The 132,624-nt window shown below is 40.4% G+C and overlaps 1 protein-coding gene and 1 long non-coding RNA gene across 8 annotated transcripts; one reads left to right on the top strand and one right to left on the bottom strand.

The window, feature by feature from the left end:
* Positions 1-30,643: 30,643 nt before the first annotated feature.
* LOC137224876 (uncharacterized) lies at positions 30,644-125,519 on the bottom strand. Of its 2 annotated transcripts, none has more exons than XR_010943548.1 (3): positions 124,050-125,519; positions 122,981-123,076; positions 30,644-30,804 (listed from the first exon to the last, which is right to left on the bottom strand). It is a non-coding gene; the product is annotated as an uncharacterized lncRNA (long non-coding RNA). The 2 variants fall into 2 exon arrangements; XR_010943547.1 differs by lacking the exon at positions 30,644-30,804 and adding an exon at positions 93,316-93,774.
* On the top strand, positions 71,350-101,652 carry SPTSSB (serine palmitoyltransferase small subunit B). 6 transcript variants are annotated; one of them, XM_067737951.1, is made up of 5 exons: positions 71,350-72,127; positions 72,339-73,215; positions 82,580-82,676; positions 98,016-98,132; positions 100,064-101,652. In XM_067737951.1, exon 5 carries the CDS (start codon positions 100,096-100,098, stop codon positions 100,324-100,326), a length of 231 nt encoding a protein of 76 aa, XP_067594052.1. In that variant the 5' UTR covers positions 71,350-72,127; positions 72,339-73,215; positions 82,580-82,676; positions 98,016-98,132; positions 100,064-100,095; the 3' UTR covers positions 100,327-101,652. The 6 variants fall into 6 exon arrangements, with proteins under 6 accessions (XP_067594052.1, XP_067594055.1, XP_067594054.1 ...); XM_067737954.1 differs by lacking the exon at positions 98,016-98,132 and adding an exon at positions 81,272-81,380 and having other exon boundaries at positions 71,351-72,127; XM_067737953.1 differs by lacking the exon at positions 98,016-98,132 and adding an exon at positions 81,244-81,380 and having other exon boundaries at positions 71,351-72,127.
* Positions 125,520-132,624: the final 7,105 nt, after the last annotated feature.

Genomic DNA, 132,624 nt, shown 5'->3' with positions numbered 1-132,624 from the left:
TTTATCTGGGAATGTCTTTATTTCACCTTTTTTGCAGAATCTAAGATTCTTAGTTGACAATTTTTTTCTTTCAGTTCTTTGAAAATGTCATCACACTACCTTCTGTCCTTCATTGTTTCTGAGAAGAAGTCATCTGTTAATCTTATGGAAGTTCCCTTGTATGTAAAGAGTCCATTTTCCCCCCACTCCTTTTGAGATTTCCTTTTTGTCGTTGGCTTTTACTCTTTTCACTACAACATGTCTGGGTATGGACCCCTTGCATTTACCCTGCTTGGACTAGGTGAGTAGTTTCCCAGGGCACATATATAAATCTATGCTTACATTCCTTATATATATACACTCCACCAGGAAGCAACAGTCAAAACACTGTGCTTTAGAGTTACTTTAAATAATTCATTTATGTGTGTGATTAATGCTATCAAATTGATATACAGCTAGATTTGTTTTATTTCCATTAGTTTTTAATATTTAATAGTTCCTTTTTATTCTTTAATTTTGTTTTTAATTATGTAAGCCAAAGTACCAAAGTCAAAAGACAATAAGGTGTATCACAAAAGTCTCACATGAGTCCCATCTCCTCCTTGGTCCCTGACTGCCCCTCTAAGTAACCGTATTTGTTTATTTTAGTTAATCATTCCACTGTTTCTTTTTGAAAATGTAAGCATTGGTGTGTATGTACTCTTATCCCCCTTTTCTTATACAAAAGATTGCATGTAAAAACACCATTCCCCACCTAGATCTTTTTATCCTTTCTACAACTACAAAGTACTCAGTTGTGTGGATATACCATAGTCTATTCAATCTGTCCCCTATTGATGGACATTTGGTAGTATTTTGTTTGTCAGTGTATTCATTTTCTACTGTTGCATAACAAATTACCACAAATTTAGTAACTTAAAACAACACAAATTTATTACCTCACAGTTCTCTGGGTCAGAAGTCTACACACAGGTTGTCTGGGTCCTCTGCTTAGCATCCCACCAGGCTGAAATCAAAATGTTGGCCAAGGCTGTGATCTCATGTGAAGTTTGCAGTTCTCTTCCTCCTTCACTAGTATTTGCAGAATTCAGTTCCTTATGGTTGTAAAGTGAAATCCCTATTTTTTTTTCACTAGCTGTCATCTGGGATGACTTTCAGAAACTAGAAGCCTCTCTCAGGTTCTAACCACAGAACCCCCTCCAGAGGTCCTCTCACATGTGGAGCTTACTTCTCCAAAGCCATCAAGAGAATCTCTGCTTCAAGAAAGAAATATCGTATGATATCACTTATATGCAGAATCTAAAAAGAAATGATACAAATGAACGTATTTACAAAACAGAAATGGACTCAAAGACTTAAAGAATGATCTTATGGTTACCGTGGGGGAAAGGTGGAGGGAAGGGATAATTAGGGAATTTGAGATTGACATGTACACACTGCTATATTTAAAAAGGATAACCAACAAAGACCTACTGTATAGCACAGAGAACTCTGCTCAATGTTATGTGCAGCCTGGATGGGAGGGGAATCTGGGGGAGAATGGATACATGTATACGTACAGCTGAGTCACTTTGCTATGCACCTGAAACTATCACAACATTGTTAATCGGCTATACTTCAATATAAAATAAAAAGTTAAAAAAAAAAGGGTACAAGGAAATGTTGAGAAAAAAAAAGAGAGAGAGAATCTGTTTCAAGGACCCACCTGATTAGGTCAGGTCCACTCAGTATAATCCTCCTTTTGTTTAACTCAAAGTCAACAGTTTAGGGACCTTAACTACATCTGAAAGATTCCTTTACATTTGCCATATAATATAGCCTAATCCTGAGAGGGATATCCTATGATATTCACAGATTCTGCTTGCCCTGAAGAGGAGGGAGCTATGCAAGACATATGTTGGGGGGAGAGAATGGGTGGGTCTAAGTATTCTGCCTACTACATTTAGAATTACAAATAATGCCTCAATGAAAAGCTCTGTGCGTTTGTTATTTTGTATTTTTTGCCAGTGTATCTTTGAGATGGATTCCTAAAAAAAAGATTATGCCTATGTAGTTGCTCTATATTGCCAAAGTTTCCTCCAGAGAGGTCAGACAATTTTACATTTCCATCAGCAATGTAAGAAAGAGTCAGTTTCCCAACAGCTTCACTAACAGAATATGATGTCAGACTTTTTGGTTTTTCCAATATAATTGATAATAAATGGTATCACTGTAATTTAAATTTGTATTTTTCTTATTATGAGAGGATTTAAGCATTTTTTTCATATGTTTAAGAGACATTCTGAGCTTTGAGTGTAATGTGTTCAAACTCTCTAGGTGATGGAGATGGGAAAGAAAATCTGGCATTGGGGAAAGTATAAAAAGACAATGACTTTTTGAAAAGTTCATGAAACCTATGCATCTACTCCCCAAAATAATTTTATCTAAAAATACCCATGGGCATCTTTATACACAATTTATATTATTGCCTTGAATGCTTCTTGCTTTCACATAGGCAATATAGAAAAACAACACTTTATTAAAAAAATTTTCTCCATATTGTATATGATTGTAATTTCTATCTTTCTTTTGATTTCCTCACACATTACACCCATATTAACCTCATTCACTGCTCAAGCTTACTTCCCACCATGGGAGCCACAAAACACAGATGCTTATTCCCCAGCACCCCTGACATTTAGGGCATGGACTACTGGCACAGATTTGGCCAGTTAAATGCAGCAGCCTGGCATTCTCAATTTGGACAAAGAAGCAGGAACAGCACAAAGTCCATTATGGTGGCTGGGCCAGCAGCTGCTGGGTGTGATATTCAGCACCGTTAGCAACAGTGGTGAAAACTGAGGCATCCAGAGCCCTCTAGAGGCAGCAACGTGCTTCCCTGACTTTGATTCTGTTGTGCAATCTTGGCCGTGGCTGTGGCTGCCTAGTTAGTCTGCCACTGTTCCTGTTGGCTTCACAAGGCCAGCCCTTCATCTGCCAGCCCTCCCAGAAACTCTGGGAGCAGCCCCATATTCTTTCAGTAAAACCCTTTTCTGCTTTATCAACCCTGACTGGTATATTTCTTTTCTTTTTTTTTTTTCCTTGCAGAAATTAGTGGCAACTTCCTGAAAATGTGAAATAAATCAAGTCGTTCCAGTGAAATGAAAATTAGCTTGATGACTGCTCAGAAATGAGAATCCTGAAGTTATTTTGCAAGAATAAGAAGTTACATTACAGTGATCTTTGACATTACACACTTGTCAGCTTTAATATCCAACTTATTTCCACTTCTGGTTTCTAATAAGTGCTTAATCACAAAGATGTGAATTATTGTAACCTTCAAGACAGCTGGAGGCCTCGCTGCCCCCATGATCTTTAGGTAAAATTTTCTTACTCAATAATTTCATGGCTCATGAAATCCAAAGCTCAATCTCAAGGTTTCTACTAGTTCTGCACCAACTGGCATTTGCCTGGCCTCACCTCTAAGCTCTGATGTCCTTACATCCTACCTTATCCATCCAACAATAACTCCATCTCGGCCCCCTTTGCACACACAAGCTTTTGTGTTATTTATAGATTTGACCGAACCTTTCTTTTGGTTGGGGGAAAGCACAGAAAGGTCACATCAAGTAATGTACCATTTTATTGACTCTAAATTTTTCTTTCTATTAGACAAAGCAGTGGTGGTCATTCTTTGAAGCTTTGGGACTCATCAATATCCAGACACCAAGAGGACTCCCCTTTTACCCAGTGATAATCTTGTACCTTGTCTTTGTTGTTTCTGTACCACTTCTTTGTACCGACCCTCCCCAATCTGCAAGAGGCAGCCACGATGCCTTGAAAAGGATTCGAATTATAAAAGCAGGCACACAAAAAGCAAAACACACAGTGTAGAGTTTTGGGGGGTTTGTTGGATCTCTGGATTTTGTTCAACTTTTGATTTCTGTTTTACATCTACAACGGGCTGTTACGTGGAAAACAGGAAAGTCCTGAGGGAATTTAATCAGACTACTTTATTAGAAAGAAAGTTGAAGGAGAGGCAGACAGTTCCCTCAAGGGAACTAAATGAGGATTACTGGGTAAGGAGGTGACAGGGAAAAGAGCATGTACTAGAGCACATGAGAGGAAGTAGGAGGAAGAGCTGAATCACAAAGATGGGGTGGGGGAGGGATGGCAAGTGAACGAGCAGAGTCATCATCAAGGGCAGCCAGATTCCTAAAGCATCTTCTGCAAGGAGGCTGATGGAAGCTGAGCCAATGCCCAGTCACCACCCGTGGCCATTGCAGTGAGAGCCAGACAGCTCAGTTACTACTGATACACTGAGGGGCTATGGCAACTTTCTTTTCATTGCTGATGGGGGAGGGCTTGTCACCCATGGGTCATCCACCAGAAGGACATTTATCTGGACTCTACCACATCCAAAATGTGTCCTATAGACACTTCATTTTTCAAAAGCCCAGGATTTGCAAAAGTCCCCCAGAGAGGGAGTTGGAAGACGGAGGGGCAAGTCACCAGTTCCAGCATTGGGCACAACTGAGCAGTGACAAAATCTATCCTAGTTACACATTTATCAACAAATGATTTCCAACAGAAATCTCAAAGAGGAATTTGGGGGTCAGCTCTTAAATGTTACAACAATTTCTCTGCAGTAAATGAAATAAAAAACTACCATCGGGCTTCCCTGGTGGCGCAGTGGTTGGGAGTCCGCCTGCCCATGCGGGGGACAAGGGTTCATGCCCCGGTCCGGGAAGATCCCACATGCCACGGAGGGCTGGGCCCATGAACCATGGCCGATGACCCTGCGCTTCCAGAGCCTGTGCTCCTCAATGGGAGAGGCCACAACCGTGAGAGGCCCACGTACCGCAAAAAAAAAAAAAAAAAAAAAAAATACCATCACTTGATTTGCAAAATTAAAATAATCTTGTGTCAAGGAACACTAGGATTCTCCAGGTCTCTGAACTGACCACAAGTCAAGTTATCTCTTTTGGCTTCACATCAGTGGTGGTATCTGTAATTGTCAGGGTTCTCCAGAGAACTGTACCAAGAGGATATAGATAAAGATATAGATATAGATATATAGATATAGATGATATAGAGATAAGAAATTGGCTCACATGATTATGGAGGCCGGCAAGTCCCAGGAGGTCCAACAACACAGTTTCAGTCCAAAGGCTGGCAGGTTGGAGACTCAGGAAGCAACAATGTTTCAATTTGAGTTCAAAGGCAGGAAAAAAAAAAATCAATATCCCAGTTCAAAGGCAGTTAGGCAGGAAGAATCCTGTCTTACACAGAAGAGGATCAGACTTTTTGTTCTATTCAGACTTTCAACTGATTAGATGAGGCTTACCCACATTAGGGAAGACAACCTCCTTTACTCAACCTATCAATTTAAATGTGAAGCTCATCCAAAAACACCTCCACAGAAACACCCAGTATATTTAACCAAATATCTGGGCACACCATGGTCTAATCAAGTGGACACATAAAATTAACCATCACAGTATCTTTAGCAAAGTCTGAATCTTTGGTGCTGTCTTTGTCAGCAAGGAAGGAATTTCAAATCCAAACTCCTATTTTAAGGTTATCTCAGCAAAATAACTTCTAAACAAACTCTACCATATTGCCAGGAGTCTACATACAATGCTATCTTCTCAGTATCCCCATTTCCAGACTACAAAAGTACTTCTTCCAGCACCAGAAAATTCACACATTTGGCCACCTCCAGTAGCAGCTTGGTCAAAGAGCTTGTCATTTTTCAGTGGCACCCACAATTATCACTGCAGAAACTTGAATCAAAAGATTTACTCAAGTGTGTGACCAAAACTATTTGCCAGGAAAGTCAGGCCATGAATGAGCTGCTCCCATGCCAAAACTGAGAGTAAATTTACTTTCTTTTTCTCTCAAAAAAAAAGAAATTACCGTCTGATATCCAACCATTAGTTTCAAGGTTTGATCTTGGGAAACCATAAATTGTGTAATACAGAAGAACTTTGTATCTGGCTCCCATTTCTTGACGAAACCTCTTGAAAGATGCTAGTTGTGAATTTAATGCTTCTCCTAGCAGTAAGCATGGCTTCTTTCAGGACTTTTGACAGGGTTTTGATGCCAACACATGCCTGTGTCAAAGACAGTGAATCACTGCAACATGTCACAAGGCAGGAAAGCCTAGTGCAGTGCCAAGCATCCAGGGACCCCATCTGTACACAGGGTATCACGATTTTTCTTTCAGACAAAGTTTTGCTTGGCTAAGATACACTGCACCATTTTGAAACTGTTGACAACCCTTCCAGTTCCCAGAAGAGAAGTTGGACTTTTTCTCTGATGGCATCAGCATGCACGTAACAGATGGAAAAGAGGAGCTGCCTGCGCTGAAAAACATCATTCATTTTGTTGAAGAAACTAGTGGTGGAAGCTCCATGATCAGCTGTGAAATATCAGGAGAAATGTCAACAGTTACATAGTGAGTCACATAATTTAGGACAGATGCTACTTCAATTACCCTCCCCTGCTCCAACCTCCTCCCAATTTAACCATTCTCAGGGCACATGGTTTCAAGTCCTCTCTGGATGTATGTAGCTTCTTTCCTTTCTGGTGAAACTAGAATTCTAGTAGGATTCAAGGTTTTTGTTTGAGGTCAAATCCAAGTGTTCATAAAATCCTAACCTTTTCAAATCAAGGCTTTTCCCAGAGATGTTCCAATGAGCTTCAGAATGAACAGACACAAAGTGTCCACTGGTTTTGCTGGATTTAGAATCTCATTGGCAAGAACTCAGCCACACTAAGAAGCACACCAGCTTTTGTGTTGGAGATAAAAAGGGAAGCAAGTGAAATAGACATCTCATCATTTTACCCAGGTGAGTATCTCAGTTACAGGCCTGTCCTTCTCATTCCTGCTTGGCTGACAGAGTGAGCTGAATTTTCTGTCATGGAGCAGGTTTCCACCACAGCTGCTAGAGCAGCAGACATGTCCAGCTCCCCATGCACTTTGGGTGCTTCAACTACTCCCCTCACTCCTTCCTCCCATAAGGAAGGGAAGAGAATTAAGGATTGGTCATTAGCCCACATTTTATCAGCAGATGAAGCAGCTTTTTCTTTAAGCCTTGCAGCCATGTTCTAGTTGCTTCTCTTCCATTTTGTTTCTTTAATCTAATTAGTACATTTATGTGGTCCTGGTTTTTTGGAGCAAGTTCACAACATTCTTTGTGTTCTAGCAGCTCCTCCTGAGGCTGGGAAGATAAGTCTGGTCAAAATCTTCTCCACGGAGCCACTCATCTTAATTTCTGAAAAAGCTTATTGAAGCCTTCTGGCCTTGATAGGGACGCTGTCCTCCAACTAACTTTGCCGAAGAGCCTTAAATGGGCGGGGGAGGGGGGGAGATCAGACAAGGGTTCAGTCAGAAAAACAGGAAGCACTCTGTCATTTAAAACAGAAGAGAAATGAATGCTGGGGGTTAGGCTACAACATCGCTGGAGAGCCTAGAGGAGACCAGAGGGGAAGGAGGTGTCCGGAGATCAGGACCTACAAGAAGCCATGCTGGTCTTCCTCACGCAGTGGGACCACATTCTCTGTGGCTGCTGCTGCCAGTGACGCCCTGCAGGCACTCACAGCTGCAAGTCACCACAGCTGCTGGAGCCAGAAGTCAAAGGGCTTCTGCTTATTTCCGTCTTCGTATCACATGGGAGTCCCTTCCATGGAAGAACCTAACGAAACCAGCCGTCAAGCTGGGAGATGTAGCTCCCAGGCTTTCTCCTCAATGGGACAAGACAAGTATGGGGCTGAGTACACCCAGATAATAAGATGTGATTAGTCTTGTGGATCAAAGATAAAGGACTTTATTACTCAGAGCACAGCAGGCAGCGTGAAGTTCATGTTCACATCTGTTCTCCTTACCGCCCACCTCAAGTTCTGCAGGGCAAGGTCCAGTGGCCAACATTGAGTATCACACACACAATAGGTTTGTATTCCAGTTTAGGAGCCCCAAGCTTAGGAAATCCCTAAGGGGACTTTTAAAGGGGACTGCTAGCAAACCTGCACAACCATTGCTCCAGAGGGAGAGATTATCTTTATTATCCTGAAAAGCAAACAAATCTGCCCTCTACCCTATAAATAAACACTATTGCTATCCTCCAAGACTATTTGCCATACAAACATCCTCCCAAAGATAGTTGAGAACGAATTCTGATACAAATCGTGCAGGAATACAAGAAACCCATGAAGAATTGTCTCCCACAAAGGTAGCCAATAGATTTTTGAAGCAACACTAGGGAAAGTATTAGAAAACCTCTACCTGTAACCAAAGAAAGGATTCCCTTCACCTGTGAAAGTTCCTCCCTTACTAAGTGAGCATCTACCCTCCATCTAGTCAAATCAAGAGCTCAACATGAATAATCACTGGGGTGAGAGATGTTAAAACAGACTACCATCTTTTTTAAGTCATTAGCAAGTAGTCAAGGAGGAAGGACAATGAAAAAATGTCTGGACAAGGCTTCCCTGGTGGTGCAGTGGTTAAGAGTCCTCCTGCCAATGCAGGGGACAGGGGTTTGAGCCCTGGTCCAGGGGATCCCACATGCCACGGAGCAACTAAGCCTATGCACCACAACTACTGAGCCTGTGCTCTGGAGCCCGCGAGCCACAACTACTGAAGCCTGCGTGCCACAGCTACTGAAGCCCACATGCCACAGCTACTGAAGCCCGTGCACCTAGAGCCTGTGCTCCACAATGGGAGGGGTCACCACTTTAAGAGGTCCATGCACCACAACAAAAAGTGGTCACCACTCACCGCAGCTAGAGAGAGCCTGCATGCAATGGCGAAGACCCAACACAGCCAAAAAAAAAAAAAAAAATGTCTGGACATAAATGAGGTTTCTTCTGTTGATCAATTCATTTGGAAAGGAAGTACACCAGAAGAATGACTTGAGAAGCTCTCTAACAATTTTGTATTAAGAGGTGTGTTTCTTGAAACGACTGAGGCAATGATAACTTTTCAAGAATTTCTTGCCAACATTTACAACACAACTAAATGTATAAACATACCGGATTTACATTTGCTCACCAACTGACAACTTTTTCTTTTCATAAATTCCAAGTACCAAACACTGTGCTAAGTACCAAAAACAAAGTTGAACAAGACAGACAAGATCCCTGCACTCATAAGGGTTATATTCCAATGAGATAGAAAGATAGGAAGCAAGAAAAGAAATGTAAAAATACAAAAGTTACAGGTTTTGAGAGATGCTGGAAAGGAGATAAACAGGGAACTACAAGAGAGGCAAAGGTTTAATCAGATAAGGTGAAGATACACCATTTAAATTCAGGACAATGGGAAGACGGTGGAGTAGAAAGACCCTGAGCTCACCTCCTCTCACAGGCACACCAAAATCACAACAATTTACAGAACAGCCATCAATGAAAAAGATCAGAACCTATCAGAAAAGATCTTCTTCAACTAAAAATATAAAGATGGAACCACAAAGAGATGAGTAAGAGGGACAGAGTCATAGTAGAGTCAAGCCTACACTTTTGGGTAGGCAGCCCACAAACGGGAGATAATTACAATTGCAGAAGTTCTCCCCGAGGAGCAAAGGATCTGAACCCCACGTGGGGCTCCCCAACCCAGTCTTGTGCTAGGAACGTTTGGCTTTGAAGGCCAGTGGGGCTTTCAGGAGTCCCAGAGGCCTGAAGAAAATAGAGCCTCTATTCTTAAAGGGTACACACAAAATCTCACATGCTCCAGAACCCAAGGCAGAAGCAGTAACTTGAAAGGATCCTGGGTCAGACCCACCTGCTGATCTTGGAGGGACTTCCAGAGAGACAGGAGACAATGGGAGCTTACCCTGGGGATACAGACAGTGGTGGCAAGCATTTTGGGGAGCTCATTCTACCACATGGACACTGGTGCTGGCAGTCACTATTTTGGAATTCTCCCTCTAGCTTATTAGCCTCAGGACCCAGCCCTGCCCCTACCCACCAGCCTGCAGGCACTAGTACTGGGATGCCTCTGGCCAAGCAACTAACGGGGCAGTGACACAGCCCCATCCACAAGCAGACAGGCTGCATTAAGAACCCCTGAGCCCACAGCTGCCCCTGGACACAGCCATGCCCACCAGAGGGCCCAGCACCCAGCCCCACACACCTGTGCACAGGCACTAGACCCAAAACCCCCAGCAGAGACCTGCAGCCACAGATCCCAGGGCCGAGCTTCATCCACCAGTGATTAAGCACCAGCCCCAGAATCCCCTGGACCCAGACCTCACCCACCAGTGAGCCTGCTGTAGCCTCAGGACCAGCCTGACCCACCACCAGGCAGACACCAAACCCAGGACAAATGTAGCCCCACAGCCTGCCATGGCTAGCAGCAGTTTGGGGACTGGCTGGGCCACAGCCCTGTCTACCAGCAGGTCAATATAAGCTTCAGGACAACCCAAACCCCACAGTCCTGTGTCAGAAACTGGCCCAACCTGCCAGCAGTCTGACACCAGCTCTGGGACCCCTGGACCATAGAGCCAGATCCCAGAACACGGCTCTGCCCACCAGTTGGCCAGCACTAGCCCTAGGTCCTAGCCTCACCCATCAGGGGACAGGCACCAGCCCCAGGATCTCCTGGACCCCACTCTGTCCACAGTGAGCCAGTACTAGCCCCAGGACCCTCTGGGGTTTTGCAGCCAGCTGCCCCATGACCCAGCCCCACCAACCAGAGGCTTTCAACCTCCACACAAGGCCAGGCCTGGCAACCAACCAGACCAGAGCCAGCCATGCCTACCAGACTGCCCACAATAGTCAGCTGACCAAAACAGAAGGACCCATGCAGCCCACATATTGGACACCCCTAGAGCATATAACTCTGGTGACCAGAGGGGAGAGCATTGCTGGGATGCACAGGATGTCTTCTACAAAAGGCTACTTCTCCAAGGTCGGGAAATGTAACCAACCTACCAGATACATAAAAATAAAAACACCAAGTTAGGCAAAATGAGGTGATAGAGGAATACATTCCAAACGAAGGAGCAAGATAAAGAACTAAGTGAAGTGGAGATAGGCAATCTACCTGAGGAAGAGTTCAAGGTAATAATCATAAAAATGATCAAAGAATTTAGAAGACAGAAGAATGGATGAACAGAGTGAGGACTTAGAAGTTTTTAACAAAGAGTTAAAAAATATTAAAAAAACAAACAAACAGAGATGAAGAATACAATAACTGAATGAAAAATACACTAGAAGGAATCAACAGTAGACTGAATGATACAGAGGAATGGATCAATAAGCTGGAAGACAGAGTAATGGAAATTACTGAAGATGAACGAAAGAAGAATAAAAAGAAATGAGGACAGTTTAAGAGACTTCTGGGACAACATCAAGCATACTAACATTCACATTATAGGGGTCCCAGAAGGAGAAGAGAGAGAAAGGAGCAGAGAAGATATTTGAAAATATGATAGCTGAAAACTTCCCTAACTTCTCTGGTAAAGAAAACAGATATCCAAGTCCAGGAAGCACAGAGAGTCCTCAACAGGACCAACTCAAAGAGGACCACACCAAGACACACTGTTGTTTAAATGGTAAAAATTAAAAATAAAGAGAGAATACTGAAGCCAGCAAGGGAAAAACAGCAAATTACATACAGGGAACTCCCAAATGCTATCAGCTGAATTTTCAGCAGAAATGCTGCAGGCCAGAAGGGAGTGGCACAATATATTTCAAATGATGAAAGGGAAAAACTTACAACAAAGAATATTCTACCTAGCAAGACTCTCATTCAGATTTGATGGAGAGATTAAAAGTTTTACAGACAAGCAAAAGCTAAAAGAGTTCAGCACCACCAAACCAACTTTACAAGAAATGTCAAAGGGACTTCCCTAATAGAAAAAGAAGAGGCCACAACTAAAACATGAAAATTATGAAAGGAAAAAGCTCATCGGTAAAGGCAAATATACAGTAAATGTAGTTAATCAACCAATTACTAAGCTGGTAGGAAGGTTAAAAGACAAAAGTAGCAAAATTATCTATATCCACAATAAGCAGTTAAGGGATACACAAAACAAATAGATGTAAAATATGATGTCAAAAACAGTAATTGTGAGGGGAGGACAGTAAAATTGCAGGGTTGTGAAAATGCATTTGAATTTAAGTGACCAGCCACTTAAAATAATCATGTGTAGATAGATAGACAGATAGATTGCTATATATAAACTTCATGGTAACCACAAACCAAAAATCTATAATAGATACACACACAAAAAAAGAGAAAGGAATCCAAACATAACACTAAAGAGAGTCATCAAATCAGAAGAGAAGAGAACAAAAAAGAACTACAAAACAAGTAACAAAATGGCAATAAGTAATACCCATAAATAATTACTTTAAATGTAAATAGACTAAATGCTTCAATCAAAAGACATAGAGGGGGCTTCCCTGGTGGCGCAGTGGTTGCAAGTCCACCTGCCGATGCAGGGGACACAGGTTCGTTCCCTGGTCTGGGAAGATCCCACATGCCGCGGAGTGGCTAGGCCCGTGAGCCATGGCCACTGAGCCTGCATGTCCGGAGCCTGTGCTCTGCAACAGGAGAGGCCACAACAGTGAGAGGTCCATGTACTGCAAAAAAAAATAAAAAGACAGAGGGGCTGAATGGAAACAAATATAAGACCTGTGTATATGCTTCCTACAAGAGACTCATTTCAGATCTAAAGACATATACAAACTGAAAATGAGAAGATGGAAAAAAGTATTTAATGCAAATGGAAATCCAAAGAAAGCTAGGGTAGCGATGCTTATACCAGACAAAATATACTTTAAAACAAAGACTGTTCCAAGAGACAAAGAAGGACACTACATAATGATCAAGGGATCAATCCAAGAAGAAGATAAACAATTGTAAATATATATGTACCCAGCATAGGATCACCTAAATACATAAAGCAAATTAACAGACATAAAGGGAGAAATTGACAGTAACACAATAGTAATAGGGGACTTTAACACCCCACTGACACCAACGGATAGGTCATTCTGACAGAAAAATTAATAACAAAACACTGGCCTTCAATGGCCACATGTACTTAATAGACATATAGAGAACATTCCATCCAAAAGCAGCAGAATACACATTCTTTTCAAGTGGACATAGAACATCCTCTAGGATAGGTCACATGCTAGGCTACAAAACAAGCCTTGGTAAATTTAAGAAAATTGAAATCATATCAAGCATCTTCTGCAGACACAATGCCATGAGACTAGAAATCAACTACAAGAAAAAAAATGGCAAAGAACTCAAACATGGAGGCTAAACAATATGATATTAACAAATGGATCACTAAAAAAATCAAAGAAGAAATCAATAAATACCTGGAGACAAATGAAAATGAAAACACAACAACCCAAAATCTATGAGACACAGCAAAAGGAGTTCTAAGAGGGAAGTTTATAGCAATACAAGCTTACCTGAGGAAACAAGAAAAATCTCAAATAAACAACTTAACCTTACACGTAAAGGAACTAGAGGAAGAAGAACAAACAAAACCCAAAATTGGTAGAAGGAAAGAGATCATAAAGATCAGAGAAGAAAAAAATGAAATAGAAACTAAAAAACAAAAGAAAAGATCAATGAAACTAAGAGCTGATTCTTGAAAAGATAAAATAAAACTGATAAAACTTTAGCCAGACTTACTAAGAAAAAAAGAGAGGAGGCCGAAATCAGAAAAGAAAAAGGAGAGGTTACAACTGACAACACAGATATACAAAGGATCATAAGAGATAACTATGAACAACTATATGCCAATAAAGTAGACAACTTAGAAGAAATGGACGAATTCCTAGAAATGTACAATCTCCCAAGACTGAACCAGGAAGAAACAGAAAATATGAACAGACCAATTATAAGTACTGAAGTTGAATCAGTAATTAAAAAACAACAAACACAACAACAACAAACAAAAAGCCAGGACCAGATGGCTTCACAGATGAATTCTACCAAACATTTAGAAAAAAGTTAACACCTATCCTTTTCAAATTATTCCAAAAACTTGCTGAGGAAGGAATGTTTCTGAACTTGTTCTAAGAGGACAGCATCACCTTGATACCAAAAACAAAGATATCACAGAAAAAGAAACTTACAGGCCAATATCACTGATAAACATAGATGCAAAAATCCTCAATAAAATATTAGCAAACCAAATTCAACAATATATTTAAAAGACCATACACCACAATCAAGTTGGATTTATCCCAGGGATGAAAGAATGATTCAATATCCACAAATTGATCAATGTGATACACCACATTAACACACTGAAGAGTAAAAACCATACGATCCCCTCAATATAGGTAGAAAAACATTTGACAAAATTCAACATCCATTTATGATAAAAACTCTGTAGAAAGTGCGTTAGAGAGAACATACCTCAATGTAATAAAAGCCATATATGACAGTCCCACAGCTAACATCATACTCAAAGGTGAAAAACTGAAAGAACTTCTTCTAAGATCAGGAACAAGACAAGGCTGCCCACTCTTGCCACTTCTATTCAACACAGTTTTGAAACCCCTAGCCACAGCAATCAGACAAGAAATAAAAAGAATCCAAATTGAAAAGGAAGAAGTAAAATTGTCACTGTTGGCAGATTGCATGACACTATACACAGAAAATCCTAAAGATGCCACCAAAAGCTACTAGAGCTCATCAATGAATTCAGTAAAGATTCAGGATATAAAATTAATATGAGAAATCTGTTGCATTTCTATACACTAATAATGAACCATCAGAAAGAGAAATTAAGGAAATAATCCCATTCACCACTGCATCAAAAAAAAATAAAATACCTAGGAGGTAAAAGACCTGTACTCAGAAAACTGTAAGACACTGATGAAAGAAATGGAAGATGACACAAACAGATGGAATCCAGTCCATGTTCATTGATTGGAAAAATTAATAATGTTAAAATGACCAAACTACCCAAGGCAATCTACAGATTTGATGCAATTCCTATCAAAATATCAATGGCATTTTTAACAGAACTATTTAGAACAAATAATTTTTAAAAGTGTATAGAAGCACAAAAGACCCCTAATAGCCAAAACAACCTTGAGAAAGAAGAACAGAGTTGGAGGTATCACACTCCCTGACTTCAGACTATACTGCAAAGCTACAGTAATCAAAACAGCATTGTACTGGTATAAAAACTTACACATAGACCAATGGAACAGAATAGACAGCCCAGAAATAAACCCATGTGCTTATTGTCAATTAGTCTACAACAAAAGAGGCAAAAGTATACAGTGGAGAAAAGATGGTCTCTTTAAAAAATCGTGCTGGAAAAACTGGACAACTACACGTAAAAAATGAAATTAGAATATTTTCTCACATCACATACAAAATTAACTCAAAATGGATTAAAAACCTAAATTTAAGACTGGAAACCATAAAACTCCTAGAAGAAAACATAGGCAATAAACTGTAGCAATATTTTTTGGATCTGTCTCCTAAGGCAAAGGAAACAAAAGCAAAAATAAACAAATGGGACCCAATGAAACTGAAAAACTTTTGCACAGCAAAGGAAACCATTGACAAAACAAAAAGACAACCTACTGAATGGGAGAAAATATTTGCAAATTATAGACCGACGAGGAGTTAATATCCAAATATATAAACAGTTCATACAAGTTAATATGAAAAAAATTTAAAACCCCATTAAAAAATGGGCAGGAGACCTGAATAGAAATTTTCCCAAAGGAGATATATAGATGGCCAACAGGCACATGAAAAGATTTTCAGCATCACTAATCATCAGAGAAATACAAATCAAAACAACAAGATATCACCTCACACTTATCAGAATGGCTATTATCAAAAAGACCAATGTTGACAAGGATGTGGAAAAAAGGGAAACCTTGTATACTGTTGGTGAGAAAAATGGATGCATTCACTGTGGAAAATAGTATAGAGGTGCCTTGAAAAACTAAAAATAGAAGTACCATATGACCCAGCAATTCCACTCCTTGGTATATATTCAAAGAAAACAAAAACACTAATTCAAAAAGATACATGCACCCCAATGTTCATAGCAACATTATTTACAACTGCCAAGATATGGAAGAAACCTAAGTATCCATCAGTAGATGAATGGATAAAGAAGATGTGGTGTGTATACACACACACACAATGGAATACTACTCAGCCATAAAAAAATATGAGATTATGCAACAACATGAATGGACATGGAGGGCATTATGCTTAGTGAAGTAAGACAGAGAAAGACAAATACTGTGTGTTATCACTTACATGTGGAATCTAAAAAATAAAACAAACCAGTTAATTTAACAAAAAAGAAACAGACTCACAGTTATGGAGAACAAACTAGCATCACCAGTGGGGAGAAGGAAGGAGAGAGGGGCAAGATAAAGGTAGGTAATTAAGAGGTAAAAACTACTATGTATAAAATAAATAAACTACAAGGATATATCGTACAGCACAGGGAATATAACAAATACTTTATAATAACTATAAAGGGAGTATAATTATATAAAAATTTTGAATCACTATGTTATATACCTGAAACTAATATAATTTTGTAAATCAACTATACCTCAATTTTTAAAAATGATCATAATGTGTGAAAAAGAGCCAGTTCCACAAAAAGCCAGAGGAAGAGTGTTCCTAGCAGAGCATACAGCCTAAGCAAAGATCTTCAGTCAGGAAAGTTGTAGGAACTGACAAAAGGCCTATGTGACTGCAGCCTATGAAAAGAAGACTGTAAAATCTAAATTGAAAAACACTTATCACCATTTCCTTTAAGAATCCTTTGTTTCCACTTATAAAATACTAACAGACCTTGATCATCAGTAGCAGACGAAATTCTGAACTTTCTAAAGATTTTGGGAAGACTATGGTTGTACATACTCCTAGTCTCTTTTGTATTGCCTCCCCCTCTTCTTCCCTTACTAAAGCCATACAGGAGTTTGCACTGCCCCTTTGCCCCTCTAGATGTCACCAGGGTTACCAAAAATTTCCTTGTTAATGATATCTCTCGTCATCCTCTCCAGACTGCTCCTCCAGCATCATGGGAGGGTCTGCCACTGCCTGCTGTGGCTTTGGGGTGGGATCTCCCTGGCTCTTGTAGTTACCACCACCACCACCACCACCCCAACAAAACTCTGACACAATCCCCTTGAAAGGGTGCAGCCCTCTCTCCCCTGGAGACTGGGAGGAGTTGGAAGAACAGGCTTCCCTTCTCCTTTACCACTATTAAGTGACCCAGGACTAGCTCACCAGGCAGTGCAGGCACGTTCAGACACTTTTCAGAAAGGGATCACTTCTTGGGAGGAGAGACATTACCATCCAGCTGGTGTCGATGTTTCCTCAAGCCTCTTCATTCCAAAAATCTTCCTTCCCACTGGAAGAATTCTCATCTCCTAGTTCTTCTTCTGTATCCCCTTACAATGTCCCAAGTCAGGGCTTCATAGTCTTGAGTATCTTCTACCTAGGAGATGGTTATGCATCTCACCTCCCAAGATTATGCATCTCACCTCCCAAGATCTTAGAAGAGGAGAGTTTCAGTCTTGTAGATAAATGAGCATCCATCTTCTAATTCAAAGTCTCTTTTTAAGTCTCACCAGTGAGAGCTGTGGTCCTGCTGGTTCCTTTCTCAGTTGACCTATAAAATAGCCTACCCACTGACTTCTGGCAAGACTGTCATAAGGTGCCCTGAGACTTTGCTTAGTTCAAATCTAAATAACCCCTTAGGGCAGCCTCACTTTCAGCATCCCAGGATACTCATGAGCCCCTCGGTGAAGTGGACTTTAGACTCCCTGGGACAAGTTGGAACTGTGGTAAAATACCCTAGTTACGGTGCTCTAAGAAGCTACAAGTGGAAAAAAGAAAAGGTATGTGTAATAAAACCCTACTCAAACTCCTCTTGATAGGTCCATAATTCATTTGTATTCAAAAGAATAGACAGCATGCCTAGGACGGGGAAATTCCTATGGCTTAGCTATCTGTCTTCTCGGAAAAATCACTAAAGATTCTGCAAAAGTTAATTCCTAAATATACTCCACTCAATAGTTTTATGGAATAAACTTGGGGAAAATTATGTGATAAACCCCTGGCAACAGAAAACAAAAATGAGATGATGGATTTTTTTTAGCAATCCCATGGTGCCTTTTCTACTGTAGAGACTGAAGCCACTCGTTGAAAAGATATTGGACCTATGTACCTACTTTGGCCCAGAAGGATTCTTTTAGTTAATTTACCAAAAACTTGCATTCAGGTTTAAGTCTGCTGGGCACAGCTTTTATCATTTGCTGTAGGAAATTTAGAAATTGTTCACAGAGTCAATTTAATCATTTTCTCCCAGTTTTTATTTTTATTGAAGTATATAATTCAGTAATAGTAACCTGCTTTAGTAAAGAAAGCTGAGATTTAAGCAATGAATGACAACCATCTAAAGGGAAAAGGATCTTGGTACAGGTTTTCTCCTGGCTTCTCTGTGTGTGCAGGCACAGTACAGTTTGGCGATGTTTGTAAAACACAAGCCACTTAATAACCCAACACAGTGCCTTTGCTGGAATCAGCCAGTTCAATCATTAGAAAACAGAATTCTTCTGTTCTACTTCATGTTTCTCTAAAATGGCATCCAGTTTGCAGTGGTAAATTGTTTGTAAATGATGGGTTCTCTGAAACCAAGAATGCATGAAAGAACCATCCTCTTGAAGATGAGTATTATTTTCCACTCCATCTATCTCACTGTGGAAAATGGTGGCAGTGGTGGAAGTTACAGCCGGCTGGGAACACTGGTGACACCCGGCCATCTGCACCTGGATTGGTTTCAGAGCTCTTTTAAAGTGAGTCTGGATGAACAGAGGAGGTTTGTTTAAAACGCTTTGTTGCACTGCAAGGCAAATAACTCGTTGGGCGATGCCAAAGGCAGAACAGGGTTATAGGCCCCTAGACAGCTCATCAGAGAACTTGTATGAGTGAACTGGAAACTCTACACCTGAAAAAAACAGGGCAGTAAATACTATTGTAAAAGTGATTTAAAGACACTCTCTAGTCTTCAAAGAGAAGGCGTTTAATGGCTTTTGATACTTATTCACATATGCCTTTAACAGAAATAAAGAAAAAAAAATAATGCTCTGAAGTGATGTCTTTGGGACCAACATAGTTTAAAAATCTCTCAAAATATGTGAGAGAACATTGTGAGTAAATATACCACTGCTAAAGGGTGTTAACATACAACAAATTTGCTAGGTCTTAATTTATGTAGAAATGACAATTTTTAATGAAGTTAACTACCCACAAATAAGGGAAAGGGGCCAATAGATGGCAAAATTAAATTAGAAAGTATAACAGAAGATAAAAGCAAATGAGATTTCATGTCATATTTTAAATAACAATGTTTTGCATTTAAATGAAACTCTACCTTAAAATAACAGCATATGTTAAAAGAAGAAAAACAAGTTTTCTCTCATTTTGTGGAGGGGAGCAGATGTACTCAGATGGAGAACTATTTATTCTACTCCACAAAACATTCACTAAGTATTATAATGTATATATCATTTTCCCATAGTCAAATGTCATATATGGATTCAATTAAATTATAAATTTTAACATTATGTAAGAATTTTGTGAAAAACTGTAGGGTTTTTAATTTAACTGCTATCATAAAAAATTGTAGAAATTTCAAGTAAACCTGCGATTCTGTACAACAAGTGAACAAAAAGAAAATAATTTTACCCAGGAAAGTTCACTTGAGCTGATAAATTGACTTCAGGTTACAAAATCACCAGATGTCACTGAGGCTGTCCTAGAGCAGAACCTTCCCTCCATCCTTAAAATGATGAAAAAATAGATTAAAGAACTTTGGTCATATTCTTTAGTCTCATAGAAAATGCCAGTTTTATTAGGGGCACTTCTCCCTGTTACCATAAGCTCAGACTACCACAATCTACTACACACACACACACACACACACACACACACACACACACACTCACATGCACTCACACACAATCAATAGCCCCTTTCAATCAATAGCTCCTTTGCTGAGGTTCTAGAGACTAGACCACCATTCAGCCTGTCCCCAGTGCCATCTTTGCCTCTCCACATTTTATCTAAAACAATGGATAAATCCTGCATACTTTAAAAAGGTTGGAATAAGCATCTCAAAATTACAGTTGATGAAGTGACAGTCTAGCAATTCTGAAACTAGCAACATCTGTCAAACCTGGGTTCAAATCTTGAACTCAGGACTTACTGCCTATGTTGCCTTGCAATCATCACTTATTCCTCTAAGGCTTAGTTTCCTTCTCCATAAATGGAATTATATAACTTTGTGCATTGTTGAGAGAATTAAAGATAATTTAAGTAAAGCATCCAGCACCAGGACAGGAATGTGTAGTTGCTGCTCAATTGGTTACACCTGTTAAGCTATTGCTACTTTGGGAATGGGATTCTCTCATTTTTGCTGTTTGCACATAGAGTCTTCTTTTGTCATTTAAAAAGTTATAAATTTTAAAAACTGGGGAGGGGGATGCTCTGGCCACTCTAGAGTGGGCTGCCTTCTCTTTTGCAGGTTTATTTTCCTGCTTCATTTCATTTGGATTGGGAGGTATACTCGCTTGCTAGGATGGCTAAAATAGAACTTATTGTTTTTCCAGAACTCACAATTCTGGAGGCTAGAAGTTCAAGATCAAGGTGTTGGCAGGGTTTGTTCCTTCTAAGGGCTGTGAGGAAGAATCTGTTTATGCCTCTCCCCCAGCTTCTGGTGTTTGGTTGGCAATCTTTGTCCTTGGCTTGCAGAACCATTACCCCAGTCTCTGCATTTATATTTACATGGTGTTCTTCCTGTGTGCATGTCTGTGTCCAAATTTCCCCTTTTCATAAGGACACTAGTAATATTGGATTAAAGCCTATCCTACTCCAGTATGACCTCATCTTAACTAATTACATCTGCAAGGACACTTTTTCCAAATAAGATCACATTCTGAGATGGGGAGGTGGTGGTTAGGACTTCAACATATGAATGGCAGATGGGGGGGGCACAATTCAACCCATAAGAGGTTATAAGACTCTCATTTCCATCTCCAAAGGAAATAAGCAGAACCTAATTATAACTCTTGTTGCCAACCTTTTTATATTGCAAGCCACCTGCCCTGGAGCATGAACTTTATGTATATAAGGGAAAGGATCTTACTTTCCTATAAAACAGTAGATCTTTCTAGGATTTTTATCTGATTTTTTAAAAAGTAGGAACACCGCAATTAATGTCTTAAATTTATTATTTACTTTCATCTATTGCAGTTATTAGTTCAGCCAAAAATCACTTCATTGACCAGATGGGATTTCAGAAATCTTGCAATAGGAAATTAAAAAAACATGACAGCACTTGACCAAAATCCTGAGGATGGGTTTCAACTAAATCCATAAACATTTGGATGTTACTCAAAACAAGGGAGCCAAACTTTGAGGCCTGGAAGCGTTTTTGCCATGACAAGATTTCCTTTGGGTAGATTTTTTTTGTATTGTGGTTTTCTGTTTCTGTAATTTGATGAAGTGATCCTCAGATGGAGTTTTTTTAATGGGGGAGGTCAGAATGCACAAAAGCTTTGCACTAAAAATGAAGGAAGTCTCCCTCTGTGCCTCCCAGCCCCCCAGCTCCCCTCCCCGGAGACAACCACTGCTACCAGGGTCTTTGGTCTCCACAATTTAAAGCAAAGATGCATGTAGGGGCTTCCCAGGTGGCGCAGTGGTTGAGAAAATCCACCTGCCAATGCAGGGGATGCGGGTTCAATCCCTGGTCCGGGAAGATACCACATGCCATGGAGCAACTAAGCCCGTGCGCCACAACTACTGAGCCTGCACTCTACAGCCCGCGAGCCACAACTACTGAGCCTGTGCGCCTAGAGCCTGTGCTCCACAGCAAGAGAAGGAACCGCAGTGAGAGGCCCGTGCACCACAACAAAGAGTAGCCCCCACTCACTGCAACTAGAGAAAACCTGCGCACAGCAACAAAGACCCAATGCAGCCAAAAAATTTTTTAAATAAATTTTTAAAAATAGGGCTTCCCTGGTGGCGCAGTGGTTGAGGGTCCACCTGCCGATGCAGGGGACACGAGTTCGTGCCCCGGTCTGGGAGGATCCCGCATGCCGCGGAGCAGCTGGGCCCGTGAGCCATGGCCGCTGGGCCTGCGCATCCGGAGCCTGTGCTCTGCAACAGGAGAGGCCACAGCGGTGAGAGGCCTGCGTACCGCAAAAAAAAAAGAATAAATTTTAAAAATAAAAGCAAAATATCTTGTTTAAAAAAAAAGATGCATGTAAACTCACAGCAAAGATAGCAGGACTGTCCAGCTCCTGGCTTATTTTCTCTTTATCTTGTATCTTGAAGATCCTGCCCTGTTAGTAGCTGTTTCATTTGTTGTAACTGCTGCGCTCACTGTGTTCCAGAGACACAATTCCTCTTTGGTAGGAATATTATCTATATAAGCAATGCCGTGTTCTCACAGTACTATAATGTGCCCCTCCCCACCCACACCTCTGCTGAGGACCGAGAAGGAAGGTTCATGCCTAGCACACAATATCAAATGAAAGACAGATTTAATCAAGACTTTCAATGGTGCCATTGTACTGGAGAAGTTCTGTTTGGCGACTTGCAGTTAAAAAAAAAAAAAATCATGTTCAGGAATTGTTGCTTCCCTACCCAGCCTCCTTCACTCGTTCCTTTGCTAATAAAATTTACAAGTGAAAGAATCATTCATTCTATAGCACTATTGGTAATAGCCATAGTGACTCCCTCCTAGGGTTTGAACGTGATTTATTTGAAACTTCCCTATTGTTGAACATTTAGGTGGTTTGTACTTGTTAAACATCAAAACAATGCCATAATGCACATACCATACCGGTGAACATTTTTTGGTACAAATTGCCAACTTCCCCCATCCCCTCCAGAAATAATTTAAACATTTATTCTTAACATTTGGGAGCATGGGCTTTGAGAATCTGATGGAACGTTCATCTCTCCTCAGAAAAAAAAGACAAATACACACAAAACTCTTTATACAATTTTAGGGAACTTCCCCCTCAAAAAAGGACTCCAGGTTAAGAACTCAATACCAACTATGCTCCTACCAACAATGTAAATACCTCTTTGCTCACACCTTCACTTTCTTTTCAAACCTCTTACTGATTTGATAGATGAAAAGGTATACCTCTCTTTTCTTAATTTGTATTTTTTGATTGCTTATGAAATGTGAATACTTTTTAAAAAGTTGATTGGTTATATATGTTTTTTGGGTTTTTTTGTGGTACGCGGGCCTCTCACTGTTGTGGCCTCTCCCGTTGCGGAGCACAGGCTCCGGACGCGCAGACTCAGCGGCCATGGCTCACGGGCCCAGCCGCTCCGTGGCATGTGGGATCCCCCCAGACCGGGGCACGAACCCGTGTCCCCTGCATCGGCAGGCGGACTCTCAACCACTGCGCCTCCAGGGAAGCCCTATATATGTTTTTTTGTACCTTGATTATTCAAGTCTTTTATATAATTGAGATTTTAAATATCAAATTAAATTTTTTATTTCAACACTATAAAAGCAGATGATAAATTGGAAACATCCAATCCCTAGGCATTCCCTGGACTGGAATGGAGTCTTCTATGATTATCAGATGCCAATGTTGCAAGTCTCACGTTTTCCACTAGAGGGCAATATTAACTCATCTATTATTCTCTGGCTTCTACAGCATACAGACAGCTCAATTTATGGTCCCTAGAAAGTATTCTACTGAAAAACACTTGCAAAGAGTAAAGAGTTATAAATACTTCATTATGCATATAACACATTATTATGTTAAAATGATTATTTAAAATTTTTCTGTTTAATTTATTTCAACACAAAAAAATGTACAAATGGAATTTCAATCATTATCTTAATCAGATGAAAACTATGCTTTTATTATCATTCACTATTACATAGATTTACTAAAACTATCATTACTTATAGAATTGTATTTACAGTATGATTTATAATTGAAACTTCATAAACCATTAGAGTAAACTTAGGAAAAGCAGTTGACTCCTGAAAAGCTTCTTGAAAGGCAAACAGATTAATTCTTGATTCCAAATATTTGATCCCATTGGCTGATCATGTACTAAATGATAAAGCATGATTTTTTTCATTTTATAAATATTTGCTGATCACCTGAATTTGCAGGGCATTCTTCTGGTGCCTGCAAATACAGTGATGAAGAAAACATAAATCCCTGAACTCGAAGAGCTTACATGCTAGAGAGGTAGGGCAAGGAGCATATACAGACATGTGTGTCTTATATACACGTTAGAAGGTTACAGGTGATGAGAAGAAGGTAAAGCTGGGAAGGGAGATAGCACGCTGGGGACATGAGGATACTATTTTAAGTAGAGTGGCCAGTGGAGACTTCACACATGATTTGACATCTGAGCAGAGAGCTTAAAGGGCTCAGAGTCACAAAGATCTGAAGAAAGATCACTCTGTGAAGAAAGGGAACACGGGCACAAGGGTCTTGAGTTGGGAGTGGATCTGACTGGTGAGAAACAGCAAGGAAGCAAGGTAGGTGGAGAGAAAGTGAGCCAGGGGAGAGAGAAGGGGCCAGAGAGCGGGAAGCCTTGGCAGCCAGCATCAGTACTTGGGCTTTTCCTCTGAAGTAAAGAAAAGTCGGGGCATTAAGCACAGGGAGGATATGATCTATATGCATAAAAAGGGTCATTCCGACTACCATTTCAAGAATAGACCGTAGAGGAACAAGGGTAGAAACAGGAAGACTAGTTAGGAAGCTGCTGCAGTTAATCAGGTGAGAGACAGTGGTGATGAGGACCATGCTGACAGCAGCCCAGGAAAGATTCGGAGGCAGACGACGTTTCAGGTGCCTGTGAGCAGTTGAAAAAGTAGTTGCATACGGCAGACTGGCATTCAAGGAAGAGGTCCGGGTTGGAAATATAAACCTGAGACACATAAGTGTAGAGATGGAATAAAATCACAGAGAGGACACGTGTAGAAAGAAAAGTCTGAAAACCAAACCCTGGAACATCCAACATTTAGAAGTTGGGGCAATGAGGACACACCAGCAAAGGACGCTGAGAAAGTTTCAAATGAGACAGGAGAAGAACCAGGGATGAGGGGCCTGGACTCCAACTGCTTCCAGGAGCAGAAAGTGATCCATCCTCAAAAACCGAGGGCAAAGCCTGACCCTTGACGTCAGCAGAGTGGATCACGGGGCCTTGACAAGAGCAGTGTTCCTGGAGTGGTAGGACCCGAAGCCTGATCAGAGAGGGTTACAGAAAGGAAGCATGATAGAGGAGCCAGCAAGCATAACACTTATTTCAAGGACTCTTGATAGAAAGGGGACCCAGAAATGAAGCAATAGCTGGAGAAAGATACAAGGTCAAGAGAGGGTTTTCAAAAGATGGGAGAAATGAGAGTATGACTTTATGCTATTAGCAGCAGAGAGGGAAACTGAAGGTTGCAAGAAAGAGACTTTCCAGAGCAATGCCACTGAGTAGATAAGGGGACGGGATCTAATGCAAAAGCTAGGGCTTTAGCTCCCTTTAGCATGTGGCCAACCATATGGGCCCACACGCCAGGATGTGGGAGCATTTTTCATTAAGAAACTAAGGTCAGTATTCCCCATGGCCCTTTATTCTGCATTTTATTGGGGAAATGTGCCTTATAGGAGCTGTTTATATGATTAAGCTAGTACCTTGTCTAACTGATTAAGTTAAACCGTAAAGCAGCCTGATTACTCTGCTCTCTGTTGTTCAAAGGCCTATTGGGTGGATGACATCTGCTGCACAAGATGCTGCCTCTCATTATCAAGGGGGGGCTTTCTCAGGAAAAAATTCCCCACGAGAACAAACAGCATTTTGCCCATAGTATCTCCTGCTGCAGCAGAGAAGCCCTGTCAGCCAGTTCCTTTGTGTCCTCTGCTGATTTGATACAGAAAATGGACAATTAAAAATAATTGCTATTTTATAGCAGGGAGATCAGCTCGGTGCTTTGTGACCACCTAGAAGGGTGGGATAGGGAGGGTGGGAGGGAGGGAGACACAAGAGGGAGGAGATATGGGCATATATGTATACGTATAGCTGATTCACTTTGTTATAAAGCAGAAACTAACACACCATTGTAAAGCAATTATACTCCAATAAAGATGTTAAAAAATATAATAATAATAATAGTTGCTGGGGGTGGGAGTGGGGAATAGAGTATTGCTAAAAATGAACAATTCTTAAATCGTTTTAAATTGTTTTAGATTTCTGGCATATTTGCTGTCCTCTCTGGCTGGACAGTTTTGTCCCAGATCTCCATGTGACTCACATTTTCATTCCCTCCTCAAATCAGATGTCACCATCTCAGAGATGTCTTTCCTGGATGGGGACTTAACCACAGTCTCCATTCTTCATGTGCACCACCCATCATTCCCTTTCCTTGGCTTTGATGCCCTTGCCATTTCTGAAAGTCCGTGAGGTATTTCTTTACCTGGTTTACTTCCCCACTCCACGAGGGCAGCAAACTTGTCAGTTTTGTTGCCTCTTCTCCCCACATCCAGAACACAGCACAGAGAAGCTGCCCATTAAAGTATGTGTTGAGTGAATGAATTGATGAGAATTAAGACAGAAGAGAAAGAATGGAGTGCTGGATCCAGCAGGAACCACATAATAATATTTGGGACATCTTTACACTAAAAAAAATTGATGTTTATCTGAAATTCAAATGTAACTGGGAAGCCTGTATTTATTTCATTTGGCAACTCTTCCCCCAGATATTTTCATTGTTGGCAACTCACACCAAACCACGATACAGTTGTCCCCTGATATCTACTGGGGATTGGTTCCAGGACCCCCACTGACGCCGAAATCCGCGGATGCTCAAGTCCCTTATATAAAATAGTGTAGTATTGATATTTGCATATAACCTCCCATATACTTTACATATCCTCCTGTATACTTTAAATCATCACTAGATCACTTAAAATACCTAATGCAATGTAATACTATAGATATATACAAATTTATATACAAATAGATATAAATTCAATGTCAATGCTGTGTAAATATAGTTGTCGGCTCACAGCAAATTCAAGTTTTGCTTTTTAGAACTTTCTGAAATTTTTTCTGAATATGTTCAATCTGCAGTTGGTTGAACCCATGGATGCAGAACTCAAGGAGGCAGAATCAACAGGTACAGAGAGCTGACCGTACAGCCAATGTAGGTGCTAGAGGCAATCAGAAGGTGGCATGACATAGTGGATACCATGGAATTAGGGTCAGTTAGATAGCCCTGGGATCATGTGGCTGTCGAATGTTGGTTTTAGGAAACTTACTTTCTTGTATGCTATAAATATGACTCAATTATTTGTTCAGTAAATAATATGTGCTAGGCACTTGGCTAGCACATAAAAATTATTCCACAATGGGAGAAAAGGGAACCCTCTTACACTGTTGGTGGGAATGTAAATTGATGCAGCCACTGTGGAAAACGGTATGGAGGTTTCTCCAAAGACTACAAATAGAAGAACTACCATATGACCCAGCAATTCCATTCCTGGGTATATATCTGAAAGAAACAAAAACACTAATTTGAAAAGATACATGCCCCCCAGTGTTCATAGCAGCATTATTTACAATTGCCAAGATATGGAAGCAAACCTAAGTGTCCATCAACAGATGAATGGGTAAAGACGTGATATATATACACAATGGAATACTACTCGGCCACAAAGAAGAGTGAAATTTTGCCATTTGTAGCAACATGGATGGACTTGGAGGGCACTTGGCTAAGTGAAGTAAGTCAGACAGAGAAAGACAAATACTGTATGATATCATTTATATGTGGAATCTAAAAAATACAGCAAACTAGTGAATATAACAAAAAAAGCAGCAGACTCGCAGATATAGAGAACAAACTAGCAGTTACCAGTGGGGAGAGGGAAGGGGGAGGGACAAGACGGGATGGGGCAAGATAAGGGTAGGGGTTTAGCAGGTACAAATTATTAGGTATAAAATAAACTACAAGGATATATTGTACAACATGGGGAATATGGCCAATATTTTATAATAACTATAAATGGAGTATAAACTTTAAAAGTGTGAATCACTATATTGTACACCTGTAACTTATATAATATTGCACAGCAACTATACTTCAATTTTTAAAAATGCCCACACCAACTACAAGAAAAATAAATTATTCCACAATGGAGGAAACTTTCCTACATCTTACTTTTTCCTCTTACTTTATTGACAACATCTTGCAAATTAATTACCTTCCTCAAAATTTTATCCACTCTGGGGCTTCCCTGGTGGCGCAGTGGTTGAGAATCTGCCTGCTAATGCAGGGGACACGGGTTCGAGCCCTGGTCTGGGAGGATCCCACATGCCACGGAGCAACTAGGCCCGTGAGCCAGAACTACTGAGCCTGCGCGTCTGGAGCCTGTGCTCCGAAACAAGAGAGGCCGCGATAGTGAGAGGCCCGCGCACTGCGATGAAGAGTGGCCCCTGCTTGCCACAACTAGGGAAAACCCTCGCACAGAAACAAAGACCCAACACAGCAAAAATAAATTAATTAATTAATAAAATCCTACCCCCAATATCTTAAAAAAAAAAAAAAATTTATCCCCTCATTCTTGCCCGGAATCATGAAAGAAGACAGTTCTTGCATTTTTGCTGAAGGACAGATGATTCTATGGGCAGGAATTACTTACACAAAATGAGTCTCCCAGTCTAACTGTGCCTGAAGGATTTTTCTCCACCATCTTTATAGCCCCCTCACACTAATGTAAGATCACGGTCTCAAGAACTTGTATTGTTTCTATGTATTCCATTATCTTCATCAATAACATGTTATTTTAAATGCATATTAAAAATACATTTATTTCCACTGCCATCAGTTCCCCTGGCAAACATTAGTGATTGCTTTTCTCTTGAGTTCTCAAAGGGGCATTTTTTAACATGGCTGCCTTTTCTTTCTTGTCAGATCTTTTTTTTCAGTCTGTTCAATTAGCAGCATTTAATTAACAAAGTGGGTTACTTCGGGCTCTGCAAACCACCCACTGCACATCACGTGTCTTTTATGGGGAAAAAGGAAGGGTGTGACATTTGAATAGCAAGAATTCATGAATAATCTGCCACAAGATTCATACAATTTGAAATCTCTCAATGGAGGTCTGTACATTTGTTCTCATACTTGACAGTGAAGATAAGATTAGTAAAAATCACTTACAAGGAGGGAGAAGGGACAGTTCCCTCAAAAACTAGGAATGTTGCCCTCTAGTGTGGCGTCAAAGAGCAAACTGAAATGGAACAAACCAGAACTGCTTGGCCAGACTTTGATTACCCTATGGTTCTGATTCTTGGGGCAGGCATTATGGAAGAAATGAACTCTCCTCACAGGAAATGGCTTTGTGCTCTCTTCAGTGGTGGCTGCAGTTACTTGAGTGTTAGAAAGCTTGTCTGAGAGGCCCTTGCTCTGGGTCCCTGGGCCCAACCTGCCCATCAGGCGGTTCCAACCAGGGACAAAGGACCCACTGAAAATGAAAGAAGAGGAAGAGTCATCCTGGAGGTGGGGAGAGGAAGATGGACAGCTAGAGCACTGCAGAAGAACGGGAAGCCAGTGCAGGCTTCTCCAGCGCTTCTCCTTAAGACTCTGTGCGTTAAACACTGAATCCCACCCCCCAGCATCCCCTCTCCTCACAGGGGGTTGCACTCCCCAAGGTCACAGAGCAGACCTTCTCACTGCCAAAAGCTCAAACGCTGCACTAATACCAACATCATGGTCTTGCCTACCACCCAAAGTTTACTGCATAGTTTTACAACTTAGAAATTCTTGAAGCTCTGAGAAAAACTCAAGTAACATAAATTACATTAATAGGCCCCAGGATTCGGGGGCCAGACCTGTCTGGCAGCCTTGTAAATGTTATCATCCTGCACTCGGTGTGCTCAGAAACCCCTCTGCTTATTGATGTGCTAGAATTGTTGACATTCCTTATGGGCCCCCACCCTGCTAAGAGAGAGAAACACAAATATAATTCAGTTGGTAAACTCCATTAAATAAAGAGCATCTTTAGGTATCAGGCTTGCGGAGAAGCCTGAGCATATTGTAAACTTCCTCCACTTCCCCGGCTCCTCCAGGATGGCAGCTCAGTGAATGGCGGTGGGACCCCAGATACATACTCACCATCCCCTGCCTTCCATCGCCTATTCCAGGCATGGGAACCCCACCGCAACTACTGGGCCTGATCTGTCTCAGTTCTCTCTCAGCTGGGTCTGATGAGGTCTGGTCTTCAACTTCCAGTCTACCTTCAGCCCAGGTGGGCCAGCCTACCCTTGCTTAGTGTCACTTTGCCCCAACACATTAATACCCCTCCCTTTAAGTTCACATATTAGTGCCTTTAGCTATCTAGATAGTTCTCTGTAGCATTCTTAGGAACTTCTAGAAAGGGATATTCAGGGGAATCAGGCCCTCACTCCACCTACCTGACCCTGTAGTTGCCCACCCTGTTATGGGAAGAATCACCCTGTGAGATTTCTTTCTCTCAAGAAGAAATAGTGCAAAAGCTATTCTTCTTTTATCCCTGCCCTCCCTGTACCTAAAATGTCTCCCCATTTAACACTTTAGCCTAGACAAGGTCACCCAGACACTTGGTCACCATGTTCTCCCTCTGCCTCTGTTACCTCCTTCCTCCCACGAGGATGGGATCTCCTCTTTATCTTCTCTTCTGACCAGGACGTACCCGGCAGAATATTGGTGATGCACTTAGTCCAAAGGACGTCCCGATGGGGGCCCGCCCTCCCCTTCTCTGAAGCTTTTGATGTCATGGTTCAGGCTTGAAGGTGAAAGACTGAAAGAAAAGAAATGATTATAAGACTAAACAAAAGTACATCTGTTCAATATTGTACGAAATGTGATGCCTTTATATCTATTTTCTCAGAAGCAGGATTTCTGAATTCCTTTCAAAAGTTTCTTCATGAGGGCTTCCGGGAAGATGGCAGAAGAGTAAGATGCGGAGATCACCTTCCTCCCCACAGATACACCAGAAATACATCTACACGTGGAGCTGCTCCTATAGAACACCCACTGAATGCTGGCAGAAGACCTCAGACCTCCCAAAAGGCAAGAAACTCCCCACGTACCGGAGTAGGGCAAAAGAAAAAAGAATAAACAGAGACAAAAGGATAGGGATGGGACGTGCACCAGGGGGAGGGAGCTGTGAAGGAGGAAAGGTTTCCACACACTAGGAAGCCCCTTCCTTCGCGGGCGGAGACTGCGGGTGGCGGAGGGAGAAAACTTCGGCGCCGCAGTGGAGAGCGCAGCAACCGGGGTGCGGTGTAAAGCCAAGACATTCCCGCACAGAAGAGCGGTGCCGACCGACCGGCACTCACCAGCTCGAGAAGCTTGTCTGCTCACCCGCCAGGGCGGGCGGGGCTGGGAGCTGAGGTTCGGGCTTCGGTTGGAGTGCAGGGAGATGACTGGGGTTGGCGGCGTGAACACAGCCTGCAGGGGGTTAGTGCAACACGGCTAGCCGGGAGGGAGTCCGGGAAAAAGTCTGGACCTGCCGAAGAGGCAAGAGACTTTTTCTTCCCTCTTTGTTTCCTGGTGCACGAGGAGAGGGGATTAAGAGCGCTGCTTAAAGGAGCTCCAGAGATGGGCGTGAGCCGCGGCTAAAAGCGCGGACCCCAGAGACAGGCAGGAGACGCTAAGGCTGCTGCTGCCGCCACCAAGACGCCTGTGTGCGAGCACAGGTTACTATCCACACCCCCCTTCCAGGGAGCCTGTGCAGCCCACCACTGCCAGGGTCCCGTGATCCAGGGACAACTCCCCCGGGAGAACGCACGGCGTGCCTCAGGCTGGTGCTACGTCAGGCCGGCCTCTGCAGCCGCAGGCTCGCCCCTCACTCCGTGCCCCTCCCTCCCCACGGCCTGAGTGAGCCAGAGCCCCCGAATCACCTGCTCCTTTAACCCCCTCCTGTCTGAGCGAAGAACAGACGCCCTCCAGCGACCTACACACAGAGGCGGGGCCAAATCCAAAGCTGAGCCCCTGGGAGCTGTGAGAACAAAGAAGAGAAAGGGAAATCTCTCCCAGCAGCCTCAGAAGCAGCGGATTAAAGCTCCACAATCAACTTGATGTACCTACATCTGTGGAATACCTGAATAGACAACGAATCATCCCAAATTGAGGAGGTGGACTTTGAGAGGAAGATTTATGATTTTTTCCCCTTTTCCTCTTTTTGTGAGTGTGTATTGTGTATGCTTCTGTGTGAGATTTTGTCTGTATAGCTTTGCTTCCACCATTTGTCCTAGAGTTCCACCCTTCTGTTCTTTTTTTGTTTTGTTTTGTTTTTCTTATTTATCTTTTATTTTAATTATTTTATTTTACTTTATCTCTTTCTTTATTTCTTTCCTTCCTTCCCTCCTTTAGACAATGAACCACCCCAAATTGAGAAGGTGGACTTTGAGAGCAAGATTTATGATTTTTTCGCCTTTTCCTCTTTTTGTGAATGTGTATGTGTATGCTTCTGTGTGAGACTTTCTCTGTATAGTTTTACTTCCACCATTTGTCCTAGGGTTCTATCAGTCTGTTTTTTTGTTTGTTTGTTTGTTTTTGTTTTTCTTAATAATTATTTTTTATTTTAACAACTTTATTGTATTTTATCTTACTTTATTTTATTTATCTTCTTTCTTTCTTTCCTTCCTTCCTTCCTCCCTCCCTCCCTCCGTTCTTTCTTTCTTTCTTTCTTTCTACTTCTACTAATTCTTTCTTTCTACGTTTTCTCCCTTTTATTCTGAGCCATGTGGATGAAAGGCTCTTGGTGCTGCAGCCAGGAGTCAGTGATGTGCCTCTGAGGTGGGAGAGCCAACTTCAGGACACTGGCCCACAAGAGACCTCCCAGCTCCACATAATATCAAATGGTGAAAATCTCCCAGAGATCCCCATCTCAACACCAGCACCCAGCTTCGCTCAATGACCAGCAAGGCACAGTGATGGACATCCTATGCCAAACAACTAGCAAGACAGGAACACAACCCCACCGATTAGCACAGAGGCTGCCTAAAATCATAATAAGTCCACAGACACCACAAAACACACCAACAGACGTGGACCTAACCACCAGAAAGACAAGATTCAGCCTCATCCACCAGAACACAGGCACTAGTCCCCTCCACCAGGAAGCCTACACAACCCACTGAACCAACCTTAGCCACTGAGGACAGACACCAAAAATAACGGGAACTACGAACCTGTAGCCTGCATAAAGGAGACCCCAAACACAGTAAGATGAGCAAAATGAAAAGACAGAAAAACACACAGCAAATGAAGAAGCAAGATAAAAACCCACCAGACCTAACAAATGAAGAGGAAATAGGCAGTCTACCTGAAAAAGAATTCAGAATAATGATAGTAAAGATGATCCAAAATCTTGGAAATAGAATAGACAAAATGCAAGAAACATTTAACAAGGACCTAGAAGAACTAAAGATGAAACAAACAACGATGAACAACACAATAAATGAAATTAAAAATACTCTAGATGGCATCAACAGCAGAATAACTGAGGCAGAAGAACGGATAAGTGACCTGGGAGATAAAATAGTGGAAATAACTACTGCAGCTCAGAATAAAGAAAAAAGAATGAAAAGAACTGAGGACGGTCTCAGAGACCTCTGGGACAACATTAAACACACCAACATTCGAATTATAGGGGTTCCAGAAGAATAAGAGAAAAAGAAAGGGACTGAGAAAATATTTGAAGAGATTATAGTTGAAAACTTCCCTAATATGGGAAAGGAAACAGTTAATCAAGTCCAGGAAGAACAGAGAGTCACATACAGGATAAATGCAAGGAGAAATACGCCAAGACACATATTAATCAAACTGTCAAGAATTAAATACAAAGAAAACATATTAAAAACAGCAAGGAAAAAACAACAAATAACACACAAGGGAATCCCCATAAGGTTAACAGCTGATCTTTCAGCAGAAACTCTGCAAGCCAGAAGGGACTGGCAGGACATATTTAAAGTGATGAAGGAGAAAAACCTGCAACCAAGATTACTCTACCCAGCAAGGATCTCATTCAGATTTGATGGAGAAATTAAAACCTCTACAGACAAGCAAAAGCTGAGAGAGTTCAGCACCACCAAACCAGCTTTACAACAAATGCTAAAGGAACTTCTCTAGGCAAGAAACACAAGAGAAGGAAAAGACCTACAATAACAAACACAAAACAATTTAAAAAATGGGAATAGGAACATACATATCGATAATTACCTTAAATGTAAATGGACTAAATGCTCCCAGCAAAACACACAGATTGACTGAATGGATATAAAAACAAGACCCATATATATGCTGTCTACAAGAGACCCACTTCAGACCTAGAGACACATACAGACTGAAAGTAAGGGGATGGAAAAAGATATTTCAAGCAAATGGAAACCAAAAGAAAGCTGGAGTAGCAATTCTCATATCAGACAAAATAGACTTTAAAATAAAGACTACTAGAAGAGACAAAGAAGGACCCTACATAATGATCAAGGGATCGATCCAAGAAGATATAACAATTGTAAATATTTATGCACCCAACATAGGACCACCTCAATACATAAGGCAAATACTACCAGCCATAAAAGGGGAAATCGACAGTAACACATTCATAGTAGGGGACTTTAACACCCCACTTTCACCAATGGACAGATCATCCAAAATGAAAATAAATAAGGAAACACAAGCTTTAAATGATACATTAAACAAGATGGACCTAATTGATATTTATAGGACATTCCATACAAAAACAACACAATACATATTTTTCTCAAGTGCTCATGGAACATTCTCCAGGATAGATCATATCTTAGGGTCACAAATCAAGCCTTGGTAAATTTAAGAAAATTGAGATTGTATCAAGTATCTTTTCCGACCACAACGCTATGAGACTAGATATCAATTACAGGAAAAGATCTGTAAAAAATACAAACACATGGAGGCTAAACAATACACTACTTAATAACGAAGCGATCACTGAAGAAATCAAAGAGGAAATAAAAAAATACCAAAACCAGACAAGGATGTCACAAAGAAAGAAAACTACAGGCCAATATCACTGATAAACATACATGCAAAAATCCTCAATAAAATACTAGCAAACAGAATCCAACAGCACATTAAAAGGATCACACACCATGATCAAGTGGGGTTTATTCCAGGAATGCAAGGATTCTTCAATGTGCGCAAATCAATCAATGTGATAAGCCATATAAATAAATTGAAGGAGGAAAACCATATGATCATCTCAATAGATGCAGAGAAAGCTTTCGACAAAATTCAACACCCATTTATGATAAAAACCCTGCAGAAAGTAGGCATAGAGAGAACTTTCCTCAATATAATAAAGGCCATATATGACAAACCCACAGCCAACATCATCCTCAAGCGTGAAAAACTGAAAGCATTTCCACTAAGATCAGGAACAAGACAAGGTTGCCCACTCTCACCACTCTTATTCAACATAGTTTTGGAAGTTTTAGCCACAGCAATCAGAGAAGAAAAGGAAATAAAAGGAATCCAAATCGGAAAAGAAGAAGTAAAGCTGTCACTCTTTGCAGTTGACATGATACTATACAGAGAGAATCCTAAAGATGCTACCAGAAAACTACTAGAGCTAATCAATGAATTTGGTAAAGTAGCAGGATACAAAATTAATGCACAGAAATCTCTGGCATTCCTATACACTAAGGATGAAAAATCTGAAAGTGAAATCAAGAAAACACTCCCATTTACCATTGCAACATAAAGAATAAAATATCTAGGAATAAACCTACCTAAGGAGACAAAAGACCTGTATGCAGAAAATTATAAGACAATGATGAAAGAAAATAAAGATGATACAAATAGATGGAGAGATATACCATGTTCTTGGATTGGAAGAATCAACATTGTGAAAATGACTCTACTACCCAAAGCAATCTACAGATTCAATGCAATCCCTATCAAATTACCACTGGTATTTTTCACAGAACTAGAACAAAATATTTCACAATTTGTATGGAAAAACAAAAGACCCCGAATAGCCAAAGCAATCTTGAGAACAAAAAACGGAGCTGGAGGAATCAGGTTCCCTGTTTTCAGACTATACTACAAAGCTACAGTAATCAAGACAGTATGGTACTGGCACAAAAACAGAAAGATAGAGCAATGGAATAGGATAGAAAGCCCAGACATAAACCCATGCATATATGGCCACCTTGTCTTTGATAAAGGAGGCAGGAATGTGCAGTGGAGAAAGGACAGCCACTTCAATAAGTGGTGCTGGGAAAACTGGACAGGTACATGTAAAAGTATGAGATTAGATCACTCCCTAACACCATACACAAAAATAAGCTCAAAATGGATTAAAGACCTAAATGTAAGGCCAGACACTATAAAACCCTTAGAGGAAAACATAGGCAGAACACTCTATGACATATATCACAGTAAGATCCTTTCTGACCCACCTCCTAGATAAACGGAAATAAAAGCAAAAATAAACAAATGGGACCTAATGAAACTTAAAAGCTTTTGTACAGCAAAGGAAACCATAAACAAGACCAAAAGACAACCTTCAGAAAGGGAGAAAATATTTGCAAATGAAGCAACTGACAAAGGATTAATCTCCAAAATTTATAAGCAGCTCATGCAGCTCAATAACAAAAAAGCAAACAACCCAATCCAAAAATGGGCAGAAGACCTAAATAGACATTTCTCCAAAGAAGATATACAGACTGCCAACAACCACATGATAGAATGCTCAACATCATTAATCATTAGAGAAATGCAAATCAAAACTACAGTGAGATATCATCTCACACCAGTCAGAATGGCCATCATCAAAAAATCTAGAAACAATAAATGCTGGAGAGGGTGTGGAGAAAACGGAACACTTTTGCACTGTTGGTGGGAATGTAAATTGATACAGCCACTGTGGAGAACAGTATGGAGGTTCCTTAAAAAACTACAAATAGAACTACCAAATGACCCAGCAATCCCACTACTGGGCATATACCCTGAGAAAACCATAATTCAAAAAGAGTCATGTACCAAAATGTTCACTGCAGCTCTATTTACAATAACCCAGAGATGGAAACGACCTAAGTGTCCATCATCGTATGAATGGATAAAGAAGATGTGGCACATATATACAATGGAATAATACTCAGCCATAAAAAGAAATAAAATTGAGCTATTTGTAATGAGATGGATAGACCTAGAGTCTGTCATACATAGTGAAGTAAATCAGAAAGAGAAAGACAAATACCGTATGCTAACACATATATATGGAATTTAAGGGGAAAAAATGTCATGAATAACCTAGGGGTACGACAGGAATAAAGACACAGACCTACTAGGGAATGGACTTGAGGATATGGGGAGAAGGAAGGGTAAGGTATGACAAAGCGAGAGAGAGGTATGGACATATATACACTACCAAACGTAAGGTAGATAGCTAGTGGGAAGCAGCCGCATAGCACAGGGAGATCAGCTCAGTGCTTTGTGACAGCCTGGAGGGGTGGGATAGGGAGGGTGGGAGGGAGGGAGACGCAAGAGGGAAGTGATATGGGAACATATGTATATGTATAATTGATTCACTTTGTTATAAAGCAGAAACTAACACACCATTGTAAAGCAATTATACTCTAATAAAGATGTAAAAAAAAAAAACTTTCTTCACTAGTTTTTAGCTTTCTAACTTGCCAGTGCACCTTTAGTGTACCTTTATTCGAAGAAGAACTTTTTCATTATCTCATTTAAAAAACAAAACAAGAGAAAACAAACCCACCTAACTAGTTCTCCAAGATTTGCTCTCAAGTGAAAGGCAGTCAGCAGTATGAGAATGGAGGCTGCAGAAAAGCCGTGGGTAAGGATTTAAACACAGGATTCAATCCACAGAGAAAATAACTCACAGAATTTGGGGCAAATAATAGTTTCTGAAAAATTCAACACCAGCATTATTAATGAAGTAGACTTGTTTTATATGATGGTGAACATATACTCATAATTGCTTTAATAATCTTCAATATCACACAATGAGGACACACCTGCCAGTTTCCAAAGGTGAGCACTGCCCTATGAAACTTAGAAACTCTTTAAGCTCTGGGAAAAACTCAAGTAATAAAATTACATTAATATAAGACCACTTTTTCTAGCTTGTTTTAAAAATTAATCTTCCAATGTGCTTGCCTTAGTGTGACTCAACGTCATTTGATTTACTTTAGGAATTCAGTCCAAATATTGCTGTAATTTTTGGCACAAAGAGTCATTTGCAAGGTCATGGGGTACGAGTAAAAGACTAATTTTCTCATTACTTGTCATTTCCAAATAGTATTTATATGTCCTTTTGAATAGTAATTACAACTCAGGGAGAAGTTAGAGATCACTTCTAGAGCCTCACTATTAAAGTCTCAAATAGATGCCAGGTGAAAAAATTTGCATAGTGACTATTATGGGCATTATTTTTAAAAGTCATTCCTAAGCAAGATACGTTTTCTTTTGTTTTGTTTTTTTGTTTTTTGCGGTACGCGGGCCTCTCACTGCTGTGGCCTCTCCCGTTGCGGAGCACAGGCTCCGGACGCGCAGGCTCAGCGGCCATGGCTCACGGGCCCAGCCGCTCCGCGGCATGTGGGATTCTCCCAGACCAGGGCACGAACCCGTGTCCCCTGCATCGGCAGGCGGACTCTCAACCACTGCGCCACCAGGGAAGCCCAAGATAAGTTTTATTCAATTAAATTGACTAAAAAATCCATTACAGATTGCTTCTAGTAGGTTCTCTTCAATATTTACATAACAGTGTCATTGTCTTCCATGGATGACTTAGATTCACAATCAAAAAAGAATAAGCCTCTTTTTGGTACCACTAGTTTTTAAAAGGGGGGGAAATGATGAGATGTGTTGAAAAATATAGCTATGAAGAAATTCTGGGGAAAACAGGCCTAAATAGGAATAATAATTTTCTGAGAATATCAAGTCTACTTAAGCTCCTTAGTTAAACTTCCCTGAAACTTAATTGTTAAGCAGGATATAAAATGTCACTGAGAAAAACCACAGTTTTTTAGGAACTGGAATCTCTTCTGTCCTATTTTTCATTTTTTAAATGTCAAAATCCACTTTTCAAGAGCAAAGAAAGAGCAGGCATGGATATTTCTCTATGAACTCTTGCAGCTCTTGGTTAATTTGTGTATTAACATACTTACCATGAACAAACTTCTGCATATGTTTATCCACCCCAACACACACACATACACACACACACACACACACACACACACACACACACACCCCAGATTATAAACTAGGGCAGGGATTGTATCTTAATCTTTTTTAATCTTCCATAATTCTTATTTCAGTTTTTGTAGAGAGTAGGTGCTTAGAAAATGTTTATCAAGTTGAACTGAAGTTTGCTTTAATGGTTTAAAATTTCAGCTCCTGTTTTCTATAGAGAAACATGGAGCTAATAGATGGTGAACTTGACACAGGCAAACGCTTAAAAAGAGAGAGAGAATTTCTAAATAAATTATCTAAAAACCTCCATAATTTTATGGTACACTGGCATGGTGTGCAGACTAAATTTTATTTTTTTATCAGTCCTATTATTATACCTAGATTCAGCAGAAATTTTGCTGATAAGTCAATATGGTAAATTTCCAGGGTTTTAGATTGTCTATTCAAAACCTAAAGCTGCATTGACAAAAAGTATATCAAAGAGACTGATTGCACTGACTTCTGATTAAATTAGTACTGGATAAGCTTTACTGCCTTCCTTTTTAATATCTCACCACTGAAGGCTCAGTGCAGGAAGGCTGAATTTAATTGTGTTATATCAGGTTTCAGAAGGTATGCTTGTCTTTCCAGATTCTACCCACTTTTCCCTCTAGGATAATTTTCTTTAATTAAAGAGATAACTGTCTGCCTCTGTGTGTGTGTGTGTGTGTGTGTGTGTGTGTGTGTGTGTGTGTGTGTGTGTCAAGAGTGGCTCAGAATTAAAGACCTAGAAAAAGCAATGCACGCACAAATGAATACAGCTCTGATGAAGCAGAGTAACCAGAGGAGGAAGGAAGGAAGGAGCTAAGAAAGGAAGTAAAAGGAGAAAAGAAGTGAAAGATATTTAAATGAAAAACAAAAATAGATGGAGAAGTGAGTTTTTGTGGATTTAAAGACACTACTCAGGCACAGCCAGGACTCTGCCTCTTCCTGACTCAGTTACCTCAAGGCACTTATCACCCTGCTTTTCTCTCTGTAGTTCTCACAGAGTGTTGGTCCATGCTTCTCAAAGTTGAGCGTGTGTATGAATCACCTGGGGACCTTATGAAAAAGTGCAGATTCTAATCCCATGAGTCTAGAGTGGATCCTGGGAGTCTGCATTTCTCACAAACTTCCAAGTGATGCTGATGTCATCTGGGGACCACACTCTGAGTAGGAAGGTGTTAACTGACACACTTAAGCAAGAAACTGGTTTTCTTGTCTTAAAATATAGAAGGGGGTTTCTCCATGTTAGCACTCTGGATTTCTGGGTTGGATGAGTCTTTGTTGTGGGGAGATATTCTGTGCACTGTAGGGCGTTTAGCAGCATCCCTGTCCTCTACCTACTAGATCCCAGAAGCAAATCCCCCAATTGTGACTATCAAAAATGTCTCCAGGGGCTTCCCTGGTGGCGCAGTGGTTGGGGGTCCGCCTGCTGATGCAGGGGATGCGGGTTCGTGCCCCGGTCCGGGAAGATCCCACATGCCACGGAGCGGCTGGGCCCGTGAGCCATGGCCGCTGAGCCTGCGTGTCCGGAGCCTGTGCTCCGCAACGGGAGAGGCCACAGCAGTGAGAGGCCCGCGTACCGCAAAAAAAAAAAAAAAAAAAAAAAAAAGTCTCCAGATACTGCTAAATGTCCCCTGGGAGGCAGAATCACCCTAGCTGAGACCACTGAAATAGAAGATATTTGGGGCTATAACTGGGGGAAAGGCCGCTGGATAAAATGCATGCATCTTTCAGTTCTGTGCTAGCCCTGACCCTTACCCAACCTTTAGAAACAGTGTTAGAAGCCTTCATGCCAACACCTCAGATGAAAACATTACAACTCGGCCAAGTGCAGCCTGGCCTCCCTCCAGGGAGACCTGCCATCCAAGAGCCATCTCCTCCATTTGCTGCAGAGCTGGCAAGATCTGAGAGTATTCTTAGCATCTAGAAGGAGTAAAATTCTTTGTACCTATTCTTAGGGTTTAGATAAATGTTAAACTAGCAGACATTTTTACTATTTTCTACAATGTTAAGTCAGACGCCCACAAAAATGTAGTTTTAATATCACCTACACAGTGTATCTCAGAGATCCATTCCTTCCTTGTAATTATGGAAGGAAATAGCACATATTTTTTATAATATTTCAGAAAAATAAGAGAAGTTAGTGTGGCCTTTAGGGTGAATTTGAGTTTCTTCTTCACGTCAAAAAGGGTAGTAAAAGGGCTTCCCTGGTGGCACAGTGGTTGAGAGTCCGCCTGCCAATGCAGGGGACACGGGTTCGTGCCCCGGCCCAGGAAGATCCCACGTGCTACAGAGCGGCTGGGCTCGTGAGCCATGGCCGCCGAGCCTGTGCGTCCGGAGCCTGTGCTCCGCAACGGGAGAGGCCGCGACAGTGAGAGGCCCGCGTACCGCAAAAAAAAAAAAAAAAAAGGGTAGTAAAAGAATCTCTTTTATTTTGATGTTGTCATTTTCTTTTTCTTCTACACTTAACAACCAGATTACTCAAATTCTTCCCAAAGTATTTTCCTTTACCTTCTTCATTTATTCTGTAGTTCAATTATATTGTATAAATTCAATTGAATATTTACTAGGCTCTACTAAATTACAAACAGAGTGGAGGACAGAAGAATAAGGCAGTGTCTATAATCTCAAAGATGTTCACCATCTATGTAGTTAAGGTAAAACTAACACAAAGCAACCAGAGAAAAATGCAAACAGTTCTAAGACTCCTGACTCTTGAACGCTGCCCCTCATGCAGAAGGCTCCCAACTAATCCTTGTGGAGTGAATGGACCAACCACTAGTGCTCCAGTTTCCAAATGCCACCAAGGCTGACAGATGGAGACCCACGAGGGGTTACACTGGTCAGAGAAGGCCCCCTGGTGAGCACTGCACTGAAACCTCTGCGCTACTGCTACCTCGGCAGAGCCTGGCTTCTAGCACACGAGGCTGTGTCCCTGGGATGACCCCAGCCCCCTATCAAAATGCCTGCCTGAGAAACCACAGTGCTGCCGGCAAATTTACTGCTTCCCTACCGACACCTGAGGACGGCCAGAACTCACTCTCTTAGAGCATTTCCTTAAAAGGGCCCACCATTGTGAATCCTTCCTCTGTCCCTGGGAGATGTATACTATCTCCTACAACTCAGGAGTGTCTTTCTAAAGGACCTGAGAGCCATTCCTTTGAAGTGTAACCATCAGAGGATGGGGTCCCTCTCTCCCAGTCTCTGCAGGAGAACAGAACCCTGACTTCGTCATTGCCAGCTGGCGCCCAGAGCTACCTCAGCACATTTCCCCTTGTCAACCAACCCTCGGTCAGGTTTCACTGGATGCCCCACTCCCTCCCCTCCCTACTCTTCCCTTTAAAACGCCTGGTCAGGGCTTCCCTGGCGGCGCAGTGGTTGAGAGTCCGCCTGCCGATGCAGGGGACACGGGTTCATGCCGCGGAGCGGCTGGGCCCGTGAGCCATGGCCGCTGAGCCTGCGCGTCCGGATCCTGTGCTCCCCAACAGGAGAGGCCACAACAGTGAGAGGCCCGCGCACCGCAAAAAAAAAAAAAAAAGCCCGGTCAAAAAGCATGATATATAACTGTGTGATCTTAATTACATAAAAATGGATGCTTAGTTGTGTAGATACACAAACGAGACCTAGAAGGACACAGCAAGTGGTAAACTGCTTGTGATTGTGGATGACTTTGTTATTTGCTTCTTGTGCTTTTTGGTTTCCTATTACGCACGTGTTAACTTTTAAGAAATAAATGTTATTTTTAAAACCTTAAAAAAAAAGAAAAATGCCCTGTCAACCTCTACACAAATCAAAATGGAGCTCAGCTCTTTCCCCCACTGCCAGTAGTTACAGAATCAAATCTGTTTTCACCACTTTAACTCCTGTCCGGGTTTGTTTATCTTTGACAGCGGTGAAGGGAAGACTTCGGGACAACAGGCAGAATTTTCCTGTCATCGGTCCCTTCGGTGTGCCTTCTACACTCCATTTCTAGACATTAATTAATACCCCACGTTCCAAGCTCCCTGCAACCCCTGCCACTGCCTACCACCATCTCCCACGTACCTGCTGAGTCTTTCCCCAATCAGTCATCCGAGGAGTGTGGTCCTGGGGGCATGTGGTTGTATACGCCTGGAGGGGGCTGGTATCAGAAGTAACACCCCCCCACCCCCCTCCGCCCCCCACCCCCGCTGCATCTAACTCCCTTAAGTGCTCAGAAACAGTGGCCCTCACCAGGAGCCCCTACGGGCAAATGAACTGAAATCCCTGCTCCATCCAGGTGTGGTGGAGAGGGACCAGCCTTCCCTGGTGGGAGGAAATGAAAACACTGATCTTGGTGCCTCCTCCTTCCCCATTTATCCTGCATCCCTAAGATCAGAGATGTAAGAACTCGAGAGGGCTTGGAGCTCCTTCAGTACAAGCTCCCCATGTAATAATAGAGGAGATGAAGACCCAGGGGTTACAGCTACTACAACCACCACCACGAGTTTTACTCTTGCAAGCACACTTTGCCCCAGGAATTGTTTCAAATGCTTCATAAATGGCACCATTCTCCCCATTTTACAGAGGAAAACACTGAGGCTCAAGGAAATTAAGTCTTACTTGAGGCTATGCAGCCAACAAGGGGCAGGCCTGGAATTCAAACTCACTTTTTAAAAAAGCTAAACTTCCAAACATTTCACAAATATGAAACGTAAACCATCTTGTCCCCCAAGTTTAGTAAAATATTAAGACCACCACCCCATTTTGTTAGATACATTTTTTTAAATGTGTACAAGATGATTTGTCCTGAGGATGTGCGTGAAAGGGGCTATGACATACAGTTAGACATTTTCACAAGGTTTTCTGTTGACTTACCCATAATCACATTTTCCTTAAATTTGACAAAATTTCAGCAACAGTTGATTTGAAAGATGAAAATATTAAGATAACATGTTACCCTGAGAAAAGCTAACGCTTGTAAATCATGTTTTATTTGCCTCAGTTCAGTAAAAGACTAATTCAGTAAACTATTTTGCAAACATCAAAAGTTCCATAAGGGGGCAACATGGGGCCATAATATATTTCAAAACAAAAACAAAAAACAAAACCCTCTTTAACCTCAAAAATTTCCAGAGCCACAGCTTACTCCAAAAATAATATTCCAGGAATTGTTTTTAAGAATTACTGCCAGGAATTCCATGTTCTATGAAATCTTCCCAATGGCAATCAGAGCTACGTAACAGAAGAATTAAGGAGTATTAAGAACTGAAGTTACACCTTGGGCAAGTCCCTTACCCTCTTCGAGTTCGTATGTTCTTATTTGTAAAATGGGGCTAATCCCACCTGCACTGCTTACTAGAGAGAGCTGGTACCAATTCCCAATTTAACACTCTGCTGCTCATGTAAGATTTGATTAAAAATACGGTTAATTCAAATAGATGGTGGCATCACCTGTTTGCTTCCAAGATCCTCAAGATGACATAAGCCCAGAAGCATAAAGTGGGAGATAACCTCCTACAACCAGAAATTTTCTTGATGTAAAGGAAATCAAGGCCCTTCCTCAAATGCAGTTTTCTCCTGTCAGGGATTAGGGGCCATGTGGAGACATGGCTCAGAACCAGTGGCACCTGGGTGGGCAAGCTCCATCAGGGCTTGGGGAGTTTCCAGTGGGTCTCAAGAAACTGGTCACCAATAACTGTAGATATGTAACAGATTAAACTTATGCATTTAAAAATGCCTCTTGAGCTTATCATACTAAATGAGGTCAGAAAGCGAAAGACAAATACCATACGATATCACCTATATGTGGAATCTAAAATATGGCACAAATGAACCTATCTACAAAACAAAAACAGACTCACAGACATAGAGAACAGATTTGTAGTTGCCAAGGGGAAGGTTGGGTGGGGGAGGGATAGAGTGGGAGTTTGGGATTAGCAGATGCAAACTAGTATATATAGAATGGATAAACAACAAGGTCCTACTGTATAGTACAGGGAACTATATTCAGTATCCTGTGATAAGCCATAATGGAAAAGAATATTAAAAATGTATATATATGTATAACTGAATCACTTAGCTATATAGCAGATATTAATACAACATTGTAAATCAACTATACATCAGTTAAAATTTTTTTAATTAAAAACAAAAAATAAAAATGTCTCTTGATTAACTTTTTTGAATATGATTTTACAGACTTTCATGAAATGATGTCGTGCCCGGTAGGTTGCCTAATGATTTATTTGCCTGCTCTTCACCTTAAAGGTAGAAATTTTAGGTGTTGTTGAATCATTGCACGCTGTGACAGTACTGGTTGATGTTAATGATTCAACCATGAGGACCTTGTTTTGCACATCATGTTTAAGAAAACTAACTTTGTATACTGCCTTACAGTTTGTGATTTTATGTAAGTATACTGCTTTACAGTTTAGGATTTTATGTACATGTTTATCTCCAGAACTAATTCTGAAAGCATTTTGAAACTCATATCACTCAAGGTGCTTTGCTTACGTGAGGGCAGTTTTTTCACCAGTCTCAAAATGAGAGTACTAAAAATCAAATGAGTCAAACAACTTTGAGATTCCCGTCAAATCCCCTGGTGACCTGATGTAAGTCATCAGCTGGGGTCCCTGAAGAAATGATGGGGTAAGACCAGGTTATTTAGCCTAAACTATAATATGAATTTTCAAAGGGGGTCCCTGGGAGATAAAAATCTGTTTAGCATTTTCCACAGATGTTATATATTATAAAGACAGGGATGGGAAACCATCCCATTCCAGAAAATTCATCAGTTGGGGAGGAAAAAATATATAATGCTTAGTCAGAATCATAATAGGCCCAACCCTTGAGAAAAAAAACAGAGCATGGCTTCATCCATCTACTGAGTCAATATTTGCACATTCAAAACTTGCAGGTATAAAATGTACATATTTGCTTTGAAAAGAATTTTAGAGTTGGAAGATATTCTATTCTTGGTGTCAACCTTTGCCATCTCCTGGCTTTTTTTCTACTGTGTATGAAAATTTCTCACAAGGAATTTTACTTCTTACAATTTTAAGGGTTCTTCCTATTGTGCTGAAAAATCCACGGCTAGAAACAAAAAAGTTCTATGCCTCTGGGTCCCACCCTCCTCTGCAAAGCTTTACTTCGGATTTGATTGTGAGCGCTGACCTTCTGGCAAGGTGCAAAAGAAAGTTCTCAAGAAGCAGTGAGAGAAGGCAGAGCAAAAGAGGGGAAGCAGGAGAAGCCAAAGGGGAAATGTTCTATTTGTATTCAAAGAAAATTCTGTGACTGTGGTGTTGTGATAGAAAAGAGCTATGCTTTGGGCGCAAGAAATAAAGGCACAGGATGTAATAAATATAAGTGCTACTTTGGGAGGAGTTCAGAGAATATTTGAAATCAGAGTTGTCCTAGACTCAGGTTTTATCTCTGGAGTTAACAGACCCTTTCACTAGGCTCTTTGGTAAGTGGCTTCAGGAAGTCTTAGCACCATCTGCAGCCTTCTTCTCTTAGGCGCCACACGCACACACACGTGAAAACAATGGCTAGATTTCCTCAAACACTAGGGTATTTTAACTTAATACATACCGAAATTTTCAGACCAGTTTTTGCATTTAGATGAGGGCTTTGCCCCTGTAATCCCTGCTGAGCCAGTCTTGCCCTAAAAAATGCATTCTGGTTCCCTGTCCGGGAAAGCTGGTCATCATCCTGGTGCATGCCTCCCAGCTCTCAACCTAGGGACCCACATGCTAGGTTTCACTGGGGTTTCCACCCACCTGAGTCCTCTCCATGACATTAATTTGAACCCTTCTGAGACTGCTTCTTTCTCATCACCTGCCATTCTGCAAGCCTGCTGTTTCACCACAGCAGAGAATGCCAGGATTGCCCACAGTGATCCAACTCTTCTAGGAAGTTCAAACAGGTAAAAGGCACCATCAGCACCACCTCTCCCAACCTTGCCCATCGCTTTCAGGAGTTTTTGCTCCCTTTTTCACATCCCCTTACACTGTGGGGGCACAGGGACAGCTCTCCACGTCCAAGACCCACCTACTGACTCCTGCTGTAGGACCCACAGAGAAGCTGAACTTAGCATCTCTGGTGGGCATCTCCACCATGGTATTTGCTGTGTTGGGAAATAAATTCAAAGATGCACAAGACACATCCCCCCATCCTCAAGTCAATAACCATCAAGTGTCAAAGGTAACCTCACAAGTTAACAAGATATTCTAGTACCATGTCCTCAGGCATGAGGAAATGTTGTAAAATAACTAGATTGTCAAGATGTAGGTTTTATGTCAGTGGCCCTGTAGATAAGCACCAAAAGTAGGTTAGGTGAGAGCGGGAAGTTTTTCAACACCAAGGAAAGAAGTTCAGCTGAACTCCATAGGTCTTTCACAGGCCATTGATAAAGGTTTTTAGGCAAGGGGTAGCACGAATGATGTGTGAGTTGGTAATACTACCCTATAGACACCCTACCAGGATATTTGCAAGGGAAGTGTCTGAAAGCAGAAAGGCCAGCTGGAAGACTATTTTAATTCTCCAGCAGGGAAAGCACCAGGGCCTGAGCCAGAGAAGGGCAGAAAAAAATTAAAAAATAGGAAGGCTTTACAAAGGAAGAAGCCACAGGACAGGACACAGAATGGATAAATGCAGTAAAGGTGAAATTTCAATCCCTAGTTCCAGGTAGAGGAGTGGTACTATGAGCAGAAATCCTCTTTGAGTTAAAGTAAATCTGTCCCTAAGGCCCCAAGAACCTCTGGTTCCCCCAAATGGAAATCACAGTGGCCTCAAGATTGAATCCTACTTTCTTCAGTTGTCCATTTAACGAGCATTTATTTAGTACTTTCTACGTGCTAGGCATTAAGAAGCCAAAAATAATGAAACGAGGTCCAGACTCTCTAGGAGTTCATCAACTAGTTCCATGACTTACAGGTAATTATTTTGGTTTCCCCACCTCTAACATAGAGAGCTGCCACTCAATTTTCATTCATGATTCCCCCCGTAACCAATTATTATACAGCTGTCATTATTTAAATGCATGTTCTCTTTGAACTATCACTAGCCACTGCTAGTGAGTAATAAGGTGTGAATTATTTATTATGCTCCCCTTTCTAGCTGCATTGTCAAGGAGAACACACAGCTTAAAGAACACCATTTCAAATGCAGTATCAAACAACACAGAGAGCCAGAGGCACTGATCCTTCACAGTTTTTAGCAAAAAGTGTCCTTCCCCACTATTTCCCAGATGGAATTTTGTGTACCACTAAGAGGATGGGCCGTACACTCCACTGTACTCAGAGCCACGGGTAGCAGGGCACATTATTCTGGAGCATCTATTTTATTTGAAGATTTGGGGTAATTTATTGATTTGAAATGGTTTATATTAAAACACACCAAAACGTTATGCAGTAGAACATAAATCTGGCACAAGATTTTCACTTAAACAGGGGACTAAACATAAATTTAGTGCTGGGCTGCTTGGGTGCATGTGAAAGAGATTGAGGGAGCAGGGAGAGGAAGGTAAGTATATTGGCTCTTGAATGCTCTCTAGGGAAAAGCTTTGGAACCTCGATGGATACATCCGGGCCAGCCTAATGACTCACATGCCTCAGGATGAAAAAAACAATCCAGGACCACTCAGTGAGACCCAAAACTCCGACTTGCTGGGTGTCAGTACCATTTTAAAATACCCTTCCTTTTCCCCTACATTTACTTTCAGTGGAGCTTATATGTGCTTTATAATTCTGAGGCTATAGGCTACCCGTTATCAAATCAATAATTCTCTGAAATCAAAGAGCAAGCTATGAATCGAGTGACCACATCAGAGCTGACAGTGGTATATGTGAGGTTACATACTTGTGAAGATGGACACCATTCTCTGCGGGACATGGTCCACCCCCCTCACCATCTATGAATCAGTGACGTGTCCCAACTAAAACATCAGCAGCTCAGATTCAAGGTTGGTACACACCGTCTGTTTTCGGTTTCCCCCACCTCTCAAGGCCCTTAAAGAACACAGTAGCCCAAATGTTTTTTCCCTCTAAAATGTCTGTGTAAATCTGGACACCAGGGAAATTGTCTCCATAGTAACCATAGATAAATCTAGATGGAAGAGTGGTTTTGTATCTCTTCACCTGAAATGAGAATATCTGCTTCAAACTGCATGGCTTTTTGATGCTAGAGATGATGGATTCAAAAGATTAAACATAACATTATTCAAACCTGTCCTGTGCGGCATTTAAGTAAAGTGGGCATACAATTTTCCCAGAGTTTAGCAGTTCTTGTGACTGATTTCTGGGCCTTTTTGCAGCTGGCCGAGCTTGGGTATAATAGCAGGGTGTCTTCAGCAGGAAACAGCTATAGAATCACACAGCTTAGAAAGACCCTTAATGAGGTCCAGAGCAGAGCAGGCCTCCATCGCCCAGGCAGAAGTGTTCACAGGGCAGGGGCAGCTCTAGGATGACTGGGAAGAGAGAGAGAGGAGAGCCAACAGCCAACAGTGCCCACACTGAACAGAAAAAGAGCAGAGCGTTGACAGAAGTGGTGGTCTCAGCAGACTGGTTTCCCCAGACTACTGTGCTCCCACCACCCCTCTACTTGAAGGCATAATTTTGGGAGGTGTTTAAAGTGCCTGGAAATCCTGAGTTGGAGGAGCTTAGTTGGGAAAGGGTGACCTGCTCCCTTGGCTCCCTGGGGAATTTGACCCACTTAGTCCACACTTAGGTGCAGGTGGATTCAGCCTCCGCCAGGAGCTGCAACCCCAGTGTACCTGACTCCACCCTGCCCTGCGCCAGCAGATCCTGGCAGCCACCCTGGTGCTTACAGGGCAAGCTGGACCCCAGGAACACGAGGCTCCTTCAGCTCCAGGAGCAGAGGAACCGTGGGTGGGAATGGCTAGCTGACTTCGTTTATAACTTAGTTGATAACTCTAAACTTTGGCTTAGTTTATGACTTTAAATATTGAGCTATGTGGTATATGGCCTGCTTTCATACTGCTGAATTTTATCAAGCATGAGTAATCAATTTCCAAGAAACATCAAGTCAGGGAAGCACGTTAAACCAAAGCCTACTGGTGGAATCAGCAAAAGCCAGAATGTGGAAACTCTATGGGACAAATAACAAACAGATTACAAGGGGGAGGAAAGAGGAGGCTGTAGAAACAGAGACTTCAGAAACCATTCAACCAGTGACACTGTACAGCCCTTGCTTGGATGGAGTAAGCTGACTGTGACATCATTCATGAGACAGTTGGGGTGATTTGAATACTGACTGCATATTTGACAAATCTAAGGAATTACTGTTAATTTTTTTAACATGTGGTAATGGCACTGAAGTCACTTTTTTTGGGGGAGGGGGGTGGTACGCGGGCCTCTCACTGCTGTGGCCTCTCCCGTTGCGGAGCACAGGCTCCGGACGCGCAGGCTCAGTGGCCATGGCTCACGGGCCCAGCTGCTCCGCGGCATGTGGGATCTTCCCGGACCGGGGCACGAACCCGTGTCCCGTGCATTGGCAGGTGGACTCCCAACCACTGCACCACCAGGGAAGCCCTGAAGTCACATTTTAAAAATTACCTTTTAGAAATATACAGTGAAATACTAATGAATGACATGATGTGACGTCTGGGATTTGCTTCAAAACAACCTAGTGTCGGGGGAGAGAAAATATGATTAGATAGAGATGAAACAAGATTGCCCAGGAGTCAACCCCCGTTGAAGCTGGAACATGGGATATGAGGGTTCATGATGCTACTCTCTCTGGTTTTACATAGATTTTCCTCCTTCTTGCCTGCCTGCCTTTCTTCCTTCCTTCCTTTTAGCCATATCTATACACCAGACTAGAAGAACAATAGGAGTATTTGGAGCCTAATGTTTTTCCCATGTTAAACAGGGAGTATTACCTATATCAAAACATTCACTATATCAAGGCAGTGTATGAGGGAGAGCAACTCTGAATCCAGAATGAGCTTTAATTTAAATCTCGCCTTACCAGCTGGGTGACCTTGAGCAAATCATTAAACCCTGCAGAACCTCACTGGCAGTATTCTCACTTGTCAAACCATAATGAAACCACTTTGCTTCGTTGTACAAACCAGCAAGAATGTTTGAAAAGTGCCAGGAATAGGATAGGTTCTCAGTACACAGAAGTTACAATTGATCATAGACACCAGTGTCCCCATTATTTATACAAAGATTTAAATTCTTTGAGCAAAAACAGAAGACATGATTCTTGATTTGAAAACTTACACATTTTATCATTTAATTATGATTTTGTTGCCTTTACTTTTACAGCGGATTTCTTCCTTTCATCTGAGACAACAGCCCTAGAAAATAGCAAGCAGTTTAAAGTTCAATATTAAATGTAGGTCTGATAATGAAATCGCCTTTGACTGTTAAATTTTACCTGATTCTCACACCAGCTTCTGACTGAATACTTTCTGTGTATATATTTATCCGTAAGAATACACTTACATCAGTTAGCATTTGTGAAATCCACCAGCTCTTGAGAGTCTAATAATATGAAGGTAAAGGAGGAATGTTACCATCAGCACTGCGTATCCTGCCTTCCCTCCTGGAATATGGGAGACGCTCCGTTGGAGCTCTGCTTCCCTCGCCTCTATGCTTCCTCATCACTCCAGTGATTCTCCCCTCTCTCTCCTGCATCTTCAGTTTCTCCCTCACTACTAGGTCATTTCCTTGAGCATAAAATAGACCTTAATACTCACCTATTCTTTTTGAAAATCTCTCCCTTGACCTTATGTCCCCATTCAGCTTTTGCCCCATCCCTCAGCTCTTTATAGTAAAACTTTAAAGAATTGACTAATCCTTGCTTTCCATTCTCTCTCCAACCACTCTACCCATCTTTCATCCCCGCCGTGCCCATGAAACAACTCTTATCAAGGACTTTCAGCCACGCCAAACCCAATGGTCACTTCTTTGTCCTCATCCAACCATATTGTGACACAGCTGTCCACGCTCATCTTCCCAGATCACTTTCTTCTCTTAGCATCCATGACTCCTCACTCCTAGTTTTCCCATTCCAACTCAGTTTTCCTTCTTCTATACCCAGCTGCTAATTATAGAAGCCCAGGACTAAGCCTTCAGTCCTCTTCTCTTCTCTTGCACACCACCCGCCCCACCATAAATCTCATCTAAGCCCATGGTGGGATTTTTGTTTGTTTCTTTTTGTGGTTTGTTTGGCCATGCCACACGGCTTGCAGGATCTTAGTTCCCAGACCAGGGATTGAACCCACGCCCCCTGCAGTGGAAGCACTGAGTCCTAACCACTGGACACCAGGAAATTCCCAGGCCCATGATTTTAGATGCTATCTATTCACTGAAGAAAACCATATTTTCATCTTCAGCCCTGATTTCTCCCCTATGCTCTGGCCCCATAAATACTACTATTTAACCAACATTCGCATTTGGATGTCTAATTGGCAACTCAAAGCTACCATTTCCGAAAGGGATTCCAAATTTTCCCTTAATAATCTCCACCTTTTTAATGTTCACGGTGGGAAAAAAGATCTAAGGATACCCGTCGTTTTGCAAATGTCCCTTTAAAGATGTTTGGGTTCTGTAAATCATTCAACAAACATTGTATTATAGACACAGCTGCGTGCTGAAGATATCAAGAGGGATGAGATGGGACTTCCACCATCAAGAGGTTCAATACAGTATAAAACCATAGTTAAAGGCTCTGGCTTTGACATGTGCTACTTACAATTGCCTAAACTTGGCAACTCTTCTTGCCTTTGGTTTCCTCATCTCTAATGTGATAGTAATAAAAATAAGAATTATACTTTTCTCATATGATTGTTATGAGAATCATATAAAGCAATACATACACAAGTGATTATTTCAGTGCCTGGTACATTAGAAAAGCACTCAATAAATGTTACCTTTTAAATAAGTGGCTAAATTGTATGCCTATCGTCACCTGAAATTCAAAGTGTCTTTTCCTTTATGCCTAGAAGGGAGACAGATATATAAATAAATAGGAAATTATGCAGTACACTTGAAAGTAACGCATAAAATAGTATAAATTCTGAAAGGAAATGTTCTCCAACGAAAAGCCCAAACCAAACAATTGCCACAGAAACATCCACCTCATGGGATGTCTTTTTCTCTATCCTATTCTTACCCCTTTTTAACTTATTTCATCTCTCAAGTATTCTTCATGAAAAAAGGCACCCCATTTTTAGAGGCATATTCATTCTTGCTTCCTCCTACACACAAGGGATCTGTTACATGATAAAGCTGAGCCAGCAGAACGACTGTGTTTAAATGCCAATTATGGAAAGCCATAAATGAAGCGTATCATTCAGTTTCCTGCATAAATGCTTTGCAAGCGCTCTGATTTCCAGACTATTAGGACTGTTTTTCCTCTCCAGGCACAAGCCCTGAGCCTTTAGAAGAGGGTCCTTTCCTTGGGAATATGGAGGGAAACAAAGGTAAGCACTGGGAAGCAAGGGCGCTCTGCAGAGCAGCAAGGCCTCGCTGGATCACTTGAGACCAGCTTTTTTCCATCTTGGTTGAAAACAAGTTCAGTATGTCACAGACTGTTTGAAATTCCCTCAGACACTCGTAATAACCAAGCTAATTGTCCAACCGTAGGTCCTCCTCCCAATTTTTGCTATGACCAAAGTTTAATATATCCTGCTATTAAGGGATCACATATCAAATTTTCTCATAGCTTGTAAGGTTTTCTTGGACAGCACACTTAAGCTCAAATTACGTAGTATACAGATAAAATTTTTTTACCAAAATCTTTGCATCCACGTAAATTATTGGAAAACTGAACCCATCAAATTTCATATCAATCCTGAGGTGTGTATCAGAGTGCACTTTAAGGGTCATATGTGGAGAGGTGGAGACCCAGAGACATTGCTGAATCCATAACAGGGCAGGAATGGGGTCATGGAGCCTGAGAGTAAAATGCTTTCTCCTTTTGTTTTTCCTACAGGCCTTCTTTACCCATGCAGCCTAATCAGCTCCTGAAGAAGGGGCATCCTCCTGAAGATGTTTGCATCCTTCTTGAGAAGGAATGAGAGAAGACTGTCTTCATGGCACGCATTTTGCTGTATTCATTTTCCCAGATCTCTTAAAGCAAACGAGTCCCTCTGTACCCCTCCCTTGCTTTATTTTTGTGAGGACTTTATTGACAAGTAAACTTTCTTGTCTCTATTCAGAGTCTATAAATTATGAATTAGTGTCTTCAGAGATAAAGGGGAGGATTCGTTCTTCCATACATGGAAATCCCACAGCAAGGTCAACAGTGCACTGTAACGCTCCCTTAAGCTTAATACAGCACAGAAAGAGCAGGTTCTATGTCACAAACTGCCTCACTGGGACCCGGGAGGGAAGCATTAAAATACCTCTTTCCAGATGGAGAAACAGACTCAGATGGAGGAACTTTACAGATGGAGTTGCCTGAGCTCCCACAGCTAGCGTGTGTGGCAGAGCTGGCGTTTAACAGAGGCCTGTCCTACTCCATGCCCATCCTTTTTCCCTTCTACACTCTGGAAGACAAAGCTTCTCTCCTAGAGCACCTTCAGAACATCTGAACAGATCTGAAGATCTGTAATCTAACCCAATGCCATCCAGATCCCCTGCTCTGCTTCAACCCTTGGGCCAGTCTCAGAAATCCATTCGCTCCACCTGAGAAACTAAAGCTTTGCCAAGGGCTACCTCAGAGTAGGGCTGAATTCCTGAATGTTGACATTCTGAGTCTTTCTCAAAGATGAGGCAGAGTGGGCTTCCCTAGTGGCGCAGTGGTTGAGAGTCCGCCTGCCGATGCAGGAAACACGGGTTCGTGCCCTGGTCCGGGAAGATCCCACATGACGCGGAGTGGCTGGGCCCATGAGCCATGGCCGCTGAGCCTGCGCGTCCGGAGCCTGTGCTCCGCAATGGGAGAGGCCACAACAGTGAGAGGCCCGCGGAACGCAAAAAAAAAAAAAAAAAAAAAGATGAGGCAGAGTTAGACAGAATCCTGGAGTCAGATAGGGCAGAACTCCAGGTAAAGGCCAGAAACAAACTGGCCTTGGAAAATGGAAAGAAAACAGAGGCCCTGGAACCAGAAGACCAGATTCTCCTCCTGGATTCAGCATTTGCCAGCAGTGAGAACTTACATTGCCTCATTTCTCTGAGCTCCAGCTTTCTGGTCTGGAAAATGGAGATATCAGAACCTTCTGCTTATTCAACATCATTACATTGATGATGAAAAGAAGTAGTGGGAGCAGCCTAGGTGTTCCTCAACAGGAAAATGGATAAACAGAGACATAGCCACACAACAGAATATTATTCAGCAACAAAAAAGAACAAATTATTTACACATGCAACAACACAGATGATTCTCAAAAACATTATACTAAAGGAAAAAAAAGACAGACGTAAAAGACTGCATGATTCAATTTATATGAAGTTTTCCAGCAAAAAAAGCTAACCAATAAGGATAGAAATTAAGATAGAGTTGCATGGGGAATTGACTGAGAAGGGGCATGAGGAGATGGGGTGATGGAAATGTTCTATACATTTGATAGAAGAAGCGTATGCATTCGTCAAGAATGATTGAATGCAGACTTAAGATCTACACCTGTCACCATATGTAAAGTGTACCTCAATAGAAAACATAATACAATTTTAAAAGCTTTGTAAATAAAAGAGCTTTGTACAAATGGAGAATTCCACAGTTGCTTTACCAGAATACTGGTCCTCTTTACGTGACGGCTTGGTCGGACAACCTCATATGAGTGACGCGCGGTGGCTCCAAAAAAAATGCACTTAACTGAGGTTACTCTCTTTTATTATCCAAAGTTTATGATTGGATCTGAACATAGGGATTTCTGAGAAAAGCAAATAGCATACAAATAAAGCAACACTAAGTTTAGAAATAATGAGTCATATTCTAATAGCGAAGTGGCATATGGGCCATTCCACAGCACATACACATTTCCTCTAAATCAGACTCCCTACATTTCCATAGGAAAGGGAAGTTGCTATTTAAAATTTAGCTCGAGAAAAGCAAGCAGCAATAAAAAGAATAATGCCATTTGTATTGAGTACACCAGCCTCTTCCAAAATGTTCTTGTTTCTGCTCACAACTGCCCTGCAAAGCAGAAAGCATTATCTCCATTTCAGAGATAAGAAAATCCAGGCTCGGGTGTGACTAAATTACTTGCCAGAAGACACATACCAAGAAGTCAAACCTGTGTGTGTCTGACTCTATAGCTTCTTTACTCTATCCTGACAGATTATATATTTTTTCCAGTCACACTTATTGCTCTAATTAGTTATCTTCGCAGTTGTAGGTAATTTTCTCATTACACAATAGTCATAGAAGTAATATCTAATGTTTATTGAGTATTTATCAAGTGTCAGGAAGTTAACATGTATTAAGGCATTAAATGCTTAAAATTTAGTAAAAGGGAGACATTATTCCCAGCCTGATTTACAAATGAAGAAACTGACCAAGAGGAGGATAAGGGCTTTCCCAAGGTCACACATGGAGCAAGTAGCAGAGCCAGCATTTGTGCCCAAGCAGCCTGGATTCAAAGGCCACGTGATCAGCCCAACCATTGCACTGTCTTTTCTCAATGGGTGAGAAACCCAAAGTGCAAGGCATTATACAATAGTACTCAAACCTTTATTTCAGAAAAGAGTAGAACATTTTCAACTTTTCTAGGAAAGGTCGGCAAGCAGAAGCAAGTTCAAGATTGTAAAACAACGTACATCTACTATTTCTGTCTAACTCATAGTAGCAGTTGGGGCTATCAGTGTATCTATAGTAAATGCAAAGACAACAGAACTTTATAAATCCTAAAAAGGTCACAAGGTCAGGACATGGCACCATCATGATTGAGCATCGTCTAGAAAATTTCATTCTGGTCCAAAGATTCACCCCAAAGCCTCCAAAGAGTGTGTCAGATTCTCAGAGTAACAGCTCACTGTGCAACAATGGGAGTAGAAGGAGGGGCAGAGGAAGAGAGACTGTGAGCTTGAGAAAAGAAGAAACCCGGGGGCTTCTGATACTCTCCTTTCTCTTCTTCTTCCTACAGAAGTACTGATCTAAGGCTCATATTCCTATTACAGGGTTCTCAAATTTTAGCACGCATCAGAACCAACTGGAGCAGGGGGAATTTCTAACAAGTCCCCACGTGAGGCTAATGCTCCCGGTCTAAAGACCACACTTTGAAAATCACTGCCCTGGGGACTTCCCAGGTGGCGCAGTGGTTAAGAATCCACCTGACAATGCAGGGGACACGGGTTCGATCCCTGGCCCGGGAAAATCCCACATGCCGCGGAGCAACTAAGCCCGTGTGCCACAACTACTGAGCCTGTGCTCTAGAGCCCACGAGCCACAACTACTGAGCTCACGTGCCACAACTACTGATGCCCACGCAACTAGAGCCCATGCTCTGCAACAAGGGAAGCCACTGCAATGAGAAGCCTGCATACCACAACGAAGAGTAGCCCCGCTCACCGCAACTAGAGAAAGCCTGCACACAGCAACGAAGACCAACGCAGCCAAAAATAAACACATTTATAAAAAAGAAAATCACTGCTCTGTAATATTAATCCCTCCCAAGCCTCTGCTTAAGTATCTCCAACCACAAAGGACACTGAAGTGAGATTAACACTGCCCACTCAACAAAGCACGAGGTTATAATTTTACTTACTAACCATGAGGAAATGCTACCAAATGTTAAAGTAGAAAAACACTTTATAATAATAAATTCTAAACATATCTATTTCTGAAATACACACAACAAAAGTTGCTATATTTCACTAAAAAATAAAAGGTCATACTTTATTTTTCTTAATGACTACCAGAAATCCCAGGTCAAAATTTTCCACGGGCAATGTTTATGCCTGATCAGAAGAAAACCCCTGCAGACCCAGAGGCTAACGCACAGGTTCTGTGTAAACGTTGACAGCCAGAGTCTCAGTTGAGCTCATTTAGCTTAACAAGTCTCTAGCTCCAGTTCACAGTGAGCAGCAGAGATCAATAAAAGCTCTATAATGCTTTTCCATTAGTCTCCAGACTTTCTTTGCTCAAAATGATAAAGGATGAGTAAGGGTCAATAGTGCGATAGACATAACCTAGAGCTGCTCATTAGAGCTTACTACATTTACATAGAATTAAGTGGCACATTCTAGGGGGTTTCTGTGTTTTTCTGGGGTCATTTTGGAGAGATCCCTCTTCCCTGATTTATCACCAATTCACCAAATCCTAGGCTGAAAGAGGGGTCTTAGAAACCGTTTGATTTAACTTCTCATCAGCCTATGTTGTAAGATTCTTGCCTACAATGCTCTTAGGAGATGTAAGTATGACAGTTGTCAAAAAGGTGAAGACATGGACTTCCCTGGTGGCGCAGTGGTTAAGAATCCGCCTGCCAATGCAGGGCACACGGGTTCGAGCCCTGGTCCGCGAAGATCCCACAGGCTGTGGAGCAACTACGCCCGTGCAGCACAACTACTGAGCCCACGTGCCACAACTACTGAAGCCCGAGTGCCTAGAGCCCATCCTCTGCAACAAGAGAAGCCACTGCAATGAGAAGCCCCTGCACCGCAACGAAGAGGAGCCCCTACTTGCCACAACTAGAGAAAGCCCACGCACAGCAACGAAGACCAAACGCAGCCAAAAATAATTTTTTTAAAAAAACGTGAAGATATGTCAACAATTGGTGAATTGAAGGCCTTATGAGTATTAATTATATGAATCTTGCAACTTGTCTGCTGATTTCAAATTTTTCAAAATAAAATTTTGGGAAAAAATGTGGAGAAAAAAAAGGTGAAGACAGAGATCTTCAAGACTTCTCATTCAGAGCAATTTTACCTGGCTTCCTGACCTATTCTTCAATGATAGGATTATTGTTTAAAATAAATCCTTCAAAACTATGGTATCTAAAACAGGCTTGGAAGGGAGTCAAAATTGCTCAACTAATTTACGTCACAAAAATAAAACTCCGTGAAGGGAGGAAATCAGCCTGTTTGTCACCACTGTATGCCAGAGTGGGCACAGCTGGACATAAGTTCTCAATAAATATTAATTGGATAAATTAATGAGTGAATGAGACCATCATAGGTATTCATAGCTGTAATAACATTTTGTAACTTTCCAGAATAACCCTAAATGACTTGTTCGATCGCTGAGGATCCCACAATCCTCAGATTGGGCTTGAGATCAGAAAGAACTGTGTTTTATACCTAAAACACCTGCTAGAGATACCAAAGGGACATTTTAAAACAGTCAGAGGAAACTTAAAGTGTGTTAAGCCATGGATGCAAATATGAAACTTTAAATTAGTGTTGTGAAATTTTTTGAATTTTTAATTTTAGTTGGATCCTAACAAGACTATCTGCATATATGAACATGAAATCTACTGAGAAAGAAAATTGAAGCCTTAGTTAACACATTTAACTTTAGATTGTAATTTTCCCACTTAAAAAAAAACTTCCAGGGCTTCCCTGGTGGCGCAGTGGTTGAGAGTCCGCCTGCCAATGCAGGTGATACGGGTTCGTGCCCCGGTCCGGGAGGATCCCACATGCCGCGGAGCGGCTGGGCCCGTGAGCCATGGCTGCTGAGCCTGCGCGTCCGGAGCCTGTGCTCGGCAACGGGAGAGGCCACAACAGTGAGAGGCCCGCGTACCGCAAAATAAATAAATTAATTAAATAAACTCCCGCAATTTTTATTTAATTTTCTCCTGAATTAAACTTTGATGCTTACTATGGAAATGCAGTTTCATGACAAAAGTCTTCCCCTTCCTATTATTTGTGATCTCTAGGAAACTCCTAAATAGAAATGTGGGACCACTCCATCTCCTCCAAAGAAATGTGATTATCTATGTTAATGAAAGATAAGTTTAACATGAAATAAAACCCAAGTAATTCAAATATTTTACTGCAAGTATTCATGTTACCCCCTACCTATTTTTACCAGAGCTGCTGGCAAATTAAAAACTAAAACAAACGAAAACAACAACTTTTTAAATATTACCTCTTATTTACTAGATAGGTCACTTCCTGACAAGCAACTTGCTCTTTCATTCCAACATCAAATTCAGAAGTCAAGCTTGTGGCTCAGCAAAATTGCAAATTTCATGGACCGCTAGAATGATCTGAACATAGAATTAAAAATGTTACATCCACATTTGCCTAGGGTCTATTTCATGGCCTTCATTAAATGTTTACCTTTCCTTTATATTCACTGGTTTGACTCTTAAACAATTGATAGATAACAGGTATGTGGTTAAGAGCAACTCAACTCACCTCTTCATCTACAAGTTCTTTTGTGTTTAACTCCCATTTCAGAACCCCCCTGTCCCTCTACTTACATTTTCCTACAGAGAAGAAAAATCCTATTATTTTTACTGACTACCTCGGGGAATACTTCCTGGAATATAAAGTCATTTCTTTTTTAACCATTTATAATTAAAATTTCTTCATTTGGGGTCCAGACAGCCATCATTATCCATCCAGTTCAGACCTGAAAAGCATCAGTCAATCTCGATGGTTTCTTCTAGGTCACAACGTCTGATACTCTTGATAACAGGCATTCCTCTTAATGCACCTCCTGTTTTCATCATCAAGAAACTCTCAGTGGGCCTTTTTTCCCCTTTCTAATGAGAGTTGTGACATTAGTAACATGTAGCCAAGGCTAGTACCCTTCTCTTGGTCCATTTGCCTGACCTTGACAATGTCTTCCTGATTGGTAAGTGTTCCCAATAAATGCTAGATACCCATACACTGCTCTCATTTCAACCACAGTAATTTAATACCTGTTTCATCCCATCAGAAGCTTCTTTATCAGATGCTCAACCATACACTTAACTGGATGCTCAATTCTAAAGCCCGGATCAGAGACCGTTCTAGAAGGTGTCAACTCGTAAAAGAGATCTGTACCTTTGAAATACAAGTAGAAGAGAGAGTCTACAAGGTTTGCCACATCTTTAACTCCATCTATGGTAGTTAGACTTTAACTTTCATTAAGTCAAGGTTTTTGTATCCTCACATCAGTGAGTCACTGAAATGTGGCATGAAAATAACTGTAAGACTTTTTGCAAACACTTTGCTAATTTAAAAGTTCAAGAAGGGGCTTCCCTGGTGGCGCAGTGGTTGAGAGTCCACCTACCGATGCAGGGGACACAGGTTCGTGCCCCGGTCCGGGAGCATCCCATGTGCCGCAGAGCAGCTGGACCTGTGGGCCATGACCGCTGGGCCTGCACGTCCGGAGCCTGTGCTCCGTGGCGGGAGAGGCCACGGCAGTGAGAGGCCCATGTACAGCAAAAATTAAATTAAATTAAATTAAAAAGTTCAAGAAAGAAATACACCCCAGAGTGAAACCTTATTTTAGCCCTAAAGGAGCTGGATGATATGACAATATACATTTTTAATGTAATTCAATAAAAATCACTTAGTGCCATCCCCCATTTTCCCCTGAACTTCTCAATATGCTTCTTGGTCTAAAAGCTTTCAGAATTAATACAATACTAGAGGAAAATGTTGAATTGTGCTTTAATTTTATATTTGACATGGACCGAGTATCTTTGGCCATGCCAATTAACCTCCTTGGCCTTAATATGTCCATCAGTTAACTTTCTTATTAAATGGGGTTATACTTGTTCTGTTTCCTTAATGGGATGCTGTAATAGAAGGAAAAATATTGTGAACTTTCTATAAATATAAAGTGTATTTTCTCAATTTACTTCAATAAGCACAGGGATTGACCATAATGCAAGACATTAAGCCAGGTAGGAAGGATGCTGGGTTAACCAAGACATAATTCCTGGACATTACTAAGCTTTATTCATATTTGGGGTTTAGAATAAGAGTTTAATAAAAGAAGTGCAAGACGTGTACACTGAAGATTACAAGACACTGTTGGAAAAAAATTAAAGAAGATCTAAATAAATGGAAAGACAGCTCATGTTCATGGATAGGAAGTCTTAATATTGTTAAGATGGCTTACTCCCCAAATTGACATATAGATTCAATCTGTAGAAAGGGATATAAAATCCCTATCAAAATTTTAGCTGCCTTTTTCACAGAAATTGACAATCTGCTTCTAAAATTCATATGAAAATGCAAGGGATCCAGAATAAGAGAAGAACAAAACAGGAAAACCAATACTTCCCAATTTTACAATCTTTTACAGTAAACCTACAGTAATCAAAACAGTATGATATTGCATAAGGCTATATATATTGATCAAAGGAATAGAATTGAGTGTCCAGTAATAATCCCTTACATTTATGTTGTCAGTTTGGGCTGCTATAACGAAAATATCATAAACTAGGGGGCCTATAAACAACTGAAATTTATTTCTCACTGTTCTGGAGGCTGACGTCCAAGGTCAGAGTATTACTATGGTTGAGTTCTTAAAAGGGCCCTCTTCCAGATTGCAGACTGCTGACTTCTTACTGTGTTCTCACAGAGTGAAAAAACAGCTATCTAGCTCTCTGGTCTCTTTTTATAAGGGCACTAATCCCATTCATGAGGGAGCTACCTCTTGCTCTAATCACCTCCCAAAGTCCCTAATTCAAAATACTATCACACTGGGGATTAGATTTCACAGTATGAATGTTGGGGGACACAAACATTCAGTCCATACAAATGGTCAGTTGATTTTGGCAAGGGTGCTAAGACAATTCAATGGAGAAAAGACAGTCTTTTCAACAAACGGTGCTGGGACAACTTGATATCCACATGCAAAAGAATGAATTTGGATACCTACCTCACACCATGCACAAAACTTAATTCAAAATGGATCATACACCTAAATGTAAAATCTAAAATTCTAAAAATCCCAAAGAAAACATAAGAGTAAATATTCATGACCTTGGGTTAGCAATGGTTTCTTACATACAACACCAAAAGAACAAGAGATCAAAGAAAAAAAGATAAATTAGACTTTACCAAATTATTAAAAAACTTTTATGCTTCAAAGAACAACATTAAGAAAGTGAAGGTGCTTTGTGACCACCTAGAGGGGTGGGATAGGGAAGGTGGGAGGAAGACGCAAGAGGGAGGGGATATGGAGAGATATGTATACATATAGCTGACTCACTTTGTTATACAGCAGAAACTAACACAACATTGTAAAGCAATTACACTCCAATAAAGATGTTAACAAAATAAAATAAATAGAATAAAATAAGAAAAAAGAAAGTGAAAAGACAACCCACTGAATGGGAGAAAATGTTTTCAAATTATATATGGACAAAGGACTTATATCCAACTCAACGATAAAAAGATACAATTAAATAACCAAATTTAAAAGATGGGCAAAAATTGAATATACATTTGTCTAAAGATGTCAAATAATGAATTAATTTATGAAAAATTGCTTAGTATCATGATTCATTAAGGATATGCAAATCAAAACCACAATGAGATGCCACCTCACACCCACCAGAATGGCTAAAATCACAAAGACAAACAATAACAAGTGTTGGCCAGGATGTGAAAAAAATTGGAACCTTCGTACATTACTGGTGGGAATGTAAAATTGTGCACCCACCTTAGAAAATAGTTTTGCAGTACTTCAAAAAGTTAAACAGAGTTATGACCCGTGAAAAAGTTAAACAGAGTTATGACTCAGTCATTCCACTCCTAGGTTTATACAAAAGAGAAATAAAAACATACATCCACCAAAAAATGTGTACAAAAACCTTCACAATACCTCAAAAGTAGAAACAACTCAAATGCCCATCAAATGATGAATGGATAAATCAAATGTGGTATAGTCACACAATAGAATATTATTCAGCAATAAAAATGAATGGATAACTGATACATGCTGTAATAGGGAAGAACATTTTGTATTCTATTACAAGTTAATCACTAAAGGGATGTTGCCTATAAGCTTAAATTATACATAAGGGTCCATTGCTGGGAACCCTGCTCCCTCTGTAATGAGCATTAAGCTAAAATACCTTTGTTTAGCTCACAGGAAACATCCTGACCAGGTCCAGCTGTGAATGACTGCAGGGAGGAAGAAATGAACACATCCCTTTTGGAGGCTGATGGGAACCAGGAAGTGTTTGACTTTACTCCCTCCCCTTTTAGTATAAAAGGAGCCTGAATTCTAACTCAGGCAATATGGTTCTTTGGGGCACGAGCCTACCATCTTCTTGGTTAGCTGGCTTTCCGAATAAAACCCTTATTCCTTGCCCCAGCAACTCGTCTCTCAATTATTAGCCTGTCGTGCCGTGAGCAGTATCAGCTTAGACTCAGTAACAATGCTACAACATAAGTGAACCTTAAAAATGTTATGCCAAATAAAAGTAATCATTCACAGAAGACCACATATCGTATGATTCCACTTATATGAAATGTCCAGAATAGGCAAACCTATAGAGACAGAAAGTTAAGTAGTAGTTGCCTAGGGCTGGAGGTGGGGGTGAGAAAATGGGACATGACTGCTAATAAATATGAAATTTCTTCTTGGGGTCATGAAAATATTCTGGAATTAGGTAGTGATGATGGTTTCAAAACTCTGTGGACACACTAAAAACCACTGAATTGCATCTTATAAATGAGTGAATTAAATGTATGTGAATTATATCTCAATAATGCTGTTTTTAAAAAAATAATAGGTAGAAGAAAATGACAGCCATTTTAAAAAAAAAAGATGAAGTGGTCAATATAAACTTTTAGTGGCTAGTTATGGTGAGATTCTGTTTTAATTTACACAGGTAATGGCATGCTGTATCTGCCTGATATTTAAAAGTCTAGTCCTGCTGGGAAGAATTTCTTGGTTGATTAATACATGGTTTGTGAGATGCTTCACCAAATTCTCCTGATGCCTCGCATAAAGCTGTCATACAAATTTCAAATACAAGTCACTAGATTAGATATTAGAGACTGGGACAGATGACCCAAAGAGGACCACGGCTTCATTTCCAGTTGCCATTGTGTTTCCATGAGCTTCTCTTCCTGCTGTTTACTCTTGACATCTGCATTTTCTTGTTGCCTTATTTTCACTCTGGATTTGTTCTTTTTATCCCTAATACAATCTTGGCCCCCAAATTTAATTTCACAGTAATTAAAAATAACTTCACAATGAATGCGAAATTCTCCACAGAAAAATGTCACAACATTACAGCAGCTATGAACTTGAGTCAGAGAAAGAGGTTTTGTTGAAGATGGGAGACAACTCACTCAATGGGGGCAGGCAGTGATGGGGCCGGAGTCCTCCCTTTCTCATTACATAGCTATTCATTGTAGCTGAAGAGTCTTACTCAAACTGATTAAGGATAAGAAAAGAAGTCAAATCAAAAGCCTTAAAAGAAGCAATAAATCCCTTAGCAAAGGAAGGGTGAAGTAAGTTTGTACTGGGAGAGAGGCAGTCATATGTCAAAATCCAAAGCAAAATGGTTGGATCAATCCAAATTTTTGGCCACTGTGACGATCAATTTTATGTATCAACTTGGCTTCACCATGGGATGCCCAGAAATTTGTTCAAACATTATTATGAATGTGTCTATGAGTGAGGGTGTTTCAGGGTGAGATTAACCTTAGAATCTATAGACTGAGTAAAGCAGATTGCCCTCCCTATAGTGGATTCTTTTGAAGGCTCATCCAATCAGTTGAAGACCCAATAGAACAAAAAGTCTGAGTAAGAGGTAAAACTCCTCCTACCTGACAGCTTGAGCTGCAAGCTGATCTTTTCCTGCCTTCAGACTTGAACTGAAATTCAACTCTTTTGGAGTCTCAAGGCTGCCAGCTTTTGGACAGGAATTTACACCAACAGCTCTCCTGGGTCTCCAGCTTGCCAACCTTAGATATGGGGACTCCTCAGCCTCCACAGTCATGAGTGAGCCAATTTCTTATAATAAATATCTCAATAGATATGTAGATAGATAGATAGATAGATAAATTGGTTCTGTTTCTTGGAGAACCCCGGCTAATACAACCACTTTAGACCAATCCGTATCTCAGATATTGAGAGTTCTCGTTATTATATTTAATCCATCAATCTTTCTCCAAAATAGGAAGTTTTCATCTGTAAGCTAATTTCTACTTTCTAAACCTGAACATTCTTATTTTTTTATCAACTACTGTTTTAGCAAAAGTCTTTTATAAAGATGGGGGAAGTAAAGAGTTCTGTTCCTGAATATGTGATACTGAATTAAAGTATGTTTTATGTTGGTCTGAAACATTAGGGTAAACAATGGGTCTCTCTAAAAAAAAAAAAAAAAATAGCTCATAGACAATACAGTTGAGTGAGTCATAGTTATGGGCACAAAAAGGGAGGACGAGGAGAAGATAGGGAAGAAGAATCGTGGGGGAAGGGAGGGGTAAAGGGAAGGAGGGAGGGACTAATATTCCTGACAGACTAGTTTAAAACTATATACGTTATAAAAATAAAATATTTTTAAAGTGAAATCGTCATATTTAGCATTGTCTAAGGGCCAGACACTGCACTGATTTACATGAATTATAATCTCATTGAACTCTGCAGACAATAGTAGTGAACACTTATGGAACATTTTCTCTTCTACATGCTTTTTGCATATTAACATAAATAATTCAACATGGTTATTATCCTTTATGGCAGATGAGGAAACTGAGGCTTTAGAGAGATTTAAGTTAGCTCTCCTCATTCACGAAAGTGGTCACGTTGGGATTTAAATATGGGAAGTTTGGCTCCAACATCTGTTCTCTTAACCTGCACAATACAGCAGGTTAAGTGTCACCTAAAAATAGTTACCACCTCTCTGATTCTTGGTTTACTGTCTATAAAAATAAAATAAAAGCTCCTACCTTGCAAACTTGTAGTAAGAAAAAGAGATGATTGTGGAAAACCTTGGTGATTGTAGTTCAATAAATGATAGTCATTATCGTCATTATTCTTCTTTTGAAGTTTGGCAGAGAGCTCAAAGACCCCAGCCATACAACTTTCCTATTTTGTTTGTTTGTTTGTTTCTAAACTAACAGGGCTAATTAATGAAGAAAATAAAATTCTATGTGGATAGAGAGAAACTGAAACAAAAGAATTGATAGGATAATGAAGGATATCTTGTGCATCTTTATAACAACATAGCCAGGAGGGGAAAAAAACGTTTTCCATTTTACAGGAAAACAGAATTATCCACTTTCTCTGAAATAAATAAATAAATAAATATAAAATTACTAAAGGGACTTAGCCAAAGGTATACCGCTAGTTGGTGACTCAGCGAAGACTAAAATATGTAAGTTTCATTAACATATGACAATCTTTTCAAATATCTTTACAAATCTATTGAGTGTTATGAAGAGTTCTACTCTGGGAGAATAATAACATTTTATGCCACTGTCGACAGGAAAAGAAAAAACAAGAAACACACAACCTAAAATTTGCAAGTTATGATTTATTCAGTGACTGTACTGAGGACTATAGCCTGGGTAGACAACCTCTCAGATAGCTCTGAAGAAATGTTCCAAAGACGTAAGTGAGGAGCCAGGATATATAGGAGTTTTTGCTGGGAAAAAATAAGTAGTAGAACATCAAAAGTTACTGCTAATCAAAAAAAAAAAAAAAAAAAAAGACAAAACCCCCCCAGACTTCTCAAGTTAATGATTCTAGTGCTTTTCTATGTACAGGAAGATGCAGGAGTCTGGGCTCACTGAAATTATTTCTTTAATATGCATCTTAATTATCTAGAGCCAGTATCCTGTTTTTCTCCATCCTGAATTCCCCTCAGGGCGCATCAGTGGGGCAGCTCCAGTTGCTGATGGAGGGCAACATTGTTTACTGAAATGAAAGGCAACACTTTTTTTGTCACGCTATCATAAAAATAAGTAGTGCTAATCTAACAAGGTTTAAAAAAAATAAGGAAGGTTAATCTGCACGTAGTGAAAGCAAACCAGAAAGAAGTAAATAAAATTTGCTTCAGATATCTGTTCTTGCTTTTAAATACTCACGTCTGTTACTGCTTTTCTTTCTTTTCCCCCTCCTGATAATAAGATCAATAGAAGAGAATAAGAGTTAATACATAAAGGGAGATATTGCTGATATAGTCAGTTGGAGCCTTATTCTTTTCTCTTGATTCCTCTGATATTCCATTGTCTTCTCTGTCTTGTCCAAATAGATGTAGATACACTTTGGACATTGTATGAAAAGGCAGCATTTGAGGCTGCTTTAGAATAAATTCTTCAGAAAATCTTTGACAAACTGGTCTTACTGCTGCTCTGGGAATTTCTGTGTTGTTCTCTTGGGGTCTCTTTATTGCTAAGAACAGCTTTTAAGGTCAAGAATTGTGCCTATTATGATACATCTCATATGTTTGTTAATGATTAATGGGACAGACAATTAGTCCCTTAATGAAATACTGCTTTTCCAATTTTTAGAATAAACTACTGACTCTCATTACTATTATGATCTTTATTCTAATATTAAAAGTAAGAATGGTTAAATGTTAGGGTCTTTCCATTAAAGACTTCAGCCTAAGCACTGCATCTCTGTTAAATTATAATCAGTGATTTGGAGCAATGACACTCATTCTGCTAGAACACAGCCACATAGGAACATAAAAAATATATGAATTAGGAAAGAAGGAAGGAAGGAAGAGAGGGAGAGAGGGAGGGAGGGAGGGAGGGAGGGAGGGAGGGGTAAGGGAGGGAGGGAGGGGTAAGGGAGGGAGGAAGGGCAATCCTGCTTTTGCCATTCACTTTATAAGAGAGGGGCTGAGTATTTTTAGATTCATGGGTGTCTCTCCAAAGCATTCCAAAGGTACTCAGTCATCATGTTTGGATTCCTAATTGCTAAAAAGTCATGGAGGAGGTAGCTGGGTCACTGAAAGGAAGGGAAGGAAGGTAGAGTCTTACTGACAAAGTAGGAGAGATGTCTATGGACAGAAGAGGAGATCCTGAAAGATGGTGTTTAGAGAAGGAGGAGTTGGGGGAGGGAGGGGAGGAGTAGGGAGTGGGGAAGATAGAGAACTATACAATTACTTTGTAAACAGTGGCTCTTTTAATTTTTCAGAAGAACCCCATGGAGGCAATATTATTTCCACTTCATAGATGAGAAAACTAAGGTACAGAAATACTAGACAAGTTGTCTCAGACTACAGTTTCTTAGTAGAAAAGATGTTAGTAGAACCAGACTTTGCCCCAAAGTACATACTCTTTCTACCACGCCACCCTGGGCGGTTTGGAGCTTGAGAAAACTCACATTTCAGGCTATTAATTTTGGTCCCCTGGAGGTAAGACCATTTTCAGGCTGATCATTTTCAGTGGATTCTCACATCATGTCCTTTCTCCTTCCTGGTGTTCTGAACTCCAGAGATATTCCAAACAAACTTTCTGGGTCATAAATACAGCTTTTACAAAGTGATCTTATTTTTTTCCCTGTAATACCTGTCCTCAAACCTCCCAGGTTACCTTGAGAGCATATAGTCTGTTATTACTTTTAACTTGGATTACTTTATAAAATTTTCTACTCCAGCAAGCTTGTGTCCTTTAGTTCTTCAACAGCTGCTTTATGATAATGATGATGAAAGGCCTGGTTCCAAATGTTCAGTTGATACAATTAGAATTACTTTATATTCTTCACATTCTTACATTCTAAAAAATTTTGCCTGCTTCTTCAAATCTTATTCCCTTTTCTATAAGCTGTGATATGTCTTAACCATTTGTTATCTCACTATTTCTAGTTATCAGCACAAAGGGAGGATCCTCTCTGTAGGAAAAATAATATTATCTTTTCTTTGTTTTGTTTTTAATATCCAACTCATCTGTGGTTATATACCACTTTTCTAATGTTGCTTGTAACTTTGTTGCTTGATTTTTTCTTGTTCTTTGCAATAAATAAGTTTTTTATTTCATTGATCAATTCTCCTTGTTTTTTATTTTTCTATTTCATTAATTTCTGCTTTTATTTATTTATTTTTGCAGTACGCGGGCCTCTCACTGTTGTGGCCTCTCCCGTTGCGGAGCACAGGCTCCAGACGCGCAGGCTCAGGGGCCATGGCTCACGGGCCCAGCCGCTCCGCGGCATGTGGGATCTTCCCGGACCGGGGCACGAACCCGTGTCCCCTGAATCGTCAGGCGGACTCTCAACCACTGCGCCACCAGGGAAGCCCTCTGCTTTTATTTTTAACATGAGTTAACACAATTTTTTGTAATTTCTTCTAAGCTTCTTGGTTTGTACCTTGTTTTGCAATAAATACGTTGTATGGCTTTTCTATACTCTCCTGATTTTATGTAGGATTTTTGTTTTTCTTCTGTTTCTAATGTAGTTTCCCATTTGTGCTTCCCTTTAACCTACGTTTAAAGTATTCTTAAATTTTCAATTGTGCTATGTCAATCAGGGGGAAATGAGCTGTGTATGATTTCTGCCACTTAAAATGTGTCCATCTAATAAGAAAAAAAGTGTCCATCTTTATTTTGTGATCTAGTTAAGTTTTGAGAATGTTCTGTTTGTAATAAAAAAAAAAAAACACTGGGGCTTCCCTGGTGGCACAGTGGTTGAGAATCTGCCTGCCAATGCAGGGAATATGGGTTCGAGCCCTGGTCTGGGAAGATCACACATGCCACGGAGCAACTGGGCCCGTGAGCCACAACTACTGAGCCTGCGCATCTGGAGCCTGTGCTCCGCAACAAGAGAGGCCGCGACAGTGAGAGGCCCGCGCACCGCGATGAAGAGTGGCCCCTGCTTGCCACAACTAGAGAAAACCCTCGCACAGAAACGAAGACCCAAAACAGCCAAAAATAAATAAATAAATAAAAATTTATTAAAAAACAAAAACACCTATTCTCCATTTGGGGGTACAAAGATATACATAAAGGTGTATCTGTGTGTGGTTATATTACATATGTCATTTAAGATTATTTTTAATGGCCTAGATGCTTCTGCAAGCTATAGCAGTTTTTCCCCACCTACAGTTCAAATAATTGCAAGGTCTCATAGCCATTTCACAAACTTTGGGCAGGAAGAGACCTATTTCTATACTCCCACAAATGTACAATCACGGGGAGTATGGGGGTAGGCATGTCACAATCTGATAAGAAAACTAGATAATGAATAATGAGACCTAAAAACCAGTGTAAATAGTATTGACACCACCACAGTAGGGGCTTGGCGACCTGAACAAGTCACTCCTCAGGGTTTCTATTTCCTCATCTCCCAATGGGGGTGGTCATACTTGTGCTGCCAACATGACAAGGTTTGTCAGGAGAAGCCAGAAGATAAGGAATGTGAACAACATAAAGTGGTAAATAAAAAATATTAGCAGAGGTTGCTACTATTTAGATACAAGACACAGAAGAGATAACGACGTAAAACGGCCAACACAGATGCTCCAAGGTGCTCAGTTTCCATTGGTTCCCTTCCCTGGCCCCAACCACTTTCGGCTTCCTTTGGGGACACCTCCCCCCGGCTTGCAGTAACCCCCACCCAGTTACATGAGTCTCTCTCTTCGTTGCACCGGCAGGTTGGAACCTGCTGGAAGCGCGTTGTGAAGTGAACGGAAACCTGCCCGCAGCTAAAATTCGCGCTTCAACACAATGAGGCCGAGCGTGTGCAACGTGTCCTCCTTGGGCGATGGGGGCTGACGGGCAGATGTTGCCCGAATGCTCATTAATCAAAAGACTCTTTCGCCCCGGACCCCACTAGGTCTTGGGCAGAGTCTCGGCTACAGAGATATCGGGGCTAGGAGCCTCAAGGTCCTCTGCGCTCTCAGCAAGCAGCCGCGGCGTTCAATCTAAGCACTGTGTCCTTGGTAGAAAAGGAATCGATGGTGTTCTGGATGCTGGTTTTCAGGGAAGATGCTCTTCGCGGTCCCGCGTCTCCCCGGGAAGATAATTGAGCGCCGAGCGCGAGCGCTGGGGTCGCCGGTCCGGGAGCCGCGGCAGCCTGCGCCGCGAGTGTAGACAACGAACCTCCCAGCCCTCTCTCCCCAATTTGCCTTCCTGCCGCAGTCCGGGCCCAAATTCTCTTCACTTGTGAGTGAGCACACACAAGTTCGCTGGGCACGATCTTTCCATCTGCTTCCCCGAGGGGGTCCAGCCTTTCAACGATTAACCGCCCAGCCAACGGGGAGGAGGGAAGGTGCTGGATGGAGGGAGTGGGGCGGTGAGAGGCGTTTTGCACGTTCAAAGGCACCAAAATTAACTGCCAAAGCTAAAAGGGTTTGTTTTCTTCCGTTTTTGACAGACGAATGCGGTGGGATGCCTGCTGGGCCGACTGCCGCCCCGGCCCGGAGCCCTGGGCTCACTTCGCAGCCTGCCGCTGAGTTTCAGACCGCAGTCCTCAGCATCCGCCCGGCTTCACCCCCTTGCCGAAGTCTGCAGATCGATGGATGCTGGGCGCAGGCTTTCCCTGGGCGGGTTGACGTTGGCTTAGGCTAAAGCCCCAAAGCTCCCACCTTCGCCTCCTGTTTATCTGCCCGCTCCCACCACTACCACCGAAGTACGTGCCCCTCCGGTAGTGTCGGGGCTCCGATCCGAGCGAGGGGGAGGGCGCCTCCCCACCCCCTCCTGCCCATCCCCGCCGCGACTCGGGGTTTTACTGCAGCAGCCGGAGGTGACAGCGACGCCTTAGCCTGCTCCGTTGCTCTCAGAGCCCCGGCTTCCCCTGCATCCGGAAAGCACCCCCTCCTGAGAGGCTCTTCCCTGGAGAAGTGCTAACGAGCTACAGGAAACCAAATTTAAAAATGTAGAAGTCGCTGGGCTGCATTCCTCCGAGGACGAGCCTGGTCGCCCAGGACTGAGAGTGGCAGCGTGTGGGAAGTTGGGACCATAGAGCAAGGGGGGAGGGGAGTGGTGCAGCCGGCATTCTCTTCTGGAAGGAGTCGTTGGGAGCAGTGCGGTTGGACACAAGTTTGCCTGGGAGTGTTTTCCTTTTGTCAATAATTAATCACCGGAATCAGTCTGGCAGAATTGGAGTTTTAGCAATAGTGCAGAGGGCGGGGCCGAACACCTAACTCTTGGAGCCTCGAGGTGCCCAGCGCAGTGGGAAGCTCGCAGCAGTTGGGGAGAAGCCAAAGCACTGGTGCTCACCTAAGCCGCAAGGAGATACACCCAACTGGGAGGTAAGCATCTTCCATCTTCCAAATATCTGCTTGAACTGTAAAGTAGCTTTAGAAGGATAGAATTCCTGTCTTTATAAGAAAAAAATAATACCAAGCCATAATGCAATGTACCAGCTTATTATTTAACTGCGTTAAAAATTTTAAGAATTGAATGGGCTTTTCCATTTGCCTTTAACTATGTTAGAAACTAAGATGTTTCACTCAACAGAAGTCAAACTTTATTGTTAAAACTTTCCCAGCCAAAAGAAGAGAAAATTACTTTGTTAATTACTTTCATTATTTATCTTTGTATAGTTCAGTAATAACTATTCAGAGACATGTCATTGGGAGGTGCTTGATTTCATTCTTAAATATTCATCTTTATCTTGTTTCATGCTCTTATACAATATTTTTTGCCTAGTTTTGCTACTTAAGCCAATAATACACACAAGTCAACTGACCAAAAAGTGAAGAGTTTCCAACAAGGAATACATTTTAACATTTTTTCATGATTATTACGCAGGATGTATTTTCTTAAAGATGATTGTGTTCATTTATAAGTAATTAGACTTCTAAACCCAAGGAGAAAGGTACATATAGATAACTTTGACATGCGGGTGGGGATGTGGTATAATAAAGAAGGGTTTAGATAAGAGCAGAGATTCTAGATCTGTTTCAACTAAAATGACATTCAACTGGTTGGCAATGAACATATGAACCCAGCCCTTGATCAAATAAAGAATTTGAAGAATTGTTAAATGTAAATCTTAGCCTTAAAACTACAAATAAATGCGCCAGGGAAGTTGGGAAAATTGTTTTTCTACAAGACTTTGTGGCCCAGTAGTTCTTTTGAATTAAACAAAAGTTAAGAAATACATGATCAGTTTTGCTTGTGAATTTTTTAGATTAGTGCATAAAACTAATGAGGTTTGAATAATTTGATTTTCACGTCTAAATTATTTCTATGCTTTTTAAAACAGGCATCATTCTGATGACTGTTTCAATGGCTGTGATGGTTTTGCACATAGATTACTAGAGTAACAACAAACATATGAAACGTACTGTCACCCTCATTACCCAAAGATTTCTACACAACTATTTAATAACAATAAATTAACAGTGGTTCATCAAACCAAATGGGTGGGTATTCTAGAAATTTAGTGGATATGAAGTTGAAAGTCAACCAATTCTCAACTTCAACTGGTTTTCTTAATCCACTGTTTGTAAATTTGCAAATACTTTTGTAAAAAACTGTCCTTTGTAATTCTATATCTACTATGTCAGCATAAACTATTTCACCACCAAGTATACAAGATGCAAAATCTTCATTAAAAATTATCCAAATGGGACTCAACTTCCAGAATGGTGGTATGAGGAGCTCTGTGAACCCACCCCTTAGCAAAACAACAATACTATAAAATTACGGTTGAAAATTGTAGGTACACAACTATTTAGTCTCTAGAAATTGTCCTGAGGAAATACAACAAATGTGGAAAATTTTGTTCAAGACAATCCACTACATTTCCATAAGAACAGCAAGAGTTTGGATTTTGAACCACAACCCACTTCCCTGCCAATTCCACCTGGATGTGATGGTGCTCCACTCTGGGGGTGGGGGTACAGCCAAGAACACAGGACTCCCTCTCAGCCTAGATCCCAGCATAGGGCTATGGTATATCCCTGGGAAAGCAGGCCACAAGCATCTCATCCACCACCAATGTTGCAGAAGCTCTACCCTAGGCAAGAGCATGTGAAAGATCTGAGGCTCTCCTTCCAACCATCCCGCGTTCTTAATGCAAAAGAGGAAAAGCTCAACAACTAAAAGACAAATAACCCATTTAAAAATGGGCAAGGGATTTTAGACATTTCTCTAAAGAGGTACAAACGGCCAATCACCAAAGAGGTTCTTACTATCATTTAGTCATTAGGGAAATGAATATCAAAAACACAAGATACCGCTTCACACCAACCAAATGGCTATAATCAAAAAGGAAGAAAATAATAATTGTTGGAGAGGAGGTGGAGAAATTAGAACCAGCATATATTGCTGGTGGGAATGTAAAATGGGTGAGTTGCTGTGGAAGATAAGTTGGTAGTTCCTCAAAAAGTTGAACATAGAGTTACCATATAACCCAGCCGTATAACCCATATAATTCCACTCCTAGGTATTATCCCAGAGAACTGAAAATCTAGGTCCCTGTAAGAACTTGTGCACAAATGTTCACTGAAGCATTATTCATAATAGCCAAAAAGTGAAGATAACCCAAGCATCCATTGACTGATGAATGGATAGATAAAATGAGATATGGAATGGAACAATGGAATATTATTCAGCAATAAAAAGGAATAAAGTACTGATATGTACTATGGCATGGATGAACATCGAAAAGATTATGCTAAGTGAAAGGCTATATATTGTGTGATTCCATTTATATAACATATCCACAATAGGCAAACCTATAGAGACAGAAAGTAGATTAGTGGTTGCATATGGCTGGAGGGGATGGGGGTGGCAATGAGCAGGAATAGGGAGCCACTGCTAAAGGGTACAAGGTGTCTTTTGGGGGTAACAAAAATGGTCTAAAATTGATTAGTAATGGTTGCATAACTTTGAGTATACTAAAAACCACTGAATTGTGTGCTTTGGGTGAATTGTATGGTGTTTGAATTATATCTCAATAAAGCTGTTAAAAGAACATGTGGGTTTAGAACTTGGAGTTCATGAATCTTCATGTACCACCAGACCAATAGTTTATGTGAAGATCTTTCCTAAGGGCCACATGAGATAGACGAAATAATTGAGTGACACAGGGGATACATATTATATGATTTGTATATGTTTACACACCTGCCCAAGCTTTTCTGTTTAGAAATGTCAAATGTCATTGATGCAGTCCTATAGAGAATTTGTTTGCAATGCCCTAACTTTTGGGACTCATCCACTCATTATATTAATCCAAGCTCAGCGAGGCCAGCTGTTCCTCCTGTTTCTAGATAAGTCTAGTTCTTTATCAGTTCTTTAGGCCAGTTGTTGAAAGAGGCCACAATGGGTGAGAGAGGGAGGGTACCTGAATCTCAGCCAAAAGTGTACTTGTCTGCCACACAGACTAACCCGGTTTCACTTGCACTAGATTGGCCCAGAAGTAGAAGTCTTGGGGGTAAAGGAAGAGCTGGAGCGGCCACTGTAGTACTCAGAACACACTGACATGTCACTGCTGGGAAGCATCTCCAGTGATTATAATAATCTCAAATATAGAAGCTCCCAAATAATTAATATTCTCCTCTATTCATCTTCTATATTTTGTGTTCCCATAAACTACCTGATCCTGTAAAGAACTGTGGAATTGGATGATAATGCTTTGTCTAGAAATGGGCATATAAAATTAGTGAGTCTGAGTTTCATGGGGGTATAAGCAACACCTGAACTTGTTGCCAGCAACAGTTATGAGTACACTGAGCCAAAGTATACCTTTAGCTTTAGGGATTCAAATAAGTCTACCTGCATCAGGAAACCTCAAGATTTTCCATTCTCTCCAGGCCAAGTTTATCCTTCCATGCACAAGTTTAGAAGAGCATACCACGCTGATGAAAATGGGTTTCACGCAGTTTTCGACCATCAAAGCTTTTGTAGAGATCCTATTGTCATATCTTGTCAGATTTCTAAAAATTAATTTTAAATGTCCAACCAGTTGTCTATAAATTAAGTACATGTAGGAAAAACCTGATCATAGTTATTACTTATTAATATTGCTTTGATTCGGATTAATAATGCTTTAATTCAACATATTTATTGTGCATCTACCCTGCACCAGGACAGTTCTAGGCCCTGGATGAGTAATAAACAAAACAGACAAAAATTCCTACCCTTCAGGAGCTCAAATTCTAGAGGGGCTGTCATATAAATACATAATTTTTAAGTGAATTATACAGTGTATGAGTAGGAGATAAGGGCTCTGGAGAAAAACTAAGCAGGGAAGGGAACGAGGTACAACTTTAAACTGTGGCATCAGGCTAGGAAGTAAAATTATGTAATTAGATAATATAAAGGTCACGTATGGGATGGGCCGTAAGGATTACCTGCTCCAAGTTAACTTCTCCCCCGAGGAGCCTTGGTTTCCCCTTCCCGTCAGCATTGTTTTACTACCTTGGATTTACTGCTGTTTCACCAAAGAAAATATTACGTTAGACCCAACATTCCAAGCAAGCACAAGGAAGACATAACTTCATGTCTTTTCTAAAGAACTACAACCTAAATAAAACACCGCCTTATGACAACAAAAATTCTTGTTATGGGAAATCATTAGCCTGGGCTTTCAGTTTTCTTGTGGCCTTTCTCTCTTGCTTTGCCCTGGATTCTTGTAGTCTGCCAGAGGATTGTGTGGTAAATAATTAAGGACCACTTTCCCAAAGCTAACACCTTTTGAAAGAGTGAAGAGGGTGGGGGAGAGTTTGAGAGAAAGGAAAATTTCCAGGACACTCTGGAAAGGTGAAAGGAGAACAAATCTTTCAGAACTACGTAACAGAGCACGGAACCCCACAGATCAACTGGAAAAAAGGAGAAAAGCAACCAGAGAGCCTCTGCTTTCCCAGACCTTCCTAGAATCTCTCCTCAGGGCACCTGGCTTAAAAGATACCTGAGGATACATTGTTCTAGTAAAATATAATGGGTGTGGCAGATCTCCTGAAATAGAACTTTTAGAAAATGGCTTAAAAGGGAGCAAGGACTTGATTTTTTTTTTTTTTTAAGTCAAAAGGGAACATTTATTTCAGGCTTGAGGAGAAGCATTTGAATCAAATTAGAAGTCAAAAACCTCCCTGTTATAAAGGAGTTATTATGGAGCATTAGAATTCTCATTCATTTAGTTAACAGATTTTAATTGAGCAGCCACTATGTGCCAAGTACTGGGGGAACAACACCGACCTTTCTTTCCTGAGAAAGGTCAAAGACCTTTCAAAGACCTTTCTTTCTTGAGGTTACCTTATATGCTTTTTGTTGCAAAATAGTCAAAGCATACACCGTGATGAAGACAGAACTTTTTTTTAAATTGGGGTTTAGCTGTTTTACAATGTTGTGTTAGTTTCTAGTGTACAGCGAAGTGGAGTTCCCTGTGCTACACAGCAGGTTCTCATTAGTTATCTATTTTATACATATTAGTTTATATATGTCAATCCCAATCTCCCAATTCATCCCACCCCTCCTTTCTCCCCTTGATGTCCATACATTTGTTCTCTCTGTCTGTGTCTCTATTTCTGCCTTGCAAACTGGTTCATCTTTTTGACCTGCCTGTCCTGACACCCCCTTCTAGGCTGGGTTAGAGCCTCTTTCTATGCCCCAGAGTACCCTACACTTCCCTATCATAGCACTTATTGCACTGTGTAGGACACTTGTGTAATTGTCTCTCCTCTTCTCTAGAAAGTGGCCTGAGGAGAGTGAGTAGGTCAGTCTTATTCATAGTTTATATCCCTAGTACATGCTTACTGAATATTTGATTGGATGGATAGATGGATGGATGGATGCATGCATGCATGGTGATTTGCCAGGTTGTAACCAGAGGTCTTTGCATAGAGAGGCAGCCTGGTGGAGTAGTAATTAAGAGTGTGTGCTCTACATTAACTGTGAGACTTTGGGTCAATATTGAAATTTCCCAATGCCTCAATTTCCTCATTTGTAAAATGGGTATAGAAATAGTGCCTCTATTATAATGTTGTTAAGTGAACTGTCTAAGGTAATACATATAAAGTTCTGGGACATAAGTTGCTCAATAAATATCCACTATTATTACCGATACAGAATGGCAGTTTCCTGGGTGACTGTTTGCTACTCAAATATTGCATCCCTGCCCTTTCAGCTCTATTATAAGATAGAAGGATGTCCATTAGGAATTCTAAACTAAAGTTATCACTTTGGGTTCAAGATCTCTGAAAAGATTATAAAGAGAATTTGGGAATGAATATAAGTAGAATATTGAACAAGAAAATTTGAAGGACTAGAAAAAGAAAGAAGGAAAAAAGCTCAAGACGGCACGTCCAAAGCAATTTTTCTGGGGCAGTAATACCTCTACTGCTCTCACACCCACCAGCCAAAGTGCCAGTTCATCTCTGTTCTGGAACATACTTGTGCCTCACAGAATGTCATGCTCAATAAATGTTCACTGATGCAGAAGAAGACAGAAAAATGGAAAAAAAAATTTATTTGAAGTCAAGCCTTATCTAAACCTAAGAGTGTTATATTGTCTTTTTTGCTTCTTCTGAAAGTTTGATAATCCTCTTTTTGCGTAAGATCTTTAGTCAGAATTATCCTAGTGCCTCCTCACATGCACTGTTTATCTCTAAATAAGATGAAATGCTAACCTGTGACCATCTATGGAAACCTAGTAACTTTAATACTTCCCTCTACTCCTATTAAAGAGAATTCTCTTGGCCTCTTCCCCAAACATGGGGGAATCTGATGTTTTTATCTTCTTCTAAGAATAGTAAACTGCTTCTTAGTTGCAGCATGCAGACTCTTAGTTGTGGCATGCAGACTTCTTAGTTGCAGTGTGCGAACTCTTAGTTGTGTCATGCATGTGGGATCTAGTTCACCAACCAGGGATCAAACTCAGGCCCCCTGCATTGGGAGCTCAGAGTCTTACCCACTGGACCACCAGGGAAGTCCCAGTCATTAAATTTTTAATAGGATATTTTATTGTCTAAAACTTTAAACAAAGAAAAAAATCAGTCAGGTTGGTCTAGTTCTGGTCTTGATGGGCAGGAAAATCAGGTTATAATTCAGGACAAAAATGTTGTTCCACAGGTTTCCTCCATTTAAGAGGAAACCCTGATGCAAACACAAAACAGATGATATGGTACCCTCTCCCCACCCCCATGACCTATAGGGCAAATTCTTTCTCCCAGACTCATGTGAGTCACCATTTTACCTACTTACATCATTTGCGTCTTATGGGTTCAATAGAGTCACCTGAAAGGAATCTCTTAGGAGAAGAAATAAAATGCATGTAGAAAATAAGAGGAACAAATAATATTGTGATAAAAGTTACCAGCTTTGAGCTGTTACTAAAACCAGGCACCATTAAGCATCCTTTACCAATGTTGTGTAATCTTCACAACAACACAGAAATAACTAACCATCTCTGTGTTAGTGATGTCGTAACTGATGTTTACAGAGGTTAAACAACACCCAGAATAACACACTATAGCAAACTCCAGTTTGCCAATTTCAAAATCCATATTCTTTTATTATGGAAAAAAATTTAATGAAGCACATCATTCTCCAATGGGATACTGAATGCTATTATAGAAGTAGTACCTTAGATGTGATGAAAGCTTAGTAATCTCTTCTTAAACCCTTCCTTCTGATGGGTAGCAACCCTCAGAAGGTGCTGTCTAGACTCTGTTTGAACAGTTCCCTAATGGAATTCTCACTACTTCAATCAGCCAACACTTTCCCCTTTAGATTACTCTTACTGTTTAAAGTTTTTCCTGAGTTTTTTGTTTTTGTTTTTGTTTTTGGCCACACCACACAGCTTGCAGGATCTTAGTTCCCCGACCAAGGATTGAACCCAGGCCACCGCAGTGAAAGCATCGAGTCCTAACCACTGGACCGCCAGGGAATTCCCCAGGTTTTCCTGAGATTAACCTCTGAAAACAATAAAACAATTCCAAACCTTTCCCTCCGTAATAGCTTGTAACACCATTTAAAACCTCTTAGATCTTTTAAGACCTCCTTGATATGTCCCTCCCCCAAAATCTTCTTGCAATGTTTCCCATTGGAAACCTTCCAGATTTTCGCCATCTAGCTTCCTGAGGATGTGCTCAACTTGCTGGAGTGACTATTTTCAGCAGCTAGAAGGATGCTAATCAAAGCCAAGAGCTGGTGGCACAGTACTTCTATAAATATATAAGAATATTCGTGCTATGGTCTGAATGTGTCCTCCCAAAATTCATATGTTGAATCCTAACCACCAAAGGAGATGGTATTAGGAGGTGGGCCCTTTGGGAGGTGCTTAGGTCACGAGAATGGGACCTTCATGATGACATTAGTGTTCTTAGGGCTCCAGAGAGATCCCCTGTCCCTTAGACCATGTGAGGACACAGCCAGAAGGTGGCAGCTAGGAACAGGAAGAGGAACTTCACCAGACCGCAACTGTGCTGGCGCCTTGATCTTAGACTTCCCAGTCTCCAGAACCGTGAGAAATGAATTTCTGTTGTTTATAAGTTACCCAGTCTGTGGTATTTTGTTATAACAGTCCAAACAGATTAAGACAATTGGATCACTTATTTGTCAACCATTTCACAACACTATTGGCTCATAATGAACTTGAAGTCAAATAAAATTCCTTAGTCTTTTTTATTTGAACTGATCGTGGGCCACATTTTTCCCTATCTTACCCTTGGACAATTGACTTTTTGAACTGAAGAACAAGACTTTGTATTTTTCCCAAAGTTTTACCCTCAGTCATTTTTGGGACTCTGTAATCTGCTAAGTCTTTTAGAACTCCACCCCATAACTTTGGTTCATCTGCAAATTTGATCACCCTTACTTTCTATGACACAATTCAGATGGAAAAAGATGCTACAATGGTCAGGACAAAATGCAGAGCCCTGGAGCTCACCACTAAAGACCCACTCACCATCTTTATAATGCTTCCCCATTTACAAAACACTTTCACAAATATTATTTCATTTAATTCTTACAATTATCCTGTGGAAAAGATATTATCATCATTCTATATTTGAGAACAAAGATTCAGAAAGACTATCTAACATGCCTGATGTGACACAGCTAATAAATGACAAAATAGGAAACAAGGCTTAGGGCTTCTGACTGTTTCCAGTGCCTTTTCAAAGATGGATGTTTAAATACAGTGATTAACCTAATCTCTTTTTCCTTTTTTTTCCCCCACATAGATATCAACAATTAAATTTTAATAATAATTAAAATTTATTTTAAATAATTAAAATTATGAAAATTAAAATTATGAAACACTTTCTACAAACAAAATCTCACCCAGAAACCTAGTGTATAAAGCAGATTAAAAGCAGGCTACTCTGATAGAAGTGAGATGTGAGATGTGAGCCTCTTAGCTTCTGTCTCTTTGTCCCATCTGGGGCCTCTCCTCAACCCTGCCATAGACGGTAATGTGGCACCTTATAGCCCTCAGAGCACATTGGGAAATCACTAGCCGATGGCATGTCTTCAAACTAAACTTCTCTAAAAATAAATTTTAAAATAAGGCTAGCTTGTGATGCTTTGTTTTTATAATACATTCTAAAATTTTGTGGGAGATCATCTCTCTAAGAGGTTTAATAATCTTTTACACAGAATAGAATTGTTTTAAAGTTTGAAGGCATCTGGGTTTATTTAATTCAAATATTAATTTCACAGATGAAGAAGCTGCAACCCAGAGAGGAGAAGTAACACACACAGAATCATTCCTCAGGAAAGCAAGGACAAGAACCCAGACCTGGACCCTTCTAGGCAGGTAGATTCTTCTGATTGATTATATCATAGAGTCTCGCTTTTAGAAATCTGCCCCTTTTGCCTATAAGATGACATCTTTAACAAGATGAAGCTTCTGGTTCTTGCTTAAGCAACCAAGAAACATTTATGATATACTTGATATTATAATGGCATTTAAGATGATACAAAGGAGTGAAATGTGGCAATTCGCTTTAGTAATGAGGCCTTGAAACAGTGGTTCTTAGCTTACAGACATTACAGGCTCCTTTGAAGTGTATACCAAAAAATGTTTATGCAAAATTCGCAAACATTTCAAGGGGTTCACAGACTCCACAACCCAGCCCCCCAACCAAGTTCTTGGCCTCCTGGTTAAGAACCTCTGGCCAATTTCAGTACAAGTGCCAGTGTCAGGATTACATAGCACTAACTACTGTCTTATTTATGGGTTTGCTGGTTAAAACTGCTTCTGTTTCGGCATCCTTCATTTTTTATTTAAATGGAGCAGTATCTTATCCTGGAAGACCTCTGATACAAGAAAGAAGTAAATGTTTCAAAAAGTACTTAGCTAACCAGATGAGACAAATGAAGAGAGGAATATGATACACTGAAAACATTTTCTTAAAAAACGTTAATGAAAGTAAGCCTGGTCAGTGTTCATATGGGACATTCACTTTCTTTCTGCTTATTTTATTTTTAAGAAAGAAAGAAAAGGAAATAGAGTGGAAAAAACCTAGACTACCATTAGCCACCTACCCACTTTTATTAAATCTATAGTAAATGGGGAAAAAAGAAAAGGTAGAGGGTGTGGACAAAAAGAAACAGATTTATCTTCTGTTTCTTAATCCTTCTCTTTTGCTGCAATATTTTAAGAGATTTATGGTTTTGAAAGAGTTGGCAACAATTTCTTCAGTTCAGAATAGTTTGGGAAGCTCCACTATTACTTTAAAGTTACTGATAATGAGGCTTGATTTTTCTAATTCAAAAAATACTTGTTGGACACTTAGCATTTGTAAAGCATTTATAAAGTCATTTGCATGATAGAAAGAGCACTTTGGAGTGAGAGAATCCCAAGACTGGGTCTCAGTGTTGTTTCCCCCTTGGCTTCTGACAGTAGTGAAGTACAAAAACGTAATGAGTCTCAGTTTCCTCATCTTTGAAATGAAGCAATATACTTTTTTATCTACTCTGTGATAGCCACACCAGAACTGAGTAAACATTCTGAAGAACAATCTCTCTTAAAGTGGCTTCAATCTTAACAACTGATAAAGTTGACACATTTTGCCTTAAAAATGATCTCATTCTCTTCTATTCTTTGTCTGGTATTCATAGGCTTAGCAACAGTACATTAGTATAGTGTATAATGATCATAACAGTTAACATTCACTTAGGCCTTCTTCCTATGTTTTATTCTTTATACTTTACATCTTTTAATCTTCCCAGAAATTGTATGAATGAAGTTCTATTATCATTCCTTTGTTTCCAGTAGAGGAAATTGAGTCAGAGAGGTTGAGCAACTTAGCCAGGGTCAAACACAGACAGGATCCAGAGCCAGAGCTCGTAACTACTCACCACACTGCCTCTCGGGAGGCTTCTCACCCAGCTCCCCATGTGGTCACCGTGAGACTCTGGGCCTCAGTTTCTTCATCTTTAAAGTTGGAATCATTTAAGTTAAGCATTTAGCCATTGCCTGCCACAGTGGTACTTAATAAAGGCTGTTTCTGTCCCCTGAAGAGAATTCCACATTATACAATTCTAGTGGTTTTAAGGAAGAGATCTGAATTCATTTCCTAGGGCTGTTGTAACAATGTACCACAATGTTGGTGGCTTAAAACAAGAGAAAATTATTCTCTGATAGTTTTGGAGGCTAGAATTCTGAAATCAAGATATCAGCAGGGCTGCAATCCCTCTCAAGACTCTAGGGGAAAATTCTCCTTTCCTTCTTTCAGCTTCTGATGGCTTCTTGGCTTATGGCTACATAACTCCAATCTCTGCCTCTGTCTTCACTAGCCTTCTCTTCTGAGAACACTTGTCATTGGATTTAGGACTGACCTGGGTAATCCAGGATGAGCTTTTGCAGAGATCTGTAACTTAATTACTTCCACAAAGACACTTTTTCCAAATAAAGTTACATTCACAGGTTCCAGGATGTAGACATATCTTTTGGAGGGCCACCATTCAACCTACTACAATATCTTAACCCAAATATTTTTCTATCTTGGCAGATTTCTTCTGGTATTCTTTTTTTTTTTTTTTTTTTGTGGTACTGTGGCCTCTCCCGTTGCGGAGCACAGGCTCCGGACGCACAGGCTCAGCGGCCATGGCTCACAGGCCCAGGCGCTCCACAGCATGTGGGATCTTCCCGGACTGGGGCACGAACCCATGTCCCCTGCATCGGCAGGCGGACTCTCAACCACTGCGCCACCAGGGAAGCCCCCTCTGGTATTCTTGACAAACAAACACACATTTATTCAAAGAGGGAAAAGAACATTTCATCTCACCCAGTTTGAGTGTATAGTTAAATTGGTTCCAAATCTATTGGTTGAAAATATTTTTCTTAATATGCCCAGTTGCCATTAGCCATCTCCACATTTACTTGAGAATCAACAAAGTTCTTAGGAAATGAACAATTGTTACTCATTTAAAAGAATAATCTTGGAGCTCAGCCCTTTTCCACTTTTCACTAGAAGCATGCAGGTACCCATGTACCTGGGAGCAGGTGAAAGAGAATGAAGCCAGCATAATATGTCAATGCCGTTCTGACCAGGAGAATGAGAAATCCACTAGGCTAAATTGTCATTGAGACTTTTTTCTTTTGTTATCTCACTTAAGTAACTCATTTCTAAGTACAAGATTGCAAAATCTAATTAATTTAACTGTCTAAAAGCAATGACATGTCTTGACATAGCTCTATCACTCCTGCCTTTCCCTTCTCACCTCCCTCTGCCCCATCTCAGAAACTAGCTGACCTAGAATGCTAACCAATCCAGTAGGGAAATGTCCCTTGATCTGGGGGTTGGCAGAGAGAACACCTCAACAGTGCTATGTCTATCTCCATGACCCTTGGAGTCAGGCTAGCTCTCCACTCACTTTCCTAAAAGCAGTAATAACTGAGATACAGAAGCAGGTCAGTTGAGGGCAGTAAAAAAGCAACAGGCTGTCTTACTATTGTCACAGAAAAATCACACCCATGAAAGTTCAGTGTTGCTGGTCACCAAAAACATTGAACTCATCACCAGAAGCCTTGCAGACAATGTAATAAGAAATAAAGAACAGGCCAGAAGAATGAGAAGGAGAAGGAAGAGGGGGAAGAGGAGGAGGAAGAAGAACAGAAAAATAAACAAAAACAATAAAAAGTTTTATGAGCAAATCTATTCAATGCTATCCAAAAAAACTGCAAAAACCACAACCTAGAAAATTAGTATTAGAAAATACTATTGGAAGAGTCCTGGTTGACAAGCTGCCTATGCAACCGGATTTCTTTCGGCAGAACACTGGGAAGAAGTGCTCAGCAGGTATGAGACAAATCAGTATTGCAGTAACTGACAAATCAGTATTGCAGTAACTCACCTTCCTTGCCCTCAAACTCCTCCTTGGGGAAAAAAAGTCTTCTATTTCTGAAGACATATGAAATATAATGACAATAGGCAGGGATGAGACAAAAATCTTGATTTTTTTTTGTGCTCAGGCTTCTAGCTTCTAAGAAAATTGAGTCCTTAGGAACAGACAGTAAGCAGGTATTTCCTTTACCAAAGTGTAGTTTTGATGGCAAAGAGCTGGGGAAGAAAAGAGAAAGGCAGAACTGTTATGACGTACGTGGCACATAGTTGCCAGGAAAGGGGTTTGTAATAACAGTAGAAAAGTAGTTTCAGTCGAACGATTTAGCCACTTTTCCACTCTTACTCCCTTTTAAATACTCTGGGTTTGGGGATCTTATGAGCTCTTTATTTCACATCCTTGTCAAAAACAGGTAAGCATATCACAGAATTTTAATTCCCACAAGTACTATAGGGAATGAAATTATGAGAATTTCACTGATGCCAAGAATCAACCTAAACAGGTCAACACTCCTCTCAGAAAGTTCTTTGTAGTTCATCAGTTTCCAATTTTCCTCTTATGTCATGAAAGCCAAGAAGAAGGGAACCCCAACTGGAACCTCACAATTATTATTTGAAGACCTTTGGGGTTATTCATTTACTTAGTTTTGGATGGTACATCCAAGCAATTTTGCTAGACTAGTAATGCCCCACTACAAATTGAGACTCTCAATGACTTTTTTTGTTTTTAATTTATTTATTTATTTATTTTTGGCTTTGTTGGGTCTTCGTTTCTGTGCGTGCGGGCTTTCTCTAGTTGCGGCGAGCGGGGGCTACTCTTCGTTGCAGTGAGCAGACTTCTCATTGCAGTGACTTCTCTTGTGGAAAGCATGGGCTCTAGATGCGTGGGCTTCAGTAGTTGTGGCACGTGGGCTCAATAGTTGTGGCACATGGGCTTAGTTGCTCCATGGCATGTGGGATCTTCCTGCGCCAGGGCTCGAACCCGTGTCCCCTGCACTGGCAGGCGGATTCTTAACTACTGAGCCACCAGGGAAGTCCTGAGACTCTCAATGACTTTTAATGACTTTTAAAAAATATTGTTCAGACTATTTTTAAATTGTATTTTTAAATTTCAGTCCTTCTTAATTTTTAGAGTTATTCACTGACATTTAAAATTCTTAAATTGTGGTAAAATACACATAACATAAAATTTTACCATCTTTGCCATTTTTAAGTGTACAGCTCAGTAGTGTTAAATATATTCACATTGTTGTGCAACCAGTCTCCAGAATGTTTTCATCTTGCAAAACTGAAATTTCACATCCAATGAACAACTCCCTATTTCTCCCTTTCTCCAGCCCCTGGTAACCACTATTCTACTTTGTTTCTATGAGATGACTACTCCAGATACCTCAGATAAGTGAAATCATACAGCATTTGTCTTTTTAGGACTGGCTTATTTCACTTGGGATAACATTCTCAAGGTTCATCCATGTTGTAGCATGTGTCAGAGTTTCCTTACTTTTAAAAGATAAATAATATTCCATTGCATGTATATACTATATTTTGTTTATACATTCATCTGCCAATGGACATTTGGGTTGCTTTTGGCTATCTTGAATAATGCGCTTTAATGTGTATACATTTAATGACTTTTTCTTTTGGTCTGCTTTTATTCTCTCCATTTCTATTTTTTTTAATCTTTATTGGAGTATAATTGCTTTACAATGTTGTGTTAGTTTCTGCTGTATAAAAAAGTCAATCAGCTATATGTATACATATATCCCCCTATTTAAACGGTTATTAACATCTTTAAGTCCACTGTTAGTGTTGCAACTCTGTTCACTTTTTACCTCTAAAAACAAATTGGCAGCCCTTGGGAACAATATCTACAGAAGGAAAAAGCCACCCAGAAGCTATATTCTTTCCTCTTTCCTTAGGATAATGGGGTTTTTCTTTCTTTTTTAAAAAAAAATAAAATAGTAATAAAGAGGTTCATCCTAGGAAATGACATTACAGTTAAAATCTTGACCTGGAAGCCTTACTCTCCACTCCCAAATTGGCAGGAATAAAGAAGAATACTTTTCCTGTTTCTTTTTTTTTGGGGCTGCCTGGCTTGTAGGATCTTAGTTCCCCGACCAAGGATTAAACCCGTGCCCTTGGCAGTGAAAGCACGGAGTCCTAACCACTGGACCACCAGGGAATTCCCCTTGCCCTGTTTCTATATGAGTCAATGAGAGGACACCAGGAAAAAGGCAAGATATGTCCTCTCCTATTACAAGTTTCTCTTCCTATTCATAACATCTACTCAGCATTAACCTGTGTGCTTCTCATTTTTAATTTCACTATATGTATCTCCTTTTTGATAGCCACACAACATTGAAATTGATCTAACGTGAATTTGGTATTTCCTAAACTATTATGAAATTTTCTGTTAAAGTCAAATTCCAAGTTTCCTTTCCCAGCCAGAAGTCCTTCATTCATAAATCCCTCTAGAGTCTGTCATAAAATGCCAAACAACCAGGACTGCTTTGAAATTACAGTTACTCAACGCACACTGTGATGCCCAGCGGCCTCAGCTGATAGTTGGACTAGAAGTACATGTTTTCTGTTGTTCTGCTTTTGTTGGTGTTAATGGAAATTGGAGGCCAAAAGGTTGGTTCAGATCTCCACAAAAACACTCTACTCTTGTGTATTACTCAATCCAACACCATACCAACAACTTGGCTAAATTGTTGGTGAGACTTTTTCCTCTTAGTACACTATTTCAGTAACTCACTTCTAAGATTATAAAACATTGAGTAACTTAGCTGCCTAAAAGCAGAAGAATGCTTTGACTTACAACTGTTTGTTTTTTCCTCTCTGAGGAGTCTATAAATTGTGCAAGCAATTCATGAATGTATAAAGAAAGTTCCTTAATTGCCCTATGGTTGTTTGATTTGCTTCTCTGGCTTTGATTTATCACAAACCTTTAAGTTGGTTCTTTTAGCTCCCTCTAAAGACTTGGACTTCAAGTCCATCACTTCTGGTCTGACTTCCAATATTCACCTCAGTATCAGCATGAAGAATTGCTTACCAAAGGGTGACTGGAGAGTATTCTAAGATGACAAGGAAATTCCCTGGAAAATGTTAAGCAAGAATAGAACATTCTGTGAGACACAGAAAACATTACAGTCACCCACAGAAAACTTAGAGCAAGACATTTGGAAACTGGGAAGCCAATAAACTATTGTTGTGTCTGATTTGTACATAGACACAATGTGAGGTTTTTCCTTTAATCATACAAATTTGTATCTTTGTGAATCAAACTGTGTTTACATAAAGAAGCAGTTTGTGATCAGGGCTCCAAGAACCATGACACAAGTCTGTGCAGTGCACAGCCCACACAATGGAATGTGGTGGCCCTGCCCAACACACATTTAAAGATTTGTGTAAAGATTGCAATGTCTTTCAAATAGTGGCTGGTGTTAATGGTTATATACATGTGTTGTTTTGTTATTATTACTCATGTACCAGGAAGTTCATTCAGCAAACAAATAAGGGCTGAGGGGTTTTTTTTCCCTGTAAAATATCCAAAGCACTCCATTGTTGAGGTAACTGTTATAGAATATTCTATGAAGACCCTTTGACTCTATAATAAAATCTTGCAAGTAGTTTAAAGTTGTACCAATCCACAAGGAACAACAACAAACACTACTATTACTATCATTATGACTCTTACAAATATTTCTAAAGAGCTCACAAACTATCCCCACATTCCTTACCATATCACTGAGACAGACTTAGAAGCAATTATCAATTATCTTCATTTTACACAGAGAAGCTGTGACCCAGAAAGACTTTGGAACTTGCCCAAGGACACAAAGTAAAATGAATGAATGAATGAAGAGAAATAAAGATGAGAAGAAAAGATGAAGAGGAAAAATTGCTGTAATAGAATTCAGGTCTCCAGATGTTCTCATCCTGGGATTTTTTTCCATTAGAACCACTTTTCTACCAATCTTAAATTTTTACTCACCTAGAGTAAGCCCTTGTAAAAAGCCATTTTAATGGCATTTAAAATCACTATAGAAGTGCTTTTTAATTCCCCCACAGAGTCCATGAACTTTCAAGAGTATTGGAAACTTTAAAAGTATTTGTCCTATCAGTACCAGCTCCCTTTCATCCTACAAAAAAACAGATTGTACTGAATTTGACAGTATTTAGAAAACAATCTGTCTAAAACTTATTGCCTGAAAGCAGACAATGAGAATTCATAAGTACCTTTTATGTACCCCACATTGTGCTATGGGAATATTAAATAAGTACAAGTGTGGTCCCTACCTTCTACAGCCTTACAATTCAGTCAGCCAACCAGCCCACCAGCCAGTGTATAAGTATCCCACATTCCAGGCACTGGGGATATAGAGATGACCATGGCATATTCCCAGTATTCAAAGACCTCATAGTCTAATGGGGAAACACTGTACATGGCTAATTATAATACAGTATAAAAGCTACAATGGTAACCCATAAAAGAAAGCAATATACATTCCTTGGAAGGGTGGTCTTCCTGACCTGAGAATGTTTCATAGAATAGAGAACATAGAAGCTACATCTTGAAAATGAATAGGATTTTATCTAAAAGAAGAGGGGCACAAAAATATTTCTAGAAAAGAAAAGAGGATGAACTAAAACATGGAAGCTTAAGAGTGAATGGCATTTAGCAGGAGAGTTCAGAGATGATGCAGGAGAGGTGGAGGGATCAAACTGTGAAAGGCCTTACATGAATGTTTCATTTCATAGGAAATGGAGAGCCACTGAAAAATAAATCTATAATTTTAGAAAGTTAATTGCAACAGCAGCATGGAAGATTGTAAGGTGAAAAGGAGACAAGTTGGTAGGCTATTTCATTAGTCCAAGTGAGAGATGGAGAGAGTCCACAGCACTGCCCAATAAAATTTTCTGCAGTGATGGAAATATTCTATATCTGTGCTGTCCAATATGGTAGCCACAAGCCACATGTGGCTAATGAGCACAAAAAATTTAAATTGCCACATGTGACTAGTGTCTGCCAAACTGGACAATGTAGAGACATCTTGGAGAAGCTAGCAGTTGAGATAAGCCTTAAAGGAGGGTTTTTCCAACTGCAGGTTGCAATTGGTGGGTTAAGAAATCGATATGGTAGCTCACGATTGGTATTTTGTAATGAATGAAGACAATAACATAGAACACAGCAGAATGAAACTGAATGGAATAAGAAATAAGATATCAACGTGCAGAGTATTATTTTGAGAGATGTTTATTTCAGTTATATGGGTATATGTATGTGTATGTGTACGTGTATGTACCCTGGATCAAAAGTAAAATGTACTTTTCATCTCTGGTGTGTTTGAAAATATTTGAAAGCCACTCCTTTATGGAAGACTATTATTTAATTATGTTCAAAGTTATGAGGAAGAGTTTTGCAGAAAGGCAGAACAGCATAAGCAAAGTTCATTGGAGTTTGGAATAAGGGTAACTCTGGACCTTTCAAGACTTTCCTAATTATTTTTTTGCCTTCAAAAAACTTTAATAGACTTTATTGTTTAGAACATTTTTAGACTTATGAAAAAATTGAGGTGATAATACAGCAAATTACCATATACCCTGCACCCAGTTTCTGCTATTAACATCTTACATTAGTATGACACATCTTACAGTTAATGAGCCGACGTTGGTATGCTATTATTAAAGCCAATACATTACTCAAATTTACTTAGTTTTTACCTAAAATCCTTTTTCTGTTTCAGGATTCCATCCATTACACATTACATTTAATGGTCATGTTTCCTTAGGCTCCTTTGGGCTGTGACAATCTTTCATACTTTGCTTGTTTCTGATGATCTTGAGAGTTTTAGGTACTAGGAGAATTTAAGGTCAGGTATTTTTTAAGATGCTCTTCTGTTAAAATTTGTCTGGTGTTTTTTCTCATTATTAGACTGAGGTTGTGGGTTTGGGGGAGGAAGACCAAAGAAGTAAAGTGCCATTTTCATGCCATCATATCATGGATACATACTACCAACATGAGTTATCACTGTTGACGGTGGCCCTGATCAGCTGGCTGAGGTAGCGCTTATCGGTCTCCTCCATTGTAAATTTACTCGTTTTTATCACCCTTTTTCACACTGTACTCTTTGGAAGGACATCACTCTGCTCCTTCTTTAAATGAATTTCTTAATTAAAGGAAGCCTTGAACTTGAGTAAATCTATTGAGTTCTTTCCAAAGAAAGCTACTTCCGAGTACAGACACAGTCTCTTTTTAGATACAGCATCTCTCTCTGCAGCAGCAGGCAGGATACTTTTTCCCCTTCTCGGGTTTTCAAGTTCCAAATATGAAGCACAAAAAAAGCTGGGTGATTGACGTAGAATTCCAAAATAAGTTGAGAAGGAGTTAACCCAAATTCAGTTGCAAATCCTTCTGACTTTTCTCTTCAGCCCCGGATTCTGACATTTTAGAAGGAAATTTAAACCAAAATGTGTTAAGTCTTTTTCCCCTCCTCCGGAGGGAAGGTTCATTTTTAGCTAATGTTTAGAAAGGGAAATCCCTTCCTTAGAAAATCCAATAATTTGGAGTACTTTCTTTAGGCAGAGGAGGGCTGCAGGATGAAGTCGTTTGCAGTATTTCCAAGGAAAGCGCCACCCTAACAAATCCTCTGCTACTCATCTTTCATTGTGGTTGCCTAACCTTTTACCACTCCTGTTCCCATGGAGAGAACCAAAACCAAAAAGCCTCCTGAGCAAGCCCAGTCTCTACTTTCGCCACCGCCCCGCACGTTCCCTTTCACAGCGTTCTCATTTCATGACTCATATACATGGGTTCATGAGAGCATGTGGGTTTTTTTATTGCTTTATTTATTCTAACCTCCTTCTCTGTTCAGGCCAGAAGAAAGGCTTGCCCCTGAGTAATGTGGATCACAAGTCCCCGGAATTCACCTTCTCGTTGTGAGAGAGGAGATTAAACTTTACTTTTCCCCACTGTACACAAATCTAGTGAGAGAAAAATACATTCAGTGACATTCAGAAATAAAAAATAGCCATTTACTCTCCAATCAATTATAAGATAACTTCTTAGGGGAATTCCAAGTCCTCACTGTTTTCTACGATCAGTGTCCCCCATTCATTCACTGGGTTCCCTTTAGAAATCACTCTCTCTCTGTCTGGTTCCCAAGACTCTCATAATCCTTCTCTAATAATCTCTTCCTTCCCCCGTTTCTCCCCCAACCTGGCAAAACTCTTATTCGGGTCTTTTATCCATGCTAAGTTGTACACTACTAACAAGAACCTTAGGCTTTGCCAGTTCCCAGTAATACTTGCAATAAATGAAGACTTTGCCAGACCTTCATTTTACTAGAGGAGAAGCTGAACAGTGGGATTTCAGGAAAAAGTCTTGAGTAAGAGAAGAGTAGAGCCTGGGGAAACTGAGAGAGGGTGAGGCTGAAGTCTTCCAGATACCTACACACTTGATTTCAATGTCCTTGATCAACTTTGAAGACCACAGAAAACCTCCATTGGAATTTTTGCTTCTTTCATCCAATGTCAATTCACGAAACACAGGGTATTCACCACCTGGAATAGTCCAGTCACTTTAATTCAGTTTGACAAACCAATTTGATGTCAACCAATTTAATAGCAATTTAATGTTAGCCTCATAGTCTTGGTACTTTTCTTTAAAATGAGTGATTGGGTCTAGGGGATTCTACGGTCCATCCAGCTGCTGATATTCTAGGATTCCACTTTAGCTACCTAATACATGTGGTAAATATTGTCTAAAATATATATTTGTGGAATATATCCAGCTGAATGATAATCCTTGGGGGCAATGGCCATGGCTGTCTCAGTCACCATGGTATCTCCAGTTCCTGGTGCGATTACCAGCATGGTAATAATTATTTTTAATAAATAAAAGGAAGTGGGGGAGAGGGAAAGCCTTTCACCAGTTAGATTCCATCTTCCTATCTATGTATTTCCTCCACATACAAATCCCTTTAATTGATGCTTTGCTTGCATTTTTGCTAATCCTCACAGCAGCCTTAAACATAAAGGATTATTATTTCCATTTACAGATGAGGAACTTGAGGCCCAGAACACTTAAGTAACTGGGCCAAGGTCACATACTCAGCAAGTGGAGAAGTCAGAACTTGAACCAATGCCTGTCCTTAGTCCCAAACCCATTATGAAAATGCAATAAAAAGCACTTTCTAAGCTACAGATAATCCTATGAAAACAGAAATTGTTTCTGTTGTTATTACAAGAGAAACCCTGATAAATCAAGTCCATCAAGCATCTCAGAATGTGGTACTACATGGATCCTCCTGAAGAAGGAGATGTTATCCTGTTTTTAAAACAATGGCCCATGTCTGTGGGTCTATTTCTGTTTTGCAAATAAGTTCATTTGTATCCTTTTGTTAGATTCCACATAAGTGACATATGGTATTTGTCTGTCTGACTTACTTCACTTAGTATGATGATCTCTAGGTCCATCCATGTTGCTGCAAATGGCATTATTTCATTCTTTTTTATGGCTGAGTAACATTCCATTGTATATATAGTTTGGTTGTCGTATATATATATATATATATATATATATATATATATATATATATATATATATATATGCCACACTTATGGTTACAAAAGGGGAAAGGGGGTGGGGAGGGATAAATTAGGAGGTTGGGATTAACATATACACACTACTATATATGTAAAATGGATACCCAACAAGGACCTACTGTATAGTACACTATTCAATATTTTCAATATTTTGTAATAACCTATAAGAGAAAAGAATCTATAAAAGAATACACACACACACACATATAACTTGAATCATCGTGCTGTACACCTGAAACTAACACAACATTGTAAGTTAACTATACATCAATAGAAAAAAAGGAACATTAAAAAACAAACAAGCAAACAAACAATGACCCAGAAAAAGCCTTTCCTCAGGCCTCAGTATCCATCCCTCCAGGTAACAGTGCTGGCCCTTGCCTCACCCCCACTTTTTACAGAGAGCTTCACCCGCTTTGTGTCCCACAGGGGCTCACAACCCTCCCCAGTCACCTGAAGGCATCACCACACAGCTTCAGCTGTTAAGAGTCAAACCCATCCAGGCCACTGTACCACTGAAGACATACCACAATGTGCTTAGGCAGTGTCAACTTTGAATGTACAACCTCATTAAAGATTTAAGAGGGTTTTAAAAATCACCAAGTTTAGAGAAAAAATTAAAAGAAGCAGGAGGAGGAGACGGAGAAGAAACAAACTACTTCCTCCCTCTTTTCCGTATACGGGAAATCACCTTTTAAAAAACATATAATTAAAAACAAGGAGAAGTGTGGTGCGCTTGAATAAAGTAAGCATTTTAAGTCTCTTGTTTACCTTCACTGGGATATGCCATCAGGTCTTTAAGGGCAAGTTAATTTCACATTTGATTGTGAAAGATTAAGACATTAAGATGTTTGCTGTCATCTAGCTCTAGGTTACCTGTGAATAATTAATTTCATGCCATTTTTGTCATCTTATTTCTCAAATTCAGCCTCTTTTCCTAGCTTCCTCCTTAGCATTTTTCCATGCTCTTTCCCCCTATTTAGTGCTAATTCCTGGCCCCTCGTCACTGCATGTTTGTTACATGGTCCAGTTTGCTGCTGCCTAGAAGAGCATCTCCTGTCTGCAATGCCATTTTGGAACAGATTCCTTCTGAGGCTGTTACTACTAAGAGAAAACCACATAGTAATACTCAAAATACCCTTATTTAATGAATGAATGAATTCTCCTTCCCACATTACTCATCTTAAATTGTCTAAAGTGGTTGTCTTAAATCTTCCATGTTGTCCCATAGGACAGCAGTCCCCAACCTTTGTGGCACCAGGGACCAGTTTCATGGAAGACAATTTTTCCCGGGGGTGGGGGTGGGGTGGGGGATGGTTCAGGCAGTAATGTGACATTGGGGAGCAGTGGGGAGCAATGGGGAGCTGCAGATGAAGCTTCACTCGCTTGCCTGCTGCTCACCTCCTGCTGTGCGGCCTGGTTCCTAAAAGGCCACAGACCGGTAGTGGCCCACGGCCCAGGGCTTGGGGACCCCTGCCACAGGAGACTTAAAAATGGACTCAAAAGGAAGTAAAACATATTACTGAAGCAAATCCAGAACCTCAATATAGTGCATATTCTAACAATAGGTTGTAGCAGATGATTTACCAACAATAACCAACTCTCTTCTCACCTTTTCATGAGAAACAATGAATAGATAATCTTTAAAATTGCTTTTCATTAATAAGGGGGAAAAGAATCAAAGAAAAGGGGGATATCAATGCTTTTTATTGACTCTTTTACTTGAGACTGAAGTGAGATGTGACAATAAAGTACTTTTTACATGTCAGAGCTGACTACTGAGAGGGCTGGGAAATGATCCAGCGTAATGTAGAAATGGGCAAGAAAAAAATTTTTTAATCTTATTTCTTTAAATTGTTAGCAATATGTGACCAAGTTCTTACCAGGTATCCAGCTTTGGTGTAATGCATGTTGGTCTGCTTTAGAACTGTCATCTCCTTGACTGACTGACTGACTTTTACAGTTTAACACAATGAACACTGACCACCTCACGGTTTCTATGGCTCAGAAATCTGGGCACAACTTAGCTTAATGCCTCTGGCTCAGGGTCCCTCACAAGGATGCAGTCAAGGTATCCACTGGGGCTGCTCAAGCAAGAAATTTAATTTTTGAAGAGAAAGCAATAGGCAGGCAGTTAATTAATAAATTTTTAAAAGCTAAAATATAGAGAGAAGAAGTCAATGATGTTTCTAAATGAGTAATTTATCTCATTTATAAAAGTAAAAAGAATATTAAGAATATTTTAAACAGATTTTCAGTATATGGTTGATTCTGAATGAGTAACGCCCATGAGACAGCAGAGGCATAGATTTACTGAAATGATTGGTATTCAAAATCATTTCAGTTTGGCTTTAGAATGCAGGGAAGGCAACATGTCCATATGATCTTAAAGGCTCATCCTCTCAAACCCACCACAGCATTCCCCTGTTAAAAACCTTTGGAGCCCCCTCACTCATAGGATCAAGACAAAATACTTTGCCCACTCAGCTAAGGCCCTAGGGCACTTGGCCTCACTCTGGTCATTCCCTTGACCGCCTATCAAGCTCCTTCCCATCCCTAACCTTTGCACAAACACACGTCGATCCCTATGTCTTGTCCATTCTCCCCATCTGACTACTCATTTTATCTGTTAGATTCACAATCATCTCCTGGATTTTATCTCAAATATCTCTTCCCCAGAGACATACTCAGACTGGATTAGGTTTCCCACAGCCCCTTATACATTGCTCTTGCCCTTTAGGGCATAATACAGTAGATAATTTTATATTTGTGTACATTATTTGATTGCTACCTGTCTTCCCAACTGGACCAAGCTTTCTAAGAGGTGGGTCTGGGCCTGTCTGAGCCATCATTCTCCCACCTTCACCCAGCACAGTCTGGAACTTCATATCTGGTGAATGGACTCTCACACTCCTGATCAGTTACCTGGCGCCACCCCAAACTCTGTCTAGGTAATGAAGAGGAGCAAGTGTGGGTATCCATCAATAAGATTTTTAAAAATTAAATTTAGTTTGAAATATACAGTTGTCTCATGGGACAGCCTAAAAGCTCAAATAAGGATACCTCCTAATTTCTCTCTTTCAGCCTATCAGTGGAAAGTCTTGGTTGCTTGGATAATATTGTTCACTGAAATTATCACTTCTTCTGTCATTCATTTTCTTTTAAACCTTTGACCTTTGCTCTTTCTCTGCAACCAGAGTTAGGAGGGAAAAAGAACATTGGAGGTAACTTCTCACTGAAGTCCACCTGCCAGGACAAACCATTCCAATCCAATTACTTCGTCTCCACTCTGGCTTCTAGGAGACTAAGTAAAGGTATTATCTACTTACTTGGATTACTCTGGCCATTATTACAAATAATCATGACCTGGAAACACAGAGACTTTCCCACTTTAAGTTTTTGTGGAAATTTTCCTTGTCAGAAAGGGTTCCTTACTATCAAAGCCAAGTTATTGAAAGTCAGCAATAGCCTACCGTATCCCACTTAGGTCGGGACTGCGAGTCATCTATAATTATTTTTTTAAGTTGGTTACTTGTCATTCATTCATTTACTCATTTGTTCAGCAAATATTTACTGATGACAGTCTCTGTGCCAGGCATTAGGATCATGAGAGTCTCCCCATAGCCTGAGTCCACGGTCTTATGGAGCAAAAACATCTTGCTTTTACTCAAAAGAGAATCAAATAAAAGAGAGATACATTCAGGTCAGAACACAGGAATGATCTTCAAAAATATTTAACTGTGATTTGAATAATAAAAGTTATCAAGGTGGACTTAGATGATGTAGCACCATGATACTCCTAGGAGTAAGCACAGTAGGTACAGGCCAGCTTGTCTCCCCAGGGACACCCACCATGTCTCTGTCTGCAAAATCTTCCCAAGAATCTTTAAGAAATGAATGAATAAATAAAAATTGGTATATCGGGCTTCCCTGGTGGTGCAGTGGTTGAGTCCGCCTGCCGATGCAGGGGACAGGGGTTCGTGCCCTGGTCCGGGGGGTTCCCACATGCCACGGAGCGGCTGGGGCCGTGAGCCATGGCCGCTGAGCCTGCGCGTCCAGAGCCTGTGCTCCGCAACAGGAGAGGCCACAGCAGTGAGAGGCCCGCGTACCACAAAAAAAAAAAAAAAAAAAAAAAAAATTGGTATATCAAAAAAAAAAAGAAATGATAGATGCCCTTCCTTCTAGGAGGTTTTCCACATAGTTTTAACTGTGATCCTATCTGAGGGCCAACAAAACATTTTTATATGGCTTTCATAAGTTCTCTACCCAAAAACCAAATGACCACCCAAAGGTACACTTTGGGCTTCACCTTTGTTTCAGAGGTCCCAAGACCATCTATATGTCCAGTGCCTCACTAGAAAGACTCATAGGACTCAACATATATTCGCACTCACAGCTCAGGTTTATTATAGCAAAAAGATATACAACAGGATCAGTCAGGAAGACAGACACGGTTGGAGTCTGAAGAAATCCATTTACAGGCTTCAGATGTTCTCTTCCTCCCATGAGTGGACACACCAAGTGTGCCTCTTTCTTTACCAGCAAAAAGTGCAGTGATACATGTCAATGTTTCTGCTCAGGGAAGCCCATTAGAGACTCAGCACCAAGGTTTTTATTGGGGCTGCTCACATGGACACTCTTTGCCTGACAATTACAAAAATTCCAGACTCCCAGAATACAGCAGGTATTCACCATAAATTACAGTGTTTGCACTGTCTAGGCATAGTGAATCATCCTTATCCATTAGGGAACAGAAAGAACATTCCAAAAGCCAAGTTCCCAGATGCCAGCCAAGGACCCTTCTAAAAATAGCAGCCTCAGGTTTGCTATATTAACTCTTTTCTGCACACTATTCTTTAATCTTCTACCAGAATATATGCTGTAGGAAATAGAAAACTCACATTTATCTCTCTAAATGTACAGGGCTAAAGAAAACGTGGTTAGACTCAACTGTAGATATTATTATCACTAGAGTTATTACTAGCAATTATTTTTAGATGTCACTGTTAATAATATTATTGCCATTCATTCTAGTAGTAATTATTAGTAGTAATGGCAATATTTTTAATTCCTATGATTAATATGTTGTTATTATTTCCATATAATATTCCTATTAGTAATTCACTCAATGATCATTAACATTCTTTGAAAATTTTTGACATGCTGAGATCATGAAAATATCAGAAGATTCTGTGTTTAGTGCCTTATTTTTTTTTTTCTTCTAATCTGTTACCTTTTTTAACAGGACAGACTTTCTGCAGCTTGAAGGAACCAGCCATGGATTTCAAACGTGTGAAGGACTATTTCTCCTGGCTCTACTATCAATACCAAATCATTAGCTGCTGTGCTGTCTTGGAGCCCTGGGAGCGATCCATGTTCAATACCATCTTACTAACCATTTTTGCTATGGTGGTATACACCGCCTATGTTTTTATCCCAATCCACATTCGCCTGGCTTGGGAATTTTTCTCCAAAATGTGTGGCTATCACAGTACAATTTCTAATTGATCTTGTTTGTAAACTGTGAACTGGCATTACATATGTGTACGTTGCTTACAATGTATTAATTTAGGTGAATACTGTAGCTTCTTTCACTGTCTCACCTGAAAAGCTCTATCCTCTCTATGCACTCTTATATCCTGCCTGAAATTTGAGATAGATGTCTCTTTAGGTTCTTTTGTACGTGCTACATTGTGCATCAGACCATAGATAACACAATGACCTTACCTCACATACCATATTCTCTCAGCTTAAATCTATGACTTTAGATTTTGTTTTTAATTGGGAAATTTCATATCAACTTCTTCTGGGAAGTAGGCTCATAAGAGACCTATCAGAATCATATTTAAAATGCTCTCTTGATACCTATTCTATAGTGAAGGATAAGGATATATTTTTTAAAAAATTGTTCATACACTACTGTCAAAAGTATCCTATCCTTGTTTACAATATACAAAAAGATCTGAATAAATTATATAGACCCCCTAAAGTCTTATTTTCTAGTAACCTGCTGATACCTAAAATTCTTTTACTTCAAGCACAAAAGAATAGGTTGAAGGTAATTATCTCCTTTCAGACATGGTTCATGAATTGTTTCAAATGTCTCTAAAAGTATGGCTTTATAACAGTTTAAAATCAACAATGTTGATTTTAGATGACCCAGTAAGTATTATAATACAAAATCATTTTAAGTGTAAGAAAAAATATACAATCAAAGTAAATTCAGATTCTGTGACTTGTGATGCTGCCTTGCCTTGCATGATGCTGGGGGAAAAGAGACAAGAAATTGCATCCTTTCTGTGCTTTCACTCAGTGGAGGGGTGGGGTGGGGGGAATCATATATTGGGCTACAGGAAGAAAAGCTAATAAATAGGCTGGAAGTAATATTCTACCAGCAGGAACTTGACAGCTCCAGTTAAATGTTTTGATACAGTGGCTCCTTTGCAGAGCAAAACCAAGATTTATTAAATTTCCTTCAAAGTGTTTATCTTAAAAACAAATACAAGTTTTTAATTATACTGCTGAATCAAATGTGAATGCCAAAGGCAAAACCTTGCAGTTTTTCTTTCCTCTCAATAAATCTTAATGTTAGTAATTCTGGAGGGTAAAAATGTAAATAGTTTTTGGACAATATTTGCACCCTTGTTTGTGTTATGAAAAAAAATTTTTCCAAGGAGAGCTAAAGAGAAAAATGTTTGGCATGCCAAATTAGCTTGCATGTTTGTTAAAAAAACAAAAACACATGTTTTGAAGATAAACCAGATCTGAACATGTATGTGTTGATTTTTGCAAAATAAATTAGGTTTAATTTTATAAATAAAATATCCACCTTCAGATTTGCTTTTTTCTCCTATTGCACTAAATATCTAGGTGCTTACATCCATATTTCTCTGCAAACATCATTTCTTAGTGATCCAAGGTGGTAACTGATCTTAAGATGGTAGGGTAAAACTACTGATATATTTATCAAGAGTCTTCTCCATGGTGGACATGTTTTACATGTTGAAGTAGGTTTTAAGGTCTCCCAGTTACAGGTAAGGGACCTAGAACTTGGAAAAAGTACATTTCTTGTTCGAGGTCCTTTAACTACTAGTGGCAAAGCCAGGAAGCAAATCCAGGTCAGGACCACACTGGGACCTGAAATATTTGCCACATGGAAGCCCATGGAAGGACAATGTGAGCAAATGAAAGTTAATGGGCTGGGGATCCCAAACATGTTAGAAAGCAGAACGCCATCAATAAAAGGGGTGAGGGGCTGAGGAGACAGCCAAGGTTGGAGGAACAAGCTCTGCTTTTGCGGCTTAGCGGTGCTGTGTTCACCCATTTCTATGCTGTCCAGGCCCATAGGCCTCTTTTAAAAGAATGCTTCACTTTTAAATATTTAACAGAGGATTCTCAGTTAAGCTTGAACTTGAATGCGTTCCCAGTTCACAATGATTCAACACCCTTATATACATGGACCCCTGCTAAGTACTCTTGGAATTCAATCACAAAGATACTACACTGACCTTCTAAAAATCCTCCTTCTAAAATAAGAATCAAAATATTATAAATGTGAATAGACACAGTAAAGCTTAATAAAGGATATTGCAAAGCACTGCCCTAGGATGTTACTTCAAAGGTAAGCATTTCCTCTGAGCGATCAAAATAATAAACACAGGGTCCAAAAAATATAATCAAACATAGTTTAGAAAAAACTATCTGCATGCAGAAGGGAAGAAAGCTCTACCTGCTCTGCTCTGTCGATTTTCTAGACTAAGCAGAGATGCTCTTTACCTTGACCATAGTTAGCCTAGATTAGGAACATTTATATGCTTTTCTTTTGCTTCTATTATTTGTATATTTCAATGGTATGTACAGAACTTTAAAAAAAAATAAAGCTAAGAGTTTCATGGTTCAAATGGGCTTGAATTTGTCACTCACTAAACTAGGAATCATAAAATATTCCTTCACTGGCTTTGGCCAAGTAAACAATCGCTTTTGTCTACTTGTGCAACAAAAAACACAAAAGGCCAAGAAATCAGGCAGTTTGAACATCAAGATAGGACTGGTCAGTCTTTATTAACAAGTCACACAAGTGAAAAAAAATTGCTAGTCAACATTTTCTGCTTATTTCTTCTATCACTAACATATTTGGGTCTTCTCGCTAGTGGAGGCTGTGCCTCTGGAAGGCAGGAAATTTGTCCTTATTTCTGCATCCTCAGTTTCTGGCCCAATGCCTGGTACAGAGCTAAGCAGATACACATCCGACGAAACATGACGTAGCTCCCCATACCCTCTTTCCACTCAGAAACAAGGAAGCTCAGGATGTATAGCTTCAGGCTATTGACCAAAAGAGTAACATTCTTCATTTGCTCATTCATTCAACAAATGTATTAAAAGTCAACCACGTGTTGAGGGTAGATACAGGAATAGAGAGAGAGATAGATATGTGATGAAGAAAGTACAGTAGAAACTAGGGGTTAGGTATTCAGGTGTTCATTATAAAATTCTCTGTGCTGTATGTTTGAAATTTTTTATTTAAAAAATGCTGGGGAAAAAGTCCACCATGTACTAGTCATTAAGCTTGCCACTAAGAAACAAAGATGAACAAGACAGAAAGAGAAACATCCCTGAATTTATGAATCATACAATCTGGTAGGCAAGATGACACAAGAAAAAAATAAGCAAATGAACTATTTATAAATTCTTATAAGGTTTTATGAAAGAAACAGCAGAGGGCTGGAGAGAAAGTAACAGAGGGTGGGGGACAGTGGGGCACAGAAGGGGCATTGCATTAGGGGAATTCAAACTTCTCTCATTGCAGGTCTCTAAGAAGGGGGGCGATGTGGAGGGTGGGGTCCTGTACAATGTAAGATGAGGACACTGGCCGCTGTGAGAGTGGATGGGATGGGGCATGAGTCTGAGCAGGAGGACCTAGAGCAGATGAGAGCCAGACTAAGATGGTGGCATCAGAGACAGAGACACACGGTCTGATGTGACATAGTTTTTGGAGCTAGAAAGTCAACAAATCTTGCTTATGGGTTGGATCAAAGGAGGAATTTCATTAAATACACAACGTATTTTTTTAAAAACATCTAACTCATCTAAAGGAAACATCCTCCTCATTTTGGGAAAGTTATTTCCAGAGCCAATCAGCTGCCCATAAGAAAGGATAGAGTTTTGGTGGGGCTAATGGCGGACTCTGGGAGGGCTCATGCCAAGGAGCACTTCCCAGAACTTCTGCTGCCAGTGTTCTTGTCCCCATGGTAAGCCACAGCCACCCCCTGCCTCTGTAGGTGACCCTCCAACACTAGCAGCCGTGGCGCTGACTGTGCTCCGGCTGGGTGTCAGGCCTGTGCCTCTGAGGTGGGAGAGCCGAGTTCAGGACATTGGTCCAAAAGAGACTTCCCAGCTCCATGTAATATTAAATGGTGAAAGAGATCTCCATCTCAAAACTAAGACCCAGCTCCACTCAATGACCAGCAAGCTACAGTCCAGCAAGCTGGACACCCTATACCAAACAACTAGCAAAACAGGAACACAACCCCACCCATTAGCAGAGAGGCTGCCTAAAATCATAATAAGGTCATAGACACCCCAAAACACACCACTGGATGCGGTCCTGCCCACCAGAAAGACAAGTACCAGCCTCATCCAGCAGAACAAAGGCACTAGTCCCCTCCACCAGGAAGCCTACACAACTCACTGAACCAACCTTAGCCACTGGGGGCAGACACCAAAAAGAAAGGGAACTATGGACATGCAGCCTGAGAAAAGAGGACCCTAAACATAGTAAGATAAGCAAAATGAGAAGACAGACAAACACACAGCAGATGAAGGAGCAAGGTAAAACCCCACCAGACCAAACAAATGAAGAGGAAATAGACAGTCTACCTGAAAAAGAATTCAGAGTAATGATAGTAAAGATGATCCAAAATCTTGGAAACAGAATGGAGAAAATACAGGAAACGTTTAACAAGGACCTAGAAGAACTAAAGAGCAAACAAACAATGATGAACAACACAATAAATGACATTAAAAATTCTCTAGAAGGCATCAATAGCAGAATAACTGAGGCAGAAGAACAGATAAGTGACCTGGAAGATAAAATAGTGGAAATAACTACTGCAGAGCAGAATAAAGAAAAAAGAATGAAAAGAACTGAGGACAGTCTCAGAGACTTCTGGGACAACATTAAATGAATCAACATTCGAATTATAGGGGTCCCAGAAGAAGAAGAGAAAAAGAGAGGGACTGAGAAAATATTTGAAGAGATTATAGTTGAAAACTTCCCTAATATGGGAAAGTAAATAGTCAACCAAGTCCAGGAAATGCAGAGAGCCCCATACAGGATAAATCCAAGGAGAAACACACCAAGACACATATTAATCAAACCATCAAAAATTAAATACAAAGAAAAAATACTAAAAGCACCAAGGGAAAAACAACAAATAACATAACGGAATCCCCATCAGGTTAACAGCTGATCTTTCAGCAGAAACTCTGCAAGCCAGAAGGGAGTGGCAGGACATATTGAAAGTGATGAAAGGGAAAAACCTACAATTAAGATTACTCTACCCAGCAAGGATCTCATTCAGATTCGACAGAGAAATTAAAACCTTTACAGACAAGCAAAAGCTAAGGGAATTCAGCACCACCAAACCAGCTTTACAACAAATGCTAAAGGAACTTCTCTAGGCAGGAAACACAAGAGAAGAAAAAGACCTACAAAAACAAATCCAAAAGAGTTAAGAAAATGGTAATAGGAACATACATATCGATAATTACCTTAAATGTAAATGGATTAAATACTCCAACCAAAAGACATAGACTGGCTGAATGGATACAAAAACGAGAGTCATATATATGCTGTCTATAAGAGACCCACTTCAGACCCACCTCAGACACATACAGACTGAAAGTGAGGAAATGGAAAAAGATATTCCATGCAAATGGAAATCAAAAGAAAGCTGAAGTAGCAATTCTCATAGACTTTAAAATAAAGACTATTACAAGAGACAAAGAAGGACATGACATAATGATCAAGGGATCAATCCAAGAAGAAGATATAACAATTGTAAATATTTATGCACCCAACATAGGAGCACCTCAATACATAAGGCAACTGCTAACAGCTATAAAAGAGGAAATCGACAGTAACAAAATAACAGTGGGGGACTTTACCACCTCACTTACACCAATGGACAGATCATCCAAAATGAAAATAAATAAGGAAACACAAGCTTTAAATGATACATTAAACAACATGGACTTAATTGATATTTATAGGACATTCCATCCAAAAACAACAGAATACACTTTCTTCTCAAGTGCTCATGGAACATTTTCCAGGATACATCATATCTTGGGTAACAAATCAAGCCTTGGTAAATTTAAGAAAATTGAAATCGTATCAAGTACCTTTTCCGAACACAACACTATTAGACTAGATATCAATTACAGGAAAAAAAATCTATAAAAAAAATACAAACACATGGAGGCTAAACAATACACTACTTAATAACACAGAGATCACTGAAAAAATCAAAGAGGAAATCAAAAAATACCTACAAACAAATGACAATGTAAACATGATGACTCAAAACCTACGGGATGCAGCAACAGCAGTTTTAAGAGGGAATTTTATAGCAATACAATCCTACCTGAAGAAACAAGAAACATCTCAAATAAACAACCTAACCTTACACCTAAAGCAATTAGAGAAAGAAGAACAACAACAAAAAAAAAAACCCAAAGTTAGCAGAAGGAAAGAAATCATAAAGATCAGATCAGAAATAAATGAAGAAAACAATAGCAAAGATCAATAAAACTAAAACCTGGTTCTTTGTGAAGATAAACAAAATTGATAAACCATTAGCCAGACTCATCAAGAATAAAAGGGAGACGACTCAAATCAACAGAATCAGTAATGAAAAAGAAGTAACAACTGACACTGCAGAAATACAAAGAATCATGAGAGATTACTACAAGCAACTATAAGCCAATAAAATGGACAACCTGGAGGAAATGGACAAATTCTTAGAAAAGCAAAACCTTCCGTCACTGAACCAGGAAGAAATAGAAAATATAAACAGACCAATCACAAGCACTGAAATTGAGACCGTGATTAAAAATCTTCCAACAGAGGAATGAGAGGAAGATGGCGGAAGAGTAAGATGCGGAGATCACCTTCCTCCCCACAGATACACCAGCAATACATCTACACGTGGAACAACTCCTACAGAACACCTACTGAAGGCTGGCAGAAGACCTCAGACCTCCCAAAAGGCAAGAAACTCCCCACGTACCTGAGTAGGGCAAAAGAAAAAAAAAGAAAAAAACAGAGACAAAAGAATAGGGACGGCACCTGCACCAGTGGGAGGGAGCTGTGAAAGAGGAAAAGTTTCCACACACTAGGAAGCCCCTTCGCGGGCGGAGACTGCGGGAGGCGGTGGGGGGAGCTTCAAAGCCGCGGAGGAGTGCACAGCAACGGGTGCGGAGGGCAAAGCGGGGAGATTCCTGCACAGAGGATCGGTGCTGACCGGCACTCACCAGCCCGAGAGGCTTGTCTGCTCACCCGCCGGGGCAGGCAGGGCTGCGAGCTGAGGCTCTGAGGCTCGGGTTTCGGAGGGAGCGCAGGGAGAGGACTGGGGTTGGCGGCTTGAACATAGCCTGAAGGGGTTAGTGCACCACGGCTAGCCGGGAGGGAGTCCGGGGAAAAGTCTGCACCTGCCGAAGAGGCAAGAGACTTTTTCTTCCCTCTTTGTTTCCCGGTGCGTGAGGAGAGGGGTTTAAGAGCGCTGCTTAAAGGAACTCCAGAGAAGGGCGCGAGCCGCGGCTAAAGGCGCGGACCCCAGAGACGGGCGGGAGACGCTAAGGCTGCTGCTGCCGCCACCAAGGGGCCTGTGTGCGAGCACAGGTAACTCCGCACACCCCTCTTCCGCGGAGCCTGTGCAGCCCGCCACTGCCAGGTTCCCGGGATCCAGGGACAACTTTCCCGGGAGAACGCACGCCGGGCCTCAGGCTGGTGCAAAGTCACACCGGCCTTTGCGGCCGCAGGCCCACCCCGCACTCCGTGCCCCTCCCTCCCCGCCGGCCTGAGTGCGCCAGAGCCCCCGAATCAGCGGCTCCTTTAACCCCGTCCTGTCTGAGCAAAAAACAGATGCCCTCTAGCGACCTACAGGCAGAGGCAGGGCCAAATCCACAGCGGAGCCCCTGGGAGCTGTGAGAACAAAGAAGAGAAAGGGAAATCTCTCCCAGCAGCCTCAGAAGCAGCGGATTAAAGCTCCACAATCAACTTGATATACCCTGCATCTGTGGAATACCTGAATAGACAACAAATCATCCCAAATTAAGGAAGTGGACTTTAGGAGCAAGATCTATGATTTTTTTTTCCCTTTTCCTCTTTTTGTGAATGTGTATGTGTATGCTTCTGTGTGAGATCTTGTCTGTATAGTCTTGCTTCCACCATTTGTCCAAGGGTTCTATCCGTCCATGGTTTTTTTTAAAAATTTTTTCTTAATAATTAATTTTAATAACGTTATTATACTTTACCTTCATTGTTTCTTTCTTTCTTTCTTTCCTTCCTTCCTTCCCTCCTTTAGACAACGAATCATCCCATATTGAGGAGGTGGTCTCTGAGAGCAAGATTTATGATTTTTCCCCCTTTACCTCTTTTAGTGAGGGTGTATGTGTATGCTTCTGTGTAAGATTTTGTCTGTATAGCTTTGCTTCCAACATTTGTCCTAAGGTTCTGTCCGTCCCTTTTTTTTTTTTTCTAAATAAGAATTTTTTAATTCAATAACTTTATTATACTTTATTTTATTTTTACTGTATCTTCTTTCTTTCTGTCTTTTTTCTTCTTTCCCTTCCTTCCTTCCTCCCTCCCTCCCTCCTTTCTTTCCTTCTTGCCTTCTTTCCTTCTTTGCTTCTTTCTTTCTTTCTTCCTTCCTTCCTTCCTTCCCTCCTTTCCTTCTTTCTTTCCTCATACTTCTACTAATTCTCTCTACTTTTTCTCACTTTTATTCTGAGCCGTTTAGATGAAAGGCTCTTGGTGCTCCAGCCAGGAGTCAGGGCTCTGCCTCTGCGGTAGGAGAGCCAACTTCAGGACACTGGTCAACAAGACACCTCCCAGCTCCACATAATATCAAACAGCGAAAATCTCCCAGAGACCTCCATCTTAACACCGGCACCCAGCTTCACTCAACGACCAGCAAGCCACAGTGCTGGACAACCTATGCCAAACAACTAGCAAAACAGGAACACAACCCCACCCATTAGCAGAGAGGCTGCCTAAAATCATAATAAGTCCACAGACACCACAAAACACACCACCAGACGTGAACCTGCCCACTAGAGAGACAAGATCCAGCCTCATCCACCACAACACAGGCACTAGTCCCCTCCACCAGGAAGCCTACACAACTCACTGAACCAACCTTAGCCACTGGAGACAGACATCAAAAACAGCGGGAACTACGAACCTGCAGTCTGCAAAAAGGAGACCCCAAACACAGTAAGATAAGCAAAATGAGAAGACAGAAAAACACACAGCAGATGAAGGAGCAAGGTAAAAACCCACCAGACCTAACAAATGAAGAGGAAATAGGCAGTCTACCTGAAAAAGAATTCAGAATAATGATAGTAAGGATGATCCGAAATCTTGGAAATAGAATGGACAAAATGCAAGAAACAGTTAACAAGGACCTAGAAGAAATAAAGATGAAACAAGCAACGATGAACAACACAATAAATGAAATTAAAAGTACTCTAGATGGGATCAATACCAGAATACCTGAGGCAGAAGAACGGATAAGTGACCTGGAAGATAAAATAGTGGAAATAACTACTGCAGAGCAGAATAAAGAAAAAAGAATGAAAAGAACTGAGGACAGTCTCAGAGACCTCTAGGACAACATTAAACGCACCAACATTCGAATTATAGGGGTTCCAGAAGAAGAAGAGAAAAAGAAAGGGACTGAGAAAATATTTGAAGAGATTATAGTTGAAAACTTCCCTAATATGGGAAAGGAAATAGTTAATCAAGTCCAGGAAGCACAGAGAGTCCCACACAGGATAAATACAAGGAGAAATACGCCAAGACACATATTAATCAAACTGTCAAAAATTAAATACAAAGAAAGCATATTAAAAGCAGCAAGGGAAAAACAACATATAACACATAAGGGAATCCCCATAAGGTTAACAGCTGATCTCTCAGCAGAAAGCCTACAAGCCAGAAGGGAGTGGCAGGACATACTGAGAGTGATGAAGGAGAAAAACCTGCAGCCAAGACTACTCTACCCAGCAAGGATCTCATTCAGGTTTGATGGAGAAATTAAAACCTTTACAGACAAGCAAAAGCTGAGAGAGTTCAGCACCACCAAACCAGCTTTACAACAAATGCTAAAGGAACTTCTCTAGACAAGAAACACAAGAGAAGGAAAAGACCTACAATAACGAACCCAAAACAATTTAGAAAATGGGAATAGGAACATACATATCGATAATTACCTTAAATGTAAATGGACTAAATGCTCCCACCAAAAGACACTGATTGGCTGAATGGATACACAAACAAGACCCTTATATATGCTGTCTACAAGAGACCCACTTCAGACCTAGAGACACATACAGACTGAAAGTAAGGGGATGGAAAAAGATATTTCAAGCAAATGGAAACCAAAAGAAAGCTGGAGTAGCAATTCTCATATCAGACAAAATAGACTTTAAAATAACGACTATTAAAAGAGACAAAGAAGGACACTACATAATGATCAAGGGATCGATCCAAGAAGAAGATATAACAATTGTAAATATTTATGCACCCAACATAGCAGCACCTCAATACGTAAGGCAAATACTACCAGCCATAAAAGGGGAAATCGACAGTAACACATTCATAGTAGGGGACTTAAACACCCCACTTTCACCCATGGACAGATCATCCAAAATGAAAATAAATAAGGAAACACAAGCTTTAAATGATACATTAAACAACATGGACTTAATTGATATTTACAGGACACTCCATCCAAAAACAACAGAATACACATTTTTCTCAAGTGCTCATGGAACATTATCCAGGATAGATCATATCTTGGGTCACAAATCAAGCCTTGGTAAATTTAAGAAAATTGAAATTGTTTCAAGTATCTTTTCTGACCACAATGCCATGAGACTAGATATCAATTACAGGAAAAGATCTGTAAAAAATACAAACACATGGAGGCTAAACAATACACTACTTAGTAATGAAGTGATCACTGAAATAATCAAAGAGGAAATAAAACAAATACCTAGAAACAAATGACAATGGAGACACAACGACCCAAAACCTACGGGATGCAACAAAAGCAGTTCTAAGGGGGAAGTTTATAGCAATACAAGCCCACCTTAAGAAGCAGGAAACATCTCGAATAAACAACCTACCCTTGCACCTCAAGCAATTAGAGAACGAAGAACAAAAAAACCCCAAAGCTAGCAGAAGGAAAGAAATCATAAAAATCAGATCAGAAATAAATGAAAAAGAAATGAAGGAAACAATAGCAAAGATCAATAAAACTAAAAGCTAGTTATTTGAGAAGATAAACAAAATAGATAAACCACTAGCCAGACTCATCAAGAAAAAAATGGAGAAGACTCAAATCAATAGAATTAGAAATGAAAAAGGAAAAGTAACAACTGACACTGCAGAAATACAAAAAATCATGAGAGATTACTACAAGCAACTCTATGCCAATAAAATGGACAATCTGGATGAAATGGACAAATTCTTAGAAATGCACAACCTGCCAAGACTGAATCAGGAAGAAATAGAAAATATGAACAGACCAATCACAAGCACTGAAATTGAAACTGTGATTAAAAATCTTCCAACAAACAAAAGCCCAGGAACAGATGGCTTCACAGGTGAATTCTATCAAACATTTAGAGAAGAGCTAATACCTATCCTTCTAAAACTCTTCCAAAATATAGCAGAGGGAGAAACACTCCCAAACTCATTCTCCAAGGCCACCATCACCTTGATACCAAAACCAGACAAGGATGTCACAAAGAAAGAAAACTACAGGCCAATATCACTGATGAACATAGATGCAAAAATCCTCAACAAAATACTAGCAAACAGAATCCAACAGCACATTAAAAGGATAATACACCATGATCAAGTGGGGTTTATTCCAGGAATGCAAGGATTCTTCAATATATGCAAATCTATCAATGTGATAAACCATATTAACAAATTGAAGACTAAAAACCATATGATCATCTCAATAGATGCAGAGAAAGCTTTTGACAAAATTCAATACCCATTTATGATAAAAACTCTGCAGAAAGTAGGCATAGAGGGAACTTTCCTCAACATAATAAAGGCCATATATGACAAGCCCACAGCAAACATCAGTCTCAATGGTGAAAAACTGAAAGCATTTCCACTAAGATCAGGAACAAGACAAGGTTGCCCACTCTCACCACTCTTATTCAACACAGTTTTGGAAGTTTTAGCCACAGCAATCAGAGAAGAAAAGGAAATAAAAGGAATCCAAATCGGAAAAGGAGAAGTAAAGCTGTCACTGTTTGCAGATGACATGATCCTATACAAAGAGAATCCTAATGATGCTATCAGAAAACTACTAGAGCTAATCAATGAATTTGGCAGGATACAAAATTAATGCACAGAAATCTATGGCATGCCTATATACTAATGATGAAAAATCTGAAAGTGAAATCAAGAAAACACTCCCATTTACCATTGCAACAAAAAGAATAAAATATCTAGGAATAAACCTACCTAAGGAGACAAAAGACCTGTATGCAGAAAATTATAAGACACTGATGAAAGAAATTAAAGATGATACAAATAGATGGAGAGATATACCATGTTCTTGGATTGGAAGAATCAACATTGTGAAAATGACTCTACTACCCAAAGCAATCTATAGATTCAATGCAATCCCTATCAAACTACCACTGGCATTTTTCACAGAACTAGAACAAAAAATTTCGCAGTTTGTATGGAAACACGAAAGACCCCGAATAGCCAAAGCAATCTTGAGAACGAAAAAAGCAACTGAAGGAATCAGGCTCCCTGACTTCAGACTATACTACAAAGCTACAGTAATCAAGACAGTATGGTACTGGCCCAAAAACAGAAAGATAGATCAATGGAACAGGATAGAAAGCCCAGAGATAAACCCACGCACATATGGACATCTTATCTTTGATAAAGGTGGCAGGAATGTACAGTGGAGAAAGGACAGCCTCTTCAATAAGTGGTGCTGGGAAAACTGGACAGGTACATGTAAAAGTATGAGATTAGATCACTCCCTAACACCATACACAAAAATAAGCTCAAAATGGATTAAAGACCTAAATGTAAGGCCAGAAACTATCAAACTCTTAGAGGAAAACATAGGCAGAACACTCTATGACATAAATCACAGCAAGATCCTTTCTGACCCACCTTCTAGAGTAATGGAAATAAAAACAAAAATAAACAAATGGGACCTAATGAAACTTCAAAGCTTTTGCACAGCAAAGGAAACCATAAACAAGACAAAAAGACAACCCTCAGAATGGGAGAAAATATTTGCAAATGAAGAAACCGACAAAGGATTAATCTCCAAAATTTATAAGCAGCTCATGCAGCTCAATAACAAAAAAACAAACAACCCAATCCAAAAATGGGCAGAAGACCTAAATAGACATTTCTCCAAAGAAGATATACAGACTGCCAACAAACACATGAAAGAATGCTCAACATCATTAATCATTAGAGAAATGCAAATCAAAACTACAATGAGATATCATCTCACACCAGTCAGAATGGCCATCATCAAAAAATCTAGAAACAATAAATGCTGGAGAGGGTGTGGAGAAAAGGGAACACTCTTGCACTGCTGGTGGGAATGTGAATTGGTTCAGCCACTATGGAGAACAGTATGGAGGTTCCTTAAAAAATTACAAATAGAACTACCATATGACCCAGCAATCCCACTACTGGGCATATACCCTGAGAAAACCAAAATTCAAAAAGAGTCATGTACCAAAATGTTCATTGCAGCTCTATTTACAATAGCCCGGAGATGGAAACAACCTAAGTGCCCATCATCGGATGAATGGATAAAGGAGATGTGGCACATATATACAATGGAATATTACTCAGCCATAAAAAGAAATGAAATTGAGCTATTTGTAATGAGGTGGATAGACCTAGAGTCTGTCATACAGAGTGAAGTAAGTCAGAAAGAAAAAGACAAATACCGTATGCTAACACATATATATGGAATTTAAAAAAAAAAAATGTCATGAAGAACCTAGAGGTAAGGCAGAAATAAAGACGCAGACCTACTAGAGAACGGACTTGAGGTTGTGAGGAGGGGGAAGGGTGATCTGTGACAGGGCGAGAGAGAGTCATGGACATATACACACTAACAAATGTAGTAAGGTAGATAGCTAGTGGGAAGCAGCCGCATGGCACAGGGATATTGGCTCGGTGCTTTACGACAGCCTGGAGGGGTGGGATAGGGAGGGTGGGAGAGAGGGATACGCAAGAGGGCAGAGATTGGGAACATATGTATATGTATAACTGATTCACTTTGTTATAAAGCAGAAACTAACACATCATTGTAAAGCAATTATACCCCAATAAAGATGTTAAAAAAAAAAAAAAGAAACTGACCAGACTGAAGGGTTGGGTCCTACTGTGTTCAACCCAGTGCACTGCTGGCATTCTAATCCGTTATGTCTGAAGATTTGGCCATAGAGGTCAAAGTTCAGGCAAGTCTTTTTTTAATGGAGATCTAACCAAGAAATAGTAGTAGGAGCCTAGGAAGCAGAGCACCCTAATTCAGGTGGGCAGAAGGGCTGTGCCTCCAGGTAATCAGTCCCTATAACAAGATGAAGCTAGTAGCTCTTGAGTACCAGAACAATATTCAACTCTGTGGGAGAGAGTGATGTCAACGGCAGGGTAGAATGTCAGGGATCCAACCAAATAGGTCAGTTAGGGGCTTGGCTGTGGTATCAACCAGTAACCTTGGTTCAGGGTGAGAAACCGAAGGCAAAAGCCCAGTCGTAAAGACTAAAATCATCATGGCAGGAAGCTGGAGTTCAAAGGGACACTCGAGTGTCTAGTGTCTAGATTCTAAACCACAAAATCGGCATGACTGATGCCAAATCTAAAGTAGTGATATGTCATATGATATCACTTATATGTGGAATCTAAAAAAATGGTAAAAATGAACCTATTTACAAAACAAATAGTCATAGATGTAGAAAACAAACCTATGGTTACCAAGCGGGAAGGTGGGGAGAGGGATAAACTGGGAGATTGGGATTGACATATACACAGTACTATATATAAAACAGATAACTAATAAGGACCTACTATATAGCACAGGGAACTCTACTCAATACTCTATAATGACCTATGTGGGAAAAGAATATAAAAAAGAGTGGATATACGTATATGTATAACTGATTCACTTTGCTGTACAGCAGAAACTAACACGACACTGTAAATCAACTATACTCTAATAAAAATTAATTAAAAAAAAAAAATCTTCCAACAAACAAAGGCCCAGGACCAGACGGCTTCACAGGCAAATTCCATCAAACGTTTAGAGAAGAGCTAACACCTATCCTTCTCAAACTCTTCCAAAATATAGCAGAGGGAGAAACACTCCCAAACTCATTCTACAAGGCCACCATCACCCTGATACCAAAACCAGACAAAGATGTCATAAAGGAAGAAAACTACAGGCCAATATTACTGATGAATATAGATGCAAAAATCCTCAACAAAATACTAGCAAACAGAATCTAACAGCACATTTAAAGGATCATACGCCATGATCAAGTGGGGTTTATTCCAGGAATGCAAGGATTCTTCAATATACACAAATGAATCAATGTGATAAACCATATTAACAAATTGAAGGAGAAAAAATATATGACATATCATCTCAATAGATGCAGAAAAAGCTTTCAACAAAATTCAACACCAATTTATAGTAAAAACCCTCTGGAAAGTAGGCAGTAAGTTCCCTGGAAAGAGGGAACTTACCTCAACATAATAAATGCCATATTTGACAAACCCACAGCCAACCTCGTTCTCAATGGTGAAAAACTGAAACCATTTCCACTAAGATCAGGTACAAGACAAGGATGCCCATTCTCACCACTATTATTCAACTTAGTTTTGGAAGTTTTAGCCACAGCAATCAGAGAATGAAAAGACATAAAAGGAATCCAAATCGGAAAACACGAAGTAAAGCTGTCACTGTTTGCAGATTACATGATAGAGAGAATCCTAAAGATGCTACCAGAAAACTACTAGGGCTAATCAATGAGTTTGGTAAAGTAGCAGGATACAAAATTAATGCACAGAAATCTCTTGCATGCCTATACACTAATAATGAAACATCTGAAAGACAAATTAAGGAAACACTCTCATTTAGCATTGCAACAAAAAGAATAAAATACCTAGGAATAAACCTACTGAAGGAGACAAAAGACCTGTATGCAGAAAACTGTAAGACACTGATGAAAGAAATTAAAGATGATACAAATAAATGGAGAGATATACCATGTTCTTGGATTGGAAGAATCAACATTGTGAAAATGATCATACTACCCAAAGCAATCTATAGATTCAATGCAATCCCTAACAAACTACCAATGGCATTTTTCACAGAACTAGAACAAAAAAATTTCACAATTTGTATGGAACCACAAAGACCCCAAATAGCCAAAGCAATCTTGAGAATGAAAAACAGAGCTGGAGGAATCAGGCTCCCAGACTTCAGACTATATTACAAAGATACAGTAATCAAGGTAGTATGGTACTGGCACAAAAACAGAAAGATAGATCAATGGAACAGGATAGAAAGCCCAGAGATAAACCCACGCACATATGGTCACCTTATATTTGATAAAGGAGGCAAGAATATACAATGGAGAAAAGACACCTTCTTCAATAAGTGGTGCTGGGAAAACTGGACAGCTACATGTAAAATAATGAAATTAGAACACTTCCTAACACCATACACAAAAATAAACTCAAAATGGATTAAAGACCTAAATGTAAGGCCAGAAACTATAAAACTCTTAGAGGAAAATATAGGCAGAACACTCTATGACATAAATCACAGCAAGATCCTTTTTGACACCCCTCCTAGGGAAAGGAAATAAAAACAAAAATAAACAAATGGGACCTAATGAAACTTCAAAGCTTTTGCACAGCAAAGGAAACCATAAACAAGACAAAAAGACAACCCTCAGAATGGGAGAAAATATTTGCAAATGAAGCAACTGACAAAGGATTAATCTCCGAAATTTACAAGCAGCTCTTGCAGCTCAATATCAGAAAAACAAATAACTCAATCCAAAAAATGGGCAGAAGACCTAAATAGACATTTCTCCAAAGAAGATATACAGATTGCCAACATACACATGAAAGGATGTTCAACATCACTAATCATTAGAGAAATGCAGATCAAAACTACAATGAGGAAAAAAAAAAAAACTACAATGAGGGGCTTCCCTGGTGACGCAGTGGTTGAGAGTCTGCCTGCCGATGCAGGGGACGCAGGTTCGTGCCCCGGTCCGGGGGAATCCCACATGCCGCGAAGCGGCTGGGCCCGTGAGCCATGGCCGCTGAGCCTGCGCGTCCGGAGCCTGTGCTCCGCAACGGGAGAGCTCACAACAGTGAGAGGCCCGCGTCCCGCAAAAAAAGAAAAAAAAAAAAACTACAATGAGGTATCATCTCACACCAGTCAGAATGGCCATAATTAAAAAATCTACAAACAACAAATGCTGGAGTGGGTATGGAGAAAAGGGAACCCTCTTGCACTGTTGGTGGGAATGTAAATTGATACAGCCACTATGGAGAACAGTATGGAGGTTCCTTAAAAAACTAAAAATATAACTACCATACGACCCAGCAATCCCACTACTGGGCATATACCATGAGAAAACCATAATTCAAAAGGAGTCATATACCACAATGTTCATTGCAGCTCTGTTTATAATTTCCAGGACATGGAAGCAACCTAAGTGTCCATTGACAGATGAATGGATAAAGAAGATGTGGCACATATATATAATGCAATAATACTCAGTCATAAAAAGGAATGAAATTGAGTTATTTGTAGTGAGATGTAGAGTCTGTCATACAGAGTGAAGTCAAAGAGAAAAACAAATACCGTATGCCAACACATATATATGGAATCAAAAAAAAAAAAAGGGTTCTGAAGAACCTAGGGGCAGGACAGGAATAAAGACACAGATGTAGAGAATGGACTTGAGGACACGGGGAGGGGGAAGGGTAAGCTGGGATGAAGTGAGAGAGTAGCATGGACTTATATACACTACCAAATGTAAAATAGATAGCTAGTGGGAAGCAGCCTCATAGCACAGGGAGATCAGCCCGGTGCTTTGTGACCAGCTAGAGGGGTGGGATAAGGAGGGTGGGAGGGAGACACAAGAGGAAGGAGATATGGGGATATATGTATATGTATAGCTGATTCACTTTGTTATAAAGCAGAAAGTAACACACCATTGTAAAGCAATTATACTCCAATTAAGATGTTAAAAAAAATCACATCAAAAAGAATAAAATACCTGGGAATAAACTTAAAAAAAAAAAAGGATAGAACCTTTTCGATATGTTGAAAGAAACAAACCTTATATATTTTTACCCACTTTTGCCAGGTTTTGAAGCTTCACTGTATCTCATCAAGAGTCCTTATACTTCTGATTGGAAGTAAGGACTCCAATTTTCTACCATGAAATAGACCGTTATTCTCTAGGTATTGATACATTGCATCGTCAAAGTTGACTAACCAAAATATCAGTAGCCTGGTTGTTCCTAGGGATTAAATTATCCCAACAGTAATTCTGGAGCTTGTAAAGGCCTTGAGAGAAAACTTCAGTGTTTGGGTTCTCTTTGATTCATTCCTGAATTATGATGTTGAGAATCATGAACATAATAGTATTGAGAAGATTTAATGGTGGGGTTAGGGCAGAGTGGACCAATTTTTAATTTCAATTATTTTCTTGGAGATTATAAGGAAAGAGGAGGCAGAAGGAGTTCCAAAATAAAATTACAGTTGCCTTTACTGTAATGACAAAGCCTATTTCTGTAGCAGTGATGACATCTTCCATTGACAATATTCACACTTCTAATCATTTCCATATGAAATTCAGAATTCAAATTGCTCCTTTTTATTATTGTATTTTTATTTCTAACAGAGGTAGCACTCAACCCAGATGTCTGAGTGTGGGACAGAGGGAGACTGCTAAATATAGGCGAGAGCTCCCTATGCCCTACCTTCCCAGCCTCTGCCTGCACAGCCACCCCCACACACATGGCAGGTTAATTCCCTGGATGGCACGGTCTTGATCACTAGGGAAGCACTGACTGAGGAGAGCCTCATGTCACTCAACATGGATTCCCACTCAGTGATGACACTGGACTGGAGAAAGTGATGAGGGGGGAAGAGGAGAGAGAAAGAATGGGGGAGAGTAGCGAAGAGGGAAAAAGGAAAAGGAAGCAGGAAAAAGGAAAAGGAAGCAGCGTCATCCTTTTGTTTTCTAAGTTTATACGGGAAGGTCTCACTTCCAAGTAAATTGCAATGCTTCTCCTCTGCCCTTATCCCTCACAGAACTTCCCTGATCTCATATTTTTTCCTAACATGAGCCATATCTAAGTGCTTTACATCTTGTTCATATTAATATTTCAGTTTCTTTTGTTAAAATAATTCACTTCTGCCCAAGGTTAAAGCAAACCTGAATAACCAGGCGGCCGATTTCTCCATCCTCCAGTGGGTCTTATGTCTTCCCTCATCTTACAGCCTGGCTTATAAGGTTCCCTCTGTCTTACCTCATCTCGACCCCACTCCCTCACTATTTCTAGAAGTTCGGTCACTTCATTAGAAAATTAGTGAGTGGAGTGAAGTCTCTCCAGTGATTTTTCCAATTAAAAAGTCTATAGTCTATGAAATTCTAGTCACTTCCAGCATTTCAGCTTCCTGAAGTTTTGGTTATTGACAGGAGCCTGACCTTTCTCTGAAATTCTATGGCCTTTATTACCCCAGCACTAACCATCATTGTTGTGAAAGGTAATATAATATAGTCTATAAATAAAAACAAAAGAGCAAACAAATATACAAAATCCCAAAGAGCAATCAATCAGTCTTTTACCTGAGATTGAGGTGAGAAAATCTATTCATTCAGTGGTTGGTGGGCTTATGGGAGAGACCTCCCTGTGGGGTTTGGCTTGCATTTCAGTAGCTGCCCCTACTCCATACCCCCTCCGCCCAATCCTCCATTAGCCCCTCAGTCCTTTCAACCTCCTCATGGCCCTCACCCTGTCAACTCTTACATGCAGCCCCAGGAAGGGTTTACTGTCATTCTCTGCAACCTCAATTTTCGCCGCTGGATGGGAGGAACATGAGAGATCAGGGCTGAGGAAGTACAGCTCTAAGTAGAATCAAAAAAGAGGGAAGGTTGCTTCTATGTCCTAGCTATTGTAAATAGTGCTGCAATGCACACTGTGGTACATGACTCTTTTTGAATTATGGTTTTCTCATGGTATATGCCCAGTAGTGGGATTGCTGGGTCATATGGTAGTTCTGTTTTTAGTTTTTTAAGGAACCTCCAAATACCATATGCTACCACATATATGTGGAATCAAAAAAAATAAAAAAAGGTTCTGATGAACCTAAGGGCAGGACAGGAATAAAGACACAGCCATAGAGAATGGACTTGAGGACATGGGGAGGGGGAAGGGTAAGCTGGGACGAAGTGAGAGAGTGGCATGGACATATATACACTACCAAATGTAAAATAGCTAGCTAGTGGGGAGCAGCTACATAGCACAGGGAGATCAGCTCAGTGCTTTGTGACCACCTAAAAGGGTGAGATAGGGAGGGTGGGAGGGAGACTCAAGAGGGAGGAGATATGGGGATATATGTATGCATATGGCTGATTCACTTTGTTATATGGCAGAAACTAACACAACACTGTAAAGCAATTATACTCCAATCAAGATGTTAAAAAAAAAGGGAAGGGGTTCATGTCCTGGTGTAGCCAACAGGCCAAGTGTCCAAAAAAATCAGCTGTCGAATATGCCCTTCTGGTAGTTTTATCTCTTGCACCTTATTATGCAAAGGCAATACCATCCTCCCAGTCCTGAGTTACGTTTTCGTGAACCAGAGAAAGTACCTGGCTCCAAAGAAGGAGAGGGAAGAAGAAAAGTCCATTGCCCATATATGCATATTCTGTGCCTCTCCTGTGTCAATTTCCAAAAAGTTATGCAGGTGTTGCTTCTGGAGAGCACATACTGTTTTTTTTGCCCCAGGTATTCTTGTAAAAGCTCATTAAGTGAACGGATTGATGAATACATTAAGTCCTTTTTGCAATTCGAGGTTAGAAGGCATAGGGTCATATTCCAGACATGATTTGTCCTTAGAAATTGTATCGAATGATTCACCTATGAGGAGAGTTTTAAAACTCTGAACAAGTAGGTGAAGGTTTTGAGAACTTGCTGACCCTCCCCTGTATTCGCCTACCTGTTTCGCCTTCTCTCTGCTCCTGCATTTATTCTCACAGCAATCCCTACACCAGCGTTGTTAAAAAGGAGGAGGATCCAAAAAAGGCTGATGTATTTGCTCCTCAAGGACCACACCATTGGTTTACCTCTGTGCCTATACATTAGAATCATCTGGGAGCTTTAGAAACCTCAATGCCTGGCCCCACCCAGAAGATTAACTCACAATCCCTGGAGGGGGCCCCAGCATGGGAGGTTTAAAAGCTCCCCAGGTGATTCTAATATTCAGCCAAGATTGAGAACCATTTTACTAGGGTTTCAGCAATGCTAATTAAATCACTCAGATCCAGCTTAGAGCTAGACCCTCCACTTTCACCCACTTGCCAGGTTCCCTGAACATGTCTGTGATATGGTCAAGACTCCACTGTTTGTCTAGATCCAGTCTTAATCTTAAAACACACCACTTCCCTACAGTTCTTCAGTAAAAGGACTTAACACTCCCATAAGAGCTGGAAGTGCTAAATCATTAAGAATATCACATTCCCTGTTGGATATTGTTCCATGTAATGATGTCTTCAATCATTTCATCATGCATCATTTAAAAGCAGCAAAATATCACAATTTATGCTTATAGGCACGAAGCTCTAAGTACACTCAGTCTGCTGTTGATTAGCCTGGAGTTCTTCATTTGCAACCTGACTACAAGATCATGCCACAATAATTTGGTTAAGCCAGATAGATAGTGCCATCAGCACTGCTGCAGAGCAAGCAAGGCTTATGAATTTCACTACAGTGTTGTAGGGCATCTCGTGGATGAATGATTGTACCTTGCTTCCTTTTGTTTTTAATTATTTGCAGCCATATGTCTTTAACGTAATAAATATACAATGTGATATTGTTAAAATCAAAACCAAAGAGACCAGCCTGGAAAAGTCCCTGAGCAGACAAAATCAGTTTAATCATACAAGCAAAGCTTAATTTAGCTCATTTTGCAAGACTAACTTGACCTGGGTCATTTCTTGCTTATGTCTCTGAAAATCATAAGCAAAACTTAAACTGTTTCTCCAAACTGATATGCAGTGGCCACTAACCAATTCCCTATCATTTAAGAAAATTGTAATATTATAACCAATCATGGTGAAGAATAAACAGTCACTGCCTTCCCAGTATATAATTTGTTTTTTAACAGTACACCTGGAGCCTCATTCCATGTTTTGGTTTGAGTGCTTCTGGTTCATAAACTGTCTTTGCGGTATGTGCACAATAAACTTTTACTGATTACTACTTCAATGATTCATTGGTTTTACTTCTGTTATTTATGAACTTTGGACAATACATATACACACATACATACACACACACATGTATATTTTATATATATATATATATTTAACCATCTAAAGCTACATCAATGTAATTGGTGGCAGGGGCCATTCTAATCAGAAACTAAGCTAACCAAGTGATATGTTAGGAAAATAAATACCACCATACATGATGGCAAGACAAATACCAACCAAAGAGGGGAAAAACCCAAGTTCCAGTTCTTGATCTGGCTGGCTGTGTGGGCTTGGGCAAGTCACTTTACTTCTCTAGGCTCCAGGTCCCTCTGCTGTGAAACGAGGGACTCACCTGGGAATGGCGTATGTGTTCTTGTCTTTTCAGTCGCACTGGCAGGACCTTTCTGGAGGGCCATGGTGAGAAGCATTCTGAGGCTTCATCTGCTCACTGGAAAAAATACCATTATCAACATATCAGTGTCTGTCATGAGCTCAGGAGAAGGGAAGTGGAGTTTAAGTTCCATTGGGCCAAAAACCAGAGAATTACTTTCCCAAACCAAAGCAGTGAATGGAGACCAGTAGAAATAAAATGAAAACAACTATTTACATCACCTTAGCTGCTAACCTTTACAGCCCTAAAAAAGTGTGTCCCCGCATACTGGTAAAAAGCTGTCTTTACCTAGCACACTTATCCTTCAGCTCCCTTTCAAATTCTACCTCTTCTACTGGACCAACCACATGCCATAATAATAATTGGTAATACTTAGGTAGCATTTACTACGCTTCAGGCACTGTTGTAAGCATCTTGCACAAGTAATTCATTTAATCGTCACAGCAACCCTGTTAGGTAGATACTATTATTATTCCTATTCTACAGATGGGGAAAGCCGAGGCACAGATTAAGTGACTTGCTCAATATTACACAGTCAGTGAGACAGCTTAAATTTGAACCGAGGCAGTCTGCTCTAGAGAAATGTGTTTACCATTGGATGAAATATCCAATGGTAAACACATTTCTGAATATCCAAATCAACCATCCCCTACACCATACTTTGTTTTTTGCATTCTATCATTTTCTGATTGTGTGATTACAGAAGATTGATTAGTGTGGTAAGTACTTTGAGATTCAGACATAACTTTATAGAGGGTGACCATACATCCTGGTTTGCTGACTTAGTGTCTTTGGATGAGGGTGGGGAAATTCAGAATAGGCTTCCTACATGAAGTGATGCCTGAGTTACTGAGTTATTAAAGAATAAATACCAATTAACCACATTAAAATCGGCAGTTAGGGTCCATTTGTTCTCTAATACAAACATTCTCCCTTGCCAATTGGTTATATTGCTTGGACCCCAGGATACATCCTTTTATAAACGGAGTTGACTATCCCTCCCCCAAACTCAAAGAAAACATTAAATTACCTGCAAGAATAAAGTTCAGTCCTGGGGGTCGTGATGGCGGCTCCAGAGCTGGAAGTGCAGTCTCTGGCAGAGGACAGGGAGAAGAAGAAACCTCTGGCCACTGCTGAGGCGAGCAGCAGAAATGCCAACATACCCTGGCAGAACTGGAGGGTGTGCTCAGACACCTGGAGGGTCTCTTTGCCTGGTCACTAGAACCCCAAGTGCTGATGCTCCTTGGGGGCAATGCCCTAAGTCCCAAGTTGTTCTGTTACTGACCCGGGTCCTTGGACTCTTTCATCAATAGAAATTGATGAGGAATTCAGGCAACATTTTACTGGGACTTGCGCTGCTGCACAAGGGAGAGAAAACAAGTAACAGGTGCCCTCGCTTGCTCTCCGAGGAGGGCAGGCTGGTCCCTTAAATGGGATGAGGGTGGGGGTATATCAGTGGGTTGGGCCGGAGGGGTGGCTTAGGGGGTCTGCCCGCCCCCTTGGTGGTGCTATGTGCAGGGACCATGCATAATACCCTGCTTTTGCTCTCAGCACCTCAGAAATGGTAGTTGGTGCATGCGTGCAGTGATTTTCAGTCCCTTATAGGTGCTTTGCATTCTGTTGCTCGAGGAGACGTTTGTCCGGGTGCAAGGGCAAGCACTCCAGTAAAGGGTCCCAGGTCCCAGCCTATCTCCGTTCTACGACCTTGACTTGTCCTGCTTGGCCACCAACAGCATGGACCCGAGCCTGAGCACAGCAGCTTATTTGAGCCATCTCTTCTGAGCCATTTTCACGGCTGGCACCTTCAGTGAGCTGCAGCCTCCTCCACTCATGGGCACCATACTAATGGCACAGGGCCACCGTGACCGTGGAGAAGATTGGTCTCGACCCAAGCTCAATTACAGAGTGTCCAGCCCGGGCCACAAACTCACTGTGACCATGTTCTGTGGTTAATTCTCGATCCCAACCATGGCTTGGGAGGATTTCATTTGGTTCCAGGCGGTAGTGACACTGAAAGTCTTCCATGAGTAAAGAGGAATGCTTCTTAATCGTGAACACAATGGCTAAATTATCTTTCCCCTGGTGGCACCAAGTGATCCATCTCTCGCTTAGAGGTAGGTACTTCCCGGTGAGAAGAAAGTTCTGTCCTTCTGGCTGCCTGCCTCCCTTCCTCAGACTTCCTGGTGGGCTGATGCTATGGCTGGGACTGTGACACCATCATTGAACAACATCTTTTTGAATCAAAGGCTGATTTTCCCAGACAGTGCTGAGTCAGGCGTTTCTGTTTAGGGTTGGAAAGCAAACATGGGCTCATAGACAGACACTCTTATGGAGGTGGCCCTTTTCTGCTTCTTGCTGTGGCCTTTCAGAATTTTTACCAGGGACATAATGTGGGTGTGACTCACGAACTTAAATATAAAATGAATGGATTCTGGACTTCCCTGGTGGCGCGGTGGTTAAGAACCCACCTGCCAATGCAGGGGACACGGGATTGAGCCCTGGTTCGGGAAGATCCCACGTGCCGTGGAGCAACTAAACCCGTGCACCACAACTACTGAGCCTGCACCCTAGAGCCCTCGAGCCACGACTACTGAGCCCTCGCACCACAACTATTTAAGCCCACACGCCTAGAGCCTGTGCTCCACAACAAGAGAAGCCACAGCAATGAGAAGCCCGCGTACCACAACAAAGAGTAACCCCAGCTTACCGCAACTAGAGAAAGCCCGTGTGCAGCAACGAAGACCCAACACAGCCAAAATTAAATAAACTTATTTTTAAAAATAAAAATTAAAAATACATAAAATAAATAAAATGAATGGACTCATATTAAATTTTCCTCAAACTCAAGAAAAAAGTTCAGTCCTATCGTAATTATGGTAAATTGCTTTACATATGAAAAGCTTTAAAAGGTCACTTCCAGGTCATATTCTTGTGTCGTTTGAAAGGGAGGGAAAGATTTAATAAAACTCTTGATGAGGAAAGAAGAAAATACTTCAGGGCACAAGAGAGTGTGGGAAATCATTTCTTCTTACGGTCAAGAGCTTCAGACTCTCCAGTCAATCAAACATAATGAGCTGGTAACTCCATAAGGATGTGAGGGAAAAGATGCTACATTTTGGTGAGTTCCAGACATATAAAAATTGGTTCCACTTTTACACTCTGAGACCTAGTTTAGGGAGGATTGGGCTAACAGGAAAGCATGCTGCTAAGGGAGAGGATAAAAAGGGACCAGGTTTGAGCCTTACTTTTGTTTCTGGTTTGGTGATCATGAATTTATTTAACAGTCTTATTTTTCAAATTTATTACAGTAATAATTTTCAACCTGCTCACGATGATAACTTGTTCCACAGACACACAAAGATACAAGGCTTGTAAGACACATTTACCTGTAAGACCTGAAAGCACTAAGAAGCTCAGAGAAGAATGCAGGGAGGATGCATTTCACTTCTTCAAAGCCACACCAGGATGACTCTGGGTTAATCACCATAATAGGACACTAAACAAAGCTCAAAAGTCGATCTGCTTTCAAGATGATCATATATCCTGGAAACTTGAAGTTGCCTGCCTCCCAGATGACGGGCAAGGGGAAACAATGATGAAACCTATCAGGAGATGGGAGCACAACTCTTCCAGAGACAGAAACCAACTTACAAACAAGAAACCAGTCAGAGGTGATTTCAATTTACCGGGCAGGAGTTAAAAACTGAGATCAGCATCTGGGCAAAAAGGAAAATAATCAGGAACTACGAGAACAGAAATAGGGAGTCAAGACTAAATGAGAAACTCCAGAGGCTGGAGTAGGAATGCTGCCCAGAAACTCCATGGTTCCCACCTCTGGGTGGGCTGTCTGGAGGTTCTAAATTCCAGGATGGTTGGGGAGAAGAGGACATTTGGTCAACCTGAACCAGCTTGCCAGGTTCAGATTTAAACACGAGCTCTACCACTTTCGGAGAACAATCTTGGAACCATTCTTGACTTTGAAAAGGCACCTTTGATGAGTCAAAAGATTCATGAGGGCAGCAGAACAGGTCTCCACTTGAAGTCATCTAACATCAATGCCCACAATCATAGTGGCCCTAAAAGTCACAGCAAACCCAGTGTGCCCATTTGCACACTTCTCTGCAAGTTAGAACATTTTTCATAAAGATGTCATGACCTTTCCTCTATTAACTTGTTGAGCAAAACTTTTGGTCACAGGACAAAGGTGAACTGGAGCACCGCCCTATTTGAATGATCACTATCCCATAATAGTATACTTTCTTCCTGTTGCAATTTTTCATAATGTGTGACATGATTTATCTAATGTCAATTCTCCCTTTAGACAATAAGCACCAAGAGGGCAGGAACTGTGACTATTTCTGTCCTCTATTGTATCCTCATCACCTGAAATACTATCTGGCACCAAGGAGCCCTCAATAAATATTTGCTGAAGAGATAATACCCACTCAAAACATTGTGAGGACTAAAAGAGAAAATATATGTGAAGTACCCACCCCAGTGTCTGGCAAATGACTCAACATTTTTTGAGTAGAGTGAATGAGTGGAGAAGATTTTACTGCACTCGCTCTTGGTGCCCCTCTGGTTACCTTCCTATTTTACAGCTTTCTTTCTCTTTTTTTTTTTTATAAATTTATTTATTTATTTTTGGCTGTGTTGGGTCTTCGTTTCTGTGCGAGGGCTTTCTCCAGTTGTGGCGAGTGGAGGCCACTTTTCATCATGGTGCGTGGGCCTCTCACTGTCACGGCCTCTCCCGTTGCGGAGCACAGGCTCCAGACGCGCAGGCTCAGTAGTTGTGGCTCACGGGCCTAGTTGTTCCGCGGCATGTGGGATCTTCCCGGACCAGGGCTCGAACCTGTGTCCCCTGCATTGGCAGACAGATTCTTAACCACTGTGCCACCAGGGAAGTCCTACAGCTTTCTTTTATTACATACTTTTCAAATGAGTGCTCAATGCTTTTATTTCCTCTCTAGTTACTCTCCAACTTCTGCCCTTTCCACTTCACTGAAATAATCCCCTCAAAGCTGTTTCAAATCCAAACAATTGGCAAACTCTCTCCTCCTTGAAACTCTCTCAGTGTCTGTGGCACCACTACAAATTCTCCTGCAACTTTTCCAGTACTTTCTCTGTTTCTATCACTGACTCTCAACTTTCTCCTGTTCTCTCAGTAAAAGTATCAGCAGAACTCACAACTTGATTGTCTGCCTTTTTTTCTTTCATTAAAATGGGACTTAGCAGGCTTCCCTAGTGGCGGAGTGGTTAAGAATCCGCCTGCCAATGCAGAGGACACGGGTTCAAGCCCTAGTCCAGGAAGATCCCACATGCCGCGGAGCAACTAAGCCCATGTGCCACAACTACTGAGCCTGTGCTCTAGAGCCCACAAGCTACAACTACTGAGCCCACGTGCCACAACTACTGAAGTCCACACACCTAGAGCCCGTGCTCTGCAATAAGAGAAGCCACCGCAATGAGAAGCCGGTGCACCACAATGAAGAGTAGCCCCCGCTCACTGCAACTAGAGAAAGCCTGTGCACAGCAACAAAGACCCAACTCAGCCAAGAATAGATTAATTAATTAATTTTAAAAAATTGGACTTAGCCAATCTAAGATACCACTTACTACTTCTTGCTAATGACTTAAAAATTTTCAGGTCTTTCATATTTTGCCTGACCTATAATCCCATACTCCCAAAACCTTGGGGAAATTGTCCCTCCTTTGTGCTCCTAGAACCTTTTCATCCTCCCTACAACCATAGCCTGTATGTTTGTCTCTACCAGACTCCCTTAGGATAAGCCCCATTATAGGTTTTTTTTATCCTCAGTACCTAGCATTAAATTCCAGCACAAAACAAGTGATCGTTTGTTGAATGAATGACTTTATAAAACTATTATTAAAACATTTTCATTTGAACCTCTTGCAATTTCTCAAACTTTACACCAGAATGATATCCTTTTTCCCTAAATTTCTTTGCCTCCTGAATTTCCTGCTGTCAGTGGTACTGGCATCCACCTATCTGAGCCTAAAATCTTCAAGTTCTCTGTCACTCCTTTCCATTTCCCTCATATTCATCAAATCTTAATGTTTCCCATGGTATTCTAAGTCATATCCATTCTTCATCCCCACTATCAACATGCAAACCTAGCATGGTCTCAGGTCCCATCTGGATTATTACAACAGCCTCCTTATTCCCAAACATGCAAAGGCTCTCTATTAGCTGCAGCAGGCTTGTACTCTAATATCCTTGACTTGGTTTTCAGGAATCTCCATAATCCAGTCTCCCCTCTTCCCCTACCACTGACTATTGATACAACCTCAGGTCAACATCCACTGCCACAACATCTAGGCAGCCTGTTCCTGCCATTGACCACTCCAGTGATGACTTGTTCTCTATCTGAAATCCTTTCCTTCTCCACCATCTATGGACTTCTGCCCACAATTCAAGACTTAGATCAAATAATTTCTTATTTAACAGCTTTATTGAGATTATCTTTGACATATAAAAATTGTATTTATTTAAGAGGTACAACTTGATGTATTGACACAAATAATTTTTTATGCAGGAAACTTACATTGACCATTCCAGTTCCTAACCCCTTTCCTCCAACAGTGCTTAAATTCTACACCAGGACCTCATTCAGGACTTCATTAAGGGTTTTGCCCTGATTTCTCTGTGTTCATCTTCTTTCTTCAAAGACATTGTGAGCTTATTGAGGACTGTGGCTATGTTCTGAGTTCTCAGCAAGTGGTAAGTAGACACTTGCTGATTAATTAACTTTATCAGATTTAGATACAACTGTGACTCATTTAAAAGATGAGATACAGTCCGTAAAAGCAGACTACTGCAGATAACTGGGGGAATCAAAACTCATTTCATCTCCCTGTAAAGTTGGAAATGAGTTCTCAACAGGAAAAACTTGTGTGGTCAGAATTTTATAAAATAACATTTAATATACAACACAATTTTCAAGTCACACTTGTTAAGGAATAGCAAGATATTCTGGTGGAGAATAGGAAAGGGAAGACAAAATGAAATCAATAAAATTCCTCATGGGACTTCCCTGGTGGTCCAGTGGTTAAGAATCTGCCTTCCAATGCAGGGGACGCAGATTTGATCCCTGGTCGGGGAACTTAGATCCCACATGCCTCAGGGCAACTAAGCCCACAACTACTGAGCCCGCGTGCTCTGGAGTCCACGCGCCACAACTAGAGAGAAACCCGCATGCTGCAACGAAGATTCCACATGCCACAACTAAGACCCGACGCAGCCAAATAAATAAACGTATATTCTTAAAAGTTAAAAAAAATGAATTCCTCAGGCAAACTACAGTATATAAGTGTTCTCAAAGAACTTTATCCTGTCAACTTTGACTGACCCTCTAAAGATGGTCCTAAAAATTTCAAACTTTTCTTCCCTTCTCAAGAGGAGAGAATCTCTGTCCTGAATATTTTTTTCTTTACCTTTTTTTTTAGTTTTATTTATTTATTTATTTTTACCTTTCAAATCTTTTTTTAATTTAATTTAATTTATTTTTTTATACAGCAGGTTCTTATTAGTTATCTATTTTATACATATTAGTGTATATATGTCAATCCCAATCTCCCAGTTCATCCCACCCTCCCCACCCCATTTCTGCTTTCCCTCCTTGGTGTCCACACATTTGTTCTCTACATCTGTGTCTCTATTTCTGCCTTGAAAACCAGTTCATCTGTACGATTCTTCTAGATTCCACATATATGTGCTAATATATGATATTTGTTTTTCTCTTTCTGACTTACTTCACTCTCTATGACACTCTCTTGGTCCATCCATATGTGCAGAAATGACCCAATTTCGTTCCTTTTTACAGCTGAGTAATATTCCATTGCATATATGTACCACATCTTCTTTATCCATTTGTCTGTCGATGGGCATTTTGGTTGCTTCCATAACCTGGCTATTGTAAATAGGGCTGCAATGAACATTGGGGTGCATGTGTCTTTTTGAATTTTGGTTTTCTCAGGGTATATGTCCAGTAGTGGGATTGCTGGGTCATATGGTAATTCTATTTTTAGTCTTTTAAGGAACCTCCATACTGTTCTCCATAGTGGCTGTATCAATTTACATTCCCACAAACAGTGCAAGAGGGTTCCCTTTTCTCCATACCCTCTCCAGCATTCATTGTTTGCAGATTTTCTGATGATGCCCATTCTAACCAGTGTGAGGTAATACCTCATTGTAGTTTTGATTTGCATTTCTCCAGTAATTAGTGATGTTGAGCAGCTTTTCATGTGCTTCTTGGCCACCTGTATGTCTTCTTTGGAGAAATGTCTAATTAGGTCTTCTACCCATTTTTGATTGGGTTGTTTGTTTTTTTAATATTGAGCTACATGAGCTGTTTGTATATTTTGGAGATTAATCCTTGGTCCGTTGACTCATTTGCAAATATTTTCTCCCATTCTGAGGGTTGTCTTTTCGTATTGTTTCCTTTGCTGTGCAAAAGCTTTTAAGTTTCATTAGGTACCATTTGTTTATTTTTGTTTTTATTTCCATTACTCTAGGAAGTGGGTCAAAAAAGATCTTGCTGTGATTTATGTCGAGAGTGTTCTTCCTATGTTTTCCTCTAAGAGTTTTATAGTGTCTGGCTTTACATTTAGGTCTTTGATTCATTTGGAGTTTATTTTTGTGCATGGTGTTAGGGAGTGTTCTAATTTCATTCTTTTACATGTAGCTGTCCAGTTTTCTCAGCACCACTTATTGAAGAGACTGTCCTTTCTCCATTGTATATCTTTGCCTCCTTCATCATAGATTAGTTGACCATAGGTTCATGGGTTTATCTCTGGGCTTTCTATCCTGTTCCATTGATCTATATTTCTGGTTTTGTGCCAGTACCATATTGTCTTGATTACTGTAGCTTTGTAGTATAGTTTGAAGTCAGGGAGTCTGATTCCACCAGCTCCATTTTTCTCCCTCAAGATTGCTTTGGCTATTTGGGGTCTTCTGTGTCTCCATAAAAATTTTAAGACATTTTTGTTCTAGTTCTGTAAAAATTGCCATTGGTAATGTAATACGGATTGTGATGAATCTGAAGATTGCTTTGGGCAGCATAGTCAATTTCACAATATTCATTCTTCCAATCCACGAACATGGTATATCTCTCCATCTGTTTGTATCAACTGTGATTTCTTTCATCAGTGTCTTATAGTTTTCTGAGTACAGGTCTTTTACCTCCTTAGGTAGGTTTATTCCTAGGTATTTTATTCTTTTTGTTGCAATGGTGAATGGGATTGTTTCCTTAATTTCTCTTTCTGACCTTTTGTTGTTAGTGTATAGTAATGCAAGAGATTTGTGCATTAATTTTGCATTAATGTGCAAAATTTTGTATCCTGCATTTTGTATCCTGTGCATTAATTTTGTATCCTGCAACTTTACAAAATTCATTAATTAGCTCTAGTAGTTTTCTGGTGGCATCTTTAGGATTCTCTATGTATAGTATCATGTCATCTGCAAACAGTGACAGTTTTACTTCTTCTTTTCCAATTTGTATTCCTTTTATTTCTTTTTCTTCTCTGATTGCCATGGCTAGGACTTCGTAATCTATGTCGAATAACAGCAACAAGAGTGGACATCC

Source organism: Pseudorca crassidens, chromosome 5 (genome assembly GCF_039906515.1).
Source record: "Pseudorca crassidens isolate mPseCra1 chromosome 5, mPseCra1.hap1, whole genome shotgun sequence".
NCBI lineage: Eukaryota > Metazoa > Chordata > Mammalia > Artiodactyla > Delphinidae > Pseudorca > Pseudorca crassidens.
The sequence above is the reverse complement of the archived record's forward strand: the minus strand, read 5'-3'. Positions and strand labels throughout refer to the sequence as shown.

Coding starts and splice junctions, on each gene's coding strand:
- SPTSSB (XM_067737951.1), top strand. CDS start 100,096: ATGGATTTCAAACGTGTGAAGGACTATTTCTCCTGGCTCTACTATCAA.